The sequence below is a fragment of the Mytilus galloprovincialis genome, chromosome 14, assembly GCF_965363235.1.
Source record: "Mytilus galloprovincialis chromosome 14, xbMytGall1.hap1.1, whole genome shotgun sequence".
NCBI classification, from domain to species: domain Eukaryota; kingdom Metazoa; phylum Mollusca; class Bivalvia; order Mytilida; family Mytilidae; genus Mytilus; species Mytilus galloprovincialis.
Window position 1 is genome coordinate 69,052,958 of NC_134851.1, and position 135,197 is coordinate 69,188,154.

The 135,197-nt window shown below is 32.5% G+C and overlaps 3 protein-coding genes across 5 annotated transcripts; all 3 read right to left on the minus strand.

Moving 5' to 3' along the window:
- Positions 1-18,034: 18,034 nt before the first annotated feature.
- LOC143058890 (cyclin-dependent kinase 14-like) lies at positions 18,035-79,573 on the minus strand. Of its 2 annotated transcripts, XM_076232362.1 has the most exons (18): positions 79,414-79,573; positions 64,620-64,685; positions 53,054-53,094; positions 52,098-52,284; positions 50,938-51,089; positions 49,510-49,595; positions 48,888-48,967; positions 43,486-43,580; positions 41,493-41,555; positions 35,820-35,881; positions 33,931-33,992; positions 33,066-33,186; positions 30,390-30,483; positions 25,444-25,507; positions 24,267-24,367; positions 22,054-22,144; positions 20,971-20,993; positions 18,035-18,276 (listed from the first exon to the last, which is right to left on the minus strand). In XM_076232362.1, the coding sequence occupies exons 1-18, from the start codon at positions 79,460-79,462 to the stop codon at positions 18,247-18,249; spliced, it is 1,467 nt and encodes a 488-aa protein (XP_076088477.1). In that variant the 5' UTR covers positions 79,463-79,573; the 3' UTR covers positions 18,035-18,246. The 2 variants fall into 2 exon arrangements, with proteins under 2 accessions (XP_076088477.1, XP_076088476.1); XM_076232361.1 differs by lacking the exon at positions 20,971-20,993.
- A 1,428-nt stretch (positions 79,574-81,001) lies between these two features.
- Positions 81,002-90,539, minus strand: LOC143057988 (uncharacterized). Its single transcript, XM_076231451.1, has 4 exons — positions 90,165-90,539; positions 87,815-87,933; positions 81,996-87,093; positions 81,002-81,327 (listed from the first exon to the last, which is right to left on the minus strand). The coding sequence occupies exons 1-4, from the start codon at positions 90,182-90,184 to the stop codon at positions 81,072-81,074; spliced, it is 5,493 nt and encodes a 1,830-aa protein (XP_076087566.1). The 5' UTR covers positions 90,185-90,539; the 3' UTR covers positions 81,002-81,071.
- A 19,924-nt stretch (positions 90,540-110,463) lies between these two features.
- On the minus strand, positions 110,464-120,814 carry LOC143058057 (uncharacterized). 2 transcript variants are annotated; one of them, XM_076231520.1, is made up of 7 exons: positions 118,370-120,814; positions 117,349-117,506; positions 114,717-114,967; positions 113,226-113,488; positions 112,696-112,793; positions 111,384-111,490; positions 110,464-110,668 (listed from the first exon to the last, which is right to left on the minus strand). In XM_076231520.1, exons 1-3 carry the CDS (start codon positions 120,812-120,814, stop codon positions 114,727-114,729), a joined length of 2,844 nt encoding a protein of 947 aa, XP_076087635.1. In that variant the 3' UTR covers positions 110,464-110,668; positions 111,384-111,490; positions 112,696-112,793; positions 113,226-113,488; positions 114,717-114,726. The 2 variants fall into 2 exon arrangements, with proteins under 2 accessions (XP_076087635.1, XP_076087636.1); XM_076231521.1 differs by having other exon boundaries at positions 111,384-111,474; positions 118,370-120,671.
- Between the last annotated feature and the right edge of the window lie 14,383 nt (positions 120,815-135,197).

A 135,197-nucleotide genomic window follows, 5' to 3' on the forward strand; every position in this document is an offset into this window, starting at 1 on the left:
TCCGTAAAATTAACGAAGAGGTGATTTCAACTTCACCATTTGGAACTCTTGATTTAATAGCTTCCTTGTGAGCAAAAATCCTCTACCAAGAAAATCATGATAGGAAATGCAAGCACGGGAATATCGTATTAATTGGGAGATATATACACCCTATGCAGGTGCTGCTGGAATGTTGCTACTTAGAAATAAAGTTTCTATTTAAAAAATAAATTCTTCAAGCATCTTTATCGTAATTTGACTTGTTTAACCTATTCAAAATAATAAAAATTGGCGATGTATAAAGAAATAGATTAATCAATTGAAAAATATGTAACAAACAATAAAAATTCCAAATAAATTCATCAATGGAAATGTAAACAAACAAAAATAAATCCAGGTTTAACTTTTGTAGAATTTGTTTCTATGTCATATAAAATTAAATGTCCAAGCATATTTATTTATCGGAATTTGACATGTAAAACATGAAAAAAATAATGATAATGACGCTGTTTACAAAAAAAGAGATTCATCAATTTAATGTTAAAAATATGTAACAAACACTATCAATTCCAAATATAAAGTAAGTTGTTGCTTAACAGTGTTGATTGTTTCGTCGATCTATTTGTGGTAAACTTGTACTTTGTCAGCTCTAATGCATCATTATAAATATTAAATAATTCACAAAATAACATGCAGATATGCTAATTTTTTACTGCAGATATGCTAATTTTGTACTGAAAATAAGGAAATACAGCATGTTATTCCACTGCACGATAATGATAGTTAAAAACTATTTGATTGGTTGACACGACTATCCACTGCACGATGATGATAGTTAAAAACTATTTGATTGGTTGACACGACTATCCACTGCACGATGATGATAGTTAAAAACTATTTGATTGGTTGACACGACTATCCACTGCACGATGATGATAGTTAACAACTATTTGATTGGTTGACACGACTATCCACTGCACGATGATGATAGTTAAAAACTATTTGATTGGTTGACACGACTATCCACTGCACGATGATGATAGTTAAAAACTATTTGATTGGTTGACACAACTATCCACTGCACGATAATGATAGTTAAAAACTATTTGATTGGTTGACACAACTATCCACTGCACGATGATGATAGTTAAAAAACTATTTGATTGGTTGACACAACTATCCACTGCACGATAATGATAGTTAAAAACTATTTGATTGGTTGACACAACTATCCACTGCACGATAATGATAGTCAAAAACTATTTGATTGGTAGACACGACTATCCACTGCACGATAATGATATTTAAAAACTATTTGATTGGTTGACACGACTATCCACTGCACGATAATGATAGTTAAAAACTATTTGATTGGTTGACACGACTATCCACCGCACTTTGAACACACGTCATTGTTTCTCTGGGTATTATCCTTACGCAGCGATAATGAAAACATAAGAACATTCTTAACGTAGTTTTTCTCGTTTCTGTTTTTTATATAGATTAGATCGTTGGTTTTCATGTTTGAATGTTTTTAACCTACTCACTATTTGGGCCCCTTTATGGCTTGCTGTTAGATGTGAGCCGAGGTTCCGTGTTGAAGACCGTATTTTGAGCTATTATGGTTTACTTTTACAAATTACGACTTGGATGGAAAGTTGTCGCATTGACACTCATACCACATCTTCGTTTTATCTAATTAGTATATACAAAACTATGGATATGTGGAATGATTGCAACTGAAGCTAAAATATGATGACGTAGGTTTAAGCAACTATATAGGTAACTGTATGGCTTTGAACAATAAGAAAAACCCATACCTTATGGTCAGTTATAAAGGTCCGACATGAGAAATGTGACCTTAAATTTATAGCCAAATCTATCAATGGTCAATTTTGCCATAGGGATCAAGTTGTTTATTTCTTTATTTCTAGCACTGGGTCGCCACGGTATAAACATGATAAATAAATTATATGCCATGAACCTCTGATTTTAATTCCCTGAGGCAAGGTTGAACTATATGGTTTCGGCTATTATTTATAGGTCCTTTTTGGTCATACACCTCTTTAACTACTTCAGTTCTAATTCATCCTTGGATGTCAAATATTCGATTTCCGGAGCTTCGGACGAATGAAATTTTTAAAGGATGTTCTCATTTAAAACAGTACTAGATCGATACCGCTTCTGGTGTCACCAATCAGTCCCGGACTGTATAATAATTCTTAATATTTCTTGAAATTTTTGAATGAACAGGGTAACATGTTCTTGAAAGGTTTGGTAAGCCCCCCACCCCCTTTCCACCTCCAGACAAAGTTGACCTCAGGTGGGTTCCAGCAAAATCAATTCGGACGCATATAATTTATAAACAGTTAGCTTAATCTTTACGTTGGCCAGAGAAATTGAAACCCAAGTTTCTTACATTGTAACAACTTCTTAATTGAAATTGTCAATGTTAAACTATATACAGAAGAGGGGCAAAGGAAACCGAAGGAACATTTAAATTCATAAGTCGAAAATAAACTAACAGCGCCATGGCCAAATAACAAAACAACGCCAATAAGACAAACAACAGTTCACAAAACACAGCATAAAAAATAAAAGACTGAGCAACATGAACACACCAAAATCTGTGGGATGACCTCAGGTGCTCTGGAATGGGAAGTAGATCCTGCTGCACGTGTGAAGCCGTTGAGTTGTTCATGTACGTACTAGACCGGTTATAAGTCTAATTCGGTAGTCACATTCGGGTAGAAAGAAATTGATCGTAGTTTCGACAATTGGAAATTTCCCTTGTCATCTATAAAACGATGTTCTATAACGGTCAATCAACTCGTGATAGCGTCCGTAACAATTTTCGAAAGGATAATTTCAACTTCACTACTTGGAAATCTTGGTTTAATAGCTCACTTGTGAGCAGCATTGCTCTATCAAGAAAATCATGAAATAAATTACAGGCACTCGAATAGAATATCCCATCAACTATGATATGCTTGACTTTTGCTACATAGAAAAGAAAAGTTGACAATGGAAAGTCCAAAAACGAATGAATAACAACTTTCATTTTAATGACTTGGTACAGGCATTTTCTTATGTACAAGATGGTGGATTTAACCTGGTTTAAAGCTAGCTAAACCTCTCTATTGTACGAGTCCCATCAAATTATATTTAATTGACAACGATGCGTGAACAAAACAAACAGACACAAGAGGTAAAAATGTCAAAAAAAAGGTACAGTAGACAACATTGTGCTATATTCTTAATCACTATAACACAAACAAATGTAACAAAGATGACATACATCAAAGTTAACAACCTCGTTCATTGCTTTTTTATTCTACGATTTTATTTATCTATGTAAAATCAATCCATGACGGATTTAAAGATTTTAAGAGCAATTAAAAAACCAATCAGTCAATTAAGGAGGTAGACCTAGGTTAAGGGAAATAACTCTTAAAATCATCAGTACGTTTGTGTCAACCATTTTTTTAAATATATTCTAAGCTTCAAGGTTACATAGATTATTTTCAATCTGTTTCAGGTAAATGCTTAATATACTTTGATGAACTTGACATTCACAAACGCTTAACTGATTTAAAGAGTTATCTCCTTGAACCAAGGTCTACCTCCTTAAATAAATTGATTTTATTGCATATCTTTATTGGTCTCAGTTGAATTGATAAATCTCTTTTTTATGTTTGGGTTAATGTTGATTTAATGCTTGACATCTGTTTATTTTTCGGTGTTATTTTAAATTGCTTGGTTTTGGTAAAATTATATTACATAACCTTCCAAATTAGACGTATAACCCACTTTGGACTTACTGAAACATGACAGTTGTAACATGTGGAGCAGGATCTTCTTACCGTTCCGAAGCACCTGAAATCAGCCCCTGATTTTGGTTAGATTCATATCGCTCAGTCTTTGTTTTTTCAGATATATTCTAGTTTACGCTAGTTTGCTTTTTTTTAAATCGTTTTCAGTTTTTGGTCAATGCGTACAAAACTGTTTTCGTTTAAAGTGTTTGGTTGTACTTTTCATAAATTTCTCTTCTCTTTCACACCATCTACTTTATTCAAACATTTCACATTAAACAGTACATTTGTAAAGACTTATTTATATAGGATAACTACATTATGTGACTGGGGTCATTCTAGGTCAGGTTCAATTAACGAAATAATTACCAAAACTTTTCTTGATGTTTTCATGTGAAAGAGAGGGGTGTTTGTTCTCAAAATGTAACTTATCTTTTTTAACACTTTGCTTTTTGTTATACTGTTCATACATTTAGAGAAGCCAACAGCATTAATTTCTATAGCTCTAAGTTTGAAGTTTCTTTTAAAACGTTTTGTCACCAGATGGGCATCTCGACAATTTTCGGTGATGCTCGAGGTCCAAATATCTAAACATCAATAACCAAATGAGAGCGTGGGAAAGCTGACGTCCAAAAAAAAAAAAGAACCTCAAGTAAAGACAATCATCAGGTCATTGATTTATTCTAAAACCAGTTGTTGGCATGATACGGGTTAATATGTTCTCATATATTTTATGATTGTATAATACTAAACCCATAACAGGAGGTATTGTTCTTGATATCCATATAATGAAGACATTATCTTTCAATCAGTTTAATATAGGTCTGGAGCTGGCATGTCAGTAACTGCTAGTAGTAATTTTGTGCGTATTTTTGTGTGTTTGTATTTTCTACATTGGCTAGATGTATAGGAGGAGGATTGAGATCTAAAAAACATGTTTAACCCCGCACATTTTTGTGCCTGTCCCATTTCAGGAGCCTCTGGCCTTTGTTAGTTTTGTAGGATTTTAAAATTATGTTTTTTGTGTATACTTCTGAGTTTTGTATGACGTCCATTATCACTGACCTAGTATATACTTTTGGTTAGAGGCCACGTGAAGCGGGTGCGGGAGTTTCTCGCTGCTTTGAAGACCCATTGGTCATACCGTTGTAAATCAAAGCGCGAAAGCGCTGTAAAGGCAGTTAAGTACAGGTTGTGTGTATTTCTAGTCCAGTTATATCATTATCTTCCATAGTACAGAGGTGGTTTGTAGTATTTAAGATTAAGAGTTCACTTGTACCTAGTTTACCTATAGTCACCCATAGTCTACTGTTTCAGTATATTTTCTGTACCTTGCCATGAAATGCATTTTTAAGACATAAAAGAATTTTTCCTTATTAACATAAGTAGACTATTTTTAATTATTGATTATATACGCATATTCAATGACTCCCATCCTATGAAAAGTAGTTCACAAAGATTGACTAGTCACCGTACTGTGTGTATTTAGAGTTCGCGAAAACTTTGTGTGAAAGCAAGATTATTTGTCAGTCCTACAACATTTTAGCCAGTCCTAAAAAAAATCTGTCAATTTGATCCTAAAATAAAAATAATAACATATTTTATCCAACAGTAACTTCATTATTATTAGTTTTATTTTTCACAGCCACGGACAAATTAATAATGAAGGACCAATTCTGATCTTCTGATTGTTCTTATTTAAAGTTATTTTCTCTATCCATTTCATCTGAATCATTTTCTCAGTATTTGTTATCTCCTTCTAAGATTTCAATCGCCGATTGTTTGCCATGAACAAATTTAGCAGGCCACGTGTAGATCGGCACTTTGGTTTCCATAGGTTTCAGTTTGTTTATAACAGGAAACCAGTACCGGAAATTAGCAGCAGGTTCATCTGAAGACCGATGTAAACACATATTGGAATTAGTTGCGGTACAACTAATTATCGATAAAAAAGGCACTGCAACGGCCGTTTTTACATCGGTCATCGGGACCGACACTAGCTTTCAATATACTGGTCCGAGCCTCATTTTGACAGATAGGACCGACAGGACCGACCATTTTCGCGAACTCTGTGTATTGCAAGAACATCAAGTAACATAATGGTAAATGTACATAGTAACATGTCAACTCTTTTGATGACCAAGCAAAATTATTTTTCAGTATAAACATGACAAAGTAATTTACTGGTATGAATGAAAGAGGAGTTTTTAATTAAGAAAACAATGACATCTGGTGGTCATTTATAATAGCTGTCTCATTAGCATTTTAACCACTTCCCATATTTGCAATTAAGACAATCATGACAATAGAAGAAAATGATGCAACGCCAATCTAATACAAATTTATTTATATAAAAATAAAATTTAGTATACGACTCTTAACAGGTACAAATCCAAGAGCTGATAGCTCTGATGTGGAAGAAGGTGAATAAAAGGTAACTTGAATTACCATAAAAGAAGCCCCACGAACACAGGCTGCTTTGTTCCATTATCGTTATGATGTATTTTTTTTTCTTCAAACAAGAATGTGTCATAAGTACATGGATTTCCCATCCGTACAATCATTTTTTATTTTCAGTGGACTGTGCAAATTAGGTAAAATCTTTAATTTGGCAGTAAAATTAGAAAGATCATATCTTAAGGAACACATGTGTACTAAGTTTCAAGTTGATTGGATTTCATTTGCCCTTGTTGTTCATTTAAGGGACACCACTCATAATGGGTGGGGTGGGGTGGGGTTGCACAACCTGTTTGTTGGTCTTTGTGAAAAAAAATATAGTACATTGTCCTTTAAATGACTTAAGGTTCATCATAACAAACGGACAAAAATGGCTGTATTTACATGCCAAAAATTACTCTGAGTACAGACTTACCTGTGAACTTGGAAAAGTTTTAATGCCTGGCATCCACTAGATGTAATAAAGCTAAATGCATTTTGTGTTTCAGAAAGATAAAATCTCTTTTGGATTTTGATGGGCATTTTTTTCCTTCATGCAAAAGGTGTGAAAATTAACTAAGTTGTGGTACAACTATGAGATGCCCCCTCAGGTAAACCGGTTTGTATTGTTTTGATTGTCCTTAATTGACATGGACAAGAGGTATCTTCACAACTATAGGTGAGTTAAAGAGTTAATCTGAGTCAGCTGTGAGTGGACAGTATCAAAGTAATTCAGGTGTTTGGTTTTTTTTTTGCACCTTCTGCAGAAAGGGAAAAAAATGCCCATCTAAAACCAAGAGTTCTTTCTTAAACACAAAATGCATTTAACTATTATGTATCTAGTGGATGCTAGGCATTAAAACTTTCCAAACAGCACAGGTAAGTCTGTATACACAGAGTGGTTTTTGAGGTGAAAATACGGCCATATTGTCCATTTGTTATGATGAACCTTAATAGCATACAAAAATATAATATGTTACAAGTATTATGTTAATAAATTAGTGGGAAAAAATACTATTTATTATCTTTATGGTAGTACAGTCAGGACAGTAGACTCCGGCCAATCGGATACCCAAAAATGTCAGCTAAAAATATCCGATTACCCGATATATTCAATTAGACGATGAATGTATATTCATTGAATATTCTACCATCATAAGTAGATCTATTGCTTAATATGTGAAAGGTCTGGAGGATTGATGGAGTGATTTTTATCAGTTACATCACCACGATGTTTGCGTAAAAAATTATCAGCTGATTATGTAATGATTAAATTTGTTTGCACTTGCAGCTTTTAAATCCTATATTTATTAAAATAAATCAAATGTCCTGAAATATTTATGTGAATTATTATCTTCCATCCATAGTTTGTCTTTACTTGTTTAGTATAAAACAAATTAATATCCATTTTTACATTTTCACACAGGTAAACTAATTTGGCTATAAATAGATCAAAGCATGTCTGTGTAGAATCTCTAATCTAAAATCGTAATTGTTATAATTTTATTTCTTTAAATAATCAAATTTAAATTTATGAAAATAATCATGATTGATAAAATAGTATTGCATAAAGTTTACGTTTTGGGAAGACTATTTATGTTTAGGTCATAGTTTTAGAGGCTTCTTCACAAATATGTAAACAAACCAATATGGCCGCCACACGTGATTAGGTGTAAAGGGTGTAAAGATCCAGGGAAGAAGATTACCTTTGCACACGTGAACAAAATATTTCTGACAAAAGTCAGATTTCTCTTGTCAAAAGGGATTTATATCTATATTGCAATAAATTATTCAAAAGGAGGTAAATTCAGTTTAGATTATATTTCTTATTCTATGAGCATTTAGAGTTTAATCAAAATTCTCCCAACATCAACGTAGAACGTACTGCTCTTGTCAACTGAGTCATAAACACACGCGTAGATTGACTGGTACCCGATCGTAATGTAACACATATATCAAATAGCTAATGCCCGGAACGTAGTAGCGGGAACCAGGATAATACGTAGACAACATACATAACTAAAGAAATTGAAAACGCTTACGGTTTCTCGTTCATAAACCGAATTCCGCTTTGAATTATAGAAAATGCAATATTAATCATGTTCAGTCGACCTTTCATTGTTATATCAACGTTTGAACTGATTAAAAAATCTTTAGATGTCAGATAACACTCGAAATTGACCCGACCTCTTTCCACACAGAATACAAATAATGATAGTTTGTAATCAGGTTGACCGCTTATAATGCAAAATACACATTAATAACAAGTTTTTTAAAACGAACAATACACACTGATCGTTTCTTTATATCCCAATGTAAATGAAAGAAACAAAAACCATATCATACCATAAAAAGAAGAGGAGAAAATTGAACATTTCCGGATCTATTTTCGGCCAAATGACCCCCTACATAGATTTGTTGGACGTTGCGTATGAAAACATGTACCTCATGACTTGAAAGTCAGGCCTTATAGCACTGCCTTTAAAAACTCATATTTAATGCTTCCTCAACAAATGTACATATATGCAATGTAATGTAAACTAATGTGTTTTTCTGTATACCTTTGTCCAACTTAGGTGACACCAGAATAAAATGATATATTGGTGGCCTTCGTCTGTTGTCTGCTCTTTGGTCGGGTTCTCTTTGACACATTCCCCATTTCAATTCTCAATTTTACAAATCTTGACAAAGCCTTAAACCAGGTTTAACTCCGCTACTTTCGATATAAGCCTGTCCTAGGTCAGATGCCTGTAATTCAGTGATTGTCACCGGTTCATGTTTGCCTTATTTTTTTCATGTTATTAATATAGTCAAACCTGCTTAAGAGGTCCGTTTGTTATGCATTTCATAAAGATTAAACCTGTAATAGAAGACAACCTGTCTCATGAGACTTCATTTCTGCTCTCCCTTGACTGGTCTCATAAAACATGTCATGACCAGCTATTGTCCCCAGGCATAGATTACCTTAGCTGTATTTGGCACAATTTTTGGAATTTTGGATCCTCAATGCTTTTCAACTTTGAACTTGTTTTGTTTATATAACTATTTTGATATGAGCGTCACTGATGAGTCTTATGTAGACGAAACGCGCATCTGGCGTACTAATTTATAATCCTGGTACCATGGATAACTATATTTGGATTTCTGTTAGCAATTATATTTGAAGCAAGAAGATTGAAATTTGACAGTAGGACTTAAAATAACATACACATAAAGACACAAAGCAAATTTATTTTTGTATAAATGATTAAAAAATTACACACAGCACTTTAAACAATGATGCTTTTAATAAGATCTACATTAAACAATAGCTTACACAGATCGCATGTTTGGATGAATTTGGTGTCTGTTAAAAATGCATGTGCTTTTAATCTTTAATAATAAGTATCTCACAAAGAGTTCCATTTTATTCCCAATTAAATGATAGTACTCCATATAGGAAGGTATTTATTGGAATACAGAACAATACACTGATTGATTCAAATTTCAGAATTAAAACAGTGTAAAACATACTTTTAGCCTGTTAAATTATAAATTGGTCGAAAATAACCAAGATGGTTTCAAAATGTTAAAAGATAACAATTATGATAAGCCAGCAACATATCAAAGTGTGTTGCTAAGTCAGTGTTTATAACAAAATAAAAATATTGTTAAAAAAAGTTATGATTTTAAAGATCTTAAAGATGAGGATGCAGCAGCCAACATGCCAACAAAACAAATGCTAATCAGATCACAAGTACTTTAAATATTCTGAAATACAGATCCTTTGCTTAGGCTCCGCTTACAAGGATATGACAAGCACCGTTTTACTTTCTGTTTAAGGTGGTACCCAACACTTTAACTAAAATTAATTTGGCACGTTTAATTTTCTTAAAATTTTGACAAAGTATTTACTTTGACCCTTTAACAAAAATATAAAAAATTCAAAAAATTCTCACCAACCGTTTTATCAGAAAAATTACACTGGTTATATAGCAGTTTGTCAAACACTTATTTTGATCATTGAGAAGCTTAATATTCCCTTAACAACACAACGTAATTAAAACGTTTAGCTGATTTTACAGAGTTATCTCCCTGTAGTGTTAGGTACCACCTTAAAAGACCTTCCAGGATCCTCTGATTTTATTGTAATGATAACTTTAAAAGTCTGTACACAGAAAATGTCATTGATTTGTGTGGAAATATCATTGATTTGTATTGAAAATATCATTGATTTGTATTGAAAATGTCATTGATTTGTGTGGAAATGTCATTGATTTGTGTTGAAAATGTCATTGATTTGTGTGGAAATGTCATTGGCTTATGTATTATTAACCACAGTAGAAAGTAGCAATTGTTTGATACTTGTAGGGAAGCATTGACAAATTCGACCACATTATAAAGTTTTCAAAGTTATTGCCCATATTAACAAATATTTCTTTTAATTTTACTGAACTAATGTTAGAATCAATAAGAGCTTATTTTATTGAAAGTATATTTTTTTCAGTAATCACAGATAAATATGTAAAAAGTGGCCAGCATTCTATACACTATTTTGAATTCAGTACTAAAAATAAAAACATCTTTTAATTGGCACATTTTTTTTCTTAACAAATAACCCTCCGAATCTATTCCCTAAAATTAACATCTCCAATCTAATAAAAAAAAATCATAACATTGACAATGAGAAAAATAACACTATAATAAAGAAAAAAAAATTACAACAACAAATAAAATATAAGATTAACTTAAGCTTAGTACATTTATCAATTAACAAGTACAACATTAATATACATATAAGATAAGTTTTATTATAATACTTTTATGGTATATTTCCCCATTTTAAATGAGCAAATTATAAGGGAATAGATGGGGGTCTTTTTTTCTGTATTCTGCAATTTAACAGCGATTTTTCTCTATTATTTATCTTTTTAGCCATTTTCTCTATTCTTTATATTTTTGGCCTTTCTAAATTCTCTATTCTGCATATTTAAGCATTCTATTATTCTCTATTCTTTTACTTTTTCCCTGTATATTTTTTTTTTTTGCGTTTTTTGTGCACTTTTTGCCAAATATTCTGTAAACCTCATCCACACACTGAAACACATTTTCAATTTTTTTTTGAATTGTTTAACGATAAAAAAAAATAGATTAATGCAAATGTCACAGGGGCAGTAAAACATTTAAAGTAAATTAAATCCATTTTTCCTTTCCTAACTTTGATTGATGAAAAAAATAGTATATTTTGAAAATCTTTTCATACCAATATTTTTTAAACTTATAAATTGTTACTTATTTTATAAGATACTAGCAAAATAACAACAAATAAACAAGGACACGACAGAGCAAATACAGCATAAGCAAATAAAGTTGAATTTCCCATTTCTCTTGCTATTTTTTGGACAATGTGAAAAAGTAAGAAAAATTAAATAAATCCATGTTTAAAAATAATTCTTGAATCAAGCATCTAAATTTTTTTTATTAAACAATAACACAATAAGATTAATAATTTTAAGAAAAATAAATGTTATTTATAAATTCATCAATTCAAAGAGTTAAATTTTTGGATCATACACTTGGAATTGAATTCAATTATCACATATAAATGAGATCTTCCATTTAAAGGGACTTTTAGACATATAAGACCTCTATATTTAGAACTACATAATTTGTATGGAAAACAAAATAGTTTATATATATAGTTTGTGTGACTTGGGTGTCTGCTTATAGTAAACATTAAAGACTATGCTCCTTTTTAAGGGAAAGCATACATATATGTAAAGGTATCTTCTTATATCTATATATAGAACATAAATATTGCACACACAATAGACCTTTCAAGTCAAATCAGTCAGAGGTTTGATGAATTTTATGACATTTCAACCTCCTCCATTTAAAAGTTCCTAGAGAAGTCTAATTCAAAATTTTCTGTCAAGGCTTGAACTACTCTATGGCGTGTTATTTTTGCTGAGTGTTAAGCTGAAGGTTCACGAAAGGGTTAAAATTGGCCCTGAATTATTTATGTTTTTTTAAATCGGGCCAAAAAAATACAAATTTCACAAAGAAATACTTGTGATAATACTATTAAGACGAACATAAATTTTTTCTAGCACTTTCCTTTATATTTTATGGAGCTATGACCCCTTAAATAAACATAATTTGTTTGAAAAGGTCAATTTTGGTACTTTTTTTCCATAATTTTAATTGTTTTTGGCATAATTAATCTTGTCCGCCATCTACAATCCAAAAAGTTTTTAAGTTGATGAAATCTATATCAAAATTGGAATCTTTTGGTTACAATGTATTTTGGATCGTATGTGGCGGCCAAGGTTTTTCTAAAGCTTTAGGTTAGAAAAATGCACAAAATCATCATAATTTGACAAAATGTCCAAAATGGGCTTACTTTGGAGAATATTATGTACTCTTATAAAAAGAACTCATATAATTATTATTTAAACTTTTGAAATAGACCCATTTAGGAACCAAATTGAGACCTTTGAGGTGTTTTATGATAAAGTTTATATTTTAGGCCAGTTTGTGCCGTAAGTGAACCTCTTCCTTTTCGTAGATAGAATAAAATCACCAAAATAATTCAGTCAAATTAAGTGTTCATTCAAAGGTATTGATAAAAATTCAATGAAAATCGTGAAATTTCACAACCGAGAAAATAATTCCCTATATAGAATAACAGCCAATCAATTGGGCTTCCATGAAGATCTATAATTTTGCAAATATTTTCCCTGAAATTAAGTTGTTCATTAAAAAGAACATAGATTTTTCTAATCATAATAGCCAAGCTCTCTTCTGAAAATAAGTCACCTTCATGTCTCAAGCACCAGGACCAAGTCCAGAAGCAGTTAGTGAGGAAAATCATTTCTTTTAAGGATGTACTTATGTGAGGTTTTGGAATAAGTGTCAAATTTTCGGACTCCTTGGTGTTTTTCCATTCAAAACAAGGTAAAATATTTTGCCCCATACCACCTACTAGTATTTATCTTTTAACATAAGACTTCATAGCTCATAAAAGATTATTTGACAAAATTTTAGCAGATTCTTGATTTTCTTTCTATTAATTTGAGACCAAAATAATACCAATGCAGATATAAATCAAATATCTCGAAAAGGAGTGCCATGACCTTTCAATATTTTTCGCTTATTTTGATTCTTAACCAATAATATTCCAGCTTGAAGTATCAATTTTGATTCCTGATTTATTTAATATTACCTTAGATCACCTGAGTACATCCATAAGAAGGCAAAATAGTGTGACTAACAGTCATTGTGTCTTTGTCTTCTATAAAAAAAAAAAGAGAAAAAAGAAATACATGTACTAGCAACTAGCAATCACACCACCATCTTCTATGCAAGCTCTTATATGAAATAAACTAATAAAAAAGTGTGAAAAAAAACATCTTTTATTTTAGAGATCACATCTTGCATAGGGATTTGATAAGCCTGATTGTATAAACCATTAATCTATGTCTTGAGAATTGACCTGAATTTGTAAAACCAACTTTTTTTAAAACAAAAACAAAATAATCAATTTATTTTATCATGTGTTACTTGAATTTGCAATTTTAGCCTCCCTTTTTGAAAGTCATGAAAGATTGATCAGTTATGTTTGATAAAAGGGAGGCAACTGAAAAACATATGTTACCCATTTCAATTCTTAAGTCTAGAAACCAACAAAAACGTTGAAGATTGAACTAATTGTACTTGCTCCAATGGGAGACATCTCCGGTTACCTCCATGGGAAATAACTCTTGCAATTTCTTGCAAGGGAAATAACTTTTGAAGATACTGAAAGGACAAATTAAAAAAAAACATTTGAACAAACAATAAACAGATTTTAATCTGTCAACTTAACCATTACACAACACATATATATCACATTGTATATTGAAATAAATGTACAAAATGTCACTAATACTATGACAACCGCCATTGTGAGCAAAACTCCTTAATTATGCTATAAACAAAAGAAAGACATTGCTGAGTTATTTAGGCCTGCTATATTTTTAAAAATTTTTGTAGAAATCTTTGTTTTTTTTCTATCATTGTCTTTATAACAATGTTTTACGAAAAATAAATATTTCTTAGTGTGAAAAAGGTTATTATTGTGTGAAGAATGTCATAGATGTGAGGAAAATGTCATTGGTTTGTGTGGAAAATGTCATAAATTTGTGTGGAAATGTCATTGATTTGTGTTGAAAATGTCATTGATTTGTGTGGAAATGTCATTGGTTTGTGTGGAAAATGTCATTGGTTTGTGTGGAAAATGTCATTGATTTGTGTGTATTCATTAATTTAACAAAAACAACAAACCTTTTCATACAAGTTAAAAATTTACAATAATGATTATGAAATGACTATATTAAAATAACACTTTCTGATTTTTTGCTTCTGACTAGAAAACAAAATAAACATTTTAAAACTTAGTGACTACATTTTATCAGGCAAAACAATAGATGTCTATTTTAACAGGAAATTAACTACAGATTAACAATTATCATCCTACAAATCTATTGCACTTTTAAATTGTAAAGTTTTCTATAAACATGATAAAGGGAGTAAATTACCATTTTCGTCCTATTTTTTTTAGATTTAAATGACAAAATAATCCCTTTGAAATCCTTATCAGAACATTATTGGGAGATCTTAAACTGAGGGTAAAGGGTGGAGTCTTATTTTGAAAATAAATACTGTTTTTAGAAGAAAAAAATAACTTTGGCTCACATCATGTGATGGATTTGTGTCCGATTTTAAATTGAACTTTTTTTAAAAAGAAATCAATCTCACATAATTGCCCGTCTATCTTTGTACACAACCTTTACAGAAGCAATAAACATATTAAACTTATTCCATGAACCCATATGTGTAATTAAAGTGCTTTTAAACACTGAACGGTAAAAATTGCTTCAATTTATCAGTGGGAAGTAAAATTAAATGATTGCATTGGTTGTAGTTGATTTTACGGCAATTCTAGACAAAGGAAGATAACTCCTATATTTTAAGATGGCTTTATCAGATATTAGCTATATAGATTACTGCACCTTGCAAAAGTTCTGTAATTTTCTTGACAAGTGTAACATCATTTAGTGCCTTGAATATCTAAGCATATATTACATCAATAAATTTCTTGAAATGTTCATGAATAGGATGTTTAGAATGTTATGATCAATGCACTATATTTTGTGTAGCAAAAAAGGTAGTGATAAGTCTTAGAAGATTTAGATATCAGTCAATCCCATGCAATATTTACCTCAAAATCAAATAATTTTACTGTGGGAAGCTGGCAAGAAATGTCCTAATCATTGCTTATCTAATTCTTTACTGTAATTTAATAAATTTAAGCAAAGTGTTTATAATTACAAATTTAAAAGAAAATAATCTTTGAAATATAAAAAAAAGTTAAATGACAATATTTTTCATTTACATGGAAAAGTAAGAACTGATTTGTGTTACAATGGTAAAGTGCATTTTTAATATTCAAATATGATAACAATTATATCTCAACATGAATGACTTAAAAAAATGTGATATGATTTTTATGTGCGGTGGAACATTCTATATTTGATTTTTAAATAAGGCAGGAACAATAGGAAAAGGAAATTGACAATTTATTCTATTTCCTCACCATGAAATTTTCCTAAAATGTCTACTAAAGAAATCTTGTTTTCATATTCAAATTTTATGGCAAAATCTTCTATAAGAAAATGCTGTTCCCATCTATATCTGCCTAAAATTATATCTTGCATATTTTCTCATTGTTTTCACAATTTTTCACCAACCTTTTTTCCAAATGCAAACAAAATGAAATTTACAACCATAAAAATTTTGAGGTATTGTTGGTCTGTTTTCTGGAATCTAAAATTTAAATACTGTATCTCAGTACCTTAAGAAGAAGAAAAAATCAGCAAAAATACAGCCTAAAAAATATGTGAGATTAAAGCCAAAAATCTTACTCTTATCATTGGCTTATATGTTAACCAATCAACACAAGTTATACAAATCTTGGAGATCAAAAGAATGTCCATATATTTTCATTGTAGTATTCCAGGTCTTCTTATTTGGTGCACTTTTTATTAACAAAAAAAAAATATTAGCAGAACCTTCTGAAATTGTTACTGTGTATCCATTATTATTCGTTGAATTCCAATTTTCGTGAATTTTGGTACAGATGAATCATATGTTCAACGTTTTATATATGTAATATATGGATTTGGCAAAAGCCACTAATTCATATATCAATGCAAAAACAAGATTACATCAATCCATGAAAGTTGGTACCCACGAAAAATAATGAATAAAATTGAGAATGGAAATGGGGAATGTGCCAAAGAGACAACAACCCGACCATAGAGCAGACAACAGCAGAAGGTCACCAACAGGTCTTCAATGCAACGAGAAATTCTCGCACCGGAGGTGTCCTTCAGCTGGCCCCTAAACAAATATATACTGGTTCAGTGATAATGACAAGAGTGCACACACTGAAATGTCTCGCCTTCTTTACTAATCATTGATATTATGTTGATACTCCTAAATATAAAGCTTTATTACGACTGTCACATAAACTTAACATGAATCATGAAAATGAGGTCAAGGTCAGTTGAACCATATGCCAGGCAGACATGCACAGCTAACAATGCTTCCATACAACAAACATGACAAATATAGTTGAGCCTATTGCTTATAGTTGAAGAAAATAGACCAAAACACAAAAACTTAACACTGAGCAATGAACCGTGAAAACCAGGTCAAGGTCAAATAAAACCTGCACGACTGACATATAGATCATAAAATATTTCCATACACCAAATATAGTTGACCTATGACATATAGTATTAGATAAAAAGACCAAAACTCAAAAACTTAACTTTGACCACTAAACCATGAAAATGAGGTCAAGGTCAGATGACATCTGCCCGCTAGACATGTACACCTTACAATCATTCCATACAACAAATATAGTAAACCTATTGCATAAAGTATGAGAAAAACAGACCAAAACACAAAAACTTAACTATAACCACTGAACCATAAAAATGAGGTCAAGGTCAGATGACATCTGCCCGCTAGACATGTACACCTTACAATTATTCCATACAACAAATATAGTAAACCTATTGCATAAAGTATGAGAAAAACAGACCAAAACACAAAAAACTTAACTATAACCACTGAACCATGAAAATGAGGTCAAGGTCAGATGACACCTGCCAGTTGGACATGTACACCTTACAGTCCTTCCATACACCGAATATACTAGACCTATTGCTTATAGTATCTGAGATATGGACTTGACCACCAAAACTTAACCTTGTTCACTGATCCATGAAATGAGGTCGAGGTCAAGTGAAAACTGTCTGACGGGCATGAGGACCTTGCAAGGTACGCACATACGAAATATAGTTATCCTATTACTTACAGTAAGTGAGAATTTAACATTATAAAAAATCTGAACTTTTTTTTCAAGTGGTCACTGAACCATGAAAATGAGGTCAAGGACAATGGACATGTGACTGACGGAAACTTCGTAACATGAGGCATCTATACACAAAATATGAAGCATCCAGGTCTTCCACCTTCTAAAATATATAGCTTTTAAGAAGTGAGCTAGCCGTAGCCGCCGCCGCCGCCGGATCACTATCCCTATGTCGAGCTTTCTGCAACAAAAGTTGCAGGCTCGACAAAAACCATACTAAACTCTACATTGTACACAATTATCCATAGTATAAGCAGAACCTTCTGAAATTTGTATATTAAAACTGTATGTTTCTTCCTTGTTAAGGTGTATAGGCAGTCAAAACTCCCGAAATCTGTTAAAGCATTCTTGTACATCTTTTATTCCTATCTAGCCTAAAGAATTGCTAGCCTGGCCTACTGTAACCATATAGAACTCCTAAATTGTAAAATTTCCTCACACAAAATAATGTCGCTACAATTAAAGATTATACTCTGACTGTTGTCCGTATTCTAGGACGCGGTCTTGAAGGAGACGATGATTTTAATAAAAGTTCGTCCATTTCAGGAAGCAACTTTAATCCAGGAATGTTGAACACTGAAGATGCTGAAATAATAAAATAGTTAAATTAATTTATGAATGAGTCAGGAGCCTGTTGTTCAGTGCTTGTGGTTTGTCAGTTAGGTTCGTTAGCAAATGTTTGGGTTTTACCAAATACTTTTAATCCGTTAATGGTTTAAAATTAAATTTGTGTTACAGGCTTACATCTCAGGCAAACTTAAGGTGGTACCTAACACTACAGGGAGATAACTCTGTAAAGTCAGCTAAACGTTTTAATTGCGTTGTGTTGCAAAAGGAATATTAAGCTTCTTAATGATCAAAATTGGTGTCTGTCAAACTGCTATATAACCAGTGTAATTTTTCTGACAAAACGGTTGGTTCAAAATTTTTGAAATTTTTATATTTTTGTTTAAGGGTCAAAGTAAATACTTTGGCAAAATTTTATGAAAATTAAACAAGCCAAATTAATTTTAGTGAAAGTGTTGGGTACCACCTTAAGACTAGAGAGTCGCATCATTAGAGCTCATTCCAGAAGCAATGTTTTGAAAAAAAATAAGTCCTGCAAAATTAGCATTTTTTGTTAAAAGCCTGAAAAACTATTTTCGTGCAGCTGTTCTGTCCTTTCCATGTAGGATTTATATTGGATGAAAAGTAAGTTAATACCATGAATTCAATTCTAAACCATAAACGGATTAAAAGTATTTGGTAAAACCAAAATAATACACATCCTACAATCATTTCATTTTACATTGTTTTCAATGGAAGTGTTGCAATACTTTTCTCCAGGTGTAAATGTAAAGTTAGAGACATGACACCAGACCTTGAAGGCATAAAACTTTGCTCAGTGTTCTGAGCACAAAAATCATGCTCGAAACATGAAATCAAGCAATTTGATTGGTTGATTTTCGAGTCTGAGTACAAAAATCATGCTCCAAAGTTTTATGACCGTGAGGCCAGACCTTCTCCTTTTGTTTGAACCATCTGGTCCCAAATTAATCTGACCACTTGTAATATAATTAATTTGACCACTTGTAATATAATTAATCTGACCACTTGTAATATAATTAATCTGACCACTTGTAATATAAATTAATCTGACCACTTGTAATATAATTAATCTGACCACTTGTAATATAATTTCCTGTCATTACCCACCTTTATGATTTTCTTTGATCATCATAATAAATAATTATGGATACATTTGTTACCATGGTTACAGGTTTAAATGCTTTGAAATCAATTAATGGTATAATTATACATAAATGAGTTTAGTTGTGCATTATAAAGTGAGAATTCAGTGATCAAAACTACAAAAAAAATTGAAAAAAAAAAACGAAAATTATCTAAATATTCTCAAATTTATCTCTTGAATACAATAATAAACGTTTTGTCAACATAAAAATCACGCACAGATATTCAACATTTTTCACTTGACTAAAAAAAACAGGAAATCTTTTTACTGTACTTAAAAGTAACTGAGAGACTATATAAAAGAATTAAGTTCAATAATTTCAAGACCAATAAATACTGAAAAATAATTTTTTTATCAGAATACTGATCAACCTATCCATTTTCATCTGGATTTATTTTTAGACCTTACTGAGCAAAGCAAAGCTTGTGTACCTTATTAAGAGGTTTAACAAGCTATTAATGCAGGTTAATTCAAAATTTCCTAAATAGAAAATGCGAAAATGCCTAAGTCAGGTATATGACAGTTGTTATCCTTTTGTTCGTGATGTGTTTGAGCTTTTGATTTTGCACACGAACATATGTAATACTATAACTAGAATTTTTTTATCATAATATTGTAAACGAAGGTCTCTTTCAGAAATGATGTTCTGAATATCGGTCCTTCAAATCTGTGTTCTTTTATTTTTCTCTAGTAATTTTTCTTTTTTATAAATTCGACTATAAATCTGTATTCTATTTATTTTAGCACCAAATTATTCTCTATTCTTTCTTTGTTGTTGCATATAATTCTTTAGTTTTTATCTTTTTGGGGTCTAATTTCTATATTCTTTATCTTTTTGGGGTCTAATTTCTATATTCTTTATCTTTTTGGGGTCTAATTTCTATATTCTTTATCTTTTTGGGGTCTAATTTCTATATTCTTTATATATTCTGCACTTTATTCTGTACAATTGACCCATTATTCCATATTGAGGGGGGGGTTGGAGGGGTCCTGATCCTGAAATTCCGGGCTTAAAAACATGAAATCCTGAGGTACTAAGTTAAAGAAAATTAAATCCTGACATCCTGAAATTCGTAAAAAGAATTCCCAGAACCTGAAATCCCGAGCTTGAAAACACCCGATCCAGAAGTCCCGATAAAGGTCCTACCCCCCTCTCTATTCTGTAAAACCCATCAATACCCTTATAAATTACTTTATCACACATGTGATTAGCAGTTTTTTTTTTAAATATTCTAAGATTTGAACAAAGTTTTCATTTTTTCCATTACCTAATTAAGAAAATCTATTAAAGTATTAAGTATCACACAAATTCTATTTATTTAAGGAGGTAAACCAAGGTTAAGGGAGATAACTCTTAAAATCAGTATGTTTGTGTCAACCATTGTCATTAAAATATATCCTAAGCTTCTAGGTCAAATAGATTATTTCCAATCTGTTTCAGGTAGATGCTTAGGACACATTGATGAAACTTGACTTTTACAAACGCATAACTAATTTGAAGAGTTATCTTCCTGAACCAAGGTCAACCCCATTAAAAGAAATCTTACCAAGTTCATATTTATTCTTTTACCTTTGCCAAAAAAGAAAAACAAGAAAATTAAATACACTATAATTAATTACAAAATTTACAATACACTCAACTACAAAATCGTAATTTCTTAAAGAATTGCCTTTTATGATTTTTTTCTTTCAGATTTTTGTCAATTGAGGATATATTGTGTCCATAAATATTTATTGTGAGGGTGGGTTCACTCAATCTACATAAATATTTATTGTGAGGGTGGGTTCACTCAATCTACATAAATATTTATTGTGAGGGTGGGTTCACTCAATCTACATCTTAGCTTATTGAGAATTTACAGTTTACATAACTCTAAAAGGAGTAGGGGCAATAAGACTCTTGTTTGATCCAAATGTTTTTTGCAAATTCAAAAATTAAAATACATGGTCTAAAATTCTAAAATATGTCCAAGACAAAGTTTTTGTTATTCTAAATTGTTTGCTGTTGCTTTACCTACCCACTTAAAAACAAGCCTTCTCGAGAAAGAAAAAAAAAAAAAGTTATTAAAGATAAAAATCATTATACTTTTTTTTTGAAATTCTATTTCTTTCTCTCATACAGTTTTTGTTTGTTTGTCTAAAACATGTCACTAATATTGGTGGCCAAAATAAAAATAAATCCCTACCTACCTACCAAACCCTTGTAGGCATGATCAAACCAATAATTGATTAAGGGAGTTCTTCGCTTGTCAATTTCAAAATAAATAGCACTAGTTAGTATATACTGATAAGGGATTAATAAAGGAATAAAAAAAGTAAAAAAAATATATAGGTCAATGTGCTCGTTTTCAAGATATTAGCCATTGAAATCTTGGCGGGAAAATGTACTCTCTTGACTTTTCATGGCTTATCATTGACAAGTTTAAGTTCTAAAAAACTATTAAAAAATAATCAAAATTTTATAAGACTGTTATACATGTAAAAGATTTATAAAAAGAAAAATGGGGGTCAATGGGCAAATTTTTTTAAGGCATTCAAATGCATAAAACCAGAGGATTCCGAAATTTATGACAAAAATCTCAAAACATGACAAGCGAACTCACTTAAGGTTAGCCTGATTTTTAACTTACCATCAGGAATCTCGTGAATTTTTGGAGGAAGATCATTAAAATATTCATGTCTCATCGCTGATTGAGCTGATATCCTTTTCTGTGGACACATCTATAAAATACAAAAAGAATAAAGAAAGTGGTATACTACTGTAGGCTTTATTTATCCATTTTATTGACTTTTCATTCAGTGTATGTTCTCTTATGTAAATATGTTTTTTTAATTGAGTTAACCAATTGCAATTGATATTTTATAGTGTGTTTTTCTATGTTGTGATGTAACACTATTGTTTCAGGTAAGGGTGAAGGTTGGTACCTATTAAATTATTCAAACTGGTTTCATTTGTTTGCACCTGTTTTAAGTCAGGAACCTGATTTCCAGTAGTTGTCGTTTGTTGATGTGGTTCATAAGTGTTTTTCGTTTGAATGGTTTTACACTAGGCACTTTTGGGGCCCTTTATAGTTTGCTGTTTAGTGTGAGCCAAGGCTCTGTGTTGAAGACTGTACTATGACCTATAATGATTTTTCTTTTACTAATTGTGACTTTGATGGGGAGAAGTTTCATTGGCACTCATACCACATCTTCTAATATCTTCTAACCTAATATTTTCTAGATTTTTATTTTCTTTTTTAAATACTTTTACAATTCATTTTTTTTTAAGTCAAGGTCTTCTGTGGACGATTAACTGTATTTGTCTTTAGGTCTTACCATGCAGGATGTGTATAAATATAGGCCTCTACACAAAATTTTGTTTTTTGTTTTAATGGCTCTCCATAATTAAAGAAGTTAGCTGTTTGATAGTGATTTCAAAATTTATGCACGTTTCTTTAACCTTAAGTTTTTTTCTCAGCACTATCATGTTTAAGGTCAGGGGCGAATCCAGCCATTTTAAAAAGTGGGGGGGGTTCCTAACCCAGGACAAAAGGGGGTTCCAATTACATGTCCCTATTCAAATGCATTGATCGTCCAAAAAAAAGGGGGGTTCCAACCCCCGGAACCCCCCCCTTTGGATCCGCGCCTGAAGGTGCAGTTTAAGTCCCAATTCAAACTTGACAGGTACCACATGTGGAGTAGCACCTGATAACTATTCCTGATCAATCCCTGTGTTTCTTAGTCTGTCCCAAAAATTGTCTACATAAGTCTCATTTTATAATTATTTCATTTAGGTGCTATGAACTTTAACAGAGATACAGTACTGTAAATTCAGTTGTTTGTAAATAGATATAGGAAGATGTGGTGTGAGTGCCAATGAGACAACTCTCCATACAAATAACAATTTAAAAAGTAAACCATTATAGGTTAAAGTACGGCCTTCAACACGGAGCCTTGGCTCACACCGAACAACAAGCTATAAAGGGTCCCAAAATTACTAGTGTAAAACCATTCAAACGGGAAAACCAACGGTCTAATCTATATAAACAAAACGAGAAACGAGAAATAAATGCATTCATTTGTGAGATTTCTGAAGAATGGACAAAAATGCAAGATTAGTTATCGTGATTTCAGAAAAAATATGCATATAAATACAAATATCAGACTTCAAGTTCTAATCATTGCATTATCCCACAAGTTTCAATGTGACCTACCGAATTAGACTCTTTACCGGATTTGTTATAACATGAGCAACACGACGGGTGCCACATGTGGAGCAGGATCTGCCTACCCTTTCAGAGCACCTGAGATCACCCCAATTGTTGGTGGGGTTCGTGTTGCTTATTCTTTAGTTTTATATGTTGTGTCATGTGTACTATTGTTTGTATGTTTCATTTTTAGCCATGGCATTGTCAGTCAATTTACAATTTATGAGTTTGACTGTCCCTTTAGTATCGTTCGTCCCTCTTTTGCAATATGAATAATCACATTAATAAAAACATTACAAATATATATAATTTACAGTAAAATAAAACATCATTCATATCCCAAAAACTACTTTGGCCAAAAACTTTAACCTGAAATTTGCACTGTCATTTTCTATGTTCCGTGAACCGTGAAATTCGGGTCAAAACTCTAATTTGAAAAACTTTAACCTGAAGAGGTCAGATGGACGAACATACCAACAGACAAACAGACAAACCGACGAACAGACAGATGAACGAACCAAGGGATGCACAGACCAAAAAACATAATGCCCTGTACTATTGTAGGTGGGCATAAGCCTCTCTACTATCGTATGTGGGGCATAAAAACATTGGAAATATATATAATTTACAGTAAAAGAAAACATCATTCCTACCTGCAGAAATTGACTAGCAAGATCTTCAGCACTAGGAATGAAAGACAGTTTTGGAATTGCTAATGACAATGAAGACACTCTCTCATACATAACAAACTTTTCTGTAAAATAAAAAAAATATGTCAGTATTATATTCTTATATTCTAAAACAGAGATATTTAGTATCTACAACAAAAGTTACAGTGGAAAAGGTTATTTTTGTGTCATTATTAAACTTTACATTATATTATATTTAATAATATAGTTTTTCCTGTACTTTTTTTTAATTTGTTTGTTCTGTTCTAAGGGAGATAACAATATTTAAAACTTGTTATTATCTCCCTTAGAACAGAAGAAAAAATTTAAACAAGAATGTGTCCATAGTACACAAATGCCCCATCCACACATCATTTTACATGTTCAGTAGACTGTGGAAATTGGGTAAAATCTCTAATTTGGCATTAAAATTAGAAAGATCATATCATACACAGCTACTTTTGCATAGGTACTATTTTCTGTAATAAAAATTTGTAGTACTGGAAATCTACTTTAAATATTCAGTACTATTTTGTGGCTAAAATTATTGTAATATTTAGGTACCTGTATTTTATAGTACTTTATTTGTACTTGAAATTTAGGTACTACAGATTTTTGGTTACTACCGTTACATTTTCAGCATTTTGAAAGTTTTTCTATTTCAAATCTCTTAAAGTTATGATTTTCAAACATGGGATATTGTATTATTTCTGTACCAAAATATTTAGTACAAATCAAGTACTGTAAAATACAAGTACCTAAATATTACAATAGTTTTTAAGTAAAAAAATAGTACAACATATTAAAAGTAAATTTCCAATACTGTATTTTTTTAGTACATAAATAGTACCTATGCAAAAGTAGCTGTGAATGGAACAAGTGTACTAAGTTTCAAGTTGATTGGTCTTCAACTTCATCAAAAACTTTCTCAACCAAAAACTTTAACCTGAAAACTTTAACCTGAAGCGGGACAGATGGATGAACGGACACACAGACCATAAAACATAATGCCCATAAATGGTGGCATACAAATCGAAAAACAGAAAGTATCTAATCAAATGGTAAAATTATATCTTGAAAACATCAAATGGAAAACAACTGTTATATTCCTGACAAGGGTCACTTCAAAACAGCATCCTATTTTTATTATTTTTTAACTTACTTCTATCATACTGAGGTAATTTAGAGACATCCTTCCATGTGTTGTCTGTGGGGGTTCCAAGCACCTAAAAATAGACATCATGATAAGATCTAAATATAGCATTTAAAGTATAATAAAGTATTGATCATGTCATGGTATTAATTAGGCAATACAATTGGAATTATTGAATAGATAAAGGAAGATGTGGTATGAGTGCCAATGAGACAATTCTCTATCCAAAGAACAATTTATAAAAGTAAACCATTATAGATCAAGGTACGGCCTTCAACACTGAGCCTTGGCTCACACCTGACAGCAAGCTATAAAGGGCCCCAAAAATTAGTAATAGAAAAACCATTCAAACGGGAAAACCAACAGTCTAATCTATATAAAAACGAGAAAACATCTTGTTTGGATGAGGCAATCAGACTCTGTAAGGGTTAAAATATATTTGATAGTCATTATTCCATTTGGGGTGGGAAAATGTACACATGTCAAAATGCTTGATTTTGAAAAAATATAAAATTGTAAAACAAAATTTTGTTAAACATTTCATGAATATAAAACAAATCTTGCATTTACAGATGCTTGCATTCATGGATCAATCCTTATCTATACTATTAAACGAGAAGACCTCATTTTGTGTGTCGCTTCTCTTCTTTCCACAATAAATTAATCAACACGCCTCTGAGTCATATAGGTACAGTGCATAGTCACATTTGTCATCTATTCATATGATTATTTAGTTGAGTTATTTTGGGAGAAAAACGAGAAAAAAGGCATCCGATATTGTCCAGTCATTGGGCGAATTTTTAAGTCAGATTAGACTTCCAGTTTGTGTTTTTCTGTATACTTTGAACATACATATACTACGAATAAAGTGTATTTTCAGAATTCTATCTGCTATCATTTTCAAGTTTACTATCCACGGCGGTCACAGAGTTTATTAAATAGAGAGGGTCTGTATACTATATCAATGCCCACCATTGATCGATTAGTAAACTTAGAATTGAAAGTAAATACACTTTATTTATATAGTATAAATGAATGTTCATAATATACAGATAAGCGCTAAAATTATTCATGTGAACTTTTGATACCTTTTCTGAAATTCTCCAATCATTAAATCTTTTACAAAATTCATTGATTACAAAAAAAAAGAAGATGTGGTATGATTGCCATGTTGAGACAACTCAATCAGTCTCCACAAGAGACCAAAATGACACAGAAATTAACAACTAAATAATATATAGGTCACCGTACGGCCTTAAACAACGAGCAAAGCCCATACCGCATACTCAGCTTTAAAAGGCCCCAAAACGACAATGTAAAACAATTCAAACGAGAAAACTAGCGGCTTTATTTATGTACAAAAAATGAACGAAAAATAAATATGTAACACATAAACAAACGACAACCACTGAATAACAGGCTACTTACTTAAATGTTCATTACATACTAAATGTATGTTCATATTGAAATTGATAGAAAACCAAAAATTGGAAACTTTGGAAATAAAGGTGGAGGGATAAAAAAAACAAAACATTTTCCTGTCCCAATAAATTATGACTTATGATTCTTTTGCTGAAATTCTCCAGTCATTCAGTATTTTTCAAAATTCTCCCAAAAACACTTTACATACTTTAAACTACGCTCTGAATGCCCGCGATTTTGCGGGTGTGTTCTAATCATATTGAATAATGGAAACAATCAATTTTACTACACTATTAAATTTCATTATTGCCCCTGAATGGTTGAACCATTGAAAAATGTACCCAAAAATAAAAGTACTTTCATCATTAACAAGAGTGTACACGCTGAAATGTCTAGCCTTCTTTACTAATCATTGATGTTATGTTGATAGACCTAAATATAAAGCTTTATTACAACTGTCACATAAACTCAACATTAACCAAGAAAACGAAACATTGATCAAGAAACCATGAAAATGAGGTCAAGGTCAGATGAACCATGCCAGGCGGACATGTACAGCTAACAATTCTTCAATACAACAAATACAGTTGACTTATTGCTTATAAATTAAGAAAAACAGACCAAAACACAAACACTTAACACTTAGCAATGGACCGGGAAAATGAGGTCAAGGTCAAATAAAATGTGCGTAACAGACATATAGATCATAAAATATTTCCATACACCAAATATAGTTGACCTAATGCATAAAGTATTAGAAAAATAGACTAAAACTCAAAAACTTAACTTTGACCACTGAACCATGAAAATGAGGTCAAGGTCAGATGAGACTTGTCAGCTAGACATGTACACCTTACAATCATTCTATACACCAAATATAGTAGACCTATTGCATATAGTATAAGAAAAACAGACCAAAACACAACCAGATGCTCCGCAGGGCGTAGCTTTATACGACCGCAGAGGTTGAACCCTGAACGGTTGGGACAAGTATGGACACAACATTCAAGCTGGATTCAGCTCTAAATTTGGATTGTGATTAAAAAGTTGACACAGCATAGGTTTCTGACACAGAATGAATGTGTTCTAATGAACTTAAAATTTTTGTTTTCTCTTAGAGCAATTCACTATGCTGTTGAATATTAATCCTCTCAAAAAAATGTTTGAAGAAATTTTCTTTTTTATTTATGAAATTTCAAATGAGAAAAATTGAACCCAATTTTTTTAATCACATCCCCCTTTCCCTTATTCCAAAACTAATCTCAATTAAAATTTCTAATGGAGTTTGCAACAATAACTACTCATTTAAATACATCATAAAATATTAAGATGTAAAAAAACTGCTTGTTATCACTGAATGGTAAAGATTATTTTAATTTATCAGTTGGTAGTAAAAAGTGAATATACATTGTATATTGTATATATATAACAAAGATTTAAGTTGATTCTGGACAATGAAAGGTAACTCCAATTAAAAAAAATCTTGCTATTGCACAATATTTTGCAATTAGATATTTCTTGCTTACTATTCTGGACAAAGAAAGATAACTCTAATTAAAAAAAAAATTGCTATTTCACAATATTGTGCAATTAGATATTTCTTGCCATTGCGCAATACTGTGCAATTGAAAAGACTTGCTATTGCACAATACTTAATATAATAATTTTAGATCCTGATTTGGACCAACTTGAAAACTGGGCCCATAATAAAAAATCTAAGTACATTTTTGGATTCAGCATATCAAAGAACCCCAAGATTTCAATTTTTGTTAAAATCAGACTAAGTTTAATTTTGGACCCTTTGGACTATAGTGTAGACCAATTGGAAAACAGGACCAAAAATGAAGAATCTACATACACAGTTAGATTTGGTATATCAAAGAACCCCATTTATTCAATTTTTGATGAAATCAAACAAAGTTTAATTTTGGACCCCGATTTGGACAAACTTGAAAACTGGGCCAATAATCAAGAATCTAAGTACATTTTTAGATTCAGCATATCAAAGAACCTAACTGATTCATTTTTTGTCAAAATCAAACTAAGTTTAATTTTGGACCCTTTGGACCTAAATGTAGACCAATTTGAAAACGGGACCAAAAGTTAAGAATCTACATACACAGTCATGACAGTTAGATTCGGCATATCAAAGAACCCCAATTATTCAATTTTGATGAAATCAAACAAAGTTTAATTTTGGACCCTTTGGGCCCCTTATTATGTTGGGACCAAAACTCCCAAAATCAATACCAACCTTCCTTTAATGGTCATAAACCTTGTGTTTAAATTTCATAGATTTCTATTTACTTATACTAACGTTATGGTGCGAAAACCAAGAAAAATGCTTATTTGGGTCCCTTGTTGGCCCCTAATTCCTAAACTGTTGGGACCTAAACTCCCAAAATTAATACCAACCTTCCTTTTGTAGTCATTAACATTGTGTTTAAATTTCATTGATTTCTATTTACTTAAACTAAAGTTATTGTGCGAAAACCAAGAATAATGCTTATTTGGGCCCTTTTTTGGCCCCTAATTCCTAAACTGTTGAAACCAAAACTCCCAAAATCAATCCCAACCGTTCTTTTGTGGTCATAAACCTTGTGTCAAAATTTCATAGATTTCTATTAACTTAAACTAAAGTTATAGTGCGAAAACCAAGAAAATGCTTATTTGGGCCCTTTTTGGCCCCTAATTCCTAAAATGTTGGGACCAAAACTCCCAAAATCAATACCAACCTTCCTTTTGTGGTCATAAACCTTGTATTAAAATTTCATAGATTTCCATTCACTTTTACTAAAGTTAGAGTGCGAAAACTAAAAGTATTCGGACGACGACGACGACGACGCCAACGTGATAGCAATATACGACGAAAATTTTTTCAAATTTTGCGGTCGTATAAAAAACTTAACTATAACCACTGAACCATGAAAATGAGGTCAAGGTCAGATGACACCTGCCAGTTGGACATGTACACCTACAGTCCTTCCATACACTGAATATACTAGACCTATTGCTTATAGTATCTGAGATATGGACTTGACCACCAAAACTTAACCTTGTTCACTGATCCATGAAATGAGGTCGAGGTCAAGTGAAAACTGTCTGATGGGCATGAGGACCTTGCAAGGTACGCACATACCAAATATAGTTATCCAATTACTTATAATAAGAGAGAATTTAACATTACAAAAAATCTTAACTTTTTTTTCAAATAGTCACTTAACCATGAAAATGAGGTCAAGGACATTGGACATGTGACTGGCGGAAAGTTCGTATCATGAGGCATCTATATACAAAGTATGAAGCATCCAGGTCTTCTACCTTTTAAAATATAAAGCTTTTAAGAAGTTAGCTAACGCCGCCGCCAGTATTGATCCGCTAAATTCTCAAATTCTTGTATTAGGACAATTGAACACTGTGTAACTAATAGAATTGAGAGTTATCTTTCTTATTTCTTAACTAATAAACAATGTAATTATTACAAAACAAAACTGATAAAACCCTTAAAAAATAATTAACCTATTTGCACTTACCCTAAATATTTTATCTAACTGATCATAGGAATCTTTCATACCAGGAAATGTCGGAGCACCAGCTATCATCTCTGTGAATATACAACCTACCCCCCTGCAAAATAAATGTATAACAATAAATAACTCCCAAGAAAGAAGGAGCACCTCATATCATCACAACAAAATACAATTCATTTCCAAATTTCAAAGAAGACTGACAATTCCAACAATGTTACTTAGACCACTAATTTTTTTTGAAAAACCTACAAAATCTTGAATTATGTCTAACAGAAAAAAACTAAAGTTTTGCAAACCCTTTTTTTTTTGTTGATGTGAAAAGGTTGTTTTGGTTTCTATTGACAATTCTCAAAGATGCTTTTTAAAAATATCTGATAATCTCTTAAAAGTGTTTCAATATTGCTCAATACACCTTATCGCTATTTGTCCGCCATTACTGGATATGACAAAAGTTCCCGTAAAATTTTGACGTCACAAAACAAAATATCTGACGCCACAATGGGAAAGTGATTGTTGTATGCGTCAAAAGTTCAAGCGGCCGGGTCAGCCGGGATTAGTGATAAGGTGTATTCTCATTCCTTCAGTTTTATATAGATTATACCACAATATAGAATTTGAAACAAACATTATTTACAGGTTAACAACAACATTGTCTGTAGAACAAAAACTGATCAAAACTGATTTTTTACATAAAAATAAAATAAATTAAAAAGATTTTTCTGCCTGCCAGCCTTGATAATTTTCACATGTTAGGGGAAACCAACATTCATTTTTCAATGGCCTTACAAATATTCTATAAACTCACCACATATCTAAAGACACTGAATAATTTGTGGAGCCCAGTAACACATCAGGGGCTTGCTTATACTCACCACATATCTAAAGACACTGAATAATTTGTGGAGCCCAGTAAGACATCAGGAGCTTGCTTATACTCACCACATATCTAAAGACACTGAATAATTTGTAGAGCCCAGTAACACATCAAGGGCTTGTTTATACTCACCACATATCTAAAGACACTGAATAATTTGTGGGGCCCAGTAAGACATCAGGGGCTTGCTTATACTCACCACATATCTAAAGACACTGAATAATTTGTGGAGCCCAGTAACACATCAGGGGCTTGCTTATACTCACAACATATCTAAAGACACTGAATAATTTGTGGGGCCCAGTAACACATCAGGGGCTTGTTTATACTCACCACATATCTAAAGACACTGAATAATTTGTGGGGCCAGTAAGACATCAGGGGCTTGTTTATACTCACCACATATCTAAAGACACTGAATAATTTGTGGGGCCCAGTAACACATCAGGGGCTTGTTTATACTCACAACATATCTAAAGACACTGAATAATTTGTGGGGCCCAGTAAGACATCAGGGGCTTGCTTATACTCACCACATATCTAAAGACACTGAATAATTTGTGGACCCCAGTAACACATCAGGGGCTTGTTTATACTCACCACATATCTAAAGATACTGAATAATTTGTGGACCCCAGTAAGACATCAGGGGCTTGCTTATACTCACCACATATCTAAAGACACTGAATAATTTGTGGAGCCCAGTAAGACATCAGGAGCTTGCTTATACTCACCACATATCTAAAGACACTGAATAATTTGTAGAGCCCAGTAACACATCAAGGGCTTGTTTATACTCACCACATATCTAAAGACACTGAATAATTTGTGGGGCCCAGTAAGACATCAGGGGCTTGCTTATACTCACCACATATCTAAAGACACTGAATAATTTGTGGAGCCCAGTAACACATCAGGGGCTTGCTTATACTCACAACATATCTAAAGACACTGAATAATTTGTGGGGCCCAGTAACACATCAGGGGCTTGTTTATACTCACCACATATCTAAAGACACTGAATAATTTGTGGGGCCAGTAAGACATCAGGGGCTTGTTTATACTCACCACATATCTAAAGACACTGAATAATTTGTGGGGCCCAGTAAGACATCAGGGGCTTGCTTATACTCACCACATATCTAAAGACACTGAATAATTTGTGGACCCCAGTAACACATCAGGGGCTTGTTTATACTCACCACATATCTAAAGACACTGAATAATTTGTAGAGCCCAGTAACACATCAGGGGCTTGCTTATACTCACCACATATCTAAAGACACTGAATAATTTGTGGAGCCCAGTAACACATCAGGGGCTTGTTTATACTCACCACATATCTAAAGACACTGAATAATTTGTGGAGCCCAGTAAGACATCAGGGGCTTGCTTATACTCACCACATATCTAAAGACACTGAATAATTTGTGGAGCCCAGTAAGACATCAGGGGCTTGTTTATACTCACCACATATCTAAAGACACTGAATAATTTGTAGAGCCCAGTAACACATCAGGGGCTTGTTTATACTCACCACATATCTAAAGACACTGAATAATTTGTAGAGCCCAGTAACACATCAGGGGCTTGCTTATACTCACCACATATCTAAAGACACTGAATAATTTGTGGAGCCCAGTAACACATCAGGGGCTTGTTTATACTCACCACATATCTAAAGACACTGAATAATTTGTGGAGCCCAGTAAGACATCAGGGGCTTGCTTATACTCACCACATATCTAAAGACACTGAATAATTTGTGGAGCCCAGTAAGACATCAGGGGCTTGTTTATACTCACCACATATCTAAAGACACTGAATAATTTGTAGAGCCCAGTAACACATCAGGAGGCCTGTACCATAAAGTGACTACTTCATTAGAGTACGTGTGACTAGGAATGGATTTAGCCCTGGCTAAACCTGTAATATATAGAATATAAAAAAAATGTATTAATCACTGCTAGAAAATACAGAAATTCTGTATTAAATGATAACACTTTTATTCAAATCAGACAATAACTTCATGACTTTTTTTTTCTTGGACAGCTTTATTTTTTTACCATCAACATACATATGCTTTTTTGAAAGTTTAAATGCATTAAATTAATGAGGTTATAAAAACAATGAGTTAATAATGAGATAGTTTGGTAATTTTTTTGATAATGTGGTTGTTAAAAAAAATTGTTGATAAATAAAAGTTATCTCCCCTTAGATTTTCAAATTTAAAACTTGATGCTTGCTCAGCATTTTAAATATTGCTTGCCGAGTATTTTAAATATTTAAATTTAACGTTTGAGAGTGGATAAATATTGTATTACACAAGATTTGGTGGTAGAATTTGTTTTCTCTAGTGATTTACAAACAAAATGCAGACTAAATTATTCCTTCTTTTCAAATGATCTGTAAAAAGATGTGTTTTTTCTATGTGACGTCACCTTTTTTCATACCACCACAATAGGAAATTTAGAGGAAAGCAAGAAAATTTGATGTTATTATCGAATTTTGACCAATGAAGAAGTGAGATCAATCGATCCACACGTTGATTTAATCAAAATAATCAACATGTCAGGAAAAGGATAAATCGTGTAAGAATGAGAGAAATAAAAGTTATCTCCCCTAAGTATTGTTTTTCTGCACCTTGTAATCTAACCTATCACAACTTACCAAAATCAGCTAACTTGAGATCACCCTGTTCACTAATTAACAAATTTTGAGGCTTCAGATCCCTGAAATTAAAATAACACTATTCAGATATATAAATTGATTCACATAATAACATGACTCACATAAATAACATGATTCATATATTAAACATGATTCACATAAATAACATGACTAATATATATAAAATGATTCACATCATAACATGATTCACATATCTAACATGATTCACATAAATAACATGATTCAAATATATAAATTGATTCACATAATAACATGATTCACATAAATAACATGATTCATATATTTTAACATGATTCACATGAATAACATGATTCAAATATATAAAATGATTCACATAATAACATGATTCACATAAATAACATGATTCATATATAAAATGATTCACATAATAACATAATTCACATAAATAACATGATTCAAATATATAAAATGATTCATATATTTAACATGATTCACACAAATAACATGATTCATATATATATGATTCACATAATAACATGAACACATATCTAACATTATTCACATATATAACATGATCATCATAATAACATGATTCACATATCTAACAGGATTCACATAAATAACATGATTTATATATCTAACATGATTCACATTTCAAAAATGATTCCCATAAAGAAAACTGTTTCCATGCAAAAATAAATTACAACCACACAAATGACATTGTACACTCCTAAGCTTGTTAGTACTTGTCGCATGTAATAACTTCATTTTTTTTTCCCGGATTTTGAAAAAACAAGAATGTGTCCAAAGTACACAGATGCCCTATCTGCACTATCATTTTCTATGTTCAGTGGACCATGAAAATTGGATAAAATCTCTAATTTGGCATCAAAATTAGAATGCAGAAAGATCATATTATAGGGAACATGTTTACTAAGTTTCAAGTGGATTGGACTTCAACTTCATCAAAAACTACCTCTACCAAAAACTTTAACCTGAAGCGGGACAGATGGACAAATGGACGAAAGAACAGACAAACCAACAAACGAACAAACGAACAGTCGGACCCACAGACCAGAAAACATAATGCCCATAAATGGGGCATAAAAATCATGATTGCAGAATTTTTATTGGTCGTAAAATCTTTTCAATACTTTTAACATTCTGGGACTTTGTCTCTTTTTGGAGACTGTACATGTATTGTCCCATAGATGTTGTTTTACTATGTCGTTTTAGCATTACCAGTCAAATTGACCAATGGATGGTCACAATTCTTCAATCACAGTACTGTTATTCCTTACATAACACAATAGATCTTTAGTGGTCATCCCACTATGTCTATGTGAAGTCAAATACGAAGACCCTGACTTAATAACTTTGACCAGGACATATCAGTAAAGTCATAATGTTTGAACTGACGTTGATAAGTTTGACCTGAACTTATCAAGTCATCTTCCCTTTGCTGGTAAAACTAAGAAAACACTTTCAAAAAATGCAAAAACAGTCCAACAAATCGATTATCAGGTTATTTGCATATTGATATTTAAGAATTGAATGCTTCTTTTTGTAACTTCATTGGGGTGTAAAAGTGTTGACCGAAGTACAACCCTAACCCTAACCCTAACCCTAACCCTACATTTCTAAAAATGTGCGAACGGTCAAAGCCTATGAAGTTATGAAAAGAAGCATTCAAAACTTATAATAACATTTTTTAGCTAGGATCATGAAAACAAGATTTTTATCAAGTTTTTATTTAATTTACCTGTGCACTTTACAATAATGAAATTGATTAAGGAATAATGCGAGATTGGAGTGTAGCCAATCAGAATAATGTATTATAATGAAACATACATCTTATGTAATTTGTAAAATATCAACATGCAGACAACCTGTTAATTGGTACATACCTATGTAATATTTTCCTCGTATGACAATATCGCAGTCCTCTCAGTAATTGGAATAAAAATATCTGTAAAAGATGAAGTAAGATACAGTGAAACCTATTTAAACCGAACCTCTTCTGGACTTAAGATTGTGTTCGGTTTTGGCCGATGTTCGGTTTTATCAGGTTCACAACGCATACAATTTGATATGACGGTGCTTTAGAAAATGTTTGGTTTATACTGGTTTTCGGTTTAAGCAGGATTCGGTTTAGCCAGGTTTCACTGTACTAGTATTCTGATCATCAATAAAATCAGAAATATACAAATATTCAAGGTCAGTAGAAAAAACATTTGGGCAAAAATGGAGATGCAAAGTACAACAGCCTTTTCATTTAAATTCTCTAAACTTTCAAAAGATTTTAGCACTATGTATCAATTTTTTTTATATGTGTTGAAGATTAAGTAGCTTGACCTATAATAGTTTACTTTTATAAATTATGACTTGGATCGAGAGTTGTCTCATTGGCACTCATACCACATCTTTCTATATTATTCAATGGAAAATATCTTGAATGGATAAGGTGATTTTTTTCATACTGAAAAGTAGATATTACTAATCAAAGAATTTGACAAGAAAAAGATCTCTGGATTTTTCATATGAAATGTATTTGACGTAACATTTTGGATTTCAATGCTAGGATGTTAGCTACATTAATAGAATTGTTTCAAATTTTTCATGTCTGAGACTTGCAAAGCCGACTATACTGTACTTGTATCTCTCATTGTTGAAGGCTGTGCAATTGCCTATAATTGCTTACAAGCTAGCCTTGTAAAAATTAAGGCCAGCATTTTTCTACCAGAGTGATCTACCAACAATCACAAGGTTAAACATTCACTGTGAAAAATAACTGCCCTGAGTGATTTTTTTTAGTGAAATGTCTTTAAATTTTCTGCTAGATAACATTTATGTATGTTTCGGCGATAAAGTGTCTCGTCAGGTAGTATGTATTCCTATGGGTACTAACTGTGCCCCTTTAATAGCAGATTTATTTCTATATTGCTATAAATCTCAGTTTATGACTAAACTCAGTAAAGACCCATCATTGTTATATTTGGTTGATACATTCAAAAATACCTACCGTTATCTGGATGATATTTTTTTGTTGAATAATCCAGAGTTCTCTAAATATACTTCCGAAATTTACCCAAAAGATCTTACTTTAACTAAATCTAACATAAACAGCAGCAGTTGTCCTTTTCTAGATTTAGACATTTCAATTTCTAACGGGAAACTAAATACTAAAATTTACGACAAAAGAGACGATTTTTCATTTCCTATTGTTAATTTTCCTTTTTTAGACGGCGATGTGCCTTTGGCTCCATCATACGGTGTTTATATATTCCAACTCATTTGGTTTGCCCGTGTGTGTTGTAATGTCATAGATTTTAACGAACGTAATCAATGCATCATTGGGAAATTGTTGTGTCAGGGATTTCAATACCATAAATTACTTAAAACTTCTATTAAATTCTTTCATAGATACAAAGATTTTATTAGTAAATTTGGCTGTACCTGATAACGGTAATATTGTACTCAAAGTGAGGAAATCACTATGTGATCCATGTTAACTCATCGAACCTTTTAGTACGGTGACCAGACCCAATATTTTTTAGATTTAATCGTCAAACATACTATATGGCTATATTATATATCATTGGATTCGGAAAAATTAGAACTATTGAAATATCGATGTCGTCAAAAAGAAATGTGGTAACAGTTTTGCATAAAATGAGGTCAAAGATCAAATTCTGTTTTTATTTTTTTTCTTCCATACTTTCAAAATTTGAAGAAATATATAAAAAATTAGGTTTAATTCTAGATACAGACATTTTCTTATATCAATTATCAATAAATTGTCTCGAAAATGTTTAACAAAAAAGAATAAGAAATCGATTTTTTCTGGAAATTGGCGTTTTCAAAAATTTGTTCAATTACACAAGATCAACACATATTCTGTTAAAATTACAGTAGTTACCTTGCCGGCTGACATTCAACCTCATCAATAAATGATATATATTATTTTTACCTGCATCCTACTGTCATGAAGGCATATTTTGCATAAGATCATTGATGAAATTCATTAAAAGTAAAAAGCACTCAATACTTCAAAAATAGTTACAATTCAACATTCCAATCGAAGAGATCCACACAACAAAATTATATCTTCTGGTTAATTGTCAAGGAACATGATTTGAAATTTTCTCGTAATTCTGACCCTTTACAGGATCAGAGCCCCGGACATGTAAGGTTTTGTAGTGAACAAACACATGACTCTTTCACATGCAGATTTTCCTTTCAATGAAGACACAAGATCCTGCAAGAATTCTGCTGAAATAAACTTTTTAAAATACACGGGGTGTAATGCATCATTTTACTCTCGCCAACCGTATTCTAAAGGTGACCGGATAAGGGTTTAGCAGTATGTAATGCGGTCCAAATTTTCAGTTTGATACAAAGTACGTAAAACATACTGTTTCAGTGCCGTCTCACAGGAAGGTAACCTGACTAAACTTACATCCTTACCAGTGGCATACTTGAATAATTATAATGATGGAGTGGTTTTAAAGAGATACATTGTGATCATAAACCTTTGAAATTATCTTTCATGGCAAAACAGGGGCTTCATCATTGTCAATATTACCGAAACTCTAAAAACAACGGAAATAGTTGTGCGTGTCCTTCGAATTCTTGTAGACAGTTTGTATACCTACTCCAAACAGAGACGAAGTTGCGTCGCATCGGGCAAGTGCATGTGCAGCAGGCAATAGTTTACAAATTGATGGGGAAAGACAGACACATAATTATTGAATTGGTGAACATCTCCGCCCATCATGTACACTGCTAATGTTCCACATCTGCAACCGCAACTCGCTTGTATGTGTCCTAATTTTTATAGTAGCGAATACACAGAACAATTACAATTGTACAAGAGGTCTGTATGATTGTTCTTCCACTCTTTCACATTTCCGTAAACTCCATGTCAAAGTTTCAAGCATTGGGTATATGCCTTATCTTGAGTGCTGAACAAGCTACGACAGCCATAAACAGTGTTGGTATAAATAACTTTGACAATTTCGGAATTAAAAATCGTTCTGACTATGTAAAGCTCTCATCAGGTGGAATCTTATGGGATTTGTCAAAGTTTTCCACTTAGGAGTACTTCTCCGCTCTATAATCTGATACACGTTGATGCATGTAGTCTCTGTGTGGCGTTCTCTTTCGGCAGGCTTTATAGAGTTGTTCATGTCGTAGCGGTCAAACACATGTGCTTCAAAGTTCGCCATAGAAATTGATTGGGACATATTTTTGATAATAAGCTGCTAGGTCGCCGTATGTTTTACCTTTTTTAGCATTATTAAAAATTAAACCAATGCCATACCATCTCTTACGTAAGTTATGAGTGATGGTATAAAGGAAGGTAGGGAAAGTGCACAAGAGACTTAAGATTCGATTTGCTTCACAAAATCCGAATTGCATGATTTTCTCATGGTGCCGTCATTTTGAAAAGGGGATAATGGAATGGGTGCGACAACACATGTTCTATGATAAAATCATCTCTACATTTTGTCGAAATCAGTGCACGTCTAATCACAAACTATGGATTTATGCGACCTGAAAGTATTTCCCCCGATTTATATTTAAGGTTTGTGTTTGACTTTGATATTGGACTATAAAAACTCCTTGTGGTCTTAAGAAAGAGCACTAGCGATATAATATTTAGACATATTCAAGCCTTCCTTGACAACTGTGAGCAAAGAACCTCGAATATGTCTTGAGGCATACATTTAAGAAGAGATATTGATAAGACATTGAGGGTGGGATTCCACACCAAAGGGATCAGTCATGGATTATTTAAATGGTTCACAATGGCAATAACATGTTCTTCATCTCTTTTCTCTGCTGTTAGCTTAGTTTCTTCTTGTGAATTTGCTTAATTTGCAGCAATTCCATCCCTTTTCCATTTTACACGACTGATGGATTCTATGAAATGTCTAGTAAGGGTCCATCTAACAAGCGCAGACTTTTGATTTGTTATGCCTACAGTGCCACCTAATCCCCTTGAGGCTTTTATAACGGTCTTTTCTGTTGCCATGTAATAGTACTGTTAAAATGTTCAGGAATCTGTCTAAAAAGCAAAGTAGCCATCTATAAAAGGTGAACGAATGTTCTCAGAAAATTGAAGCATATCGAGTATCCACCTTCGTGCGGTACGGTTGGTTTCAAAAATATAATGTTACATTTGAGATTACGATCTCAAGGAAGAGACCAATTTCCCTCTCGTTCTGCTCTAACATTTGACAGCTAAATGTCTACTGCTTCAAGGAACATATCTCAGTATGTAAATGTAAGTAATACATCACATTTCAATTGCGTATATGTATCTACAAGCAGATGTTTATGAACTTCGAATAGCTCCGTCATATGAGCGTTATGAATTTTGTCTGGCTTGAATTGCTGAAAGAGTGCTTCGGAGACAAATGAATTTGATATTATTGATAAATAAAGGTACAAATGTATGAAATATCATATAAATGTTAATTATTTTACATTTTGCGTTAAAAAAAATTATGAAATTAAATTGGAACGTACTCTATCAAATGCAAAGTATTCGTAGTGTTAAACTTTTACAAAAACTCTTTAATAACGAATCAGTTTTGCTAAACTTTATTTGAAATCGTTAAAATAACATGAATAAGGTGTAACAACAATGTATATAATAATAGAAATCATATCACGGATGTTAATTTACAATGTTGACCTCAAAACTTTTCTTAGTTGAATTTTCGTTCAAGTAAACTAACGTACTTCAAAGCCCATTTTACGAAAATTGCACCGTACGATTTTTTGACGACAAGTGTAAACGTTAAGTGTAACCTTTGAACTACCAATACTGTGATTTATGGCCGTATAGTCCGAATGACAATTAAACTCCTTAAATAAGCGACTTTTCTTTACTCGGTCACCGTACTATTTAAACAAACTTATAAGTAAGGATTATCGTACCAATATTGTAATTAGATCTCTGAACATAGTTTACATTGGCACTAATATCGATTTTGTCATTAGCAAATTAAAACATAACTAAATTGTATCTTCTTTTAAGGCGGGATGTATAGAGACACAAACACATTAATTTTTTATCTCTCAAGAAGTCGCTCCTCACTATTCTACTACCTGTCGATACATTTATTTTTGGCATTGCACAAGTATTGTCTTCTCTGACTGTTCATGACGTTAAAATACTAAATCCCTGGGATGTGTTTTAGTTGATTTTAGTCTCTGATGCATGATTTTTTATTATTAATTGTTTTGGGCTTTTAACTACATGTAGCTGTCAGTAACTGCTCTTAAATTGTATTTTCTTGTTAGTTCGACTTGTTGATACTTTTAATAATATTTTTTTGTTATTTTATATTGATATGGATCTTGTCTATATACCAGCTTTGATTATTTGGAATCTCTTCTAATTTCGGTGTGAGCCAAGGCTCTGTATTGAAGGTCGTACATTGACCTATAATGGTTTACTTTTATAAATTGTTATTTGGATGGATAGTTGTCTCATTGGCACTCACACCACATCTTCCTATATCTACTTTGAGAGTATTGTATCACCATGAGAAATGTTTACAACATACCTTCACATTAAAAGCAGTTAAACCTCCTGGATGCCTCTCTAAATACTGACTTAAGTCTGTATGCTGAAGAATAAAAATTAATTTATCTATTGAATGAAAATTAGAACATAACTATGAGGCTCTATCATACTTTTTGGAATCTAAAGGACTATGGGTAATCCCCATTGGTCATACATACAAAAGCTGAAGGACGCCTCCGGGTGCGGGAATTTCTCGCTACATTGAAGACCTGTTGGTGACCCTCTGCAGTTATTTTTTATTTGGTCGGGTTGTTGTCTCTTTGACACATTCCCCATTTCCATTCTCAATTTTATAAATTAAATGAAAATAATGTCATGTCATTGGTTGAATTTGAATTATTTATAACCTTTTAAACCAATCAAATATATATCCTTTTGGTGTACCTTTTTGGAAAAAATATTACCCAGAATGCATTAAATTCTGGAATGGCAAATTATTATGGGGAAAATGAATAAGTCAGGTGAGCCCACACCTTACCAGTTAAAGTAGGTAAATTAAAACCATACTTAATATCATTGCTGTACAAATTTACAGAAATCATTTAGATATTTTAGGAATGGACAAAAATACTAGATTAATTATTGCAATCAAATTTTAAAAAAATACATAAAGATACAGTACATGCAGAATAACCATACATTGTCTTGAAATATCAATGTTATTTGTACAAGGCTTAGAAACATATAGAAAGCGAGGCTGTTCCTAGACGAGTACAAATAATATTGATATTATTTATACTTCCAGAAATGTATGGTTATTTTTTTTATTGTATAGCAATATAATATTCCCACAGAAAGTAACCAAAAGTTAGCGTGCAATAAATTCTATTATCCTGATTTAGAGTAATTTTTGCAATTTGATTGGGTGATATTGTCCTAATAAATTTCAGTACAATTTTTTATCACGTCAATTGGAATTATCTCCCTTCTTTATTACGTCAATTGAAATTATCTCCCTTATACCACTGACCTAATAAAAAATGTATAATTTGAGTTGCTTTAAATAGTCCTAATAATTTTAATTTTTCACAGTTTTAGGTTAGATATCTAAAATATATTTGGTTGATATTGTCCTATTACTGAATTTGAATATAATAATATGTAATATGACAAAATCAGGATAAATTCGTTACACATGCAGTGTTCAATTGTCCTAATACGGAATTTAATTGGGTCAATAAAATGCATATCGGGTTTGGCTTCGCCTCACCCGATATGAATTTTATTGACCCGATAAATTCTCGTATTAGGACAATTGCACACTGTGTAACTAATAATATTGCACTAGTGCAATAAATCTTCAAAATTCATGACGTCATCAACAACAAAATCTTAGTTTAAACCAATTTTTACTTTTAAATATTATATTGCTATACAATAAAAGGGTTATTGCATGAATATAGGGGAATATTGTCCCTCGTAGAACATATATTGCACTCGCAAGTTTGTGCAATATAAAATTCTACTCTGGACAATATTCCCCAATATTCATGCAATAACCCTATAATATACTGCAACTCTTATAACTGTTCTATATGAAATAAGTTAAGGTAAAAGCCATCATTTAATAATTTTGAGCAGACATACAACACAAAATTTCTGCAAACCTTATGTTTTATTGACGTCATAATTAAACTCTATACAGAAACATAGTGTTAATGTCATAAACCAGGTGATATACAGTCAGTGACTGTAAAGTGACTGTAAATCACATATATATATATAGGGTTAATGCAATTTGACAGCGTAAATAACACAGCTGCAGTATATATGTATGTATCAGATCACAGAATAACAGAACTGTTGTTATCATTGAAATACACACCAAGACATCTTTTTCCTATTAATAAAACATCAAAATAATTTTTTTTTTCTCACAGAAATAATATGTTACAAGTGTTAAACTTAATTAAAGGGAAATAACTGTAATTGATCTAAAACTGACATTATACAAAAAGGATTTTAATACTTACCACATATTCAAAGACAAATGTTAATGTTTCTTTCGTGTGAATTATATCGTGTAGTGTGACTATATTGGCATGTTTAAGTCCTCGTAACAATGAAGCTGTGAATAAAAATAAGATTTAGTTACAGAATTACTGAAAAAACAATCATTTAGTTATCCAGGGAGAACGTCTTTGATGGTGGCTATGTTAATTGGGTTGATGAACAACCTTGACCCACTCTACAGCCCTCACCGGTCCGTTATTTGGGGTCATGTTGTTCAGACTTAAATAGTTAAACTTCTATTTGGAAGAAGACTTTAATAGTCTACAAATGATATTTGTTTAGTTTGTTTTTTAAGGAAGTTGGGTGGGGGGGTTGGGGTTATGGTCGAAACCCCTACAATCCCCCTGACTACAGGTATGGATACAACAAAAGACAATTGTTCTGTGTTGAATACACTACGTTGACATCAACATGTAGAACTAGAGCACAACAAGAAGCAAAATAGAAAGCTACTGTCAGGATTCATTATTATTCGTTGGATACCAATTTTTTGTGGATTTCGTGGGTACAGGTGAACCACGAAATTAAATGTACGATGAATAACAAATTTTCTATAGGCATTTTTTACATAAATAAGGCCGTTAGTTTTCTCGTTTGAATTGTTTTACATTGTCTTATCAGGGCCTTTTACAGCTCACTATGCGGTATGGGCTTTGCTCATTGTTGAAGGCCATACAGTGACCTATAGTTGTTAATGTCTGTGTCATTTTGGTCTTTTGTGGATAGTTGTCTCATTGGCAATCATACCACATCTTCTTTTTTATATTGTGTGCAGACTTCAGCAAAACCACGAAATCAAATATCCATGAACATGCAAATTTTCCTTAATCCACGAAAACTGATACCCACTAAAAATAAATGAATCCACAGTATATAGTTTGTTGTTCGTTGTGAGCCAAGGCTCTATGTTGAAGGCCGTACATTGACCTATAATGGTTTACTTTTTTTAAAATTGCTATTTGGATGGAGAGTTGTCTCATTGGCACTCACACCACATCTTCCTATATCTATATGTGTTACTGCAAAGAAACAAAAATTTCTATCTTTATCCTTTGCTGCTGTACATCAAATTAGTATTTCTTTCATGGTCCTAACATCAATCAGGGTGTTTGTTTTCTCATTTTAAGTTGTTTCTCTTTTGTCATTTTGGGGCCTTTTATATAGCTGACTATGTAGTATGGGTTTTGTTCATTGTTGAAGACCTTTCAGTGATCTATAGTTGATGACTTCTAAGTTAGTTGGTCTCTGATGGAATGTTGTATTATTGGCAATTATACCACATCTTCATACTTTAGTAATATTATGTTATTGATAAAATTGAGAATGGAAATAAAGAATGTGTCAAAGAGACAACAACTTGAGACATGGAAATCAAGAATGTGTCAAATAGACACCAACTTGAGACATGGAAATCAAGAATGTGCCAAAGAGACACCAACTTGAGACATGGAAATCAAGAATGTGTCAAAGAGACACCAACTTGAGACATGGAAATCAAGAATGTGCCAAAGAGACACCAACTTGAGACATGGAAATCAAGAATGTGTCAAAGAGACACCAACTTGAGACATGGAAATAAAGAATGTGTCAAAGAGACGCCAACTTGAGACATGGAAATAAAGAATGTGTCAAAGAGACACCAACTTGAGACATGGAAATAAAGAATGTGTCAAAGAGACGCCAACTTGAGACATGGAAATAAAGAATGTGTCAAATAGACACCAACTTGAGACAGATTGGTATGTTAATGATATCCCCACCCCAGTAGTCAGTCCGACTATTACTAAAATTTTATCTCCATTTTATTCAAATTCAATAAAAACTTTTGAACGATTTTATTGCAAAGTTATATCTCAGCTAAGAATCATAAATCCAATCTTATTAAAAATTAATATCATTTTCCAGATAACAGGTCAATATTAGCTAATTAGGGAACTTAAATCAATTCCTAACGGCTGTTACACATGAAAATAAAGATTAATGATATAATTGACTAATAAACACAGGTTGATCAAACATATCCATAAGTCTATAGTCAGTCTAAAAATTCATTGAATAATATTTTATCAAAGTGGTTACTTATTACTGTAAACCAAACAAATTTTGAGAGTAGAAAAATAACACAAATTTAAATCATCATGAATATATATAACTTGAATCTTTCCTTATTTAGCTACATCATGTACTATATTATAAAATCTGAAAATAAAATCGCCACTAAGTGGCATAGACAGAGCTAAACGGGAAATAAAATATCCACGAAAATAAGTTGGTTTACAGTATAAAAAATGAAATAACAGATGGACTGACAAAAATAAGACAAAGCAATATACACCGAGTCAAAAAAATACTTTACCAATGTGTAGGGGGACAGAACAGCAGTCATACAAGTAGGAGGTTTAACTATGTTATAGCTTTAAAACCAGGTTTAGTTTTTCTCGTTTGAATTGTTTTACATTGTCATTTGGGGGCCTTTTATAGCTGACTATGCGGTATGGGCTTTGCTTATTGTTGAAGGCTGTACAGTGACCTATAGTTGTTAATTTCTGTGTCATTTCAGTCTTTTGTGGACAGTTGTTTCATTAGCAATCATACCACATCTTCTATTTTATAATTAATTCCCAGTTTTCTTCAAAAACAAGAATGTGTCCTCAGTACACGAATGCCCCACTCGCACTATCATTTTCTATGTTCAGTGGACCATGAAATTGGGGTAAAATCTCTAATTTGGCATTAAAATTAGAAAGATCATATCATAGGGAACAAGTGTACCAAGTTTGAAGTCAATTGGACTTCAACTTCATCAAAAACTACCTCGACCAAAAACTTTAACCTGAAGCGGGACAGACGAACGAACGAACGAACGAACGGACGAACGAACGAACGGACGCACAGACCAGAAAACATAATGCCCCTCTACTATCGTAGGTGGGGCATAAAAATACCTGAACAATATAAGTCAGGAATATGGCAGTTATTTTAAATTCAGTCTGTTGGTTGATAGTAGACGATTTAATTTTTGTCAGTTTTTCTGGGTATTCCTGTTTTTTTTTAAATTAAGTTGGAGATCATTAAGTGTTTGTTTGAAGCCATAGACAGATCCAGGGGGGCCTGTGGGGGCCACCCTCTCCCTTTTGGTAGGAAAAATTTGGTTGATTATATAGGGAATCACTGAAGCATGACTAGAGTGGGTCCCCTCTTCAGGTCAGGCAACTGGTCCCCCTTCTGAAAAGTTCTGGATCCGTAACTGGATGCCAGTTATTCCATTCCACAAAGAAGGACATAGAATTATCTAATGATGTTACATAAATATTTGAATACCAAGTATCAACTGTATTTTTATGCCAAGTGTAACAACTATTCTACTTCCACAAATGAAGATCATTATAGAATTATTGGAAATCTATAAGGTACCTACTCCTCTACTTAATTCCAAATAAATTACTCTACAGTCAGCTGACCTATCAAAATAATAGATACTAAAAACCTACAATAATGTCTTTCTAGGTCAGACATGTCCATGTAATTCAATTATTACTAATTACACAAGAGTTATATATATTTCTCTAGATAATAAAACACATAAAAATTCATGCTTGAAGTTCTACCATTTAATACATTTTTAACCATTTGATAACGAAGGACATTATAAAATTATGGGATTTTTTTTAACTGTTTGTTTATACCAAGTGTTAATATTTATTTCTCTTCTAAGAATTATACAATAAGGAATTTTTATGAAATTTTTTAATACTATTTTTATACAAAGTGAAAAAAACTTTTCCCTTCTTCATAATTTTACATAGTTTTGGGAATTTCTTAACTGTATTCTTGTACTAAAAGAAAAATACTTTACTTCTACAAATAACAGAATGTGTTCTGGTAATTTTTAGCTGTATTTTTATACCAAGTGTAACAACTATTTCTTTTCCACAAAGAAAAACATTATAAAATGGAAATTTTCAACTGCATTTTCATATTTAGTGTGAAATCTTATTCCTTAAAAGAAGAAGTAATAAATATTGAAGAATTATTTGATTTTCAATAGTATTTTTATACCAAGTGTACTAACATCTAATTTCCCTTCTACAAATTATTGGAAATCCATTAGGTAACTATTTCTCTACTTATTCTAAATAAATTACTTATTATACAACAGATATATATATTTCTCAGGATAATAAAAACCCATAAAATTCTTTAACTATTCCTGCTTAATGTTCTGCCTATAATATAACTATAAGTGTTGGTTTTATTTCATAAGATTTGGGTATGTAACTATTAAATGTACTCATAATTTTGCATTAATCTCTCAGAATAAGTAAGAATACATTTGAAATGTCTTTCCTCATTTCCTTTAGCTCTTTACTTAATGATCCAATAACATAATTAGTTGGTGGGGGGAGGGGTAGGATGTTTATCAGGACTCCAGGATCAGGTGGTTTTTAAGCTCAGGATTTCGGGATTGATCCTTTCAGGTTCCGGGAATTCTTTTTTCAAATTTCTGGATGTCAGGATTTAAATTTCTTTAAATTTGGGACCTCCGGATTCCATGTTTTTAAGTCAGGAATTTCGGGATCAGGACCCCTCCTTACCCCCTTTCGGTAGTGCATTTCTGTAGAAAAAGAAGATACCATGTTTGTTACTATGATAGATTGAATGAAATAATTCAAAACTACTAACATTTTTTATTTAATTTAATGACATTTATTTCTTTATGATTTTATAAGAGATTGTTACAGGTCTGACTATTATGACTGTGTCAACAGAATTATTTTCATTTATAAAGGAAAATAATTTGAAAATAATCAAAGTAATGCCACCCAAATTCCAACTTGATCTGTGTTTTTTGGTTATAAGTATTGTGTATTGGGTTTCATAACATTTGGTTGAAGTAAACTAACATTGTCACTTCCGGGCCTTTAATTCATAGCTGACTTTGCGGCATGGGCTTTGCTCATTGTTGAATACCATACGGTGACCTATAATTGTTAATTTCTGTGTCATTTTGGTCTCTTGTGGAGAGTTGTCTTATTGGCAATCATACCACATTTTCTTATTTATAATGTTCTAATAAACTAGAAACCAATTTGAAAGTACCTTAGGGTACAGGCTGAATAGGGTAAACCTCAATACCAAATAGCATAAAATCATAGAAAACTCCATCAGCTTTAACTGAGAATTTTGTTGAGAAGTCTTGAATTCCTACCTTTTATTGAAAAAATAAAGAAATTCAATTTAAATATAGGAATGTCTATAATTTTAATATTATGACCACACTCAGTTCAAAGGAAACTTTCAAAGGGTTTTTCTAAGGCAGTCCATTTATATATTTATATAATAACGCATCATATTAATTTACCTTCTCTTATTGCAGTAAATGGAGCTCCCTCTTCCTGTTGAAGTCGGATTTCTTTCAATGCAACTATCTGATTCGTCAAACTGAAAAACAGGGAAAATATCAAATGACATAAAGACTTTCTCTGACACCTGTCTATTTTCGATGTCCGGACAGCTTTATTTTCATTTTCCTCCCAAAATAACCTGGTAAACCCAAACTGAATAATCATAAGAAAGGATGATAAATGCAACTATGAATTGTACCTATAGGACACAGCAGCATGATGATTAATTTATTGTGAAAGGAAGAGAAGCTAACGTGACGGTACCCAAATTGCACCTATTTTGACAGTTTTTTCACCTACGTTTTTTTATGATCAAGTAAAATATGTCCATACTGTGTTTATTTTGTAGCCCTATCGTTCTTCATTGTATAGGTACACTAATTTGATTTTTAAAATAATAATAGTATAGATGTTTTCAATCCTGTTACACAGTAAAAAGAGGGAATGGACAAATAATTTTTTTCTGAAAAGTTAACTTATTGGCTGAGATTTATACAAGAGTTCTCTAATGGCTAGAGTTCTGGAATTAAGAAAGCAGGAAAAGGAGTAAATAACAAATATTTCAAACAAAAATCTCACTTGCTGAAACCTTTATATACAGTGGCATAAGATCCCTCTCCTAACTGTTCAAGTTTCTGGTAAGAATCCTGTCTACCAAACTGTCCCTAAAATACAACATATAAAACATGAAACATCCAATAAGGTTGCATGCAGCTTCATATATTATGGTATGCCATATTGAAAATCATTTTAATATATTAGAACATTATTAATGTAAAATTTGATATTACTATTTACATGATGAATAAACAATTTAGATACATATTTTTATGTTAATGAACAAAACAGTGGACTCAGTGAACTTAGGTAGATGGTTCTCTACTGTAACTCTGCTTCTGCCAACAATAAATAATGACAGCCACATATAGCCAAGAGTGTTGAAAGTGGCCTTAAACACCAATCAGTTAATCAATCAAAGATACATGCTTTTTTTGAAATATTTGCCAATACTTTGTCCAATTGTAAATCAGAAATAATTGTTGAAGTATATAAATAAATGGGAGATAACTCAAACATAACTTGCTAGATGAAATGTGAATCTTAAGAAAAATCCGAAATAATAGCAAAAATGTTTTTGTCAGCTGTTTTTATAAACACACTTTTAAGCTTCTAAGTACAACAGATTATTCTGATTCTAATATATATGAATGCTTTTCATATAGATTAGACTGTTGGTTTTCCCGTTTGAATGGTTTTACATTAGTATTTTTTGTGGCCCTTTATGGCTTGCTGTTCAGTGTGAGCCAAGGCTCAGTGTTGAAGGCCGTAACTTGACCTATAATGGTTTTCTTTTATAAATTCTTATTTGGATGAAGAGTTGTCTCAATGGCACTCATACCACATCTTCCTATAACTATTTACAGTCATTCATTGAAATGACTATTTCAGGGCCTTTTATAGCTGATTATATGGTATGGGCTTTTCTCATTGTTGAAGGCCATACATTGACCTATACTCAGTAGTTTTTTTTGTGTCATTTGGTCTCTTGTGAAGAGTTGTCGAAATGGCAATCATACCACATCTTTTTTTATATATTAAGCAAATGTATTAGATGACCCTATCATGTTTGAAGATGTATTTTCCACTTTAAATATGCAAAAAAAACCAGGCCACATTATTTATATACATTGTATGTGCCTGTCCCAAGTCAGGAGCCTGTAATATTCAGTGGTTGTCGTTTGTTTATGTGTTACATATTTGTTTTTCGTTAATTTTTCTATATAAATCAGGCCGTTAATTTTCTCGTTTGAATTGTTTTACATTGTCATTTCGGGGCCTTTTCTACCTGACTATGCGGTATGGGCTTTGCTCATTGTTGAAGGCTGTATGGTGACCTATAGTTGTTAATTTCTGTGTCATTTTGGTCTCTTGTGGACAGTTGTCTCATTAACAATCATACCACATCTTCTTTTTTATATTTGATTCTCAGGTTTTGTTCTATCTTACCCCATAACTAGAGGTTCGTTTTGGTGAGAACTGTTGCATGTATCGATGACCTTCTGACCTTGGCCTTTGATTATTATCTCCGTCTTCTTGATCTAGTTGGTCCAACATATCACCAGCCGAGTGGTGCCGCTTCACTGGTGCATGACTGTTTACTGAAATAAAACAAATTATGATCAATAAACTATATTTTGTGTAGCAAAAACGGCAGTGATAAGTCTTAGAAGATTGAGATATCAAGTCAGTCCAATAAGGTTTTGATTCATTTCTTTCAATCTTTACATAATAATCATAAATCTAGTTACTCTATGCATGAAATGACATTTAGTTGTCTATTGAATATTTGAGTCATTGGGTTGCTGTCTCAACAAAGACTTACCGGTATATCCTACATCTCTCTTTATTCATTATAAATCATATACTATATCTTGATAGTATTAGATTTTTTTTTATAGTATTTACATTGTGTCAGAGATCAAACTTATTCACTCATTGTATGTTCACTTGTTTTTGATAATTTTTGTTAATATGTTTTTGTTGAGCCTTCGACTTTAGTCGAAAAAGCGAGACTAAGCGATCCTACATTCCGTCCTCGTCGGCGTCGTCCACAAATATTCACTCTGTGGTTTTTAATAACTTTCTTAAACTATACTGAATTTCTACCAAACTTGGACAGAAGCTTGTTTATGATCATAAGAAAGTATCCAGATGTAAATTTTGTAAAAATAAAATTCCATTTTTTCCGTATTTTACTTATAAATGGACTTAGTTTTTCTTCCAGTTAACATTACATACAGTCTGCAGTTAAAGTTTATAAAACATTTATTAGATTCATAAACTATCCTGGATATTTTTACCAAACTTAGAAGCTTCTTTCAATCAAAAGACAGTATCGAGAGGGAAATTTTTATTGATGTTTTTCCTCATTTTTGTTGAGTCTGCGATTAACAGCAAAAGTAGGTGAGACACTGGGTTCCGTGGAACCCTTACGAATTTTTTGATTGAGTTAAGCCACATCAATTCATATTTTATAGTGTGTATTTCTATAATGTGATGCTACACTAATGTTTTAGGTTAGGGTATAAATCAATATTGTTTATGGTATACTTACATACATAATCATATGTTTAAATTTTTAAGGGAGATAACCCGATGTAACTTACTTGCACTGGTTTTGATTGAGTTCGACGATGGCCGCCCAAGTGTATGATATCCACCCTCATGACAGTTGGCAGGATTTAAAGTGGTATTTATTAAGCCGTAATCATCTTTCAAACCACATCGGCTAAGGGCAAGGTTAGGCGGTACTGTATTGTAGGAGGCGCTGTCACCATTCTTGGTATTTTCGGACTAAAAATATACAGTTTATGCGTTTTCTATATTAAGTTGGTCATCAAGTAATTTATTACTATCAAATCAATAAACTTGATGTATAGTAGTTCTTTATAAACAAAGTTTGTCATTTTTGTGCCGTTTAATTTTTAGATTTTAAATTCTGAGATTGATTTTTTTTAAATACTTATTCAATAATTTTCAACTATAACATTTTCCACTAGGTCTTAATTATTCTATAGTGCCTTAATTAAATCTTAAATAAATTCATTTTTCCTAGTATAAATATGATGTATGCCTTATCAAAACAAAGTCTTGCAAATAGATTAATCAACAACAAGGGGAGACACTGAAAATTTTAATTTCTGGCCATATTTTCCAAAACCATTGCTTGAAGTATGATATCCTTTCATTATTCTCCAATTTACTTACGTACCTTACAAACTTTGACGGATTAGATCATAGGACAAAAAATTACTTTTGTAAAATGATAAGGATAACAAAAAGAACTTTGGTATGAGAGCGTTACATGAGGGAGATACATTCCTTGATCTAACAAGATTATCTAAGATTTATTATTTTATATAACTGCTGACTTCAATAAAACAATATTTGTATTTTCATGCTGAGCTACTAACTTTTATCCTTAGCACTATAATCTATAAGATCAGTAATAATTTAGTTCTTTACTCCAGATCAAATTAAATGAAGTATTTTGTTTACATAATTATATAATATCATAAGATCAATATCTGTAGAAAATTTACAGTTATTTATAAGCGCTTACCTCTAGATCACTTTCATGAATGGTATCTTCTTTAGATATAGCTGAAAAACAAAAACAAACCATTCAAATTATATATTTAACATAGCGTTTTCTAATGTTTACATTTCCACTTGATAATAATCAATTATTTTCTCTTTTCAACAATTAAATGGAGAAGCCACCCAAGATTTAATGTCTTACTGTCAGGACTGTATTAAGTAAATAAAGGTCTTAAAGAATTGATTCTCCTGTAAAGAGATCCAATTGATCTATGCAAACTTCTCCTGTCAAGAGATCCAATTAATCTATGCAAGCTTCTCCTGTAAAGAGATCCAATTGATCTATGCAAACTTCTATTATTAGTTCAAAAATAATTTAATTAGTGTGAATAAAAATAAATCGACTGGTATACAGCAATAAAAGAAACTCTCTTTTCAGAAACTGATACTAAAATTGAGAATGAAAATGTGGAAAATATGTCAAAGAGACCACAACCAAAGAGAAGATGATACATATAAGAATGTAGATTTGTTGTCTTGCTGATATTTTTTTAAATCTCACTCTTTATTTTAGTGATTTTGTATTTACATTGTGTCCTAGATCAAATTTACTTGTTCAGTGTACAAATGTTCACTTGATTTTGTTAACGTCTAAAAGAATCCATTGAGTTTAAAACCATTTTAAATGATATCTTATAGTGTCTGTGTCCATCAATGTTGTGATGTTTGAGCACTATTTTTTCAGGTAAGGGTGAAGATTGGCGGGTGAGCCCAGTGTTAAAACATTTAAACCAAATTGCATTTGTTTATTAATTACTACAACCCTGCATTCAACTTAATTGAAGAATGAAGACTGTATTTTTCCAAATTCAATTCATTATAATTCTTGGAATATTTAGATCATCATGGGCGACATTTCCCCACAAAATCCACAAAAACTGGTATCCCACAGCACTTAAGAGCATTTAGGTGCATTCGATGTACTTTTCATTGATGAATACTTGATAGAGTAACATTTGACTGATCTGTCTGTAATCTTGTGAAGTTATGTAATCGTGTGATCAATCGTAATTACATTGTTTATATTGCAATGTTCTTGTTGGTGATAAATTAAACTTAAGAATGTTTAAACATTTATAACATTTCTATCTTACAAGTCTTTCTATATAAGTACATGTACAGGGGAGGATTGAGCCATTTAAAAGGGGATTTCCCAACCCAGGATAAAAGAAAGGGAGTTCCAACTATATAATATGTCCCAATTTATTAAATGCATTGATTATCATCCAAAAGTGGGGGGTGAACCCCCCCCCCCCTCCCCTCTCTGGATCTGCTACTGGTCATATTTACATCATTAAAATCAGAAAATCCCAAATAAATCTCTAACCATGTTGTCATTTTTAGAAAATTAAGATACTGACAATTCATTATCAACTTTTACTTTCACTTTCATTTTAACATTGTCAAACATATAATTGTAATATTACATCTTCAACTCAGCTGTTAACCTTTTGAAACCCTCCACGAGTAAGTTAACGTTTCTAACCCTATATGAACCTCAATCATTTTGGACTATACTTTAGCATAATACTTTATTTAAAAAGTACATTACGCCCATATGGGCCAATGGCTTAAAACATGATACATAATATACAGTTTACATATATAAAACAATGAAAAATAACAATGCAGACACTTTGAACTATAATCCGTGTCTTTCTTTAAATCAATATATATATATATACAAGAGATTTAATAACGTTTCCTAGGTCATTAAATTGTCCTGAAGACACTATGGTAAGTGGCAAAACATGTTGACTAGAATAAAGCGTTTCCTTCTAGTAATTCAGGATGTTGTTGTCTTTATATAAGCTACTTCTCTATATATATATCAGTACTGTCACGAAATAGTAGTTCTTTTATCAAAAATAAGTTCCAAATGGACAAATTATTCTGTCATATTAAATTTCCACTGCATGGAACAAATATTACAGTATTTTTGTTACCTTACAGATTAAGCTGAGGACCACCTTCAGCATACCCGTAGCCAGGGGGGTTCAGACGACCCCCCCCCCCCCCTTTGAAAACAAATAAGCACTGTTAAAGTCAACATTCTCTTCGAATTGTGGCTGTTAAAGTCGAGTTCGTGGGTTCAAATACCCCCCTTGGAAATTCCTGGCTACGGGCCTGTTCAGGTGCAGGATTTTCTCACTGCATTGAATAGCCAAAAAATGGTGGCCTTCCACTGTTGTCTGATTTTGGTTCGCAATTTTGTCTTTTTGACACATTTCCCATTTCCAGTCTTGATTTTATTTTAAAGATTAGAGAATAATTTGTTCCGTAACAGTAACTGATCATACATAATATGGCATAGTTTATAACAAAGTTTCCAAGGAACTTCTGTTTAAGGCACAACAAATAATTACTTTGACAGTATACACAATCAACCTTATATTGAACTAACATTCAATCATTATAACTATTCTTCACACAGTCATGCCATCAGTATAGTTTAAATTCTAATAGGTTTTTAAGTTGGAAGATTGTTGAGCAATTTATAACAGTATTTGTTAAATTACTTTGCCAGATATATAATTCATAATTCACTGGTAGGTTACTGAATTACCCCTGAGGATGTGTTGTTTATTGCACAGAAACGTCACTATTATTATAAAGTACGATCCACAAATTAGCAAAGTATTTCATTCTAACCAGAGCAATAAGAATGTATGGCCACCATGTAGCTATAAAGCCAGGTTTTTATGAGGGTCTGGATGGGGAGGTCTGTTATTCTGTAAACATTTAATTTTCACCCCTTTTTTCTCTATTCTTCAAAAAATTAACCCCTTTTTTCTCTTATCTTCAAAAAATTAACCCCTTTTATTCTAATCTTCATTTTCTCGCCCGTTATTCTCTAATCCTTCATTGTTTATGAGCATTATTCTTTAATCAGTTAACCCCATTCACACCCTCTTTTTTAATCCACAACTTTCTATATAAAAAAAATGTTTATACTTGAAGTGAGGAATATGGTAGTTTTTATCCATTCATTTGATGTGTTTGATTTTGCCATTTGATAACGTACTTTCCCTTTTGAATTTTCTTTAGAGTCTGGTATTTTTGCTATTAACAGGCTATTATTAGAACTTGGAATTATGGAATTTGCATAATTTCTTGTGCTTGAAATTTGTTTATATATTCCGTGTTTATTCAATATTACAATGTTTTGAGCGGTGCATAACACTTTCCATACAATGTATTTTGTATAGATAGTGTTGTGCGCGGCACAGTACATTGTATTGAAAATGTGCTGTCTTCTTCTTAATAGAAAGTGTTGTGCGCAGCACAGAACATTATATTACAAAAATAGCATGGAATTTATGAAAAATTTCAAGCACAAGAAATTATTCAAATTCCATAATTAAAAATAATTCAAAGTTCAAAAAATAGCCTGTTTATTTTACTTTCCACATTGAAGGCCTTTTAATTTGATACTGTGACTTTCAGATAAAGAGCAGCAATTGAAGTGAACAGATTTTTTACTGTTGGCTTTTTATCACACATGTGTTTATAATTTTTTCTTAACATTAGCAAATCACATTAAACGGTTTGTCTTCATGGTCATGCAGATCTATTAATCAAACATGTTTTTTATTCATAACTAGCTTGACAGTTTAAAGATCAATGGCACATGGCAATTCTAAATATATTTAGGATCTGACTTAATTTTAACACTGTGTTCTTCTTTCTGTTCTAGTAATTATTAATGTACATCAGCAAATGAAATTTCAGCTACCAGAATTTTGAAAGTGGATTAAAATCTCCTCATAGACAAATATGATAGATGCCATAGGATTAATATTTTTTATGCAGAGCAGGGGGCCTGGTCTACAAAAGTCTTGAATCAAAAAATCTAAAAATATTTTCATTTCTTATATACCGGTATATATTTTATAGAGTATGAAGTTGAAGAGCATCTTAAGTTATTACATGTATTATGTTAAAACTAGTCCGAGATTACTCTGACGTCCAATGGCTGTTTTGTCTGGCAAAACAGCCGTTGGACGTCAGAGTAATCTCGGACTGCAAAACAGCCGTTGGACGTCAGAGTAATCTCGGACTATGATAAAACTAACGAATGCTGAATGATATTCAAATACAGCATTGTCAGATATTTGTGAATGGCATCAAAGAATATAGGAAATGTATTTGAAATCAAATTGCTTAGATAAATTCATTCATAAAATTTTGTTCTAAATAGATGTCAAAATTTTTTTTAAACAATTTGATCTCAATAAATGTCAACAAATTTCAATCTTTATTTAAATACAGAGTGGGTGTTTTCAAGGTCAAATCAAACTAAGTACACTGTCATTTAAACAAGGCCAAAGACAGTTGATAGATCAATAGCAATAACTCACAGAGATAACTTACATAAAACATCTTTTAACTTACTAAGTAGTTATGTAACGTCTAGAAGTCATTAATTGTCCATTATATATATACTTCAGTTTGAAGAAGAATTGCGTTAAATTTATGATGGTCGAGATGGGGATTAATGCAATAGAGAAAAATTGCCAAAAACACAGAATATATAATGCCCCCCTTCCCAACAAAATGGAGAAAAAATGCCAAACTAATTAAGAAATGAGAATAATGGGGTGTTAAAATATAAATAAAGATATTATGGGCAAATTTTATAAAGAATACTGAGAAAAATAGCTTAAGGGGGGTACATAACACTACAGGGAGATAACTCTCTAAAAATCAGCAGAACATTTTTATCACATTCTATATCTAAAACAAGAATGTGTCCATAGTACACGGATGCCCCACTCGCATAATCATTTTCTATGTTCAGTGGACAGTGAAATTGGGGTCAAAAGTCTAATTTGGCAATAAAATTAGAAAGATCATATCACAGGGAACATGTGTACTAAGTTTCAAGTTGATTGGACTTCAACTTCATCAAAAACTACCTTGACCAAAAACTTTAACCTGAAACTTGCACTATCCTTTTCTATGTTCAGTAGACGGACGCACAGACCAGAAAACATAATGCCCCTCTACTATCGTAGATGGGGCATAAAAAATGTTACAGCTTCTCAATAATCAAAATTAAGTGTTTCACGAATGCTTTGATATCTAATGTAATATTTCCAATAAAGTGTGTGGTTTCAAGTTTTGGAAATTTTTATATTTTTGTCAAAGGGTAAAATTTATATTTTGTCAAAATTTTATTAAAATGAAACAAGCCATACTTAAACTTTATTCAAGGTGTTTGGTACCAACTGTTACTTAAAGAATTGAAAGACCTCCATCAAGATCCTCATACTTCAGTTAGAAGTAAGAGATTCTTCAATTTTAGAAGTGACACAGGAAAATAAACTTGAGAATGTTTCTGTTTATTGTATTGCATGTGTATTATACAATTCACAGAACCTTGGTCAGGTCGACTATTCTTAAATGTTCAAATGTTACGTAAGTCAACATCTACCTCTAATATAAATCTGACTTAACAGATCTTAGTCCCAGTTATCTTAAATCTTCAATTAAATAAGTCCTTTAATATCAATGCAATCTGATTCAATAACCAAATCTTTCATTTTTAGTTGTATAATTGAAGTTCTGTCTGAACATTATAAACATGAGTAAGATCTTGAAAAATTGAATGTTAAATTCAATTTTCCAACATTATTCAAATGTTTTGTCCAACGTTATATGCTTGTGGGAAAATATTTTGGAATACTGTAAAAGCAGACATTTTCGTGGAGGATTTAATTTTGTTTATTTTGTGGAAAGATTATATATCCACGAAATTAAAACCCCCATGGAAATTTAACCTTCATATAAAACCACTTAAGTTTAAGGAAACCATGAAACTAAATCCCCATAAAATCTTATACAGAGACAAAACCACGAAATTTTAACCCCACGAAAATTAATGTTTCTAGTAGTAGTTACCAAATTGTGGGCAATCAAAATCTCATTATTTTCCTTTTAAAACATTCATTGAATAAGTAATGGGAAGGAAGGCAACTGCTCTGCCTTAATGGCCCACTAACATGAGACAAGTATTAATATTACATAAGATATATTCGTGTCTAGGTATGGCTATTATTATATTACTTTATTACTATGGCTCGACTTATAGGTATTAGAATCCAGAATTGTTACAGCTCAATATATTGGTCAAGGAATTTAACAAGAAGAATCCATTAAGGTGGTACATAACACTACAGAGAGATAGCTCTGTACAAACTCAATGATCAAAATTAGACTTCTTCAAACTGTTAAAAATTCAATTAAATAAAAAAATAAAAAAAGTTGTTAATAATTTCTGTGTCATTTTGGTCTCTTGTGGAGAGTTGTCTCATTGGGAATCATACCACATCTTCTTTTTTATATTCATATTATGTAAAATGACATTTAAAAATTCAGATTCACCATTATTTTACCCCCCCCCCCCCTTTTTTTCCAGCCTTTTAATTTTTCTGTCATCCCCACCAACAATATATATTTACAATACAAACAGCAGTGTGTTTACATTATTAATTACGCCCTTCACCTTGGGAAAATAATACAGCTGTTAAGATGATTGAGAAATAATGATTTCCTGCAAGTCTAATGTAACCACAACTGCCGAAAAATAATCACTTGTAAGAAACTGTGTTTTTTGGCAGCTAATCTGTCATACCTATAAAGATTGAGATGTTTAGAATTCCCATGTGGAAAGTGCAATAAAACTATTGTATTGGGTTAACACCCAATGTCTCAAGGCTATGAGAGAATCTAAAAGCTGGAGAATATAATTGTCACTCAAATATAAGATTGTCTATTTGGACAGGAACTGGTACAAATAAAAGAAACTACCAGATAACACCCACCAAGCTTGTAAATATGGCACAGTAAATTTTCAATTTATATAAAAGGGCAAAACTTGAGAATGGTGAAAGTGAAACCTACCAAATTTTTATTTTGGTTGTTTCTTAATCAAGCATTGTGTAAAAGTTTTATATATTTAGTTTAAGTCAAACTGTTAAAGAAAAGAATATTATTTTTAGTCCTGTACTCGCTCATTTCATTGAATTAAGAGAGTCTGCATTTTAAATAAAACAAACTTCAACCTTTCAATTGTTTTAACACACAAATTTTTAATATTTCATAATCATAAAAACATTTTGAAAATGAATATAAATATTATTTCTCAAGAATTCAAGTTTTTATTATTTCCTCAGAAATAAAATCAAAGGAAAAATGTCTGCAACAGCGAATAATTTGAAATTGAAACTACCTTAAAATTCTCAATGGGCTAGACATTATGAGAGAATAATTGAAAAATGCTGCATATTGCATGTCAAAGTGCATGATGTATGCACATTTTGTCTGCATGAAGTGCATTTAGTAACACAAATATTTATTCACATGTAATTTGTCCGATGGGTTAAATTGCAATATCTATCTAATTAATTGCTCAAAGTTCTGTAAAAAAGCATCCATTTTCTCAATTAATCATGCAAAATGCAATTATACCTGCCAGCTAAATGCATGTACGTGCTTAAAATATAAACTGCCAAAGAATTGGAGTCTAAACATAGAAAATGAACGAGGATTTGTGAACAAAACAACACATATTAAACCTATTAACATGCTTCTAAATCTTCAATTAATTTTGGTAAGAGGCTAATGTCTAAAAGTACATCAGATTTATATAAATATCATTTACAAATGTTTCTTTTAAGTATATACATACATGGTTAAAATCAAGGATTTTAGGTAAATGCCCGCCCATGTGCGCAAACTTAAATTGTCATTGAGCGGAGCAAGGTGGTCATTTTTGTTTTAGGTAAATTATCAAAATATTCTTTAAGTTGGACAACCCATGCCTGAATCGCCTCTGTCTACATCAATGCATATTCACCAGAATTTATTACAAACAAAAAAGACTGGTTATAAAAAATGTAATCCTCAATTTAATTAACAGTACTTTCTATTAATTCATGAAAGTATTTGAAGTATTAGCAACATTATAATAAAAGAACAAGTTTGAGAATACCCCCCCCCCTTTTTTTTTGACCACTGAACATATTTTTATCTGTCCAAGGGTAATTAACTCTAATACATTTACTATTTAATGAATTTGGACCTTCCCAAGAAACACTGTCCCTAGATCACACACAATGTAATTTCACCTTGCTATTATGAATTTTTGAAAAATTAAATTGTCGCTTACCCCCAACGAATATACAGAAATGATTTTACATTCAAACTTAAATTTACATTTTTTCTAAATACCAATACACAATTTCTCCTACCAGATATCTTGTTTATTTTAAACAAAGCATTTTAGTTGAAAGTGTAAGTCAATACAAAATCAATTATGTAATGCCAATCAAATAAATTATATTCAAAAAACATCAAAATTTTCTGCCAAATGATAACAAAAGTTCAAAGAACTTCATGTCAATCAACTGAAAGGTGAAAAAAAATATTTTTAAAATACTCCCACCATACTCATGCAGGTATAGTGACTTATATAAAATTGCTTGCTGGCACTTTATTTTAATTAGTTATCAAAGGTACCAGGCTTATAATTTTATGCGCAGACACATGTTTCGTCTACATAAAACTCATCAGTGACGCTCAGATCAAATTAATTGATAAAGCCAAAGAAGTACAAAGTTGAAGAGCATTGAGGGCCCTGGCATTAAACCTGCCTAATAGTCTTTGGTGGATTGTTAAATCATTGGCATTCGTACCAATTCCATCTTATATCAACAATTTCCTGTTTCAAAATCTAATGCATTCTGGGTAATATTTCTAAACACATACACCAAAACATTGTGATTGGTTTGAAACATTCTAAACATTAGAAATCCACCCAATTGCATAACGTTTTTTTTCATTTTGGTTTACCCATAGTTCTTTATATTCGGAAAAGGCCAATTATTCTGAAAATATTGCATCACCAAATTATATTATGACCCCTACCGACAAGAAAATTGGTTGAGTTTAAGCTTATAATGGCCATGTGTCCCATTGGAAAGGTCTTGCGAATTATCAATTATAATCAACAATAGTTAACAAACTTTCCAAAAATATTTTCACTAAAAATAATTAATATTTCATATAGACACTGTAATAACATTATTGATATTAGAGACCCTATTGAAATGCTAACTCACAGGCGTTGGTTCACCAAACGGAGTTTAATTGTTAATATTAATACCAATAACAGTAATCAGCTGGCATCCATATTTTTGAACTCTGACATGTGGGAATTACTTCAAGTTCAGTTATTTTTTTTATTTAATATATATATATATAAATATATCAATCTTCACTATTATGAGTTTACTATTTTATTGTTGGCATTTTGCATTTCAAATTAATGAATTATATAATTTAAAGGTATTAATGTTAAATAAATTTTATATTCTCTTAAATTTAATTTGATCATAAAATAATAATTTAAATTTCCAATTAATATGATTTAACTAAAAAGGAGTAGGGGCATTAAGGCCTGGTTTTGGCCCAAGAAAATAAAATGTTTGATAACATTTTCAAATTGGAACATAGTCTCTAGAAATGCATAGGGTCAAGAAATATAAATGAAAAACATTAAGATTTTTATGTGATGACGTCACAATTACGTCATAATATATACTGTTTTCACAAAAACGATGAAAATTCAGAATTTATGCAGTTTTCTATCATTATTTCTGTTGTGGAAACATCGTGCGCAGCCAAGAAACAACAAAATAAATTAACCGAAGCGTTATCATTACTATTGACAAAATCTCACCAAATATAAAATTGTTTCTTGGGTGCGCACATACTTTTCCAATCGAAAATGTACTTAAAAATTTGATGAAAAACAAGGAAAATCCCAAAATTTTACAAAATATGCAAATTAAGGCATGATTTGTTGCCATGGTAACTTGTTTAATGTCCAAAATTATTTTGTTTTTCTGAAAACCTTCTACCTGAGATACTTTTCAGTAATTTTAAAATATGTATGATAACTTTTAAATATGCAGTAATTTTTGGGCCAAATAAGGGCCTTATTGCCCCTACTCCTTTGTAACTTGAAGAAAACCATGTAAATTATAAGGAAAATATCATATAAAATTTCATATTAAAGATGATTTAATTAACTATAAATTTATAATTTGAACTTAACTTGATGATTCTGCACAAGTGTTATTTTATGTCCACTGTAATTAATTTTGTCATATTAACGTTTTGATTATCAGTCTGTTAAAGTCATTAAGTCAAATGGCTATCCTGCTATACGAGATTAACATTGCATGTTCTCCAAGGTCACATAGTAAATACTTTTATTTGATTTATATGTTTTATTTTTGTAAACAAAGAGTTGGAGAATATTTGGAGATTATTTAGGTCAGTTGGAGAATATTTGGAGATTATTTAGGTCAGTTGGAGAATATTTTGAGAATATTTGGAGATGATGTGTATATAAGGTTCAGATTTTTGTTATTCAGCTCATAACATTTTTAGATATATCTTAGCAAATTACTGATAGCTTTGGAATTATTATTATTTCTTATATTCTTTTTGTCCGCACAGTATTGGACACTGTTGCGTGGTTCCGCTCAGTATTGGACGCTGATGCGTGGTTTTGTCCGCACAGTATTGGACACTGTTGCGTGGTTCCGCTCAGTATTGGACGCTGATGCGTGGTTTTGTCCGCACAGTATTGGAGACTGTTGCGTGGTTCCGCTCAGGATTGGACGCTGATGCGTGGTTTTGTCCGCACAGTATTGGAGACTGTTGCGTGGTTCCGCTCAGTATTGGACACTGAAGCGTGGTTTTGTCCGCACAGTATTGGACACTGTTGCGTGGTTTTGTCCGCATAGAATTGGACGCTATGCGTGGGTTTTTGTGTGTGTACAGTATTAGACGCTGTTGCCGATTTTATACCGTGTGAAAGTAATTTGCTAATGAATATTTCAATTATACATTTTTGTAAACTGTATGTTATGTAAATAGTGTCCGGAATGGAATTTTAATAAATAGATTAGTGAATTTACTTGTGTATTTCTTGACAACAATACTACAGATTACTGGATTATTTTGTTCTTGAATTTTCTGTGATTTCATAATACCCGGCCTGACCAGAAAGTTTGATGTAACTCGACCGCCATGGCAATTCAACATTTAAATTATGCAGCATCAACATTTTAAATTATAAAGAATTAAAATCTAATGCACCTTTCCTCCATAGATTTTTTTTTTTTAACAAAAAAAATTACTTTGATTCGCATAGGATTTTTCTCAGTAAAAAAAAATCATCAGGTTTAAAGTGTTAATGCATTGTGAAAACAAACATTTCATCAATGAAATTCAAGTCCAATTATATTCTCATGAATCTCCTTTTCATATTGGATACAATTTTTTTTTAAGTCTGAGCATTTCAACTGAGGTACTACACAGACGTCAAACGGCGTCATTATGGAGTAAAGGGGGTGGCGTCAAAAGGCGTCATTATGGAGGAAAGGGTTGAGTATCCGGATGGGGTTTTCTTCATTTCTCATTGACTATGGTATATAGCTATATAGACTTACACAATCTTCCAAAGCTTGCTGATAATCTTTTCTTTAGCTTTTTAATCTTACTGATTTGTCTTTTTCCTGAAAGTAGAAAGAAAACTTACAGGTACTAATCTAACAGATTCATCAATTGTAACTTTTTTGTTTTCAAATTCTAATCTTTTCATGCATAATCAGAATACCAAGTTGTACCCAGTTGTAGTTGTCATACAACTCATCATAGGCAGATGCAGGGGGGGGGGGGGGCTGGGGGGCCCGGGCCCCCCCTTTCGTGGGAAAAATTTGGTTGATTATATAGGGAATCATTGAAGCATGACTGGAGCGGCCCCCCTTAGGTCAGTCAGTGGGCCCCCCCCTTAGGAAAAGTTCTGGATCCGCCACTACTCATTGTAAATGAATTAAAAGAGTTTAGAAAATGATGCAATAATTATGTGCCACCAGAATATTTTTGCATATCAACATTCTAAAATATAAAATATAATCCAAATTTATTTATTAGACCTTACTAGACCTCTTTTGAACTTGAGGTCTTTCAAATTGGTGCAATTTCATGTTGATTGATCAAATTCTCTATGTCACAATGGTTATTTAATTATGTCAATGTGTGAGGTCTGATTGTTAAGAGGTTGTCTTTTATATGGCCTCAGTGTATACAACCACTGGGTTGATGCCACTACTGGTGGAGATTTATTTCCCGAAGGGTATCACAAGCTCAGTTAAGTCAGCACTTTTTGTGCTGACATGAATTATCATTGATATGGTTATATTTATAAACTAACTGTTTACAAAATTTTGAATTTTTTGAAATACTAAGGCTTTTCTACCTCAGGCATAGATTACCTTAGCTGTATTTGGCAAAACTTTTAGGAATTTTGGTCCTCAATGCTCTTCAACTTGGAACTTTGGCCTTTTTAACTTTTTTGGATTCGAGCTTCACTGCATGATGGGTCTTTTGTAGACGAAACACACGTCTGGCATATATACAAAATTTATAGTCCTGGTATCTATGATGAGTTTATATGTTTACTGATTGATTGTTGTTTGACCAAATTAAATGTTCTTGACAATTATTACATGCAAATAGTGACATATTATGCAATAATTCTAATTGATCTAATGTTGATAGATTCTGCTAAAAGATATTCTGGAACATTGGTTCGATCCTAGAGCCTATTATCTCTAATTAGGTCAATAAATGTCAAGTAACTTAACTGTCCTAGATTATCTTTGCTTTCTTTCAAATATAACACATAAATTGCAAATTCCAAAGCCATGTTCCCTCTCCAGTGGCAGATCCATGCAGCCATTTTGAAATGAAGGGCTTCAAAATTTTCCCCTATAACCCTATGAAACATTCAAATAATTAAAAAAAAACTAAAGGCTCTCAAGAGCCTGTATCGCTCACCTGACACTACTTGGGTTTTTGAAATCATATGAAAAAAGGTAAAATTTGGCTACAAAGTAACAACACTTGGCCAGCACCTCATTTAAGGAAAGGAACATTTATGCTATGTTTGATTTCATTCAATTCAGTGGTTCTCTAGAAGAAGACTTTTGTATGCATTTCCCATAGGGTCCTTAGTATAATGTTAAACTAAGTCACCCAACTGGCGCCCATCTTGGATGTTGGATCCGCTACAAAGTAACAAAACTTGGTCAGCACCTCATAAGGAACATTCATGCTATGTTTGGTTTCATTCCATTCAGTGGTTCTCTAAAAGAAGACTTTTGTATGTTAATCCCATTGGGTCCTATGTTAAACTAAGTCCCCTGCTGGTGGCCATCTTGGATGATGGATCGAATACAAAGTAACAACACTTGGTCAACACCTCATAAGGAACATTCATGCCTTGTTTGGTTTCATTCCATTTAGTGGTTTTCTAGAAGTAGTTCAAAATGTAAAAAGAAATGCAGACGAGGACAGACGACGACGGACACCAAGTGATGAGAAAAGTTCACTTGGCCCTTCTGGCCAGGCGAGCTAAAAAAGGGGCAGTTCAAACCCCAACAGCTCAACCCCACCTCCTAGATCAGCCAAAGCTTTCTGAGGGGTTCCTATCAGAAAAGTTTCAATGTACTTAAAAACCTTTTTTTAATACATAATATTTTTGTAAATGTATACATATTCCAGTTTAATTTAAAGTTTCATGGTCCAAGGACACAGTTATCGTCCTTTGATTTTCATTGTCTACAAATATAGTCCCTAGTGTAAACAGTGTATGACTTGCATGTTTTATTTGAAACACTTTCCCAATTTATTTCTTGATATTAAATGCATGAAACATTAAGTAGGGGGATGTAATTACATGTTAAAAAAATTTGGGTGCTGAATCTTTATGTTAAGTAGTGATTTGGTCCAGTTCAAAAAGGTCAAATTTTATCACGTCTGCAGCTGTCAAACTGAATTTTACACCACCTTAACACAGAATTGTCAATATTTTGAGTTAGAGCTGGTAGAAGTTTCTATAATTTTGATATTATTTGTCTCACTGGTAGTTCACTACACTGTAAAAATCTTTTCGAGAAAGAGCAGGTGCGATTTTTTTAATTTTGAATTTATTGCCTAAAAGAAATGCACTACGAAATAACTGTGTTCTGGGCCTAAGAGATGGATTCCTGAAATCTAGATTCTGTACTTTGGCAACTTTCCTGAATGATTTGCTGGTTTCAATTTGTCAAACTCGGCTATAATAAGCATTTTAAAGCAATTTACATTTTATGCCTAAGAGGCATGCTGGCTTTCTATCTGACAGCTTTTGTGTTCCTGATATTTGTGTTTCTATGCGATGAATCAAATTTAATTAGCCATTTGTGAACTCTGAATATAGAGAAAAGCATGAATGATATTTTTGAAAAATTGTTTTCACCTACCTGTCAAATAATCGTATACCTTGTTAAAATATATAAACATCCTTTTTATTTTTAGAAATTTAATTTACTCTAAAAAGATATTGAAAATTGAAGCTCAAAAATTTCAATAAAAAATCTTGTTTTACTTTTTTAATTACAATCAAACAGAACATTACACCAAGATGTTCACAATTTTATTGAATAAAAAATCTTGCCTTTAATTAGTCTTATTTCAAACTCCAAAAAATCCTGCTGTTATTCACCAACTTATTAATTTTTCAAAAATAATCATGCCTTTATTCATCGCTACCTCTGTTTTCATCATTACACACATACTTGTCTAATAACAGACATTTAACGTCAAATTAAAGGAGCTTCTGATGTTTCTCAGAACAACATGACTCTTACATCACATGTGAAAATATTCAAAGCCACATGCCAATTTTCATTATAATTAGCAAGTTATGAAATAGAATCATGCTTTTATTCTTTCTTACAAGTTATAATTTAGGCCAAGCTATAGAAATTACATGTTCTTATTTATATTTATATTTATGTTTTTATATATAGATTAGACCGTTCAGGTTTTCCCGTTTGAATGGTTTTTTACTAGTAAGTTTTGGGGCCCTTTATATCTTGCTGTTTAAGGTGTGAGCCTGTAAATGTTCTGCCTTGAAGACTGTACCTTGACATATAATGGTTTACTTTCATAAATTGTGACGTGGATGGAGAGTTGTTTCATTGGCACTCATGCCACATCTTCCTATATCTATTATGTTTAATGAATGCTGAAAAAAACAGTAAAACATATTCTTTTAAAATTACGTACACTTTTAAGAAATAATCTCGACTTAAATATGTAATCAAGTGGTCGGCTTGCAGTACACAAGTTAACATGGCCTAATTTATGATCAGACATTCGAATCATCTGCCAGTAAAGACTCAAAGGTCTTTTTAAACACAGTGTATTTCCTATTGATTAATTGTTTTCTTGTTTTACCAGACTCCTACTATCAAGATAGATAAAATTAGATGAATAATTTCAAACACTACAAAAGATTTTTCATTTACTTTGTAATTTTGTATTGATGATAAATTACATGGATAGCCATTATCTGGTTTCCTAAGATAAATAGATTAATCAGAGATACAGTCCTCTTTAATGTAGGATGTGTATTGGACATCTATAAATGTAGATATTAATCATGGTGAAACACGAAATTGACATTATTTCAAAGATCAGATGTTAAAGATTATAATTTTGTCTTTAATCTTCTTGGTCTAAAGAAATTCTTTATTGTCAATTCAATGATGCATCATACTCAAGAACAAGTCAGTGGCGGATCCAGAACTTTCCCTAAGGGGGGGTCCTATGACTGACCTAAGGGGGGGCCCGCTCCAGTCATGCTTCAGTGATTCCCTATATAATCAACCAAATTTTTCCCACCTATGCAAGTGGTGTGTCTGTCCATTTAAAATTAATTTTGTCTAAAGAGTTGTTATTTCCTTAATGTGTACCTGCATGTACCTTGTAAATTAAGAAATGAATTCCATCATAGCATAAGTTAAACGTCATGTGAACATCTTTTTTTCCAATTATTTGCAAAAAAAAGATTTTATGTGACAACATCAGACATGGTCATCTTTTTGAACAACATAAACTTGAGCATATAGTTTGAGACAAACTTTTATCTTTTTATCTATAAACAAGAATGTGTCCCCAGTACAGGGATGCCCAACACAGCATTATCATTTTCTATCTTTAGTGGACCATGAAAATGGGATAAAATCTCTAATTTGGCATTAAAATTAGAAAGATCATATCATAGGAAACATGTATATTAATAAGTTTCAAGTTGATCGGACTTCAATTCATCAAAAACTACCTCGACAAAAAACTTTAACCTGAAGCGCGACGGAGGAATGAACGCATAAACCAGAAAACATAATTATGCCCATAAATGGAGCATAAAAATATTCTAATGAGACATCATCAGACATGGTTAACTTTTTAAACAACATAAACAGATAACAAAATCAGATGAAAATTTGATGACATTATTGAATTTTGACAAGGGGTAAATCCAGAATTTATGAACAGGGTGCAGAATTTTAAAACACAAAATGAAAAAGAAAAGAATTTTGAACTATATATACATATACATGTATACACGCCAAAAAAAAAATCTGATCAAAGAGGTGAGGCATCCCTCAATCCCCAAATCAGCCACTGATTATAATTGTATAATACTGGAAAATCAATTTTGTAATTATCTTTTACACTGTCCTAGCTATTAGTCTGTTGCTCTAATGACTTGTTGCTATTTCAAACCTATGAATATATTACAAAGTGAATTTATTGATGTTTGTCACTCAGCTGCTAGTCGGTCAATCAAATGTCACTGTAGTAGTAATCTGCAGTATAGCTTACATGATCTAATCTTTCCCACTTAAGGATGCTTAAACTTAAATTCTCTTGTTTTTGAATGTATTCCAGATTTTTCGGAATCCTCTGATTTTATCCATATAATATGCTTTGATAATTTTGCCCGCTAACCCCTACTTTTCCTGGTTATTTTTTCAATGTTTTTGAAAGGAAAAAGGTGGCAAAATGTTATATGAAAAATCTAGAGAGAATCATTTCCCAACAATTTTGCAATATAATTAGGCTTCATTGTATCTCCAAAACAAGCACACGAACCCCTGATTTTTTTCTGCAATTTTAATTCCTTTTATTCACATACTATATCAATATATAACAGTCTTTTAAAACACTTGACATTTTGAAACAGAGTAAGGAACACCCTTAATACCATACAGGGGTATAATACAATTACATGAGGGTCTGGTTAAGGTTTACAGAAAAGAAAATAATTAATGTACACACAGAGTGAAGAATAAAGCTTAAAACCATAAAATCTAAAGAATCAATTACAGTGGCAGATCCAGAACTTTTCATAAGTGGGGGGGCAGCTGACTGACCGAAGGGGGGCCGCTCCAGTCATGCTTCAGAGATTCCCTATTATAATCAACCCAATTTTTCCCAGAAAAGGTGGAGGGTCGCCCAAAGCCCACCCCTGGATCTGTCTATCATGTCTATGAATTATAAAGAAAAAATGGCCAAATAATAAATAAGAGAAATTTATAGGGTTCTAAATTATAAGGAATACAGAAAATTAAGCAAAACAATTAAAGAATAGAGAAAATAAATGGCCATTTTAAATTAAAAATACAAAAAAGAAGGTAACCCCATCTATACCCTTGTGCATTGTGACAATTTTAATATCTTTTAAGCTGTGAAAATATATATTTAAGAGCTTTAAAGAAATATATTATAACTTATTTAATTGATTAATCATGTTTTAATTTTTAATTATGTTTAATGTCATATATATGTCCTGTTGGGCCCTCAATTGGAATAAAATAAAACATCAACTTCATATATATTTATATATATATATACAATATGTTAGAAAACATATACAATATGTCAGAAAACATATACAATATGTCAGAAAACATATACAATATGCATATACATGTATACACCATATATGTACATGCTAAAAATAAACATGTACAAATGTTCCCCGGCGAGAAGAAATTCATGACTTCATGAACTATCATGAATGGTTCCTGAATGTTCATGAATGGTACATGAAAATTCATAAATAATTCATAAATGAAGGTTCATGAATTTAATTCATGAACTGTTCATTAAAAGTTTTTATGAATGTTCATGAAGTTTTGATGAATCACTAGCTGCTCATAAAAATTCATGAAATGTTCATTAAAAGTATTTATGAATGTTCATGAAGTTTTGATGAATGACTAGCTGCTCATAAAAATTCATGAAATGTTCATTAAAAATAATTATGAATGTTCATGAAGTTTTGATGAATCACTAGGTGTAACATTTATAACTTACATCACACGTATAAATGAGTATAAAAGGTACCGTTTCGACCGATCAGAGTAGAACATTTTACCTAATTATTCGTGAAATATCATAAATGTATGGTGTTTTTATTTTTTTATTCCTGCAAAATAAAAAAATAAAATAAGATGAAATAGAAGTTGTAGCTGTATTTTAAGATAGATATTATATACAAAACTAAAATTTTAAAAGGAAAACGTATATTTTAATGAAAGTGAAATACATTTTCAAAACATTCTCAAACACCCATATTAAGGGGAAGTAACTCTTGTGATTTTAAATTTCTACAAACCGGCAAACCCCGCAAATCGGCTGTTTCCGTAGTCCAACGGTCGACCGATTTTGAGAAGTTCACTGAAATACCATAACAGGGACGAATCAACTTCGGGCCGATATTATATGGGACGAGATTGACACCTTGACTTAAACGCACTTGCAAATATGACGTCATATGATTACGCTGGATAACAAAAATGGAGAATCCAAACGCAGATGTTTTCAGATAAGTATTTGATTTAACATATAATGATTATGAAATACAATTTGTTGAGGCAATATAAAACATTTAGGATTTTAATCTGAGCAAAACATCAGAAAGTTTAGGCAGACAATAAATTAATGAAGAATGATAAATTGATATATTGTTGTCACATTCATAACAGACATATCGTAATCTGACATGTAAATGGTACATGGGTATATATGATAATCTGATATGTAGAAATTAAATTGTGTGAATAATATTCATCGTAAATTAACTTGGTGAAACGTTAATAATAATTTAAGTCGCCAGTTTCATCTTCAAGGGTTAAAGAGGGGGGGGGGGGGGGGGGGGGTACTAAATTTGAGTTTAACTTAAACTTCCAATGCAATTTAAGATGCATAATGCTGTTTCTATTGAATGTATTGCTTCATACAATCATTACCTCTTGAACAATTGATTCTTTGTGGATATTTTTGTACTTTTAGGGGATTAAATATGAGCTGCCAGCAATGATATGAAAAAGATTTTATGCAGACTCCATTTTAATACCTTTATTCAGCAATTATTGTTGGAAATACAGAGACAGCAAGTTTTGAATTACAGAAAGGAAGAGAAGTTTATATATCACACATAATTTTTATATTAGTTAATCAGTTTGTGGATTTACCAGTGATAATTCCAGTGGAATCTACTGGAACAATTCATGAACAAGGAAGGTTCATGAACATTTAAGTGTTCATGAACTTCAATGTTCATGAACAATTTATGAACAAAGTTCATGAACAATTCATGAACAAGAAAGGGTTCATGATCATTGTTGTTCATGAACATTTAAATGCTCATGAACCTTTCTTGTTCATGAATTGTTCATGAACATTAAAGTTCATGAACATTACTGTCGATTTTCAGTTCATGAATTGCTCATCAAATGTTCATGAAGATATGATGAACTGTTCATGAAATCTGTTCATGAACAGTTCATGAAATGTTCATGCATATTCATGAATTATTCATTATCATCTCACAGGGGTACATGTTGTAACTACAATCAAAATGCACTAATTTTCTTTACCTACATGTATATGTATGTACTATATAGACTACTATATCCTGTTACAAACTAATTATAAAAGATCAATAATCTAATTTTGTAATCTACATGTAAATCATTTGACTAGTTTACAACCTACACTGAAATCAGCGAAAGAAATCAATTTTAATTGCCTATGTATAAAATGTTTATATCATAGAACATAATGCTTTAACAGGGGCGGATCCAGACATTTTAAAAAGGGGGGGTTCCTAACCCAGGACAAAGGGGGGGGTTCCAACTAAATGTCCCCATTCAAATGCATTGATCGTCCAAAAAAAAGGGGGGATTCCAATCCCCGGAACCCCCCCTCTTGATCCGCGCCTGTTTAATCATCAATGCAAGAGTCATACAGTCAATATCAAGATGATATTTGAACATAGAATAGAGAATTGAAATGTAAGAATGAGTCAAAGAGAGTGACTTGAATCAATATTATAATTTAGCCTATGTATGAAATGTTTAAATTATATCATACAAATTGTCAATGTGATAGTATACATGTATACATGTACATAGTATACAGTTAAACTCTAGATGAAATCATGGATATATAAGAACTTAGAAAAGAGGAGGGAAACGAGGATGTGTCAAAGAGAAAACAACCAGATCAAAGAGCATGCAGAAAAGAGGAGCTTTAATGCAGCAAGAAAATCAGTAAACAATATAATTATTCAAATTGTATAAGATCTCAAACAAGAATTATCCAGGTTGTACTTCTGAGATAAAACACTGACAAATAGTCTGATGCACATGTCATATGCGGAATCAAGGGGGGGGGGGGGCGGGGGGGCCCTTTCGTGGGAAAAATTTGGTTGATTATAAAGGGAATCATTGAAGCATGACTGGAGCGGGCCCCCCCTTAGGTCAGTCAGCGGGCCCCCCCCCTTAGGAAAAGTTCTGGATCCGCCACTGCACATTTGTGATTGTGTTTTCACCTGTATATATATGTACTCAAAACTCCTGTACTGCCTTTTCAAATTTAATCTTGGCACCCTAAAAATCAAATGGTAGCTCCCTAATCAAAGCCCAGGATTTTGTAATAATGAATGCTAATTAAGCAGGTGCTCATATACCAACAGCTTAAAAGCATTAAAATCAAAACTCAAATCTAAAAGTTAACTTTTCTTAATTTCTAAATATATATCCATTTAGCTTCAAAATTCCAAGCTTGAAAGGGAGAGAAAAACACAAAAGCCATCAATCTGTTTTAATAGGCAATTTAATAAATATTTCTGATTTACTGTTTCAGATAAGTGAAGCATCTTTTATCTAATTCTGTGAAGTTGAACTGACAAGTTCTCCTTAAAAAACATTTATTACAATCAACACAGCAAAGATTATAGAAGCCAATGCAATCATTTAGTTATGAGTCTAGATCTGTTTTCATTTCAAAATGATTTGTTGTTTGTTTGTGAATCGTAAATTTCTTCATTTCATTCAATAATTGGTGGCAAAGTAATTTGTTGTGTTTTTCACTTTGTTTTCAATTCAAACTTTTAGATTACTAAATTGTAATGTACCAATAATTGCTCATGTTGTTCAACTTGGCTATCTAATTATGATTTTATTCAAATTAGATGTAATTTGGTGATATTAAAGCATTAAATTACTAAATATGCAGTGTTCCTGTCTGCCAAGAATAGAAAGACTCACTCTTGGTGCCCTAATGCCCCTAACCCTTCTGCCCTTAAAAGCAAACCAGCACCCTTCTGCATGCCCTCAAAAGCAAACCAGCACCCTTCTTCCCTCAAAAGCAAACCAGCACACTTCTGCCCTCAAAAGCAAACCAGCCCCCTTCTGCCCTCAAAAGCAAACCAGCACCCTTCTGCCCTCAAAAGCAAACCAGCACCCTTCTGCCCTCAAAAGCAAACCAGCACCCTTCTGCATGCCCTCAAAAGCAAACCAGCACCCTTCTGCCCTCAAAAGCAAACCAGCCACCTTCTGCCCTCAAAAGCAAACCAGCACCCTTCTGCCCTCAAAAGCAAACCAGCACCCTTCCCTCAAAAGCAAACCAGCACCCTTCTGCCCTCAAAAGCAAACCAGCACCCTTCTGCCCTCAAAAGCAAACCAGCACCCTTCTGCATGCCCTCAAAAGCAAACCAGCACCCTTCTGCCCTCAAAAGCAAACCAGCACCCTTCTGCATGCCCTCAAAAGCAAACCAGCACCCTTCTGCCCTGAAATTCAAGCTGGAACTATTGTGGTGATGTGTTTTCACCTGATTTAAACTGTCACCACCAATAAGTGGAGTACAATACATTTACTGCACAACATGTGCTCCTTAAGCTTCTAGAGCATTGGAATTTATTATACTCCTTGTTTTGGTCTGCTCAATTGTTTAATGGATGGTTGCATTGTCTCTTGTCTTTTTTCTCTTATTCCATGAGAAGTCCTTTTTTATTTGCGTAATGGATTTTTACTCACGTTAATATTGCCCACTTCAGCTACTTGGCTTCACATTCATGGTATATGAATGTATAAATGTGAAAGAAAGATCCTGGTTTATGAGACAATTAGAACGTTTTTAACTGTCCCAGCTGTTTGAGGATGCAACTTGGTTTTATTGTTTTCTTGTATATTATTTTTTGAGGGGGTGGGGATTTGGATATTGAAAATAAATATACTGGACTGGTAAGATCTAAATAAATAACTGTACAAAAGACACAATGAAAATGAGTATTCTGCAACTCAATATGCAGGAAACAAAATTAAACATGCATAGGAAAAGACGAAAATGAATTGTCAATCAACAATAATTTTTTCTGCCCACACTCAAATATGTAAACAATCATCCCTGTTTCATCATTACCCAATTCTGTTTCATTTCCAAATCTTTGATCTGCGATGTTTACAATATATACCCATCAAGTTTTATACTAATTAAAACATATATATAATGTACTAGAATCAGTGTAATAAATCATCTTTGAAACATTTTTATTGATTTGAGGAAGCAATATAGAAGATGATCTGAGATACAGACCAGAATTAAATCATTCATATAACCATGATAACTCACTGAATTAAAACATCAAATATCCTCTAATTGATCCTAGCTTGCTTTAACTATTGTAAAGTATGGTCTTAAACTTTCAAACTGAGTTTTACTGTGCATATTGTTGCACATTTGTTTTTTTCTACATTGGCTAGAGGTATAGGTGGAGGGTTGAGATCTCAAAAAACTTGTTTAACCTGCCGCCTTTGATAGTCTTGTACGAATTTTTAATTTAAGTTTCTTTTATATATATTTTAGAGTTTAGTATGACATCCATCATCACTGAACTATAGTAATAGTACACATTTTTATTTAGGGGCCAGCTGAAGGACATCTGGGTGCAGAATTTTCTTGCTGCATTGAAGACTCATTGGTGGCCTTCTGCTGTTGTCTGCTCTTTGGTCGGGTTGATGTCTTTTTGACACATTCCCTATTTCCATTCTCAATTTTATCTCACTTAATTACCGACTGTAATCTTCTGGTAAAGTCATCTTAATAAGGGAAAAACTCAAAAAAAGACCTACTTGTCTAGCTAAATCCATTTAATTTGATGCGACTGTCACACATTAGTGAGATGTTTAGCTAGCTATAAAACCAGGTTTCATTCTCATTTTCTACATAATAAAATCCCAGTACAAAGTCTGTAATTAATACAAAATGTAATATGACAGTTGTTATCCATTGGTTTGATGTGTTTGAGCTTTTAATTTTGCCATTTGATAATTAGGGACTTTTCAATTTGAATTTTCCTTAGAGTTCGGTATTTTTGTGATTTTACTTTTTATGTCTCGTCTAAAGTCCAATTTTGGCCAAGAAAAAAATCCCTCTCTATATACTAAACTGTACGAGGCATCATGGTAGGAAACATCTGAGAAATATTTTTTAATGTGTGGCCTTATTTATTTTAATTTTTCATGCCTTAGACCCTACTACAAAAATAAGTATAAAATTGAGAATGGAAATGGGGAATGTGTGAAAGAGACAACAACCTGACCAAAGAGAAGAGAACAGCCAAAGTATCTACAATGCAGCGAGAAAATCAAGTTTGTTCTCTTTTATCAGCAACTTTTCAAAAGCAAAGAACAAATTTACCTGACCAGGTTCAAAAACTGGACAGAGAGATGAACTCTTGCATGTTTATGATTAAAAATATTTCAAATTCCCTCTTTATATATATATATATTTAAACATGTTAAATGTAATACCTTTTCAAATTTTGGAATTAAGTTGACTTCAAGCATTTAGCATGCACCTGTTTTCTCTTCACATGTACACAGTATTATTACCACATCTTAAGTATTTACAAACCCTCTCTTATGTAAATAAATACTACAAGATCAATATCTTTTCAAAGGAAATAAACATAATAAGTTGGTTTATTTTATATGTAAACACAACAGTGAGGATGATTATATTGGCTTAGGTGCTTGTAAAATCAATCTTATAATATATACATTGTATATTAAATAATTAAAAGTAATTAGCTGATATGTATCCCATCAGATATACAAATTTAATTATATATTGGGGCTGTCCAAAGGAGAATCATAATAAAATTGAGAATGGAACCCTCCCTTTTTTTGGCCGATCAATGCATTTTAAAGGGGACATATAGCTGGACCCCCCCCCTTTATCCTGGGTTGGGAACCCCCCATTTTTAAAATGGCTGGATCCGCCCCTGATGGTTCTCAAAGTTATTACTGTAATAACTAATATTGTTAAAAATTACAATTTATTTACTTGTACAATTTATATACATGTATCTACATGTACCTGTAACCATAAACATGTAGGATAGATTGAGTTCAAAGAAAAGATATTGATATTTTGCAATTCATTAAGTGATTATCTCCCCTCACATTGAATAATGTAAATGGAAATGAAAGATATTTTACTAAATTGTAAGCCTTTTTAGTTGAAAATTTCACAATGATAAAAAATATCAAATCATGTTCATGTATTGTATCAAAGGGCAGATATTGTATGACACTATAATAGACCATTTAACATTCTTTTTCTGTGACATGATGTAATAATTGGTTCAATTCAATTGGTGGCAAATAACATTAAAGCCTCATTTTAAAGGGGGGCAGAACCTTTTTCGGGACATCAGGATCAGGTGTTTTTAAACTTGGGATTTAGGGATTAATCCTTTCAGGATCTAGAAATTCTTTTTTCAATTTCTGGAATGTCGGAATTTAAATTTCTTTAAAGTTGGAACCTCAGGATCTCATGTTTTGAAGCCCTAGATTTCAGATCAGACCCCCTCCGACCCTATCCCCCCCCCCCCTCACTTCTCATTTTATATTAGTATTGAAAATTGGTTGCCAACCTACATGTACAATGTATGATTTAATGGCACTATTTTTTTACATTTTTAAATTTAAGATATCAATATAATATTATGTTACAGCACAAGAAAGCAGGGGTTTTTTTTCAAATAATTTGACCAAGCAGTGTAGAAAAAGTCTGAGGTGGTCCCCAAATATGGAAAATAGTCCCCCAGAAACAATTAAATTTAGGCCAATTTACCAATCCTGATAAAGTGAGTCTCATTGGGGTCTAAGCGTGACACAGGATTGCCGATTTCTTGTAAGTGTGACACGTGAAAGTCAAATTATTGTGTCTTGAAAACGGGAAATGAGGTCTAAGCGTGACGCAGGATTGCCGATTTCTTGTAAGTGTGACACGTGAAAGTCAAATTATTATGTCTTGAAATTGGGAAATGAGGTCTAACGGAACCCGGGAAATGACAAAAAAATGAGAATTGCTTACGTACATAGCGTAAGCGGGAAACGGGAATCTGACAAAACAGTAAGCGGGATCCGGGATCAGAACCCCCCCCCCAATGAGACCCCCAATAAATGATGCAACTCTGTGGTCCTTTGAAACACATGATGACTTGATCTTTGAGAGTGACTGCTAGGAAATGTTCAAAAAAACATGTACAAATGTACTTTTATTAAATTACTTGAGAGGTTCGGAAAGGGACCATCTTCTAACATAAATAGAGCCTAGAGGGCAAATCAACACACACAATTAACCAAAGCCAATTGCAAAAACACAAGGATATATTTGACAGCAGTAAAACATTTGGAATTAGGATCTTTTAGTTTCAGGCCAGGATAGTCTAAAGTTTAGGTTATCATATGAATGATGATGACACTACATGTGCACTTGTCTGAAAGGCTTGGCAACCTACATTTGTAAATAGAGGCCTGCACTGTTCAGCTGTTCGGCTGAACTAAAACTGAAAACATATATATATGTAATTTCTTCGCTAATAAACAGGCGTCTATTACCAAATGCAAAATGTTATTATTATATGAACATTTATTTTACAAGATGTCAATAAGTGTGACAAGAACAGTCATTCTTTTGTCAACTCAGAACCCCTTTTTTATGCGACATGAGTCATCCGGTTACACAAAAACATCTTGAAAAAACCTTACCATCTCTTGATTTCGGTTTTTCGCCATTACAGCGGACTTCGGTCGCCATATTCTCCGTGTGAATTCACTTTTGAATTGTCAAATTTCATTATAATTCATTTCATTGTAAGAAAATGTTCCATTGTTGTTTGGCGACCTTTTTCTGATTTTCGATTTTCTGTCAATACATTTCATTCGGAACTCTTCTAGTCTAGTTAAAACCGCGGGAAATTTAACTAGAATTATAGTTATGAAATATTGCTTGCAATCAATACCACTCGCTTACGATCACTTAACATACCGTTATATTCCGATGAAATAGACAGAATAAGAATTGTACAGTGTTTCGAGAAATTATTGCTCTGTATCTACTGACGTATTTTTGCCCCCCTAATTTTTTGTAAATAAACTAGTGAGTTCCCAATCTCCGTACAGCGCTCGTTTCCTTTCCGTATACTTAGTACACTACAATATATATGAGACATTCCACAGTACAGTGTATATCTATTGTGAAAGATGTCCAAATTTTAAAGCGTAGCATATCTTTATTTTTTTTGTGCAGCCTGTAAGATTAATATATAAATAATTAAACTACGTTGTTAGGAACATAACTTATACCGTTTTGGGGCATTAAAACAGCATTTTCATTATAGTGGTTAAAAGGTAACGCACGTTACTTGACCGATCAATATTCAGTTTCTATTCAAATCAGAAGAATAAATCTCTATCAAATGATGATGACTAGCAATTTCCAACATAAATGAAACATTTATTGTGCATTTTTGTTAATATTTTTCAACCATAGACGTCTACTTTTATCTGTTGACATTGTGCTGGTAGTGTGGTCATACTTCATCTACATTGTTATACTTATAATGAGAATTACTGTTGATTAACTGATGAAATAAGTGAATCTGAAAAGTTAAGAAATGTTTCTGTAAAATGTTTAATATAAGCTAAAGAAAAGTCTGCAGAAACCCAACTATTTCATACAAAATAGTAACCTATGTTACGTTTGGCAATATAACAGACGTGATGTCAAAACACAACGTCTGTTACCTTTTTTTAGTATTTTCATTGTTATATTTGAACTATACTTAGTGTTGAGATATTTTCTATTGCCAAATGTGGTATACAAACAAAGTACAATACCCATCATGCGGTTTTTAGCACAAACAGAGAAAAAAAAGATGACCAGGTATTGATTTTTGCCCATGAAATGTTAAGTGTATGTGAATATAATAGAAAAATAAGCTTGCCGAATCAATCAACATGTTTACCATATTAGCTTGAGACCTCAGCAAAAAACAATGGGTATAGTGGCAATGAAGGATGGATGAAAGCAAATAAACAAAATACCACCTTTATACTAGATCGACATTATCAAGTTTTTTACCATGATAGTTCACGTGTGGCAAATACTAATTTTATTTTCCAACCTAGGCTCAAATGTTTGAGCTTTTGCACTTGAGGCAATAGTACCAAACATAACACATATTGAATGGTACACATTCACTTGTGTATTGGAGCTGCAAACACAAAAGGGCCATCAAAAACCAAGGACAACAATAAGAAACGCCAACAAAAAGAACTAACTTGAATGATAGAATAATGTTGAAAGGATATATTTAGGTGTTACCACATTTTTTACTACTACACCCATTAATAATAATGAACAATTATGGACTATTCAAGCAATTGTGACACTGTGTTACCAGTAAACATAGTAAGTCAAATGAATGAAAACATTTAATTATCAAATTTAAAGTGAAAGAATGTCTTGTTGTTTTTTTCAGTCGTATTTGGTTTAGCGAGTCTTTGAACAATATGTTCCTCAGGTTCCTGTGATGAATCTTCCCTCGCTGGCCACTTGTAACCATATTTACACTTCTGCATGTATCGCAGTATATATTCTCTCTCAACAATATCAACGATCTGGAAAAAAGACGAAAGATGTAATTTAAACAAAATAAAAAAGTTGATGTGTAAGACTTTTATAAAAAAAACTTAACTTGTTTAAAGACTGACATTTTAGTCCAAACCAAAACCAAATCAAATTATTGAGAACATGTGTAATCAGTTAAGTTCCTCAGCTAGCTTTCAGTTAATTAGTCAGCAAGATTTAGATAAAACATCAGTAATGACAAATAAAGTCCAATAAGACTAAACAATAGGCTCACCTATTATCACTGTACCAAAAAATTAGTATTAAAACTTAAATCTGAAACATGCAATAACAAAGGACACCAAATGTGATTGATGTCAATAATTAATCTGCAAGAAAAATAAAAGAGAAAGAACATCAACGAAACACAATAAACAAATAACAATAACAAAGAACCTTTTTACCTCAGCAACAAAATTCTGTGTTTTTTTTTGTCCACATTGAAGTTTCACCAACACGAAATTTCCCACATCATGATGCATTAGCCTAAATTCATAACATAATTATTATAAAAAAAACCTTGACATACCATTTCAGTTAAATAATATATCACACAAATATTAAAACAAATCAAAAAGGAGAGAAGTTTACAATTTTTTTTTCAAATAAAACTTCATTTCAACAATATCAAAATTAATAAAGAATAATATTCCCTTACCTTTTGCAATCTGCTTTGTCTGTTGTCTCCAAGCCATCTACTTTCTCTGGAGTCACCATGCCATCTGCTTTCCCTGGGGTCACCATGCCATCTACCTTCTCTGTTGTCTCCACACCATTTGCTTCCTCTGTTGTCTCCATACCATCTGATTTCTCTGTTGTCTCCAAGCCATCTGATTTCTCTGTTGTCTCCAAGCCATCTACTTTCTCTGGAGTCACCATGCCATCTGCTTTCTCTGGAGTCACCATGCCATCTGCTTCCTCTGTTGTCTCCATACCATCTGACTTCCCTGTTGTTAACAAGCCACCTGCTTTCTCTGTTGTCCCAAAGCCATGTACTTTCTCTTGAGTCATCATGCCATCTGCTTTCTCTGGAGTCGCCTTGCCATATACTCTCTCTATTGTCTCCATACCATCTACTCTCTCTGTTGTCAACAAGCCATCTGATTTATCTGTTGTCTCCACACCATTTGCTTCCTCTGTTGTCTCCACACCATTTGCTTCCTCTGTTGTCTCCATACCATCTGATTTATCTGTTGTCTCCAAGCCATCTGATTTCTCTGTTGTCTCCAAGCCATCTACTTTCTCTGGAGTCACCATGCCATCTGCTTTCTCTGGAGTCACCATGCCATCTGCTTCCTCTGTTGTCTCCATACCATCTGAATTCCCTGTTGTTAACAAGCCACCTGCTTTCTCTGTTGTCCAAAAGCCATGTACTTTCTCTGGAGTCATCATGCCATCTGCTTTCTCTGGAGTCGCCTTGCCATATACTCTCTCTATTGTCTCCATACCATCTACTCTCTCTGTTGTCAACAAGCCATCTGAATTCTCTGTTGTTTCAAGCCCATCTGCTTCCTCTGTTGTCCCAAAGCCATGTACTTTCTCTGGAGTCATCATGCCATCTGCTTTCTCTGGAGTCACCATGCCATATACTCGCTTTATTGTCTTCATACCATCTACTCTCTCTGTTGTCAACAATCCATCTGATTTCTCTGTTGTCTCCAGGCCATCTGCTTCCTCTGTTGTCTCCAAGCCATCTGTTTTCTCAATTATCTCTAACCCATCTACTTTCTCTGAAGACATCATAACAACTGCTTTCTCTGTTGTCATCAAGCCATCTGAATTCTCTGTTGTCTTAAAGCTATCATATATCTCTGTTGTCTCCATGCCTTCTGCTTTTGCTGTTGTCTCCATACCATCTACTTTCTCTGTTGTCTCCAATACATCTGCTTTCTCTGTTGTCTCCATTCCCTCTACTTTCTCTGTTGTCTCTAAGCTATCTGCTTTCTCTGTTATCTCCATGCCATCTGCTGTCTCTGTTGTCTCCAAGACATCTGCGTTCTCTGTTGTTTCCATGCCATCTGCTTTATATGTTGTCTCCAGGCCATCTGATTCCTCTGTTGTCCCAAAGCCATGTACTTTCTCTGGAGTCATCATGCCATCTGCTTTCTCTGGAGTCACCATGCCATATACTCTCTTTATTGTCTCCATACCATCTACTCTCTCTGTTGTTAACAAGCCATCTGATTTCTCTGTTGTCTCCAGGCCATCTGCTTCCTCTTTTTTCTCAATTATCTCTAACCCATCTACTTTCTCTGAAGACATCATACCATCTGCTTTCTCTGTTGTCTCTAAGCTATCTGATGTATCTGTTGTCTCCATGCCATCGGATATCTTTGTTGTCTTCAATCCATCTGCTTTTTCTATACCATTAACTGTCATATTTTCTGTACCAATATCATTTACTGCACCAACGTCTATATCCATACTATCAATGTCATATGTCATTTCTAGAATATTTCCAAATACACTGCTTATCAGATCAGAACCGAATAAATCCATTGATAAATCTGGTGTGCTTTGTTCTTCCAAAACAACTAAATCATCGTCAAATGGTTCTTTTGGTTTTTCCATTTGCAAAAGTACAACAAAGTGATTTGGCACCCATTCTGAAGGTTTATCGTCAATTCCTCCTGTGTTTGTCCACATAATATGTGCTGGAAGTAGGTCTGCATTGTATGTCTGCTTGAATGGAAAAAAGTGTCTATGAAGGTCCTTTCTGATGGTTAGTCCAGCATACACTGGATACACTGAGACAACCTCTCTGAGTAACGCATTGGAAATTGCTGCCATTTGCCAAATACCCATATAAGCCGCATGATGGGCGACACTTAGAACCTCTTGCTCAAATATGGACTCAATGTTGTGCTTTGATAAGTGTTGAACCATATAAAATGGCGAAAACATCGCATATTGCTTTGCTATATCCCTTTTTCTGGTTCCACCTCTCTCCAAATAATGGTCATCAAGGTATTTTTGCTTCTGCTGTACTAGCTCAAACACTATTCTAATTCTCATTTCCTTGAAGTGTTCTTCTGTTCCATATGCAATTAAACTTGCACAACGTGCCAAACAATTTCCATCCCCATAAATAGTTGTTGGATAAAATCCCTTATCCATATATTCTCCTGTTACAAGTGGCAATGAACCTTTGTCTATTTCACGCTTGTGAGACACAATATATATGTCTTGCTGGTTTGTCACTGGAGGAAGTTTACCTACATCTCTAACAAGATCTTCAACCTGTTCATAATGAGTGCATGAATTTAACTGTTCATACAGATCTGGGAAAACTATATAATCAACAACTAATGTTTTGCTAACACCATCCTGTATCCAAACCTTATCTAATGTTTCAACACCATCCGGTGTCTCAACACAATCCACTGTCTCAACTTCATCTACTGTCTCAACCTCATCCACTGTCTCAACCTCATCCACTGTCTCAACACCATCTGGTGTCACCATACCAGCTGCATCAACGCCATCTGTTGTGGTATTCTGTTTTGTTTTGACTTTTTTGTTCACTGTTTGTCTTTTGTTTCTTTTCAGTCCTTTCTTAGGTTTACATTGGTCTTGTTCATTTCCAGCTTGCATTAATCTTGTCACTTTCCATTCATCCACATATGCTTTGTTGGTACAACAATTATAATTTTCAAGCAAACATTCTTCACAAAAGCAAGTCAAATTTCTGGTCTGGATCATATTTGGATCATCTGTGAGACCTTTGATACTGTGTATTTTTTGTGTTCCTGGCACTGTTTTACAATTAAAGCTTTTATCATGGTCTATTTCTGTCTTTCCTACTAAAATATAGTGTGTCCTATGGTGTTGATGAGCTTCCTTGTCATCTTTGCTATTCTTTGTAAGAAAATGAACAGCACTTTCTGCATTACTTATGACTGCTTGGTTTGATTTCACTGCTCTACTAAGCTTTGATTTCACAACTGCCACTACCTGGTCTCCAGGTCCTTTGCCATGACGACTTCCAAAGTAAGATCTATGAATTTTCACATTTGAGTTACAAATATAACTGAAGGGAATTTTGCTCTTATACTGTGATGAACACCCATCTGTAAATTCAAACAATGTGTCACACTGAATATTTTTCTCTTTTAAATGTTCAATAGTTTTATTTTCAAACCAATTAACTGCGTGTGCATCATGGCGAATATCTTCACTTAAAAACACAACATCTTCCTTAACTGTACTATTGCATCCTTTCTCATTACACTTGTAATAACATACCACAGGGTGTACTGTTATTTGAGTATGAATCCAGTAGAGAAACTGTGGTTCATCTTGAAACTCACAAACATAGTTACGTCCAAAGTCTAGCACTGCAATCACACAGTTTACAGGTGGGTGCTGTGAAATATTCTGGAATTGACCTAATTCCCAATGGGCAATAAATAAATGTTTTTTCAGGAATAAAATCTCAGAACACAATTCATCAATTAAAGTGTTGCTGTTCGAACTTTTGAGAATGAGGCCTTTCTTTTTTTCTTTGTTGTCAGTGACGGCCCATACATAATAGTCTACCCCATATTTGTTGGTCACGTCCTTTAGATGAGTTCTCATCTTCTGTTCTCCACATATGTTGCAAAGCCCGTCAATACAATCCTTCTTGTGGTACTGGTTATCCCCTTTTGGACACATAACTATATTAACAGCACAGTATTTGTCCTTGATTTTTAGTTCCTCTGCATTTTCACAAGAACGGCCAATTAATTTATTGACCGTCTTCAGCTTCAGTTCTACATTTAAACAGTATTCACATAAACACTGCTGCAATTGTTGATCACAAAATGTTTTAACATTTTTGGGGCGCAGTGATGCAAACTTGCTTTTTCCTAACTTAACGCTTGGATTCTTTTCCTTATAGATTTGAAATGTGTCTAACAATGATCTATGCATTATGTGTGCTGCTTTTCCATCTTTGTTAACCAACCTTTTGTCTGGCAATGGTGTTGATATCTGTGGGTGTAGAAAAAAATCTTTAACGTCTTCAGTTATTTCCTCAGGGATTTTATCTGATCTGACTTTGTATTCATTCAGCATGTTCAGTTCTGAACATTTATTTAGGTACGACCATTTGATGCCCAGGTGTCTGCTTACATTCTTAGCACTTTTAACTTTAGACTGTATGCATGCTGATACTAATGCTCGACGTAAGGTTTTCTCAGATTTCTTATTACTGCTTTTTAGTCGAAATATTTGTCTTTTTATATTATTAAAGCAATAGGTTTCTACTTTTCTCTTTTTTGGTGTGGTTATTCCTACTCTTGCAAGAGCTGCATGTTTCTTGGGTGATGCATTACTTATTATATTCATGACTACTCTTGCCATTTTTTCTGCACATTTTGGAAGATACTGCTTTACTCTTTGTGTTGCTTTTTCTTCAGCTGAAGGACTACTAAAAACTGAATTACCATTTGCTGGCTTTGTTCTCGTCTTTTTGTTCTGCGACATTTTTCTCATTCGGTCCTTTTCCTTAACACGTCTTTTTTTCTGGCAAGATGATCTGCTACGAGAATCTTGCTTTTTTATTCGCCAGTATTCTCGCTGTTCTAAGATTTTTTGTCTTGTCTTTGGTTTTATTCTCTTCTTTTCTATCCCAAGGGCTTTTTGTTTTTCTCTATGTCTTTTAGCTCTAATACGATTTCCTTCTCTTATTTGTTCTATTTCTGTTTCAGTTTTTTCCTTCAGTCTATTCTCTTTGGCTTGCTCTGCATTCTTCTGCTTTATCTCCAAATAATCTAAAAAGAAAAAGAAAAAATCAAGGTCGACATACTTTTATTGTGATTTAAACATGGGTTTTAGCAATTGTGAGGGACAAAATATGCGAAAAACAAAGGCCTGTGTTTAAAATATTCAAAATTTATGGTCACAATGAAAATTTCGATTATAATGGTTTTTTTTAGAGAACATAGACTATATCGACATTTTCAACAATTTAATGAGGTTTTCATGCACTAACTATACTGTGATGTTGCCAATTTTAGTGTAAATATTTACACAGTCATATAGACACATCTTTGAAACCAGAATGCTACAGATGATTGGCACCAAATTTGGTCAAATTTTTACAAGTAGTTTCAGCAAAAAAGATGTTTTAACAAGAATGTGTCTATAGTACAGGGATGGGCCACCCCACTATCATTTCTATGTTCAGTGGGTCGTGAAATTGGGGTCAAAACTCTTAATTTGGCATTTAAATTAAAAAGATCATATCATAGGGAACATGAGTACTAAGTTTCAGGTTGATTGGACTTCAACTTCATCAAAAACAACCTTGACCAAAAACTTTAACCTGACACTGGACATGGGACAGATGGACGAATGAATGCAGAGACCAGAAAACATAATGCCACTACTATTGTAGGTGGGGCACAAAAAGTTTTCAATGCGTGACAAATGCCAAATGAAGCGTTAGTTCACACAGCCCTTCTGGCCAGATAACTTATTAGGAGTCCTTACCAGGTCTTAATTTCAGGTTTTCTCTGTATCTTTTCTGTTTCTCTGCATTGCTGAGTTTTGGTACCTGCATACATCCTTCTTCTTCAGCTGGTTTTTCTTTCCTAGGCCTCATCTCCATTCTGTAAATACCAAAATAAGCCAAATGAACTGTAATTCAAGCGTTTTCTACTATAATCAAAATGTCACATTTCTCTTTCAATGTATGAATGTGAAACACTGTTACTTTTTACATCATTTTAGGGTTAAGATGTCCATAATCACAAAGCAAAATATTCTATATTTGTGGTTTATCATTATATATCTTTCAAATTTAACAGACTATAGGTACAAAAATGTACTTCTGTTAACATGTAGAATGTTTTCAATATTGCAGTCATAACGATGCTGATATGATAAATAATCATTATGTCAAAATGTTGCGACATTTGACACCATTTTGTTTAACATTAAAGGTCAATATTCACATATATAACCTAATTTGTTAACACTTGTTTACCTTGGACTATAAATATATTTTGAGACAATAATTCTGTTTCAAGAACACAAAAAAATATGTTCTTTATAATAAAATGATGACTGTTCTATTACAGTAATATAGTATAATACTTTGCCAAACAGTTGTTATTTGGACTCGTCTCTTCACAATTTGTTTTTTTAAAGCAAGTCAACATCACATATGTTACTTCATTGTCAAACAGTATTAATTGAATAATATAAACAAGATTATATTTTTTAAAGCAAAAAAAAAAATAGATTGGAACTCAGGATTTTAACATATTTAAAGCATTATTAAACTGATTTTGTTACATTTCTTGGTTTGTCGAGATATGTCAAACTGCTGTGATTTGGACATACTTTATTCACAATATTTAAAATAAAAAATAGTCAATTTTCACAACTGTTACAAAAAAGTTGTAGAATGATGTTGCATAGAATAATTGCACTGTCTTTAAACGATAAAGAGCATGACTTTTTTGTTTTAAAAGTATAATTCTGACAAGAACATTCAAATTCTAATGTAAAGTAAGTTTAAGTAAATTGTAAACAGTTTATGATTGACCATGATTTTTTTCCATAAAAGTCACATGTAACATTAGTTGTTCATCTTAAGGTAAACTGGTAAATAACAGTCTTTCTTATATTATCATGATAGTTATAAAGAATTTCAAACCATCCTCTTTAAATTTAAATCTTTATCAAAGACTTCAATTAAGAACTACATCTAAATTAATTTGAAGTCAAAATCATGTTATACTGGACATATTTTAAGTAAGACAAATATCTTTGATGAGTGGTCAAACATCACAGCTGTTGTGTTTTGTGTTGTGAAATTTGTTTGTGCATTAAATGTACTTAAATGGTACATTGACATGTGGGTGATTTAAGATAAGAAAACAGAACTTTTGATACTTTCAGGTAAAGAGTATATTAAAAGTATTTTTGAACAGGATTTGGTAACACCAGTGTGCTTGACAATGTTAACAGGTTGAATTAAGTCATGAATGACAATGTTACACCAGCCAAGATCTAATAAATTAATTTCTTATTTGTAACAATTTTTTATAATTTTGTATACATTATCAATAATAAGCCTAAAAAAAAAGAACAAAACACATTGAGCAATGTTTAATTTATTGTATTAGCCAGACACCAAACTGTTGTGATGAATGACAGTTATTTTCAGGCAAGAACTGAAAAAACAAAAAGTCCATAATAACATTGTTATCTTTTTATGGGAAAATGTTCACATGTACAATTCAGATCTAATAAGGCATGTAATTTTCACCTTTATAAAACAGAAGTATGTAAACAAAACCCATTATAATGTGTTTAAAACATGTTATGATTGGTGATTAATAGAAATACATTGCTTAGTAACAACTGTGTACTTGACATTTCTGTCCAGGACGTTGAAGTCAACCATCACTTAGTTATTCATGGTTAACATAAACACACATCTCTATAGATCTACATTTCTTTTTGTTTTCAAAGTGTACATGTATCATAGTAGATTCTTTTTGCAACTTTTTCTTTATCATGACAAGCTTTCTTTTTGATGATGTGATGTACAAAAAACATAAGTGATGTTTGACTCTAATTTTAAACCAGACAATGTATGTCAATGATAACATGTGTTACCCATGTCAATACCGGAATCATGCGTATATCGCGTGTCCCTTTCCAAACTCCCCAGGTATTTTATATAAAGTTTGCACTCTTTAAAACAACCATAGCACATTAAAACCACATCTAAACACGGGACATTTAATGAATTATTTACTTATAACGGTAACTAATGTTATCATTCTCAACGAACGTGAAAATCCTCAATTTCTGACTGAAAACTTACCGGAGGAAATTGCTTGCCATCTTGTATTGTAATAACCAAATCAGATACGGTATTAATCCGGTCGTTTAACTTCCGGTGGAATTGTCTAGAACAATCAACTGCAGATTAAAATTCATTGGATAATATTGCATAAACTGCATCCAACAACCGTTACTTTTTTGACGGAATCTTTTTTATTTTTTTCAGTTGTGTTTATTTTTTTAGGGTCCATTGCTCTGTACCCCATACTATAAGAAAAGCGTGTTATAACATCAGATGTTTTCAGTGATAACAAGTTTGCGTTCTTTTTATTTCACATTTTGCTCTCTGTGTGTCTTGTTGCTAACACTGTTATTTGACGGAAAATCGTAACACTTGGGTTATCATCTAAATAAATCAAAGTTTTCCTAGAAAACACCATTAAAACAACTTTATGTTCATAATTGAAATAAAATATTGATTGCACTATGCTTTAAAACCATCAACTTGAACAGAAAATAGTATCATGAACCAAAAATGTTGCTGTGAAAATTTGACACTCTGTTGAATTTTGCATTTGTCCGTGATTTTTTTCTCAAAATTTAAAGTTTTAACTTCAAATCTTTTTTAATATAACTCCAATCACCATGAAATTTTAAGAACTATCTCTTTATTCATTTAGTTTCAATTCTGATATCTAACACTTTTATTTTTATGATTATAATTTGCTCTACACAGGTTATAATGAATGTCACTGTTAGTTCCACTGTAGCGTGGAATGGCTCATATTTAGTGTAGTGATACGTAGTAAGTACGGAACGGATGTGAGCTCTGCGCCGGAGATTGGTGAGTTCCATAAATCAACGCCACTTTGCTTATTTGAATATTATACTAAAGAAATCGGATACGGGTCACGGAAATTACATTAAAATGATAGGGAATTTTGAAAAAATGTCTGTTTTAATTTTAATTTAAGTGATAGACAGGTTGCCGGGGCAGAAAATGAATATACACAACACTCTACACCATTTAAACGAAACATAATGACTGTTGTTGCAAAAATACAGATTCCTGAGCTATTTTAAAAATCGAAGCGAGAGGCCTTTAACATTGCAGTGTAAAATACAGGCTAAAATGGCTGAAACGTCAAATTTGCAAACTTCGTCTTGAAAATTGGCTACTAAGGTCATTACAAAAACAGGTTGCCGGAGTGAAATTTGAAACTTGAACTTCCAAAGAATAAGCAAGTCCAAACCTTGTATGTGTAGTCGTTGAACTCTAGGTTCCCACGTAAAGTTAAAATGTCACGATTTCAAGAAGAATAAACCCACGAAAGCACGAACAATTCACTAAATTCGCGTTCATTGTTTTGATTTTGACCGCCTGACAACTTTACGGAAATATAAAAGTGATTGTAAATAAGGACTCTGTGACGGGCAACTTATAATATCCGTGTTTTAAAGATTTTAATGATTTTAATGATATCAAGCCAGTCCAGTTCAAACTACTATCACGTGGTACAATTCTCATTTACATATTATGAATATTAATTAGCAAAACCACTATTAATTTCTGGCTATGCAGCACTTTGGAGTTCAGTTTGCTGTGTGTCACTGAATAATCATAGTTTACTGACTTTTTAAGCCCAACATACTGCTTAAATACGGTAATGAGAGAAAAACTAGAGGCTCTAAAGAGCCTGTGTCGCTCACCTTGGTCTTGTGCATATTAAACAATGGACACGGATAAATTCATGACATAATATGTGTTTTGGTGATAGTGATGTGTTTGTAGATCTTACTTTACTGAACATTCTTGTTGCTACAATTATCTCTATCTATAATGAACTTGGCCCAGTAATTACAGTGGAAAATATTTTCTAAAAATTTACAAAAATTTATGAAAAATGTTAAAAATTAACTATAAAGGGCAATAACTCCTTAATTAAGGGGTCAATTGACTATTTTGGTCATGCAAACTTATTTGTAGATCTTATTTTGCTGAACGTTATTGCTGTACATACAGTTTCTATCTATAATAATATTCAAGATAATAACAAAAAACGGCAAAATTTCCTTAAAATTACCAATTCAGGACAGTAACCTAACAACGGGTTGTCCGATCCATGTGAAAACATCAGGGCAGATAGATCTTGACCTGATAAACAATTAAACCCTGTCAGATTTTCTCTTAATGCTTTGGTTTTTGAGTTATAAGCCAAAAACTGCATTTTACGCCTATGTTCTATTATTACTGAGCCGTGACAGTCATTTTGGTTGATTGGCCAGGTCACGCCACACATTTTTTAAACAAGTTACCCCAATGATGATTGTGGCCAAGTTTAGTTTAATTTGGCCCAGTAGTTTCAGAGGAGAAGATTTTTGTAAAAGTTAACGACGACGGACGACGACGGACGACGACGGACGACGGACGACGGACGACGACGACGACGACAGACGACGACGACGGACGACGACGACGACGGACGACGACGACGGACGACGGACGTTTTTTGTTATTATCTTGAATATTATTATAGATAGAAACTGTATGTACAGCAATAACGTTCAGCAAAATAAGATCTACAAATAAGTTTACATGACCAAAATAGTCAATTGACCCCTTAATTAAGGAGTTATTGCCCTTTATAGTTCATTTCCCTTCGGGCCAGGTGAGCTAAAAAGGTGCAAATATATAAAATGAACACGTATAAGGCAGCTACAAATTGTTTAATTTAGGGGGGCCGGGGTAGAATGAAATATTTGATGAAAGCAGAGACATATATATGTATATATGTCTCGGATGAAAGATAGGACTGGACAGTTTTGCATGAGTATAACAATAGGGCAGGCATGATGAGCAACTTGGCAAAACATGAAGGATGACAATCAATGTAAAAAAAAGTAAGGATAAATTAATAAAAAAAAAAAAAGACAGGCCGTGACCATTCGCAGCAAATGGTTGCTCCCTAAAGGTAATTGTAAGTATATTGTGATTTTTTTAAATGAATCTTCCGACCTTGACTGGTAAGAGTCAATAATTTTTTATTTAGCTTTTTGTCTTGAATTTATACATGCAAGCTGAGACTACTATAACACTGTGTTATAGTAGTCTCAGATGCAAGGTGAATTAAATATAGAGTAACACCACAGGCACTCGTCTCATGCAGCCCCTATATACCTTTATTTCTTTTTTCTGAGACGAGTGCCTGTGAGTAACACCGGCAACAACGTTACTGGTATTAAAAAAAATCAACAGAAGTTAAGCAAGATGTTTTTCGTTTTTTTCCATTTCAACTGACATTCAAATTGTAGAATCCGCAGCTGAGCCAAAACGTAGAACTTAAGAATGGTCTTTCATAACTTAATGTAAATTCAATTCATTTCCCTTTATAAATTATAGATTTTAATTGGAATGGACGAGAGAGTGCATACATCTATAATACTAAAATTACGAGGTCCAATTTGTCAGCCGTCATCGGGTAAAAACGACAAATCAAAGAATTCAACTCTATATAGAACTAATATAGGACAATGGTGTAGATTAAAAATTACACCACTCCAGACCCTTTTGTTTTCCACATAATTAATATTGCCAATTATTAACAAGTTCCGGGTCGAATCCGATACCGATACCAATAGTATATTCACCTGTTAGCTATTACCTTATCTGTACGTTCCGCATTTGACAGGCGCACCACCAAACGGTGTATTTAGGATTTTGCTATATACACGGGTCTTAATCAAAGGGCTGACACTACTAAATTCTATCATTGTCAAATTGTTCCCTATTGTAGTTTTATTTAGAAATCAGCAAGACTTTCTAAGATAACTAATATAGGACAATGCTGTTGATTCCGATACCAATAGTATATTCACCTGTTAGCTATTACCTCATCTGTACGTTCCGCATTTGACAGGCGCACCACCAAACGGTATATTTAGGATTTTGCTATATACACGGGTCATAATCAAAGGGCTGACACTACTTAATTCTATCATTGTCAAATTGTTCCCTATTGTAGTTTTATTTAGCAATCAGCAAGACTTTCTAAGATAACTAATATAGGACAATACTGTTGATTCCGATACCAACAGTATATTCACCTGTTAGCTATTACCTTATCTGTACGTTCCGCATTTGACAGGCGCACCACCAAACGGTGTATTTAGGATTTTGCTATATACACGGGTCATAATCAAAGGGCTGACACTACTTAATTCTATCATTGTCAAATTGTTCCCTATTGTAGTTTTATTTAGCAATCAGCAAGACTTATATAGGACAATGCTGTTGATTAAAAAATACTCCATTCCTAGATAGCCAGGACCTTTTGTTTTCCAAATAATTAATATTACCAATAATTGATAAGTTCCAGGTCGACGGATTCAAACAGAAAGATTTGAAAGCAAAAAAAACTGTGTATCTTATAATCGAAATGCCAATTACTAAAATAAGGCTTAGGCATAGTTATATACTTTAAGTCAGTCACGGACCCGCGATATCACGGGTGTGTACTTGTTCTACTTAAAATTGTCACCCGCTCAGCCAGGTGACAGAGTAAATTATCACCAGCGTATTAGCCAATCAAAATACGGCAAATACGGCATTTTTACGTGAAGTATGATAATAAATATTGCTTACAGTGTCACAGTGTTGTCTCAAGGTAAGTGTTTGATAAAATAACAAATCTCTACCCTTTGAGTACGCTGGACATTCTATACGAAAATAATATTCGTTTTCCACATTATTTAAATCGCATTTCAGGGGCGGATGCAGCAATTTTAAAAGGGGGGTCCAATCATATGTCAAATTCAAATGCATTGGTCGTCAAAAAAAGGGGGTTCATCCCTCGAAACTCCATGGATCCGCCATTGCATTTAGTACAAATTATCGCCACTGAATTAAAAGAGCGAAATTTACAGAAATTCTACTTAATTAAATCATCGTGCTTGTACTTGCATGAGCAAAACCGCAGGTGAAACGTTTGGGGCTGGATCTTCTTACTCCTCCGGATCACCTGATATTTTTGGTAAGTTTTTTTTAAGGGGCTTTCGGAGTGGGTCTTCATCTGCTAAGTCTTAATTTTCTATATTATGTTTTGTATACTACTATTTGTTTTGTGGTCGTTTTTTTTTTCGTTTCTTGCTATGAGGGGGAGGACAGGGAGAAAGGGGGTAGGAGAAAGGAGAAAGGGGGTGGGAGAAAGGAGAAGGGGTAGGAGAAAGGAGAGGAAGGCTGGGAGAAGGGAGAAAAAGTTGGAGAAAGGAGAAAAATAAAATATCACTCCTTTTAAAAATTTTTCTAATATTTCAAGAAAAAATATCTCAAAAGGAGATGTTTTATTCTAATGGGAGAAAGGAGAACGGGGGTAGGAGAAAGGAGAAAAGGGGTGGGAGAAGGGAGAAGGGTACCCCCTGTCCTCCCCCTTGCTATGGCATATTTAGTTCATATTCGACTAATGAGTTTGTGTATCCCTTTGATATTTTTTGTCTCTCTTTCGTGACAGAGTACACACCATTGAAGTACAATACTGACAGAGTTGCTCTGAAAATTAAGATTTCTTTGTAGGGTTTTAAATATGCGACATGGTGGTTGTAGCAATTCAGCTGAATTCTAATAGATTTTTCTGAAATCGCAAAAATCAATCTCGCATTGCTGTCTATTCTTAAAAAATCACAATAATAAATGCATGCAAAAATTTTTGTATTTACATTATCAACGACAGAGTTTACTTTTGGTCATAGAAGTATACAATATGGCATGATTGTTCAATATTTACAGGGGGCACACCATGAGAGTATGTATGACAGAATACTCATTACGGAAGGACAATCAGAGTACGCACCATACACTGGAAAACAATATTGCACAACATGGAATAAAATTGAGAATGGAAATGGGGAATGTGTCAAAGAGACAACAACCCGACCATAGAAAAAACAACAGCAGAAGGTCACCAACAGGTCTTCAATGTAGCGAGACATTCCCGCACCCGGAGGCGTCCTTCAGCTGGCCCCTAAACAAATATATACTAGTTCAGTGATAATGAACGCCATACTAATTTCCGAATTGTACACAAGGAACTAAAATTTAAAATATACAAGACTAACAAAGGCCAGAGGCTCCTGACTTGGGACAGGCGCAAAAATGGGGCGGGGTTAAACATGTTTATGAGATCTCAACCCTCCCCTATACCTCTAGCCAATGTAGAAAAGTAAATGCATAACAATACGCACATTTAAAATTCAATTCAAGAGAAGTCCGAGTCTGATGTCAGAAGATGTAACCAAAGAAAATAAACAAAATGACAATAATACATAAATAATAACAGACTACTAGCAGTTAACTGACATGCCAGCTCCATACTTCAATTAAACTGATTGAAAGATTATGATTTCATCATATGAATATCAGGCACAATCCTTCCCGTTAGGGGTTTAGTATCATACCATCATAACATATATGAGAAGAACATAACCCGTGTCATGCCAACAACTGGTTTTTTAATAAATGTGTTTAGTTCCGATGCAAAGACCCTTTAAGTGAATCAATATTAACGCCAAAATAAGCAATCTTTAGTGACCTGACAAACATGATAGTGACATAGAGTGCATCCTAAGTAAGTCCGATAGCGATATAGAGTGCATATCATGGAAGCATGATAGTGACATAGAGTGCATCCTAAGTAAGTCCGATAGCGATATAGAGTGCATATCATGGAAGTACTATATAGTGACATAGCTGACTGTAAGTCCGACTATAATAAGTTTTCTATCATTTTTTCCTGTACGGTACATGATTGCTTTATCCCGTACATCGTACATTTCAGCTGTAATTGGTATTATATTACCTAGTTATTTTATTTTTCAAGTTATTCTTAATGCTATTACACCTAATTAATTATTTTTTATTCGTGTTTTTTTGTTAATTTTCTATTCATTTCGGGGACATGTTTGTTAATTTTATAAACCCCATCCAGACTCTCATATATATATGAGCTTTTATGTGCTGTGCTTAAAAATAACTGTGATAATGCTTTATGTTATTGGTCACATGCTAGTTATTTTTTAGTAAGTCCTCCAAGCCAAAACGCCAAACAAATACGATCTATAGCCATTATGCCTACATGTTTTTGTTGTAAGTAACTTAGTAATACGTAGATGTTATGATGACAAAGACGATTGAGTTATTTCCCTTTGGTCACAATGCGTTGAATGCAATGTTAAAGTACATTTAGGTCTTAGTGTAAACGATCTCGAGGCAACGACTACATGACACAAATAACCACTTTACAACTCTCAAAAATGTTTACTGTTAATGATTCCAAGGTCCCTAGTGCTTGCAGCAGATTGAATTCTTTATTTGCATGGCGATGACGAATACCAGGTTTGCATTTTATATCTTTGAGGGTAAAGGTTTTTGAAATTCACTATAACTTGTGGTTGAAAACATTGAGTGCAATGTGATGCAGGTGCATTGCACAAGAAATTGGAAAGTCAGTTTCATCTATGAAGTAGTCAAGTACGTACCTTGTTTTCTGTACTAACTTTATGTTAGAAGAGGACGATAAATGGATGACCCGGGTAAAGAGAGAGAGAGAGCAATTAAGACACCCTTGTAGATTTCGAAAAAGAGCAGGCTAAGCCGCTACAAGGCAGCACTAACAACAGCAAAGTGGAAAGGGAGTAATATAAGTTGTAAAAACTTGTTTCCCAATTCACTATAAACAAATATGTTTAAACTATTTTAGGTTGAAATTAATGTTAAGATTTAATAGCATCCAATAGTATATTGTAATTGTAACAAATCTGTATCTAACAGGGTATGTATCAATATTGGACTTGTTTGGGGGTTCCTGAAATGAATGCTAGGGAAAAAAGTTCAATATGAATAAGGAAAAGATTTTTTTTCATACTTTTCAGGGGCGGATGCAGGAATTTTCGAAAGGGGGGGTGCTAACCCAGGGCAAAGGGGGGGGTGCAGGGGGGTGCAAAACATATGTCCCGATACAAATGCATTGATCGGCAAAAATAAAGGGGGGGTGCGCACCCCCGGAACCCCCCCCCCCTGGATCCGCCACTGCTTTTGGTGACCTGACTCCTAGTGCGTCTAGCAAGGATGTTCAATGTTAATTTTGTTTTGTATCAATGCACCTTGGCCTTGACAACAAACTTTTACCCTCAAAACAGTCGCTGTCAACTATTGCTAAATACAAAAAACTTGAAATGACAATAACGGAGAGTATGAACACAATATTGTATTAAAAGAATACACATTTCTATAAAATTGGTTTGCTAAATAATAAAGCAATGTTCTTATTTTTTTTACCGTACATTGGGGTTTATTTGTGATCAAAGATTTTACATTTTATTGGGGACTTTCCGTTTTGAATTTTCCTTGGAATTCATTATTTTTTGTGATTTTACTTTTAAACAGATTAGTGTTTGTTTTACATTTATGCTTCATCACTCTGACATGTTTATCTTAATATCAAAATATCATATAGCAATATCCAGTTACAATATTAAAGTTTTATTCATTTGCAATTTGACAAGTGTTCGAAACTCGAAGAAAGCTGCATACAGTAGTGTATCACTAATTCATAAAAAAAAAAAATGTCATGGTCTAACCAATTCTATTGTCCCTTCAAATACATTGTGAATCGATCAGAATGGCCTGTAACATCGTACTGGCCAGAAATACTACAGCTGTCCGGTGACAGTAGGCCATTATAATTTACGCTGTGTTTTCCATTGTATTGCTTTAGGAACTGTACTGTTCTGTGAAGAACATCCCAGCTACCTTGTATGGTGTAAGAGGCTATTTCATCAACTCCTTCACCGGTAATGTCGCCATTAACACAAACTAACTTGATTGCAAAATTATGTTCCTTTCCAAATTGATTGTAAGTTCCATACCAAACTCCTGACTGTGGATTGTACTACAATTAAAAAGGACAAAATTAATTATTTCACTTTGTATCATTAGAGTATTTATCCTTTACAATTTTGTTCTGAAAACGTTAATCTTTATTTGTCTTAAGTAAGTCTATTTTAAGATGCAGAGTTAATAGTTGGTTTCCGACCGTTTGCCATACTTGTGTATCGTTTATCTTTTCAACTGTTTCACATTAAGTAATGCCGGAACCTTTTATGGCTTAATATACGTTACGGGTTTGCTTAGTATGTTGAAGGCCTTACTGTAATTTGTAGTTGTTTCATTCAATGTCCTTTGTCTTGGATAGGCAGTTGCATCGTTGACAATCACACCACATCTTCTTGGTTTAATACACTGCTCATCTGACGGAAGGGCAACAATTCAGAGCTTCTGTATGTAACTTTTAGACGCATCGTGCAAAGTTTAATTGAAGACACTACCTAGCTTGCATTGGTATTCATTAAGTCATTCATCACAATTTATACCAACAAATATTTTTAAGTGGGATATTTACGTCTCCCAAACAAAGTTTGGAGACTTATTGTTTTTGCTCAGTTCTTATCATTCTTCTTCTTCTTCTTCTTCTTCTTCTTCTTCTTCTTCTTCTTCTTCTTCTTCTTCTTCTTCTTCTTCTTCTTCTTCTTCTTCTTCTTCTTCTTCTTCTTCTTCTTCTTCTTCTTCTTCTTCTTCTTCTTCTTCTTCTTCTTCTTCTTCTTCTTCTTCTTCTTCTTCTTCTTCTTCTTCTTCTTCTTCTTCTTCTTCTTCTTCTTCTTCTTCTTCTTCTTCCGTCACTTTAAACATGAACTTGTCCGCAGCATTTCTCCAAAACTACTTGTCAGATTTCCTTAGGGTTTCATAAAATGTTAGACTAATATGTCTAGGTGAGCCATCAATCGTTCATTTGTGCATTGGGGTCTATTAAGGGGTATTTTGGGGGCAGAAAGAAGGGAGGGGTTTACTATAGAACCCTATGGGATTTTATTTTCTAAAATTATCAAATGAATATAACTTGAAAACTGTAAGTGATAGATACATGCAGTCTTCAGAAATGATTAAAGGACAATAAAACAAATCACATGAAATATAGGGGGAGTCCCTGGGGGGTCATCCCTACCCCCTTCAATTCGAGAATATGCTTTTAACTTGTAAACGGTCCAGATCCCCACCCCTAAACCATATATATTCTTGAATGGGACGATAAAACAAATCAAATGAAATTAAATGGAAGTCCCCGGGGGTCATCCCCACCCCGTCCAATTTTAGAATGTGCTATTATCTTGTAAACGGTCCAGATCCCCACCCTAAACCATATATATTCTTGTAGGGGACAATAAAACAAATGAAATGAAATAAAAGGAAAGTCCCTAGGGGGTCACCCCACCCCCTCTTGTTTGAAAACTTGTAAATGGTCAACATCCCCACCCCTAAACTATATATATTCTTGTAAGGGACTATAAAACTAATCAAATGAAATTAAATGGAAGTTCCTGGGGGTCACCCCACCCCGTTCAATTTGAGAATGTACTATTATCTTGTAAATGGTCCAGATCCCCCACCCCTAAACCATATATATTCTTGTAGGGGACAATAAAACAAATAAAATGAGATAAAAGGGAAGTCCTGAGGGGGTCATCCCACCCCCTCTTGTTTGAAAACTTGTAAACGGTCAACATCCCCACCCCTAAACCATGTATATTCTTGTAGGGGACAATAAAACAAATTAAATGAAATGTAGGTAAAGTCCCTGGGGGTCACCACCATCCCCTCCTGTTTGAAAACTTGTAAAAATGAATTGCGAGTTATGGGAGCTTTGTTTGGGAGACTTCGTAACAGCATCCTGTTACAATTACTTCTTGTTTGATATTAGCTCTAATATTAATTCTCCAAATTATATCCTCTCGAAGATCAATCCGAATATAAAACCCAGATAACAGGTGTGGCAATACAAAACGTAAGATTTGAAATTGTACCTTTACAATATTGTTAAACTGAATTAATAATTGATTTTCCAGTAATCAACATATTTCGAATATATTTTAATACTTACAGTCGTTTTGTATCTATGAAACTTTAGTACCTTTAATTGAAAGTATAACTTGCAGTTTTTAGTAACAACAAACAAAAAGAACTTTGTCAATCACACCTGCTTTGATACGATAACCTCACTTTACTTTTTTAAAACAAGATAACATTTTTGTTCGCTATGGAGATTCCGTATCTTGTCAAATTATCGGAATTCCAATGGGAATAACTGTGCACCACTTATTGAGGACCCGTTTCTGTAGTGTTACAAGTGACTTTGTATGACTAAAATCAAGAAAGACTCATCGAAACAACATCTGATACTAAAATTCAATTACACTTTTAGATATTTGTTCCATATACGGTATTGACTTTCAATAATGACGACTTCAGTGTGTAAACTTAAGAGACCTATCCTTTTGAACTAACTTTAAATAAAGCTAATACTAACAATAAACAATGCTCCTTCCTTAATCTTGGTATCTATATCCTTAACGAGAAGCGTAATACCAAAATTTGCGATAGAAGAGATTATTTTTCATTTCCTATTGTTAATTACCATTTTAGATGGGTTTATATACACCAACGTAATTGTTCGATTCGCTCGTGTGTGTAACAACGTATTTGACTTTAAAGAAAGAATTCTGCTGTACAAAATTATTACACTAGGATTTTTATATCACAAACTTGGGAAAACATTTACTTAACTTTATCATCGGTACAAGGACAGTCTTCGTAAATATAAATCAACATGAAGACATCTTATACACGTACCCTGTTAGTTTATTTTCGATCTATGAGTTTGACTATCCCTCTGGTATCCTTTGCCCTTCTTTGTGTATTTCACATCCAATACTTTTTGGTAATATTCTATATAAAATATACCAAAATGTCGTCATTCACCTCAAAAAGCTAACCAATTATTTAAACAGACTTTGCTGGCATGTCAGTAACTGCTAGTAGTCTGTTGTTATTTATGTATTATTGTTATTTTGTTTATTTTCTTTTGTTTCATATTTTGACATCGGACTCGGACTTCACTTTAACTGATTTTTACTGTGCGTATTAGTGCGTTTGTTTTTTCTACATTGGCTAGAGGTATAGGGGAGGGTTGAGATCTCAAAAACAGGTTTAACCCCGCAGCAATTTTGCGCCTGTCCCAAGTCAGGAGCCTCAGGTTTTTGTTTGTCTTGTGTGATTTTTAGTTTCTTGTGTAAAATTCGGAGTTTAATATGACGTCCGTTATCACTGAACTAGTATACATAGATATATGAAGATGTGGTGTGAGTACCAATGAGGCAACTCTCCATCAAAATATCAATTTGTAAAAGTAAACCATCATAGGTCAATGTACGTACGGCCTTCACGGAGCCTTGGCTCACACCGAACAACAAGCTATTTATATAAAGGGCCCCAATAATCAATACAGAAGTAGAACCGAAATAATTTACATAATTGATAAAGTTGACAAAAAACAATCTTACCGGAATGAACGATTCGGAATATGAGAGCGATAAAGAGGACAAATGCATCCCCAGATTTAAAAAGAAAAGTGAATGGAATCCACCAAGAAGTAAAAACGATGATTAAGAATCATTTATATCAATCTATCAAAACTGAAGTAAAATCATCAGTCAGTGGCAAACGTTTACGGAATCTCTCTGAACAAGAAAGCCAAGCCATTAATAATTTAAAAAGCCGTGATGATATTGTTATTAAACAAGCAGACAAAGGAAGTGCAGTTGTTGTGATGAACAAAACTGACTACATTGAAGAAGGGAATCGTCAGCTTTCAAACACCAAATTTTACAAACAATTAGAATGTGATCCTACAAAAATAAGCAAACAAATTAATAACTTTGAAGGTCCTTTCAGATATGAACAGCAATAAACACATAGATGACGACACGTACGACTATCTACGCCCTGATGAACAGCCAGTCGTTTTTACTTGCTCCCAAAACTTCATAAAGAGAATATTTTGTGCCCCAAAACCAAGGAACCATGATACAATGGAGGGAGGAAAGGGATCTACAGAATGATGAGCAAGCTTTTAACGTGGACTACAAAGGAGTTGGGGATGACAATCTTAAACGAGGCCAATATTTTATTTTCATACTATCGATGGCAGAAAGTCTACAGACGTACTGACAAATATTGCACCACAGTATGATAAATTTAATCAAATCACGTGGTTTTACCTCGAAAAGACTGTATACGAGGCTTCAGAATCTCATTGCAATTACATCGGAGGTCAAAGTTATTTCCTAACTGGTGTTTTGAAAAGTCCGAATACTTCATTTAATTATTATAATGAAATAAATATACCAACGCATTTTTGGACTGCTGTTTGCTGTGACACCTCAAGGTTATACGGCGAAGACAAATTGAACGGATGGTCGTTAGCATATTTAGCCGCTAATTATAACTTACCAAACCACTTTATAGATATATATACTATTGAGGAATTTTTAAAGAACTGGAGGATAAAAACTAGGTACTACAAAATATTTCGAGATATTATGGTTTATATTAACAACAAAGCCGACGGTATAAGAGTGAACAACTGTTTGTTTGACTCTGGTAAGGCTAATGAAGTTATACGGGAAATTGTTTCCAGGAATCATAAGAACACATTTTCGGTTCACATACCAGAGTCTTACCACCGATAAATGTATTCAGAAGGCCATGATCAGAAACTTTCTACTGAATGATCATCTTATTTTCATATGTAAAATATGAATAAAATTATAGTTATGATTACTACTGTGTAATCTTTTGATCGTGTTTTTTCTTTGAAACTGAACTAAACATATAGACTATCGTATTATTGAAATGTATCGTTATAGAACTTAAAAACGAGAATCATTCGTGAGACATTCTATATATGTATTCGTTGATTTTTATACCCTTCTGGTATTTAAAATGAAAAATATATGGCAAAATTATTCTTGTTTAAAAGTTTTTATATGGATTAAAAATATAAATTCAACTTTGATGATGCAGTTTTGTTTCTTTATAAACATAAACTGTTCTGTAATGATAAGTTATCAGCATTAACACAGATTAAGAAATTAACTTAAAATCATTATAAAAGATGAAAATCATTTCAAAATTGTGAGTTTCATCCTTTTACACAAATAAATGAATGAACATTTGCACTAACTCTTCAGTATGCAGAATAGTTAATACGATCTAGCACCGTATAACAGGTACCAATTTAGTGCTTTCTTTTATTCGACTAGAAATATTTGAATGAAATTGTAAATGAAATGCTTTAATCTCATTTTATCAATATATAGTTATCAAAGGTACCAGGATTATAATTCAGTATGCCAGACGCGCGTTTCGTCTACCTAAGACTCATCAGTGACGCTCATATCAAAATATTTATAAAGCCAAACAAGTACAAAGTTGAAGAGCATTGAGGATCCAAAATTCCAAAAAGTTTTGCCAAATACGGCTAAGGTAATCTATGCCTGGAATAAGAAAATCCTTAGTTTTTCGAAAAATTTAAAGTTTTGTTAACAGGAAGTTTATAAAAATGACCACATTATTGATATTCATGTCAACACCGAAATGTTGACTACTGGGCTGGTGATACCCTCGTGGACGAAACGTCCACCAGCAGTTGCATCGATCCAGTGGTGTAAATAGTTATCAAATGTACCAGGATTATAATTCAGTACGCCAGACGCGCGTTTCGTCTACCTAAGACTCATCAGTGACGCTCATATCAAAATATTTACAAAGCCAAACAAGTACAATATACCTTAAATCTTGCTGAACTCTGTTTCAACAGGTCTTTGTGCTGATATTTGTGTTATATTAAAATTTTGTCTTTGGCAATTCACAATTTTACTATAACATGTATAACAACTGACCAAACTAAAGTGAAAATTATTCAATTTTTACAATTTGTGTTAAAGTATTTTGAAGTTTAAATTTTTTATTTTATTTCTAAAATTTCTCCTTATGTAAGTTACATTATTTTTTTAATGTTAATTTTTGATAAAAAAGAATGACTTACAACTTGATTATTTAGATTACGTAATTAAGACGGATAACAAAGAGACATGTAAGCGCTAAATTATTGACTTTGGATTATGTACCTTACATGTAAATTAAGGCTTTTATTAAACAACCTTTTCCTATTACTCATGTGTGAAATTGTTAATAACACCTGTCACCCATGACTTGATTATTGACCAACCAGTGAAAATAGGTTGTGGTCAAGGGAGCTTTACAAGGTAATTTTTGATTGGTGAAAACAGGAGAAAGTTTAGCCTGGGGTCCTGGCTAATCTTGTCCTTACGACGCGCCGCTAGATTGGGCCGGATCACAGGCTAGAGAAAGTTAAGAAATCAGTGATCATGTGGCCACGCTCGCATGGAAACAATTTATGTTTTCAACGGTCACTTTAATTACTGATTTCAAGAAATAAACATCTATATTTACTAGAACTTTCTCTTGTTTTACACCAGGTAAGTTGAATTATATTTTTTGTATTTTTGTTTATTTAAATTAAAGAGTTTTAATTACTTTATATTTTTTGAAAAAGCTAACTAAAGTTAAGATTCAGTTTATGAAATTCACTTAAATTAATTGTATATATTTTGTATATATTTTCTTTCGTTTCCATTGTGGATTGTGATTAATTATTTTTGTGTTGGTTACGCTTAGGACGCGATACTTTTTATTTATGTAAACAATTGAGAAACTTTTCAAGAATTTATTTTATACAAATCTATTCTATGTTTAGAAATATATAGTTGATTTTAAAATAGTTATTTTCAAAGAAAGTCCGGAAATATTTCATATTGTATCCGTATTAACTTTAAGTATTACAATGTCCAGGGGAGATAATTTGTAATTTTATTTGCCGGGAGAAATGTCTTTTGTTGAAAAAGCAATGATTATAGAGTTAAATCGAAAGCTAAATAACATAGACATGAAACCTTATTTTCTACTTTATTATTCTGTAAGTTGTGTTATTATATTTTGTATATAGATTGTATATTAAGTTCATAAAATAGGTTATGGTAAGCGACACTTGTCCGCAGGATTTCAGTTTGTTTACAAAATTGTTTGAACATTTGAATTGACCTAAGAACTTATATTTAAATTGAATTTAGTTAATTTTATTATAATACACACATACACGGAACTCGTGACAGGAGTACATGTTTGTTGCTAAGCAACATGGGTATATTCTATATTTTAATATTTTGCAATAAGAGTAACTACTGTTTAAGAATTATGCAATGTTGTTTTACATACAAATTTATTCAGAATAAATTGTATTTGGTATTAGATTTTATGCGTTTAAATATTAAGATAGTATGGCAATGATTTTATTAATTTTAAAAGTTTATTGTTTCCATAGCAACAAGTTATTATACAAAACATTTGAAATTAATTAATTTTTCATTTTAGTTGAAACGATTCAGTTTATTAAACATATTGTATTATGCATTAACCTGTACGTAAAGATTTGTAAAGCTGTTTTACTTGATAAAAAAGAGTTTGGGCAAGTTTTATTTAATAAGTTAAAATTTGCATAGAGTTATGTCCCTTAATTTAGTTCATTTGTGAAATTCTAAATTTATTATCAAGTGAGACTTGCTATTTTATTGTGTAAAATCTGAGGCACTTTGGTTACTGATTTCAAGAAATAAACATCTATATTTACTAGAACTTTCTCTTGTTTTACACCAGGCGCTAAAAGTCATCAGACGCAGCAGCAGAAAGTCAGTATGACATTTGCAATCATCTTACCTAACAGTATATATGTAGACATGGGTTGACTTTTTTCAAATATCAATTTCTCTAAAAGGCATTAGCATAAAAAAGACCTGACCTCAATGTTAAGATCTTTAATCATTCAATTTGAACAGAGAGCTGTATTCAGGAATAATAAAATAGAGAATGGAAATGAGGAATGTGTCAAAGACACAACAACCCGTCAAAAGACCAGACAACAGCTAAAGGCCACCAATGTGTCTTCAATGCAACAAGAAACTCCCGTACTTCAGCCGTCCCCTAAACGAAAATGTATACTAGTTCAGTGATAATGGACGTTATACTAAACTCCAAAATATACACAAGGAACTAAAATTAAAAATCAAACAAGACTAGAAAAGACCAGAGGCTCCTTACTTAGGACTGATGCAAAAATGCGGCGGGGTTAAACATGTTTTTCAGATTTCAACCCTCCACCTATACATCTAGCCAATGTAGAAAAACAAACACACAACAATACGCACAGTAAAGTCAACTTTAAAAAAATCCGAGTCCAATGTCAGAATAATTAACAAAAGAAACAAAACAAAATGACAATGATACATATACGAACAAAGGACAACTAACAGTTACTGACATGCCAGCTCCAGAACTCAATTGAATTAATTCAAAGATTAAGTCCTTGTCATATAAATATCAAGTACAATCCCTCCCGTTAGGAGTTTAGTATTATACCATCATAAAATATATGAGAAGAATATAATCCGTATCAGACCAAAAACCGGTTTTAGAATAAATATGTTTGTTTCCGATTCATAACCCTATAAGTAAATATGCAATCATTAGTGACCTGACAACAGTATCATAATTTTATCTCTCCTCAATAATACGACTGTTAAAAGCTTTTGAGGTGAATATCAACATTTTTGTGCTTTGTACAGAATATTACTATAAAAGTTTATATGTAATATACGTGAACGTATAAGATGTCTGCATGTTGAATTATATTTACGAATAAAACTTTGTTATACTGGTCACGAGTTCGATTCATTTACACCTTTACCAAAAATTACAAACTGCATGTATCGGAGATTCCAAAAAAAGACATGTCAATTACTTCTGTTAAATATATCCCTGTAAAAACTTATACAATGTTGTGGTAAAAATCGTCCGTACATACAATGTAGTAATTAGTTGTATGAATAAGAACTTCCAACTTACAATAGCAAACATTTACATTTAAGGTATATACTGTGAATTCATTATTATTCGTGGGATACCAGATTTCTTGGGTTTCTAGGGTACAGGTTAACAACAAATTTGAATGTTCAACTAATAACAATTTTTCTATTGACTTCCTATGAAGAAAATGGCAAAACCAAGAAATCAAATTTCCACGGAAAGTTCTCTTCAATCAAAGAAAATTAATACCCACGAAAATAAATGAATTCACACTACTGTCACTTTGTTTGAGTTCATACGTACTTGCTTACAAGCTTAAGTAAATCAATAAATAGTATTAGTATGATTGCAAATGAAATAAGTATGCACCAGTAATTGAATGAAGCGGATGCAAGCAATTATGAGCAACTATGAGCCTAATCTATAACTACACAGTTTACAAAAACAAATATGAAAAAAAATGAACCAACGAAAAACATATAACTAGAGGCTCTTGACATACAGAATGTGTAGTGGTTAAACATGTTTTATGGCTCAACACTATCCTTATTGAATTGATTCGATTCGATTAAAAACTACAATTTAAAACAAATACCTTGCACGTATTCGGCCTTTTTCCTGTCGAATTTGTTTGGAATTTTTTCCCACCATGAATGCAGGAAAAATTTATTCTGTTATACTTTCAATCATCTTTAATTTTTGTGCTCCCGGTTCTTCTTTTCTCTGCGGCTGCTATAGACTGCGAATTTCTTTTATACAATTGTATGACTATTTAACGCCTGATAGTTCTGTACAAATCTTTCTAATTCATTATAAGTCTGAAATGTCTTCCCCACAGTTATAATATCACTCTCTTCCATTTTAAGAATATTTACTAACTGAGAAAAAACTGTTCACTTGCCTTTATAAATATGTGTATATTTATAAAAATTCTGAGTAGTTTTAATCAATTTATTCACTAATTGCAACAAATTCCGTATATATTTCACGTTTCATTCACGATCCGACGGCATTTTATTATAAAACCGGATGTGGGTACGTGCAGCCTAGAAAGGCAATTTGACTATTCGTACCCACATGCGGGTACGCGCAGACACTGCCTTAAAAAAACAGCCGTGACAGTACAACATTAAAAAAAAACTCTATAAAAATCAGCTGAAAAGGGCTTAGCTTATCACATTGTTAAAAAGCAGAAATACATCTTATAACTTCGAAGACAAGTTGCGGCAGAGTATGTTTACATTCTCCATGTTCACACAACAAAAATGACACTTAATACAGATCTGAGAGAGTACTCCCAGTTTATGACAGCTAGTTCAACGACAATAAAAACTTATAAAATTAATGTATCAAATACTTTAATATCAATTAGTAGACATAAATAATTCAATATATTCATGTAAAAATCATTAATAGTCAAAGTAAAACCTGGTTATATTTCTCAACTCATCAAATATACAAGAACTTGAAGCTGCTACTCAGTCTTCCTTAAATGTCATCAAGCAAGCAATTATTAACAGAGATTTATTCGTCCCTTTTCCAAAAAGTTCTTCAAAAAGAACCAAGATCTTATCAATAAATAATCATACCTCATACAAAATACTTGATGAGTAGAGTTATTGATTACAATGAGATGCCCACTTAACCGCAGTACAATTGGGCAAGTGTTGAAACAAATTTTCAAATTTCGCGGGCAGTACGTCGATTGAGCATGCGAAAAAGCGTATAAGCCATTGATCGATAACGGTCCCCGAATTTATAGGATATTTTCTAAAAAAATTGTAATTCTCTGTGGAGAATTTATTTTCAAAGACAAATTTAGGAAGTACAAAACACAACATCTATACGTCATATCACCAATATTTTCGACTTTGTATGGTTTCACGGGAGTTGCGGCTCAATGAAATCGGTATCTTTAGTAAAATTAATTTGAGAATGGAAATGGGGAATATTTCAAAAGGATTGAAAAACCGACTAAAACACAGACAACATCTGAAGTCCACCAATAGGTCTACATCACAGCGGGAAATACCCGCACAAAGAGGTGGGCATCAGCAGACCCCTAAACAGAATAAAGGCAACAGTAGTATACCGCTGTTCAAACTCATAAATCCAAGGACAAAAAACAAAATCGGGGTAACAAACTAAAACTGAGGGAAACGCACCAAACATAAGAGGAGAACAACGACACAACACTACAATGTAACACACACAGAAACGGACCAAGCATCAGACAAAATCCCACGAAAATAACAAATATAACATCAAAACCAAATACATGAATTTGGGATAGACAAGTACCGTGACACGTCTTATCGCAATGTGAATTTACACTAAAGAATAAGAGAAAACAAACGACGCAACGTTAAAATGTAACACACACAGAAACGAACTATAATATAACAATGGCCATATTCCTGACTTGGTACATGACATTTTTAAGGTTCCGCTAAAGTCAAATTTCAGTAAAACTTTATTGTCAATTTATTAATTATTTGAGGAACAAAGATTACCATATCATATATCAAAATCTTCGTTGTGGTGTGTAGAATACATATATAACAAAATTAAACACTTCAGCATGTATATAAGTCTAATAAGTCATTCAGAATAGAGGCACACTTTGAATAAATCCACAGCATTTCCATGTACACAAAATTCTGAAAAATATGAATAAAACTATAGAGAATAGGAATTTCTAGTACAAGCTATTATTTATTTTGAATAAAATGCAACCATAAAAGCATGTTTGGCCATTAAAACTTTTCTTTCATAAAATAAAATAGTCGGCCATATTTGATAAGGAACTACTTTTTTGTGAAAAGTATGGAGGGCAATATTGTGAAAACTAGTATATATTAATATAAATGTTTTAGAAATAAAATGAACACACTATACAAACATTGATGTAAATAGAAATAGGAAGATGTTTTTTTTCAAAATTACATGTTTCAAAGACTTCAGTGCTTTTAAAATTTTAAACCAGGTTTTTGAAAAAAAGGGGGGAGTTATGTTACATATATATATAAGAACCTCATCTACACAGAATAAAAAAATTACTTTGTTACCATGGGCAAATTAAATTAATTACAGCTTCATAAATTTTAGCTAGGAAAGATAGGTATTTTGCTATTTTCCTCACCAGTACTACACTATGTCCACCCTTGGTCCCTTCATGTATTCCAACATTTAAAGTCAGATTGAAGAAATAATTCAGCATATATTCTAGAGTATATTGTTTTGTATGACCTTCTTTTATTTGCTTCAACGTTTTGTACCTGATATTTAAAGCTTAAATCACAAAAAAAAGGTTTCAAATGGCTAAAGATATATATTTCCCAGGTTGGTGTTCTTTTTTATAGATTGTATATTTACCTAGTTCTGGGCAGAGTATCTATAAGTGACGTATTGCCTCCAACAAGTGCTACCAAAAAAGAATTTCTTTTCATCTGAGAATTCCAGCTTCCTGAAAGTTTCAAAGACTATTCAGATTAAGAAACAAAAAAGTTTTAATACATATATAATTAATTAGTGTGTTTAAGTTATATTCTTAGACATTTATATAATTTTAATTCAGTAACTGTATCAGTTTATTTGCACAATCTGATCCACACCTAAATTGATTGAATGTTGATTGTTGCTTTTTTTATACATTATATATATATAAAACAGATATGGGTGAAGGAATCAAGACATTACCAACTCCAAAAATGCAATACAAAAAAGAAATTGAGAGCTAACTTCAACAGAAGATATATTTCTGATCTGTTTAAGTGAGCTACAAGATCACCTCTTCAACATATGGTGCTTGCTTTGGGTATCTTTATACACAATAACCAAGTATAATCAAGTCTTTATGTCAACATCATAATGAAAAGAATGAAACATATGTCTTTGTCAGCTAAATTTTGCCAATACCACGATTTATTCTGTGCCCACAAAAATTGAAGGTACCTTTTTTTTTTTTTAACAAACTATAAAGGTCATGTGTTTCTCTGACTGTGTGACTGTTTATGATGTGTATTGATTGATAATTGCGTCTTAGATGCACGATTTTTGTTTATTCATTGTCAGTGGCTTGTAACTAGCTGTCAGTAACTGCTTGTACTTTCGGATCAGTATTTAGTGTCTTTTTAGTTGTTGGGATGTACAATTAAACTCCAACATCCTCTCTGTGTTTTTGTTGGATGTATTTCTATTTGTATCCATCTGATGAGCTAAGCTTTTTTCTACTGATTTGTATAGTTCATGCTTATGTTGTATTGTTACTCTACTGTCTCAGGTTAGGGAGAGTGTTGGGATCCAGCTAACATGTTTAACCCAGCTGCATTCTGTATGTATGTGTCTCCAAAGTCAGAAGCCTGTAATTCAGTGGTTGTCTTTTGTTTTAATGTGTTACATATTTGTTTTTCCTTCAATTTTGTACATAAATAAGGCCATTAGTCTTCTCATTTTATTTGTTTTAAATTTGTCGGTTCAGGGCCTCTTATAGCTGACTATGCAGTATGGGCTTGGCTCATTGTTAAAGGCTGTATGGTCATATATAGTTGTTAATTTTTGTGTCATTTAGTCATTTGTTGAGTGTTGTCTCATTGACAATCATACTACATTTTCTGTTTATACATAACTACAAAGCTAATCATGATCATTGTTCAATAATTGGAACTTTAAAAAATTACAAACTTACTATTTCAAAGTTATCATTTAACAATATCTGTAATAGTTCACAGTCACTTGCTCTTGGACAAAAGACATTATTTTGAAAAGCAGAAAACAAAATGTCAGCTGAAAAATATTAAATAAAAACAGTCATATCTCATGAATACACATTATAAGATAGACAATAGTCCTTTTAAAAAATTATATAAAATGTATATATACATCATTTTGAACATGGATTTCTTTTTTTATTGAATTCTCTTCTTTTTTACATCTGTAATTCACAATAAGTAATACAGTACCTAAAACAAAGATGACTGATTTAACATGAAGATGATTTCCTTACATTATGTTTTGAATTTGCCTATGGACATAGCATTATTCAATTTCCAAGGACCATAACTCTGTAGATGGAAATCATTACCCGAAAGTAGGTTTTATTTTATAAAGGAACATAACTCCATGAAAGCAATATTTGTCAACATTTGAAATGGTGTTTGTGTAATTTGCAGCTTGCATTTTTTATTTAATACAATAAAATAAGGTTAATCTACGTACCTCAAATGTGTATAATGATTGATTTTTTTATTGTAATGCAGATCATTGGTCATAAACTGTAAATGAAATTCCTCAGTCAACAATAAGGTGAAACTGATTGTGATACAATAATTGCAATTTTATCACAATGTCTATAATAATCCAAGTGTTCATCAAATATAACAGCCTTCATTATACACTTATTTCAGATTCAAAAGTTGAAAACAGATAGGCAATTCCAAATCCATCTCACAGGAAATCATAATCAGTCATGTCAGTACAACCTTCAAATAAAATATAGTAATATATGAAATAATTGCATTGTATTATCAAAAATATATGTTGAAGTTCATTTGAAACATTCAAATTGCAATTTGATGAGACAAAATTTACCATCTATAATAAACAGGTATTGAAATTTTTATCATGGTATCTTCTTTATGATATCCTAAATAAAAGTAACAAATATCTATAATAGTTTATTTAAGAATTGAATGCTTCTTTTTGTAAATTTATTGGGGTGTAAAAGCGTTGACCAAAGTACATTTTGTATAAAGCGCGGAAGCGCTTCATTCTAAAAATGTACGCACGGTCAACGCTTTTACAACCCTATAAAGTTACTAAAAGAAGCATTCAATACTTATAATTACATTTTTTAGCTATGGTCATGAAAACACGAATTTTATATGTTTTATTATTTAATTCACCTGTGCACTTTATTGTTGGAGCACGTGATATCATGAGTGAAAGTTGTATTGAGCAATGCAACTGCTTACGGAATAACACGGGATGTGCAGTTAGCCAATCAGAATAAAATATTATAATGAAACATACATCTAATGTAATTATTTCATAATATAAATGACTGATAATGTAGAACTAGAAAATATATTATGAAAGAATCAAATCTTGCTCTCACAATTTTTGGATGACCATCCGTACTACATGAAATGAAATAAGAATGTGTCTCAAGGATTCTAATGCTCCTGCTGTGTTACTTTAAAACTGTTCGTGGGATATTTCTAAAAGTCAAACATGATATGTGTTTTATAGTTATTGTCGCAATTTTTGTAAAATGTTCATAATATTTGGTTCAAACAAAGTAAAGTTTATATACAGCTGAAACTAATTTCAAGTCCTACAAAGTGTGGTACAGACAGACGGACAAAGGTAAAACATAAATCTCTGCAAGCAAAACAGTGGGCATAGTAAAAACACTTGATGTCAGCAATATGTCATTATTTTATATCAAAAAGAAGATAAACACCAGGAGGATATAAATCCTCCATTGTGTACATGTAATGTGCATATACAAAGAAGTCATACACTAGTTTTCCAGATATATAACGAAATTTCTTATGTACAGAGTTTTCTCTCAGTTTTCATTACTTTATAATTGGCGGCTTTAAGGCTTAAAAAATTATACTTCCTTAAGAAATTTATAAATGATGTGCTACAAACAGAAAATAGCTCACCCTTATTTCAATAATGGCGAGATAAAAATGTGCATACCTGGCATGTATCATAAGTCACAAAATTGAACAGAACCAGAATGATAATCTGCAACTAAATGGTCAATTTCATAAACATCATCATCTCCATCAAACAACACTTCATAGACTGCATTCAATTTTCCATCTGTCCCTTTAAGTAATGAAACAACTGTTCCTTTATACCATTCCTTATGGTTTGCATCCTCGTCAATTATCCACTGTTGTTTAATGCTACGTCCAACAAATTTGGTCTGTTTCTGCCTTCCTCTCCTAAATTAAAAATCACTAACTAAATTAAAACAACAAGTTACTTAGATGTTCTTTTAATATATAAAATTGAGAATGGAAATGGGGAATGTGCCAAAGAGACAACAACCCGACCATAGAAAAAAACAACAGCAGAAGGTCACCAACAGGTCTTCAATGTAGCGAGAAATTCCCGCACCCGGAGGCGTCCTACAACTGGCCCCTAAACAAATATATACTAGTTCAGTGATAATGAACGCCATACTAATTTCCAAGTTGTACACAAGAAACTAAAATTAAAATAATACAAGACTAACAAAATATCTATTTTTAAAAAAGGTATACATGTACATTGTATTAGATATTTAGATGCAATACATATCTCATCTATAAGAGAGATGTACTATATAGTGTAAACGTACTAATGACTTACATAATACAAATGACGTGTTTTTCGTTTTGTACATACATGTGGTGTACAAGACAATCACATGATCATTTCCCGACATGATTTTGGGTTTTAAGTATATATATATATATATAATTATGTTTATATTGAAATGGTATAAATTAATTAATATTTATATGAATATGGGTAAATGTACATCTTTAATGTACATTGTCAGTGATATTGTTTGCCTCAAATTACAGCCGAAATTCGGCCTTTTCCCCTAGAGAAAATTCCCAATTACTAAAAAAAATGGCTTAAAATTCTTCCCAAAAAGTTTTACATTTTCCCAAAACAGTGATGGCATTGGTAGTAATGTTTGTAAATACCGTATTCATGTGATTATTTTGATATTTAGAAAGCACTTGAGATCCAGTTTTCTGATCAGAATCATCATGGTGTTTGTAACACATGTGGTTTTCAATGCATTAAGTACCATCATTGTTTTGGTTTCTTTCCCCTCTCCGAAAAGTACCTTTCAGGTTGAAAATGTCTGACAACCAAAATATACATGAAAAAATAGTGCAAAAAAGACAGCAAAGGTCAGCAAAAAATCGGAGATGTGTTTAGAATAAAATATACAAATTTCCCCAATTTCAATAAAAAATATGCATTTTTCCCAATAAAAAACGGTAGAGGTAGTTTTGAAAAAAGACAACAATATCACTGATTGTACCACTTTTTAATAATGAATATATTGGAAAAAAATTTAATAAAACAACAATTGTCAAATATCTTATTCTTGTCAAAGAAACGCACCCAGGGTTGGCAAAGTATTACCCACCCGGGAATTCCCGGGCGGGAAAACCCGGGTTTTCCCGGGCTGGGCAATACTCCCAGAAATGGGTAATAGTGGGCATTACTGGGCAATATGATTTTTTAAGCTTATTTTAACACCAAATAGTAAAGACTTGTTATAGTTTCATAGTATAACAGCTAAATATATACTTTTTATACAGATAACCATTGACAGTCATTTCTAGAAAATTCAATTTCATTCTCTTCTCTATTAATTTTATATGTAGGCAGAATACAAGATTTGCACACTATAAGATATCTTTTAATTACCAAGTATTGTTTCAATAGTCCAAACTTTGAAAAAATGCATTTTATTGCAGTGTTTAAGTGAATTGTTAATTTTAATTGTTATACATTCATATTGCTAAATAAACACCTTACAGGGTCATTCCATTAACACTTATAAAATTGAAAGGACTGATTATTGTTACATAAACAAATCTATGTTCTAATCTGAATAATTACTTATTAATTAGTGACAGTACATATACATTATCTAAATGTGATGTTTCTTTAATACATGTAATTATTAATTCTTAATAGCAGCTATATTCATTTGAAAAAAAATGATTTATTTGCTTTCTTTTTACAGTTTGCCAATCTAGACAAATGCTAAACAAACAAAATAGGGTATAAATATCTTATTAAATGTATTGCATTTGTGTTTATCACTGAATCCTCTTTAAAATCAGACAAATATTTTATATTACCCAGTATTGCCCAGTATTACCCACTAAAACCCAGTAAAACCCGGGTTTTCCCAGTATTTCCCACTGGGCTGGGCATTACTCATAAAACCCGGGTTTTTGCCAACCCTGAACGCACCAATCTTTCGTGATGTGTTGTGTTTGTTTACTTGGGTTTAAGAACAAGAGGTGACCTCTCGATAGCTTGTTATATTCTCTACTATTGGATCATGTACCTTTTTTAAGAAAAATGTAACTTTTGGATGATGTATTTTTCTCAGTAAAATGTAACCGCTATCTCAAAATTAATCTATATGTATTGTGAACACAAATACTGAAACAGGTTTGACATTTGGTAAGATGTATTGGTATGATATGTAGATGTGCATACTTCAATAACATTTTGAAATCAAAATCATGAAATTTTGTAGGATTTATGGGAAACTAGCTAGATATAATATAATATTACATACGTTAGCCTATTTTGTGCAGGTTCTTTAGCTTGAGTGTTGGCTGTTTCAGAGTCTGATGAAGTGTCTGGTCTTGGATTCTGTTTTTTCGTCTTTCTTCTATTCGTTGAAGCTGATGTTATCTTTCTCTTTCTTTTTATACTGGTTTTGGAATCAACAAACTGAAATTATAAAAGTTGTATTATAAGAATATTCCATTAATATACTCAGTGTTTCATACCAGCACCACACACAATGATAATGTCAATATAATTGGTTGTGAATAATGAAAATAAAAGCTGTATGATTGTCAAATTTGGTTTGTTGCATAGTGAAAATCTTTACAATATAATAGACACCCCTTTTGATAAAAAAAAAATGTTTCCCTTTCATCCTGAGATCTTGAAAATACAGTGAACTTGTGTGTTTATACCACTATTTTAATTAATAGGCAAACAATGTGATTTTTGGTGAAAAATCTTTTCTAGTAGGCTTTTTTTTTGCCGTTAAAACTTTTAGAGTTGTGAGGCAGCTATATTTTTGGGCTCTAGGACATCAAGGTTTATATATATGTTAAAAATAATTAAGGAGTATAATAAGTATTATAAGGGGATATAATTACAAAGTGAATCAAATACCTGTATAAATATAATTGGAAGATGTTTCTTCTCAATACATGCATGACAGAAAATGACATACATGACATAGGCTGACAATTATATACAATACCTGTATACATGTAAGATAATTGGAAGATGTTTCTTCTCAATACATGCATGACAGAAAATGACATAGGCTGGCAATTATATACAATACCTGTATACATGTAAGATAATTGGAAGATGTTTCTTCTCAATACATACATGACAGAAAATGACATAAGCTGACAATTGTATACAATACCTGTATAAGATAATTGGAAGATGTTTCTTATTAAAAAATACAATACCCTGATAAGTTCATTAAATCAAATGTTGTTCCGTAAACAACTGAATTTTAAACAAGGCTGTTTTTGGATTGATTTCAAACTTAATATTGAACTCACCCATATTCCAGGTTCTCGAATGCCTGGGCTCTTTCCTTCTCGTGGTGAGGCAAGTTCAGGTAAAAGTGCCTTAGTGAAGAAAGCTTTGAGTTTTGGTAGTAGAGTGTTCTCCCAAAGGTCAACATCTCGACAAATTCTCTGTATAAACATCTGATATGGATTCAGTGTACGCACAACAAAGTCTATCCATGGTTTGTGACAAACATTCCGAAGGCCATGGCATTGGAAAAAATAAGGGTGATTTTCCTTCAACTTCAAATTTCCATTGATAGTAATCAGGCAGAAATTGTTTGAATTAGCAGCTTCAAAAAGGTTGATTGGTTTTGAATGCAAAAGGTTTTTTATTTCAATAAGTCCAGTGCCGTCAGTTGATGATGTAACAATCCCGTCTGGACTAGCAGCTAAAAATTTGTTGGTTGGGTGAATAACAAGACCAGTTTTATTCACATACATGTAGATATTCTCATTATCTTCTGCTTTCTTAAGCTTATATTCCTCTATGGTGGTATCTTCTTGTAGAATGCCATTTCGTGTATGTCGATTTCCTTTAAATTGGGAGTACAGCAAATTACGGACAAATTTATTTATAGGTAAAGATGGGTTTCGTCTAATGATGGAGCCAAAGTTTGAAGCAGTTATTCTTTTATGACGTTCAGAATGCCAAAGACCAGATTGAGACTGTTGAACTGTTGATAGTGTAATTTGTTTACATTGAACTGCCGAAAGATTGATGTGTGTATCCAAAAAATCATTCTGAAGTTTTTCAAGCGCTGTGGTAGATACATCAGTAGTAACCTCAATGGCATCTGTACCATACGATTGTCTAGCTTTCCTTGTAGTGCAGCCTTTCAGAGATGAGATTTTTCGTTTCCACCTTTTTTGTTTTACATCTGGCTTTGATTTGTGACGAATGGAATTTTTAAGCATCTGTTCGTTACGTTTGTACCTAGCTGTAAAATGTTTTCCTGGTTCTGTTGCTGTACACGTTTCCCAAGCCTGACATGACCACTGCGGACCTAAATTCATGCGAAGAGCTCCTCCATAGCATCTTGCATGCCATGACCCACGGTTACAAAGGTTATAGACCTTTCCTCCATCAAATTTGGTTCGGATGTGCATCCAACTCTCTGCCAGGTTAGTTGTACTGTTGCTGATAAGGCGGTCAGATTTCTCAGCTATTCTGTTAAGCAAAGTCAAGACATCCTTAATTATATGTTGTTCTACATTACTGTACTGTATGGTTGTACCAAGTCTGGACTCTTCCTGGGATGCCAAGGACGATCCTTCTGACCAGAAATCTATCTGACAATCTAAAAGATCTGGTTCATCAGAGTTTTTTACTATGGTGGGTGAAGATGCTGTTGAATGATGAGAGTTTGATGAAGTACATGTATGAATATCAGATGATGTATCTGTTTGTTGGGTTTTAGCGCGGCAGAAGTCAGAACAGTGATCATGTTGACCAAAAACATGATTGACCGAGTTTATGATGTCATGGCGAAGTCGTTTAATTGCTGTTGATACATCTACTGTTTGTTCTTTTAGTTCTTTTGACCTAAAGCGGATGGCACATCTTAATGCACTAACCAGGCGCACTCGCGTTGTTTTAGACAAATGATGTCTCCCTTTGTACAGTGGGTTTTCAGTAACCATCTTTTCCAAGTTGGAACGATAACATTTACATATATGGTTGGCGCATTCCTCCTTAGTTACCTGTCTTCCCCACCCTGGCACTCCTTCCCTGATAGTTGCAAAAACAGAAGAGTCCCCATCGCCTACCACTCTCATGTACCGCAAACCATGTTTTTCTTCTGCCTGTTTAAACCCTTCTAAAATAATGTCACTTTCCATGGACTGGCTGTCTTTGTCCCAATTCTTAAAGCATGTGTGGGGTTTATTGTCATTCTGACCACAAATATAGCAGTATTTATTCCGAACACCTATGTGTAGCAGTTTCTTAGTTTCTTTCCCAATTATTATAGCAACCCCACCTGCAGCGTTATAGGAATGCTTATGAGTCCTCTTTGACCAACCTCCATCTACTATTACTGTAATAGCAGGAACCTCATGATGGTAATCATTCCTATCAATTGCCAAACGTCTTTCTTCTTGACCCGCTAGCATCATCTCCCGTTCTAATATAGAGTGCCACCATTTTCCAATGTCAGTTTCAATTGATGTAAAAGTTGGCTGAGACAAACCAGGTGAATTCAATGTGGCCATTAGTTCATTCAGATGTGCTGGGCCATTGCCAGTGACCATACTACCCCAAACAGCACGCACATTGACATCGTAACGTTTTGAACCAGGGACCTTGGGACTCGTATCAAATTTAAATTTCTTGAAACACCCTTGGCACTCTGCCATCATCACACTGGCTAAACCTAACGATCTCACCTCTGTCTGTAGCTTGATAGGAGTTTTTCCTTCAGACGAAACCTTCATTGCCTCTACACATAAACATACATGCATTGTTATTTCAGATACACTACAGTCCAGGTGGACTTTGTCATTTCCACTCGCCCACGGTGGACAAACCAATGCCGTCCACTCTCTGTCCACGTCCGTTGTCCACCGTGGGCGTGGTGCCCACCCTATGCCGTGGACTTCCGTGGGCGTATTGCCCACCCTATACCGAGGACAGCCGTGGGCGTGGTGTCCACCCTATACCGAGGACAGCCGTGGACATACAATGCCCACGCCGGTAAACGGTGGGAAGAAGTATGCACAATTCTATATATAACTCTGATTTTCGGATACGTTTGATGCTTTTTAAGGGGTTTATTCCAATAAAATCTTTTTGTAAAGTAGTTTGCAATATTTCATGCACTTTTTATCTTTGTAAGAGACGTTTAAGGGTCATAACCTTTACCAGTTTACCGAATGAATCAACTTTGCCAACAGGTGATAATAAAATTGACAAGTTTGTGGAATGTGGAAGGTTACCGAAGTAGATTTCGCTTAACAACATATTTTTATTTTTTAATCATTAGAGAAAAAGATTCTCGCATAGTAGCTCATGGGTTTTCACTTGCCGATATCGGACTTTAAAATTGAAAATTAAACTGTCGCAGACATTTGTACCCACGTTACTTGCGTTTTTGGTTGATAACCGGACGTATTTCGTATAATAACGTGGAAATTATCAAGTGCAAAATAACATTCCTTATCGCTTATGCATATTAGTGAAAATATTTTTTAAGGAACAGTCTTGTAGATAAATGATGTGAAAATATTTTGTCGTTACAAATATATAATCAATATTATATCAAGGATACCAATAATTTGTGTTAACGTTGCAAAAGAATATCTCAAGAAGGTTTTCCAAAAATTGCGGGAAAATTTGAATGCCTACTCAAGGCCGTTAGTTTTCTCGTTTGAATTGTTTTACATTGTCTTATCGGGGCCTATTATAGCTGACTATGCGGTATGGGCTTTGCTCATTGTTGAAGGCCGTACGGTGACCTATAGTTGTTAATGTCTGTGTCATTTTGGTCTTTTGTGGATAGTTGTCTCATTGGCAATCATACCACATCTTCTTATTTATACTTACTCAAATCCAATCTATTAGAAAAACTAATTATTTCAAAAGAATGACCACTATGCACTTCCACTGCACTATCATTAGAATACTAGTAGAATAGAATGACATAAGAAAAAAAAAATACATATATTTGTCGTATTATGAAGCCGTAGTTTACAGATTGTCACCTTATTGTAAGCAATCAGTAAAGAAACATGGTTAATGAGCACGTGTATAACATGTACAATAAGATTATAGTTTATTTAAATGACATATCGATGCGTATTGTGATCGATTGATTTTAACGAGAAAGGTCACGCTAAGATTACTAGCATACGGAAAATATGTCGGCGAATTGCATCCTTTTGAACAACTGGCCCCTGAAATCAAGCAATTTAAAAAGGAATCTTCTTCTAAATGTGGACAAGTTAAAGAATTTTCTTCAGAAAAAAGTATATGGCAGTACATAAGTCTTAGCATGAAAACTATACTTATAGTTATAACAAAACATATATATGCATCCTTTTTTATTTTAATTAGAGGTTTCATATGACTTTAATATAATATATAACAACAAACAAGAGTATACTGATTAACAATATAATAGTTGTTACGGTGAGGTTGAATTCCCGGTCATTTATTCATCATCCACACAGGAACTTGTCTCCGGAAAACATGTGTCTGTGAAGTGTACCTTAACCTCACTTTTGGGTATAGAGATGCGATTTTTTTTTCTGATACAAATGCTTGTCACCACCCAAAAGAATTTGTAGTCATCCGATGTTTTGTCAGTACATTGATTATTTCAAGATTGGTGAATGCTTGATTTCAACGTCTGTTTAAAGACAAAAATGGATATGAATAGTAAACGGCACTGGAGAAAAAAAATTACTTTTATTTAAGCTCGAAGACAATTTTGCATAATTCTTTCAACATGAGGTTTCTAGCACACTGCACTTGAGATATGTTTCATTTTTATTCAATTGCAAACTTTTGATAAGAAGCTCGAAGATGTACTTTCCCTAATACAATGAATCGACATACATGTTACGTTCCCCGTAAGAGCCTTAATCATTTCCGGCCAATCTGAGCTCGTCTAGTCAGCAATCTATTGTAGAATGATGTCAATTCTTGGTTATAACAATTTTAAATTTAACATGAATGATTGATGTCAAGTTCGTTTTACGATTTAAAATTGTGCAATAATATTTTATCAAACGATTTTAAATCAATTTCACGGATTTTAAAATTTATTAGAATCGATCAGAGATTCGATCTAATTAGTGTATTCATATTGTTTAACATGTCGTTAATATCAAATGTGTTCTTTCTTTGTTTGATGAATACTTTATTGTATTTTTTCAAATGTTTTATTGATGCTAATTTGTGATGTCAGGACAGTTCAACTATCTATGAGGTATTGAATTTGCTTCAACCCATCACTTAAGACTTTATGGTATCCACTCAAAAGGCAGATATTCATTTTTGAGGATCATGCAAAGAGAACTTTATTATCCTAATCGCTATCAGTATTTCTTTTATATACATGAACACCTGCTCCAATGTTTTTTGGTTTTTTTCCCGTCTTTTTAATGCTGAGATACCTCCTTAACAGTTAAAAAAAAACTAGATTTACGGCATGAATATAGTTTTAATCAAAAGGTTACACAAGATGCATATATACACATTATATATAATCTCGGTAAAATATCATATATGCATTTGAGAAAACCAAACAGAATAGAATTTGAATCTAATATGTACTGAGTCATTTCTTTTAATATAATTCCTCATAGTTGACAAATACTAGTATACAAGAAACCATAAGAAGAAACAATCCTGCTATTATATTAGTGTATATATATATATATATATATATATATATATATAAAATTATACAAAATTTATAAGTTCAAAAGCCCTTATACATACGAATTATTCCAGAGACTTCAGTTCCAATGTTCTTATAATCTAATCTGAAATTTATTGGTTATTTTAAAGGAACAGATATAATTTTGTCAGAAGAAATATGATTCGTACCAATTTTAATAGTTAATAAAACTATCCTTTTACCAAATAATGAGAAATATGATTCGTACCAATTTTGATAGGTAATAAAAATATTCTTTTACCAAATAATGAGAAATTCCTAACCGGGAGCGTCTAAACACCACCTAGGCCATCTTGGTGCACTAAGCTCCTGAAACTGCACTAAGCCCATGGTGAGATGGTGTTATGAATAAAACAATCATACCATCGGATGTATTTTTTCCTCAAGATAATATATCTGAATTTTTTGTCAGTACATTTTGTTGTTTTGTCGTAATATGATTTTTTCTGTCATCAAAGGTTTTGTCCGACAGCACGTGCAAGTAATTAACAGGTAATAAAACCACTGATCCATGAAGAAATGAAGAAATAAAGAAAGGTTATTATATAATAACGGTGTCTTCCTCAAATGCCAACATTTTATATGTTACCTATACCTAAGGAGGTTATATTAGAAGGAGAGTGAACACTCTGCATGATACAAAATTAGCATCCCCAGGATATCAGTTCGATCCGAGAAAAATGATAAAATTATAAAGAAACCGACATGTTTATCACCCACTTGACATGGCCCTCTGATGTACCGGGCTGTTACCGCTAGCAGTTCGGGCTATTGGATAAATCGCATATGTCACGTGATTGTTATCAGTGACTGGGTCATATAGTTCAGGTGAAATTTTGGTAGCAATGCAGTGTAGAGGTGTTTATGATATGATATCGTAATATAACTCCTTGCTATACCTTAAATACCATTAAAAATAGGGTTTTTTTTAATAAGAGAAAATGGCAGATATTGGGGTTAAAAAGAGAGAAAGAAAATTAAAACATTTTAAAATCTTTTAATAAAAAAAATTTGAAATGAATTTTTTTATTCTGACACATAAGAAATTCGAAATATTAAAGAAATTTAAGTGAAATATTTTAAACTTTAATTTAAGTGGGCTGTATGGTAGGGGTGCGTCTAAACACTGCTAAGGAGTCCTTAGTCCTTAGTGGACTAAGGACTTATAACATGTCACTAAGGACTAGATGGGGTGCTATTAAATGTAATTTCTTTTCATATAATGGTAGATATTGATATCTAATGCATAAATTTCAAATTTTATAGAAAAATAATCTTAGATAAACGAGATATTCAACATAATTTAGACACGTGCCTGTTTTTCTTTGATATGCTGAAAATCAATAAACCGTTTGACACGTGTCAACTGATTACACGGGAATCCTGCTATATCTATAGTGTTTAATCGACAAGATTGGTAAAGTTGGATACTAATAAATGAATTGTTGTTGAAATTTTATTCATGTTTTTTTTTCAGAATGATGAAGTATTTTCTCAAGTGTATTTTGTAATTATTTCATATAAATTATAAATTTGTCACCAGAGCAATATATCTAATGCCGGGTTTTTAAATTGATGTTCAAATTAATAAAAGACTAAAATATATAAAAAAATGATAACAAAATAAAGTGTTCGAACAATAGAAAGGTATGGAGCTGAAACACTTTATTTTGTTTCTTGTGGTGCACTTTTCAAAATTTATTTTCATATATAAAGACTTTAAGCAATGTATTATTGGACAAAAAGAAATTAGATAATAAATCTTTACTACATGCAACCACACTGAGTTCATATATGAACTGGTTTGACAGAGATTATCTTATGCGACCATTTTCAATTTTTTTTTAAATATGAAGAAAACGTTTGAGCAATATATTTTAGGGCACAAACGAACTCATTTGCTAAACAAATATTGACTACATGTACATGTAACCAAACTGAACTTACATGTAAACGGACGTATTTGGACGGAGTTTATATCTTTTGCCTTTGCTATGGTTCATTTAAAATTTATTATCATATGAAAAACACGTTCGAGCAATATATTTCTGGACAAAAACGAGTTCGCTATGATAATAAATTTTTACTACATGCAACATAGACAAGACGATGTGGTATGATTGGACGGTTTCGATTGGACAACTCTTCCCTAGAGACACAATGACACAGAAATTAATAACCATAAGACCCCGTACGGTCTTCAACAATGAGTAAAGCACATAGTCATTATTTCATAAATCATTTCAAACAATATCTTAAAGAGACAATTTGGTAAAAAAAAACGGATTTCCTTATAACATACTTGTTCTACTTTAAGAAAAATAGATATAAAGAAATTATATATGAAATTATTTCTGTCGGCTCTTTTCATTTTTTCACGTGATAGGTTTGGATATAAATATTCAGATTTTATTGTATTACAAAAACTAATATTTTCACATTATGTGCAATTAGCACTCACACCACATCTTCCTATATCTATGGTAAAGGCATATTTGTAAGGCATTCGTACGACGCATTCTCTTTTGTCAAAATTATATATTTAGCTCTGAATTAACACATAAGGGAAAATTTGCGTAAATAATGCTTAAAACTGTGGAACATTTTCAAAAACATTTGTCTCTTTTATATAGTTAAAAATGAAACAAAAACTCGATAAATGATTTTTTAAACTTTACTCTTAGAAAAAAAAACAAATGTTGAACAATTACGAACACATGAGTACCGTATGAAGTCTTTGTAAACAGACCTTTTGTCTTGATATCTCTTACATAAACATTTTAACAAGCTGACCACACTCTAAACTGACCAAATTCATGCACCTATTGCAAATAACTTTGTCGGGAATGAAATAAAACAAAAGCAACATTATTTGTTCTTTTAATCATTTCAAATAAGAACAACACATCTACTTATAAATTTTAAGCATTTTTTTGATACAACTGTTAATTATTTAAAATAAAAATATTATGATTGTTTAATCAGTTGTTTTGTTATTTGGAACGTGTCAATCGCTTCACGGATTTTCGGAATATCAAAGAAACACTGGCACGTGCCTAAATAATGTTGAATATTTCTTTTATTTATGATTATTTTTCTATAAAATTTGATTATGTAATTTATGCATTTAATATCAATCTCTATCTTAATATGGAAAAATCATACAAAAAAAGACATATAACATCACTCCTTCTAGTCCTTAGTGGCATTGTATATGACTGTCCTGGGTGCACTAAGGTAATGAACCGACTAAGGCGTCCTTAATTAGCAGTTTTTACACGTACCGTGTTTGGTGTGAGCCAAGGCTCCGTGTTGAAAACCGTACTTTGACCGATATTAAATGGTTTACTTTTATAATTGTGACTTCGATGGAGATTTGTCCCATTGGTTTTCATACCACATCATCGTATTTGTATAAAAAAGCTCGGAAATAAGAGATTTTTTAATTCCATATCATCATGATTAAGGCAGTGGCTATTTTGCCGACTCTGATTAAATATATTTAGTTCGGTAAAGTACAGGGAATTTGTTATTTTGCAGGTTCTTTGTAAACAGCTGACAACATTTGAAACACATATATTTGTTTAAAAACTGTTATCAGTCAAATTTACATTACATGTTATGCATGTTATGACAATATTTTCTCTAATTTTTTAAACTTTTGGAACAAAAAAAACAATGAATATACATAAAGATGACTAGACGATATGGATTTTCTCGTCGTTTAAGGCTGTCCTGCGACCTGTCATTGCTTAAATCTTTGTCATTTCAACTCTGGTATATAGTTACATTTCTATATATATCTTCATTCTCACAAGCCAAATTACAAAGGTATAATCTGATAATGTTAATAAGTCTTTAATTTCTGAATATATTTACACCAAAATTTAAATATATGCTCTTTATTCAAAACTTTATCATACTGAATGACCTTGGTGCTTATATGACTGTTCCAACATGGGCTTAGTGCAGTTTCAGGAGCTTAGTGCACCAAGGCGGCCTAGGTGGTGTTTAGACGTTTACCGTTTCTAACGAAGTACTTCATAATCTTTTTCTTTTTTTCTAATACGACTTGCCGTCCTGATTGCGCATGAGATTTTTGCCACAACACGTTAAGCAATCAACAAATTAAAGTTGTCTATTAAAAAAATACTCAATTATGATGAAATATAGAAACTGAGATTAAAATGATGATACATGTATAGTCATTATTCAGACTTTATTTATATTCCATCAAGGCTTTCTAACTGGGCCCGTATGCAAAATGGCTTGTGTACTCAAGTTAAGATTTGTTCCGAACGGACGGATTTTTCAACACTTTCAACGATGAATTACGTTACAAACGGAACCTTGCTTCAGTATAAGAATGTTTAGCAGTAGACAAAAGTGGACAACGCTATCAAAAGGGGGTTTTGATCCATAAGAAAGCCACATTTTGTTTCAAATTTGATCTGTAATTTCATTTACCGTTTTCAAAAGAAATAAATTGAATGGAAAATTTTACGACTTTGTGGAGATTTTTCAATTGGTTGTAAATATATAACATAATTGAAACAAAACTTTAAGTATTTTTTTATTTTTTTTTGGCAACCTTATATGTTTAATATTTTTCAAATGAAACCGTCTGTATTTGTTTACCGAGTAAACTTGTACATGTATGTGTTTATTTGACTTTAATAAACTATTAAATCTATCACCATCGCTAATCACCGTGACACGACTCTTTAATAATTATTAAAGATCAAACGACTAATCAACACGCTAATTGGTAAAGAATAAAATCGTAGGTCGTGGATAAATAATCCCATGTAACGGCGCGTCCTGATAATTCTATCTAACTCTTTATTACTCTAAGCACAGACATTAAGCTTATCATTGCAATAAATACAAATACATTTTTAATATGACAACATGGCATACTACATCAGAGAAGCGAATAAATATCAAGTATTGATCAATAACATTTTGGTCCTATGATTAAGTGCATTAATCAAGAGTTTACACAAATTACGCAAATGTTGTATTTTTAGTGCTGAGGAGTTGCACTACTTTGAACGACAATGGACGTCTATAATAATAAGGTTTCATAAAATGCCTTCTTAAGTCTCTGCAGCATTCACATTGTAAAACAAAATGGACTTCATCTTCAGTAATATTCAAAGTACAGAGAGTACACTTTCGATCTAACCTGAGACTACTATAACGTTGTTTTCACGTTACACTTTGTACGCGTATTTCCCTAAAACTCGCTTGATTCAGACTAAAACCGGGGATAAATTCGCCTCAGGGTCTTCTGGGGTACTTCAGGGTGTTAAAATACCCACATCTCATTCTGTATAAAAATGCTCAAATTCATAGATATTAAAGTTTTATTCCGCTAGATAAGCGATCACCATCGATTTTAAATTTAGAGTATCAATTCTCTGCGATCCGCAATTTTGTCTAATAAAAACGATATGTCTATAAACCACAAAGAAACAAAACTACAGTAACCGATGTAGTCGTAATTGCGTGTCGATATCTTGTCAATCGTACGGTTGTTTTATCCGACTAACTAACTTGATACGAAAAACATTCTTACTTTTTTTAAATTACCATGGTCTGTTGTTTTTAAACTGTTGATATTGGAATTAGGTGAAAAGTCAAAGTTGAAATCATAAATAAGTGTTCCGTGAAAATTGTTTTCGAAAATCTAATTTGTTCATAATTCTTTAAAGTAATAAACAAATATATTTTGATCTTCCCTCATCTGATCACCAGCATGGCTAAAGGTATTACTTCCAAAGGTATTGTGAGGGGTGTGAGGTGACACGTCCAGGTATTCAAGCGATTTCCTGTCGGGCTTGCAAGTTCATGCATCGTTTCACTTCTGCAGGTATTGATCAGTGTACACGGCTGATAACTTATAACTTATAACTTTCCATTTTAAACTATCAGATGAATAATATACAACTCTGTCTTACTTGTCATTACTAAACTCATACGCTTGTTTATAAATAACATTTCTGGTGTAAAGAATATCATAAACATATAAATAATACCCAAAAAATAAGATTTGATGAAATTAAAATCTATTTAAATATTTTTTCCAAGGGTGAATTTGGGAAAATGTAATATATAGTCATTGTCAATAGTGAAGGACAGATTGGAACAGACCAGAAATATTGATTTAAAAAAAAGTACGCACTTGCCGACGATTCGTTTATACGACTGGATAGAAAGTTACGGAACTATAGCGCAATTTAAAAATATATACATGTATACATTGAACATAAGAAAAAAACATATATTTTGAATAAATAGGGGTAAAAGTGTTGTAAATAGACTAGTCCACGTATGCCAACAGTATGTAATCATCGAAGAAGAAGAGAACCAATTTGATTTAAATACAGGTCGGTGTATAACTTTTGCTTTGGTTCATTGAAGCTGTGGACCTAGTAAAATCACAGATTTATATTTCAATAAGATTGTTCTCGAACAAAGGAAGTAATTCGTCATCACAATTGTTATATATGCCACTGGACGAACACTAATTATCCCCAGGGAATGTGAATATTTTGCTGGGAAACTTTTGAGTATCAAAGTTTCAAATTAATTTCGGGATTTATTTTCTTTCTCCGTTATTAGAAGGAATATAAATTTAAAACTTTGCAAATGTGTTTTTTATGTTAAGATGAACATAATTAGATGATAAGTAAAAAATCGCGGAATTTCCCTTTAACACTTAGATGAAATTTTCATTTGATAAAACCTTAAATAACTTCTCAAAAATATTGAATATATTTTAATAAAAACAGAGTGTTTAAGATCAAACAATAAATTATCCATCGAATGCATACAAACGCTCCCTAAAACATCTATGAAAGTTCCTGTTTTAATTATATAACAAATCAAATACGAGAATTTGAGTGCAAGCAGTGGACCGTGTATATTTGCGTGAAAAAAGAAGAAACTATTGTCGTTTTTGTAATAGAAATTCGGAGTTATAGATTAAGTTATTTCATTGATCAGAGCTCTGGTCATTGATATAAGAAAATATATTTAAAAAATCGTTACTAGTATTCTGCATGTTCATTAGTTTACTTTTGGCGTTCGACTTTCTATGTAAACCAATGATAATATACCTGATAACGGGAAGACCGCCCACAGATTAGGTTTGACCAATCAGATTTGGAATTTCATCGAAGTAGTCTCTGTTTAAAGACAAATGAATTGAAATAGAAATTCCTTTTTTTTTTGCCTTTTTGTATGATAAGGACCTTGGAGAAAGGAACGGATTTTATTTTTTAATTCACAAACCTAAATACACAAAAAGAAAAAGATATCTATATTTCTGTACTATTTTCCTTTCATTTATTTAGAGGTTAGCCATTTTTCTCGAATCCGGGTCCGTTCGCGCCCATTCACGTTCGCACCTATTCGTGTTCGCGCCCTTTCACTTTCGCACCCTACATGTTCGCACCCAAAGTCCGTTCGCACCCTACATGTTCGCACCCAAAGTCCGTTCGCACCCTACATGTTCGCACCTAAAGTCCGTTCGCACCCTACATGTTCACGCCCAATTTTAATTGGTTTTGTGTTCAATAACAGTATAGCTTTGTAATACAGTTTTGGTAAGTGTATTCTTATATTTGTTGTCATTGTCTCAAAATAAAGTGTGACAGCATTTTTTTTTTTGGTGTTGAATAATTCTTAATCCTGTTTTGGATAGTGTATTTCAATTTAATCCTTTATATTTATGTGTTTGTTTATAATAATTGCTATATTTTATGTTCAGATAAAACCAATCTTCATCATGTTTTGGTTAGTGTATTGCTATAACTTTGTTTCATTGACTTGTTTCAAAATAAAGTGAGATTCTGACTACGTTTTTATTTGTGTGTGTTGAATAAATTTTATCATGTTTTGTTTATAATAGTATATTGCTATATTTTATTGTTTCAGATCAAAGGGACCAAGCCGTTAAAAACAATTATCTTTTTTGTTTTTCATTTAAAATCTTGAATGTTTTACTTACACCAAAGCAATTTATAACAACAATCATGATTTTCCAATTATTCAACCGGAATTTGAATTAAAATTGGGCGCGAACGTGTAGAGTGCGAACGGACCTTGGGTGCGAACGTGCGAGGTGCGAACGTGTAGGGTGCGAAAGTGTATTGGGCGCGAACGAACCTGATACCATTTTTCTCCAAAAAGTATTTTCTAAATCATCATTTACAAGGTTAAGAGTTTCTTTTTGAAATACATGTAGAATTATTGCGATTTGTACTGTATGAATACTTTTGTTTAATTCATTATGTGTCGTTTGGTTGCCGTCTCATTGACGAATAAACCACATCTCCTTTATTTTCGTATGGCATATTCAAACACAAATTTTAATATAAATCTTTCTATTTGTATACATGTATGCATAGAAATTTCAACCCGCTAGAAAGACAAGGAATGTCGTAAAAGTGCTAATTGACAAGTTGAGCGTTAACTCGAATAATTCAAGCCCTTTCCGTGTCCGATTTTCTCCCACACAAGGGTTAATGTAGCCTTCGTAGATCAGCGGAATATAACGACTGAATTATTCGGGTTAGTTGAGCGTATCAAATTTATTACATGTATATACGAACGTTCATTCAAGGTCAGACATGATTACACATGTGTAACTGTTACACTAGTTAGTTTAAATCTGTTTTGCTTAAAGAATAAACTATAAGATTCAAACCATACATTTGATTACGGATTTTATAATTACAAATGTACATATATAATTGAAACATTTAAAATTTATTTTGAGAATTTTTTGTCTGAATTGAGGGATTCTAGTTGAAATGGATTACAGAATTCACTTGAACAGGCACATACATGTACATATAATTAGCAATAGATAATTTTAATAAAGATGAAACTATTGATATAGAACATTAAACAGAAGGTAGAAACACACAAAGTAACGGTCTTCTTTTCTAAAATGTAAAGAATTCCAATACACGTATCATATTTGTATAGGATTTTGAAGCTTGTCGGTTCTCGTGTTTTTACAAACCGGACTTGAAATAAATTATATATCTGAAATTAAGCTCTAGACCTGAAACGGCCTGTGTCATAATATTCTTATTGTAATCTAATCAAACTATGCTGACGTCCAAGATTTTACACGATAAATCTGTTTGGTTTTTAAGCCTATGCATACTCTGTCATTCACGTGTTCAAATAAACCACGATCTTGCTATGCAGATTTCTTTTGACATGACTTTAAATGGTTACGAAACTACATTTAATATGTATATAAATAAGTATACGAAATTTAGATATAAAAAAGAGACAAATCAGACATCAATCCATCAGATCCGAAATAAGGAGATGTGGCATTATTTTAAATAAACAACAGTTTAACAGAGTCATATTATACGGCCTTCAACAATGAAAATATAATTGTGTCAAACTGCATTTTAAAATATCCTGTGACTTTGAGTAAAAAAATAAATCACATCTTATTTTTTTAATATTTGTGCCTTGCTTTGCGCAGATTAGTTTCTTTATATGCATATACCTCCTCGAGATTGGTCACATACACGAAATTAACAAAATGATGCTGACAAGATGCATTATATTACATGTATGAAGAAAAGTACAAGGCATGCTGTACATACTATAGTTAAACGAATCATGCTAGTGTCATGTCTTCTCACAAAAGAATAAAACCAAAAAATCAAAATCATCTAAATCATCTTTACTTAAATAGGTATATTTAACTTTCTGTAAACATTACAAGTGCCAAGGTTAACTACATGTATCTATTATTGTTGAGTATTCGTCTTGAATATGTATAATAAATTACGCATTGGAAAACAGTCTATCAGGAACAAAAAAAAAATAATAGAAAACTAGTTGCGCAATTCAAACCCAAAAAATAACAGTCGTCAGCTTTTAATAAAATTACGTATAAATGACCATACATGTAACTTTGAAAAATAAAATAGGCTTATTTAAGAAAAATCAAAGAGAAAATAGAGCGGGTAAAGCTCGCCAATTAGATGATGAGGAACACTTAAACCTTCATCAGCAAACCAGCAGTAAAACTAGAAATATATGTTAAATGAAGTTGAAACTAAGCATCATAATTTTAATAAACTTGACTCTGAATCTAATTTGAAAACTGTTTTACAAAATGTAGTTCACAAAGAAGACATTTTGTCTAGTGGTGTGGCTGACTGCATAAAGCAATCCAGGGTGTTGCGAAAGTAAGGTCCATTTTGGTCAATTATCTAATATGTACTAATATATCATTGATATTAACTACTTGTTTAGAACTTTTCCCAACGTATTGTACACATGTTGTATATTTCTTGTGTACAAATCTATAAAGTTTGCATTTTAACCTGTTAGGGTTATTTTGATATAAAGTTGTAAATTAAACTTGTACCTGTATGAAATATTTGCTACTGGACGTTAAAAAGCTTCAGTCAATCAATGATACCAATATTAAGTGTTGCTTCAACTAAATTGAAGAGCGGTTAACTTATGCAATAGACAATCTAACCGAATTCTAACATCGCAATTCAAATCACAAAATCTTTTATTACTATATCTGATGATCGAATCACAGCTCAATGAATACGTACAAACAACGCTAATATCTTCTGTGGTTTATTACCTGTCAATTTCATGAGTAAAGATAATGAAGATAATTAACAACCGATGTTTTAACAAGAATTTGATTTTAACACTGGTACATATATAAGCGTCCGTCAGTGATCTTTTCTTTCATTTTTGTATTCTTTAAAGTTCATAGTATTTTTATTTGTCCTTCTGGAAATAACGAAATGAGGTCGAAAAAAAAAGAAATTTCACGGCATAATGTTTATATAATAAGCAATATTTTATTTTCGGTTTATTAACAAGGTTTTTTCATGACTTTTTTTATTCAAATATGTTCGGGTTGAATCAGTTGTAAGTGACAAATGGGACATATATTTAAGATTACACGAATATAGTGAACAGCTGACGACTTGTAAGCACGTGGCAATAACTGCCTTCTAAGGCAGCAACCATTTGATTTTCGGGGGGGGGGGGGGGGGGGGGGGGGGGCTATGGATTTTTTTCCCGTACAAACTTTTTTTTTCACCTTCGGCGAAATACAATCTATTTTTTTGCCGACAAGTCGAAAACAATTTTTTTTTCTTTCAATTTTAGCATTACATATAGTGGCAGCTGAGGGTGTAACAAACAATTGTTTTTTCTCAGGGTCAAAAACAAATTATTTTTTTTTCTCCGAAAAAATCCATAGCCCCCCCCCCCCGAAAATCAAATGGTTGCATGGTTGCTGCCTAAGAGCACATGTTATTCTATTGAAATAATTCAGGTGGCATCTTGGTTTATTGTATCTACACGTCAATCAGTATTTACGACAACAATTTTAA

Excerpts from the sequence above, each read along its gene's own strand:
- LOC143058057 (XM_076231520.1), bottom strand. The coding sequence starts at position 120,814 with ATGAAGGTTTCGTCTGAAGGAAAAACTCCTATCAAGCTACAGACAGAG. Across the intron at positions 117,507-118,369 it reads TTCGAGAACCTGGAATATGG|TTTGTTGATTCCAAAACCAG; the intron begins GTGAGTTCAATA and ends TTATAATTTCAG. Across the intron at positions 114,968-117,348 it reads CCTGCACAAAATAGGCTAAC|GAGAGGAAGGCAGAAACAGA; the intron begins GTATGTAATATT and ends TTTTTAATTTAG.
- LOC143057988 (XM_076231451.1), bottom strand. The coding sequence starts at position 90,184 with ATGGCAAGCAATTTCCTCCG. Across the intron at positions 87,934-90,164 it reads ATGGCAAGCAATTTCCTCCG|AATGGAGATGAGGCCTAGGA; the intron begins GTAAGTTTTCAG and ends TGGTATTTACAG. Across the intron at positions 81,328-81,995 it reads GACAAAGCAGATTGCAAAAG|ATCGTTGATATTGTTGAGAG; the intron begins GTAAGGGAATAT and ends TCTTTTTTCCAG.
- LOC143058890 (XM_076232361.1), bottom strand. The coding sequence starts at position 79,462 with ATGGCGACCGAAGTCCGCTGTAATGGCGAAAAACCGAAATCAAGAGAT. Across the intron at positions 35,882-41,492 it reads TAACTGCTTTTAATGTGAAG|ATATTTTTATTCCAATTACT; the intron begins GTATGTTGTAAA and ends CATCTTTTACAG. Across the intron at positions 22,145-24,266 it reads TTGCTAGTCAATTTCTGCAG|ATGTGTCCACAGAAAAGGAT; the intron begins GTAGGAATGATG and ends TGTATTTTATAG.